General features: G+C 47.3%; 1 protein-coding gene across 3 annotated transcripts; it reads left to right on the top strand.

Annotated features, from left to right (window-relative positions):
- The first annotated feature begins 43,720 nt into the window (after positions 1–43,720).
- Positions 43,721–119,715, top strand: Rcan1 (regulator of calcineurin 1). Of its 3 annotated transcripts, none has more exons than XM_047564318.1 (4): positions 43,721–44,134; positions 114,232–114,405; positions 115,049–115,208; positions 117,985–119,715. In XM_047564318.1, exons 1-4 carry the CDS (start codon positions 43,892–43,894, stop codon positions 118,155–118,157), a joined length of 750 nt encoding a protein of 249 aa, XP_047420274.1. In that variant the 5' UTR covers positions 43,721–43,891; the 3' UTR covers positions 118,158–119,715. The 3 variants fall into 3 exon arrangements, with proteins under 3 accessions (XP_047420274.1, XP_047420275.1, XP_047420273.1); XM_047564319.1 differs by lacking the exon at positions 43,721–44,134 and adding an exon at positions 111,739–111,992; XM_047564317.1 differs by lacking the exon at positions 43,721–44,134 and adding an exon at positions 112,835–113,358.
- Positions 119,716–143,838: the final 24,123 nt, after the last annotated feature.

Here is a 143,838-nt window from a genome sequence, read left to right as displayed (position 1 = left end):
TTTTCTTGGTCTTCACAACACACACCTGTGCAGAGCATGGTTGCCCAGTGTACACCCACCTGGCCACGGTGACCAAGATGGGCTCTGCCTTCCAGTGTGGAGGTGTCTGTCCTTCCCAGTCTATTTAGAACCATGTTTTCACATTATTGTGCTGTGGTTGGTGCTATTTTTGTTTAAAATGACCCCAACTACAGCGCTGAAGTGCTGGGTAATGTTCCTAAGCACAAGGAAGCTTTGACGTGCCTATGGAAAAAACGTGCGTACTAGATAAGCTTTGTTCAAGCATGAGTTGTAGTGCTGTTGACCATGAGTTCACTATAATGAATCAACACTATATATTAAATAAAAGACTTAGAAAACAAGCTTATGTATTGAACAGGTGACAAAAATGTGAGGAGAAGCTCCCAGGAACCTAGAGGAATGAAGATCCCAGATTCACTAATTCAGTGTTCTCGACGACTTTATGGAGCATAGCCAAGAATCAATGGTACTGGGATGCCTGATGCAGAGTAAATGGCCTTTGGTCTTTGCCACTTACCATCATTGTCTAGAAAGGTCTTGCAGTCAGTGCTTTGGGGTTAATAGAGGACCAGTTCATTCTAAGAACCCCCTGGAAATCTATTGTTTACACACCAGCTAAAGAATGAGTCAATTCACCTTCATCCCAAGGTGGTTCAAGCCACCTTCATCTCTAGCCTGGACTGCCACATAAAACCTCCTATTCCTCCCCAGCCTCCACATTTGTCTCCAGAGTCTATTCTTAAGCTAACAACTTCGCCATCCTGTCTTTGCTCTCGCTTTACTTTTAAATTTTAATTTTATTATTTATTTATTTATTTATTTATTTTTTATTTTTTATTTTGTGCTGGGGATGGAGCCCAGGATCTTGCCTGTGTTTGTGAGCAAAAATAACCAACATGATTTTGACACCATTATGAAAACACAAATAACCAGGATGGAAGCAGACCTCAAAGGGATCACCAAGCATCCCTTTATTCCTCAGCAGAGGCAGAGTCGATCAGGCACTGCAGGAGCTAATTTTCTGGGTAGAAATATGGCTGCCAGGTACAGAAGGAGTCTGAGTATTTTTGTGTTTGTTTGTTTGTTTGTTTGTTTACCATGAGGGTGAATTAATCATTGGAGACCGAGGCAGAATGTGTGGGTCTGGGCAGTCAGGAAAAAAGTTGTAAAATGCTCGGCACTCATTGTCACTGGGAAAAGCTCACAACTGAGCATTCACTGCTAATCTTCTTCCTCTGGGACCCATTGTTACCCAGAGCTTCACTATTTGCTCTTCTGTTTCCAGGACTTATGGGCAATGGGAGAGGATAAAAGACCAGGGCCCAACCTTTCAGTGTCCACTTCCTCCCTTCAGGACCCATTGTGGTTGGGAAGGGACAAAGTTTGCTTTTCCCCCTGGGGTCCATCGCTGCTGGGAAAGGATTGACTGGAAGAGGATTAATGATTGCCTTCCTCCAGGTCGGACAGTTTTGGGGGGTTGCCATTTTCCATATCCTTCAATGCTGACAGCATGCTGTACCCCTGAGCCACAACCCCAGCCCTCTTGAGTCAGTCTTTAAATATCACTGCCCTGCTCAAATCCTTGCAGTGACTTCACTTTATACTTAGAATTGAATCTGAAAGTCTTCAGGGACCTGCGACCCTCCCTCATCTCCTATCTCCTCCTTGACGCTGTCTCCCGCACTCAGCCTACCCACCCTGTCTGATGCACTCTACTTCCTTCTGCACACAGCTTACCCTCTGACTTGGCTTCCGGTGCTGCTGAGGTCACCTCCACAGAGCCACCTCCCTGACCCTCCTGCTTATCTCCCCTCCCACCACCATCTCCTTCCTCTCGCCCTGACCCATTGTTCTGCCTGTTTATCATCTGTCTCCCCACTAGGTAGGAAGCTCCTGGAGGGCAGAGTCCCTTAAGCACCACTGTCCCATCTGTACCTGGAACAGTGCTGGACATGCAGGAGGCTCACAATCACCACCTGTAATATGAATGCATAGTATTTTGACTTGATTTTCTGTCCAACTCGCCCAGACATTGTAGGATTGCTTGCCCTGCCAATGTTTTTGCTGAAGGAGGAAATGTCCTATTCATTCATCAAGTCAACCAGCCATCAAGTATGTACTGATTGGCAAAATAGCCTTGTAGTTCATGCCCAGGAGGAGGTGAGCAAGTAGCTCAACTTGTGAACTGTCTAGAAAGTAGAGTTCAGTGTAGCCACCTCATTTTTCTTTCCAAGGGCTCATGTGCACATCTTCCTTTTGGTCTCCCCATCAAAGATTTGCCCTATAACCCCAGGATTTTCCTAAGGCAGAAACTACTCTGCTTTCCCACTGCCACCATATGCTGAAGCTCAAGGCCTACTGTGCTACTCTCCCCTACAGAGACCCCCATCGCCATCCTAAGGAACAACAACTAAACTCAAAGAGGAAATGACCCTGTTCCTTGACTCCAAGTTCCCCTGAGGGTATTCCCCACATGTGGCCCTTGGGAAAACCTTCTGTGGTCTTGCACACCGTTCTCCTGATAGCCCTACATTAGGACACAGTCCAGCATCCTGGGCCACCCTGCCTTCCCTCGGTGGGAGCTAGCTTTTTCTTTCACCCTCAGAACAAAAGACTTATTCTATAGTCATAGATGGCAGCTTCTTTCACCAAAGAAAGAAAGTACTAGGCAGGCTTAGCACTCAGCACGCACCCCTCTGAAGCCAGCCCTAACCTCACCCCTGACCATCCAATTTGTGGATGAATAGAGTTTTGAAAACTCCATTTTCCATTCATGTCCCTAAACTTCAGAGATGTCATTCACAGTGTTTGTTAGCATTACAGGATTGCTGTCCTAAGAAATTTCCAAACAAGGTGGGAGCAAACGGAACCCTTCCTTCTCCCCTATCTCATTGCCCTTGATGCCTGAGTGTCTTTGAATGAGTTTCCCTTGCCATCTCCAGTCCTCAGTTTCCCAAGTTGTCTCTATTGCTAGGAAGTGGTCCCTACATGGAAGACCCCACTTCCATGCTTGTTACTAAACAAGAGTCTGTGGGAACAAAATCCATAAGCTGTAGGCACAAAGGAAAGGCACTCACTCTGTCAGATTTCCAGTGCTCAAAGGCAGCAGTGCATCGGAACTGACAGGGACGTGTGTCAGAATGAAAGCTGCCTAGGCCTTACCTCCAGAAAGTATCTTGGCGTCCATTCCATAGGTTCTATAGTAATGTCACATGTTCTCCCAGATTTGGGAAGATATTGCTCTGAGGATCACACGTCATGTGTGATCTCTATCATGAGGATACCTTCAGAGAACTTAGGCCAATGAACAACCACTCCAAAGAGAACTTGTACTTTTAATCCTAACTCTGTTTGAGAAATAAAGCTCTGTACTCCTCAGAATGCTTCAGGCCTTCAACATCAAGTTAGAAACTCTGATAGTTTCCTGACATTACCCCCATGTGGGAGAAAATGTACTTAAGGCATCTTCTGACCATATGGATTTTTATAGTGAGGCCGTGACTAAAGCACTAGAAGATCTAATGCAATTTAAGTATGTCGTAGGAAATGGGAAGGTTGTAGATTTTTTTTGGAGGAGTGAGAAAATTGGTGAAGACATAAACTTTAAAAGAACCATATTTGGTGAAGATTTGGGTATTTAGGTCATATTTATTTCTCCTTGTAAATCTAAGTGGTTTTTAAGGGACTGATGTTCTGTAGGTCTCTGGTGCACTTATATTCATTACATCTGAAAAGAATCCTGTTGGGCGAGTCCAGAAACATTTGATATAGGTAAAGCTCAAAAGCTGTTTTCTAAGCCTGTCTTCAAACCAGGAAGTTGAATTTTCCCAGAATCACACGGGCTCATGTTTCAATAGAAACTCTGGGCTCACAAAATAACAGGAGTATTTTTCTACCCTTAGCTAAACTCTTCTTGCTTTTCGTCTTTTTTATTTTCACTTTCAATGCACGTACACTGCTGTGAACTCAGGTAGCAGGTCTCCATAGGATGAAGTTAAATGCTTCACCTGCTGGAGAACTTTGGGGCTTTGTTCAAATGCTCTTGCATCGGATTTGAAGGCATAATTGTTGGGCTGTTGTAAGCTGAGCAGTTTCTGAAGGCACAGAAATAACTAGGGATTATGTATCTGCTTCACATAGGTGGGTTAAACACAGACGGGAGTCAACAGAGAAAAGGGTCCAGGTTCTGTCCCTGGGGTACACTTCCCCTTTTTAAGGTAGTAGCAACGAAATGAGCTGGATCTCTAATTCTTGCAAGGTGTCACATCCAAGTCCCCAAAAGATTCATAGGTGGAATGCTTCTTCCCCAGGAAGCTTATGGGTGGTGCGGGGATGGGGAATATACTTATATATTCATGAATCTCAAACTAAAATTTTAGCATCTCCTTCCATTATGAATATAGAGAATAGTGACAAAATAATAATTGTACCTATAACTCAATAAAAAATGTCACACTCTTCACTTGGAAATTTCAGCAGTTATTAGGCTTACCTCTTGACTTTATTTAACCAGACGGCAAAGAAACAAATATGTATTACTGAATCACACATTTCTTCTTCTTTTTTTTTTTTTGCTGGGGGTGGTTATAAGGGATTGAACTCAGGGGCACTTGACCACTGAGCCACATCCCTAGCCCTATTTTGTATTTTATTTAGAGTCAGGGTCTCGCTGAGTTGCTTAGCACCTTGCTCTTGCTGAGGCTGGCTTTGAACTTGGGGATCCTCCTGCTTTGACCTCCTGAGCTGCTTGGATCACAGGCATGGGCCACCATGCCCAGCACACATTCCTTCTTAATATCTGATAACTATATTTCAATATAATTGGCTTTCTTTGAACTTCTATGTATTAAAAACATTACCAGACTAGCAAAGACCCATAGCTGAGAAAAAATTAATGCTCCTTGAACTCAAATTTTTTTCTTAGTAAATTTTAAATGTGTTTCTTGAGAGGGGTGCAGTTACACAGATATATTGATTTATTGAAACAATGCAATTAATGAAAACAACCCAAATGTCCAAAGACCAGGGAATGGATGAACAAGCTGTGGGATACCCATGAAACTGCTCTTGGAAGTCCGAGTCCTGCTCCCCCGACCCAGGAAATGATGAGGCAAGTGCAAGAAAGAAGTTTTATTTGAATGATAGAACAGAGGCAGGCTTTTCCCCAGGGAGAAGAGGATCCAGTGCTGGTGTCCATGGGAGGGATGAATCTTGTCCTCTTATAGAAAGGCAGGGAGGGAGCCTAGCTGGGGGTTAACAACTCATTACCAACTCCCTACTGGGAGGAACAATTTCCTGGAGGCAGGTGACCTTGGTCACAGGTGAGGAAGAGGGGACGTGTCTTGAAGGTGTTAGTATTTCCTTTGAATCAGTTTCCATCTTCCCCAGATCACCTGTCTACACTAGCTGCCTGTCCTTTGTTCTTACTTCACCCCTATAATGGAAGATTTCTCAGCAACAACAACAATGGGAATGATAAATCAGCTATGATACATTCAGTAACATGGATGAATTTGGAGTGCCGTATGAAAAACTGGAAGAAGCCAGACTGAAAAGGTTCCATACTGTACGAATCCATTGATATGGCACTGCTATAGTTTGAGTCTGGAATATCCCCCAAAGACCCAGGTATTAAAGTCTGGTCCCCAGCTTGGCACTATTGGAAGTAGGTGGCAGCAAGTTTAAGGGAAGGGGGAATAGTGGGAGAGATCTTCAGGTCATTGAGGATGTGCTCTCAGGGGGACTATGGGACCTCGGTCTCTCCCTCCTTCTCTATTCACTTACTGGCCAGAAGGTGCGTGGTTGTTCCACTGTGCACCGCTGCCATGATGTGCTGTGCTGCAGGCCCAGGGCAGCAGGGCTGATCAGTCATGAACTGGAACCTCCCAAACTGTGAACTACGATGTAATTTTTCTCATTTTAAGTTTATGTATCACAGGTTTTTGTTTGAGTAATAGAAAGTGAACCAACACAGACACTATTTCCAGGTCAGAATCAGCATTGCTTGGTTGAAGAGGGACTGGGGGACAAAGAGGCACAGGAGGTTGGGGGCAACTGATGGAATGTGGGGATTTCAATAGCTGTCAATTTTACCTAAAAATGCTACAAATATAACCCATATGCTAGTTGCTTGAATATTCCCATCTTCCGGCTCTCCCTAAAGATGTGAGCCGAGGGCAGAGGGCAGCCTGGCAGCCCTCCCTTTGCCTCTGCTTTCTCACCTGGTCCCCCCTGCAGACCACCTGTGTCTGCCCCACCCGAGCTCCATCTCTTCCTGCTTCTCTCTTCTGTCCTCCTCATCTCAGCCTCTTCTCCCTGGTTTTTCAAGCATAACCACCTTGCACTGGGCAGTTGGGCATAATTAGGACATAACTTATAGCCAGAGCCAGACCCAGACATGAGGCTGGGCTACAGGCATGAACCACACTGCCCAGGCCAGCGAGGACAGGGCTACACAGCACGGAAGGTATGGAGGCTAAGGAGGGGCAGCGGGTTCCATCGTGGGATCCATCAGCTCCATGGGGTGGGGGGATCCTTCAGGTTGAACATTAGACCTACAGATTCTTAAGGGCTTCTGGCCATTCCTGGCCCCAAGGGATTTTCACTGATTTGACCCTACTTGGGAGAGACCTCCTGTCCCCCTCTCCACCTCATCCGGACTCCACCCCTTGGCTTGCTCACACTCAATCCCCCAATCCCCATTTGTTTATCAGGCAAAGCAACTCAGCACCCCTCTCCGTGACATTCGCCACCCCATCTGCCTTTCTATTATTCCAGAACCAAAAGGCCCATCAGTGGGTTCTCTGGCTAATGGGTTCTCTTCTGTGATACGATGCTGCCATTTGCTCGTGAACTCCAAGACAGTAAGAGTATTAACTAACGCGGAGTGAGTGTTTACTACTCAGGCCTCTCTGTGGATCATTTTATTCTAGACTTTATGGAATAACTGAAGTTGCTATCCCCATTGGATAGATGAAAAGACTAAGGTTCAGAGGTACTAAAAAAATCCGGAAAGCGTCAGAACCAGGAGTCCAACGCAGGTGTCCTAGACAACAGGTGACCTACAGCGCCCCACGTCAGACCCATAGTGCCCTTGCCTCGACCGGGGCACCCAAGTACAGGTGTCAGCCAGTGTTTGCTGTCTCCTGTCTACCTGCCAGCATGACTGAATTGTTTAAACAACCCAATGAGCTCGACGGCTGCCAAGTGACTGGGCCGTCTCCCTTGCATTTGTACCTGGGTGGACTCAGCCATCGGGGATGAGATAGCGTGCCCGAGGCTGGAGAACCGGGAGAGTGTCCCTGTCCTTGTTTCTCCTTCACCCACGATAAACTTGTTCAGAAGTATGAAGTCATCACCCCTCTGGGCACGAGAGCCCAGACCTGAGGCCGTGGCAGGTGACCTCACTCGGTTCTGAGTACAAAGCGGAAATGTCCACCCTGGAGTCGGTACTGATCTGATAGTCCTTTGTCGCGTGTGGAGAGTGAGAAGTGCTCCCAGGCAGAGTTAGAGTTCCATTCCATCTGAGCGCCTAAAAAGGAAATGAAATCACCCTGTTGTATAAAACAGTCCCCCTTTTCTAATGGAGTTGTGACCAAACCCAAGGGTTGAACTGGGAACACAGGATTAGGTGACGGTAACTAGATGCCCAGAACATTCACTCCTGAGAGTGCTGGGTAGGTAGAGAGGGCCGCAGAGGAGAGGAAGAATGAGAGAGGGCCTCACTCTCCTTCCTTAGGTCCCCAATTAATGATCCATCAAAATTCGTACAAAATGAGGGAGGCTCTGGAATGGTCCCGCCCCCTTCAGCCCTCCTCTCTAAGGGCTGTTGTGATCCAGCCTCTGGATTTTCTCTTATCTCCCAAGAACACTCTCCTCCTTCTTTGACTCCCTCCCCTCCACATCCCAGTGGCCTACCATTCCTCCCCAAATCAAAACCCTTGTCCTTTTAGGAGGGTAAGTTCTATTAAGTGTTTGAAAGTACAGTGGCAAGCTCTGTGGAGTACCAACTACAAGGCAGGCATGTATGGACTCAGATAATTTCTACAGCAACCCTTGATGTGCATAGTAAAGAGAAGGTAGGGGACAAAAAGGGTGAGCAATTGACCCAAAGGTACTGACTGGGAAGCAGCAGGGCCCAGCAAGGTCCCCAGACAGCCTGACTCCAGAGTCTGTGACCTTCATCCTGTGAGTCGAACGCTTCCTGACCCTTGGGGAGCTTGTGCTTCTTGCAGGCACTGTGTTGTGTGTGCATATATTAAACAGATATGCATGGAAACCTGCTCGTCACTATGCTGGGACTGGGGACGCAGGCAGGACAAGGCCATATAGCTTATGTCCTCATGAGGCCACATTCCTGGGGGATTTAGACATTAGACAAGGAATTACAACACAGAAGAAGTAAATGATCTTCTGCATACACAGCCCAGCTGTGACGTGGAGGGGGGTATGTTGGGGAGAGGCTCCCTCAGGTCTAAGGTACACTGAAGGATGAAGAGAAGGTTAACTGAGCAAAAAGAGGTAGGGGACACGGTTCTGGGCAGAGGAAAGAGCCCAGAGAAAATCCAGATCAGGAAGTGCACCATGCAAAGTGGGGGTGACTGGGGAACAGCTGGGAAGGGAGGAAGCACCGGAGAGACCAGCAAGGACTGGACTCTAAAGGGACCCATGAGCCCAGCAGCAGATTTGCACTTTATCCAAACAGCAGTGAGGCACCCAAAGAGTTATCTGCTGGGGATCCATATGAACTGAGCTGCACCAGACCACACAGATGAGTTGGGAGGACACAGCCCTGGTCCCTCATCACCTGCACTCTGCAAATCTAATGCAACTGCTTCCTGAAAAGCAGAGGGCTCCATCGTGGAAATCTAGGGCCCTAATGGCTGTGCTGACCTGTAATCCCAGGGACCCGGAGGCTGAGGCAGGAGGATGACAAGTTCACAGCCAGCCTCAGCAACTTAGCAAGGTCTCAAGCAATTTAGCGAGAACTGGTCTCAAAGGAAAAAATTAAAAGGGTTGGGAATGTGGCTCAGTGGTTAAGTGCTCCTGCGTTCACTCACTAGTACCAAAATAATAATAACAACAACAACAACAGCAACAGGTGGACAGTGTCTGAACTGGGATCACTCAGCAGTCTGAGGCTTTGATTTCCCATCAGTAGTTCTCGACCAGTGGCAATTTTTCAATGTCAGGAGACATTCGTGTTATCACAGGTTGGGGCAGTGCTACCAGTATCTTGTGGTAGAAGCTAGGGCTGCTGCTCAACGTCCTGCAACACACAGGACAGCCCCTCACAAAACTGGTCCAGCCCCAAACACCAAGAATGTGCATGCTGAGAAACCCTGCACTGCACAGATTCTGAGCAAACTTCTTATGGGACAAAGGACAGCCCTCAGAAGTCACTAAACTCAATGAGTAAGAGTAAAGCAATGCTTTGAAAATAAAAATGTCAAACAGAAAAATAAGCAAAATAAAATAGCATGACACTGTGCTGGTCTCCAGGCCCCATTGCCAGCTTCCCCACTCACCAGAGCAAGTCAGCGATGAGGGTCACACCGTACTCCCACCAAGAGTCTGCACGAAAGGTCGCCTGCCTTAGAGTCTCCCGATAAGAGAGATGAAGCGGGCTGGGGATATATCTCAGTTGGTAGAGTGCTTGCCTCGCAAGCACAAGGCCCTGGGTTCAAATCCCCAGCACCACAAAAAAAAAAAAAAAAAAAAAAAAAGAGAGATGAAGCTTCAGCGCGGAATGTAATGCACTGATGACGTGTCGGGCCCACCATGGATGCCCCTTCCCTCTTCTCCTAGAAGGCTAGAACACGAATCAGGTATGTCTGAAAAGAAAAGGATCCCAAGCAACCTGGAGCCCGCCTCCAGGATCAAGGGGGAGTGGAGCAGTGGTCCACTGGGGTACGGGTGCCCATACCCCAGGGCAGAGGACATGAAAGTAAATCATGTACTTAGTCATCTTTGCGATGGGCCTCTCTCTATATATTTGTGTGTTTTATAGTGTTCATGCTATGTGAGTATGGTAACGTTCTCTACTAATATAGAAAACATGAATAATATACATATTTATATATGAAAACGTGTAGATAAAAATCGCCTAATATATTTACAATGTATTGGGATATCTGGAATAGATGCTAACTTTTTTCCTCTATCAGAGATGCTCAATCAAAAGCTGTTGATTCTGGGGTGTGGCTCACTGATAGAGCACATGGTTAGGGTGCAGGAGGCCCTGGGTTTTGATAGGGAAAAAAAGGCAGTTTATCCTGGAATGGGGTGACTTGGGGAGGACTGGATTGGGGGACGTTATCTTACTTATTTTATTCCAGTGCTTTAAAAAATGTTTAGACCAAAGGATTCTACCCTCCCGCAAATGGACTTGGAATGGTAAACTGATTTCCTCCTTTCCTGAGAGAACTGCTTTTGGCTGAGCGCCGTGCCGCACCCCTGAAACCCCAGTGACTCGGGAGACTGAGGCAGGAAGATAGCGAGTTCAAAGCCAGACTCAGCAACTTAGCGAGGCTGTAAGCAACTCGGTGAGACCCTGTCTCTAAACAAAGTACAAAATAGGGCTGGGGATGTGGCTCAGTGGCTAAGTGCCCCTGGGTTCAATTCCCGGTAACAAAAAAAAAAAAAAAAAAAAAAAAAAAAAAAAAAAAACCAACAAAAAACCCAAAATCGCTTTTGGCTTCTGCAGAAGGGACAGTAGAAGCAACCATGCAGGTGATTTTAACCTCAACAACCCCGGTGGTTCTAGCACATAGCACCTGCCTTTCGCCCCGCCCTCGGAGGCGAGGCTCCGCCCACTTTGCGGGCCGCGCCCCCCCTGAAGATGGCCAGCAGCCCGAGCTAAAGCCAAGGCCTCTGGCCAGGCTTGGCTCCAGGAACCTTTCTCTTGGTTCCCTTCCCACGTTCCCAGGAAGCCTGCAGGCTGGCTGGCATTCCACACAGAAAACGATGAAGAACTGCTTACAGTTACCTAAAGAACCACCAGAAGAACAAACACTATATTAATTAAGATGGTTAGTGGGGGAGGGAGCGAGGGTGGAATCGAGCCCCCTCTGTAAGTCCCCTCTAGGTGGGGTCCACTTTTGGATCTTGTTTGCTTACTAGCATTTCAAAAATAATATTTAAGTTTTTAGAAAGAGGTTAGCAATTCAGATTTTGGAACTTATGTAGCTTCTGAACTTATTTGTCAGCTCTGGGTTTTTCTAACGACCTGTCTTCTTGATGGATGTGTGGCATCTTATTAAAACTCCACCCTGGTTGCTTTGATGCTTCCTATATTTCATATTGGTTTTGCAGATTTCCTGTGAAGTTTACATAGCTGATGTGCACTCCTTTTCTTTAAAAAGGTTCAGTCCTCCCCTTAAACTTTCCCGAACCCAACAGTGGTCTGGTTTCAGTGACCCTTGTTTTGTTCTAGAGCGTACCTGTGAATGCCTTTATTCCTCTCCCTCCCACGTTTCTCAAGGAATCCATCACCTGATCCCTCACTGGTGTCCAGAGGCTCTGGCAGGTCCAAGTTCCTGTTTTCTGCGCTTGCCAGGGTCCCTTCAGGAGCCTTATGTGCTGATCTGGCTCCTTAGGAAGGCAGATCAGATATCCAGGTGTGTAAAGCCCCCTTTCAGGAGAGTTCACCTGTGAAGGGGTTTTTGGCAGGTGATTGGCCTCTAGAAATTTGAAGCCTTGATGTGCTACCTAAATCCCTAGATCATGGGGCCCAAACTCCCTGATTTGGGGATCAGCCTTTGGAATTCATGACGCACCTAACTATATCAGGCAGTTTCCACTGACATGTTTCTGCTGCGCCCAGATAACTACAATCAAAACCCTCCTTGAGTTTGCAAGGGCTGGCCTTGTGCCAGCTTTTTGAGGTGACGTGAGGCATACAGGAGTCCCAGTCCTGGCAGTGACCAAAGAGGAGACTTCATGCAAACGGAAATTCAATGCCCTGTGGAGGAGGGAGTTCCCTGTCCTATAGGATTTGAGGAACTTGCTATGCTAACCGAGGATACTGTAGCCTCGGGCTCTATCACCACCACCACCCCACCCAGGACAGCATGAATGTTTTATCACTGAAATAATTTCAGAGTCCAATAGTCTGATTGATGCTGAAATAACCAATCATGAACACTGGAAAAATGGTGTTAAGGCACCCTTAAGATGATTAAGTAACCTAATGGGCTTGTTTCCATGCACTAGTAAACACTTCATTTCATAGATACATTGAATAAAACCTGTAAGGTGAACTGGTATCTTCCAACTATCAACGTGAATTTCTCTTGAATGAGACCTGTGCCAATAAGTTAAATACCAAACTTCCAGTTTAACAGCGTTTAAAAAGATAGACAAAGCTACGAACAACTAGGATAATATCTTGGGGGGTGGGGTTTGACTTCAGCCAGCAAAATTGTATAAGGATTTTGCATTTGACCCATCAATCCATTCCTAGGGATCTATCTCAACGATAAATGGCAAGAACGCAAAGGGGACATAGGCACAAAGCTGTTCTCAGGATATTGCTTGTTTTAACAACAAAAGGCAGGAAACAGCCCAGAGGTCCCTCAGTAGGGAACTGGTTGAATAGGTTAGAAAGTGGCTGATTAACTCAGGGCTCCTCCACAGGATGGATGAGTGGGGAGTAGTTCCTCAGGCTTCTCTGGAAAGGTTTCTAGGAGGCAGTGTTAAGTGAAAGGGCAAGAACAGCACAGGGTCCAGGGGAGGGGGCATTGCAAAACCAAGAATCATAAATGAGACAAGAATAAAGCAAAGACAGTGCTATTCAGGTACAGAACGGATTTGCAGACCAGGATAACACAGGCTGAGTTAGAAACCAGGCAAGTGCTCCTCAGAGGATCAGCAGGACAGAGCTGCAGTCTAGAACCGTCTGAAACCAAAGGAGCCTTTGCTGGGCGGTGAGAAGCAGGATGGAGGTAAATTAAGACAGACTAGGGTGGTTGTGCATTTGGTAAGTCCATTGGAATGTTCAGGTCAAGAGGCAAACTGGTTAATCTAGTACTGCTTAAACACTGAAATGTATTATTGGATCCAGGAAATGGCCAATCAATTCTTTAAATGATGTGTCAGTGGCAACTTACCCTGCCAGAAAAGTCTCGAAGACTTAGCAAAGGATTCTCATGCCTTTTTCTTTCCTTTTTTTTTTTTTTTAACATTCTGCAGCCTTTGAATTTCTATGCTATCAGGAGGAATGATGGGGTGTCCTATAGCTCCAGTCACCAACGGTCCAGAACAAGCTGCAGGGAGGGTCCCTGAGCAGAATTCCAGAATTTCCTAATATGTTCTTCCTTTCCTATGCTATTCCTAAAACCCTGAGTTCTTCGTGGTGGTCTACTCTGTCCTCTGCAGGTTTTGACTCCTACGACCACCATGGGGGTTTGTATCATGGTAGCCCGAACCTTTCTATCAAGTATCTTTAGACCACCAGGAGCTATTAAGCAGGTGGGTTTGCGGGGGACATTTTCTGAGATCCCAAATGATAATGGGAAATCAGGACTTGAAGAGTGAAATAAATCAAAATGGGTACTATTCTTTTGTTATATCTTTTGCAATCTCAAGTTAAGCTGCACCCCCTAATTTTATCTGGAGAGAAAATCCAACGCTCTCACCAACATCTCAGTAAATCCAGAGGTAACATCCACTCCTACGGTCTTTGTGGTTCTTCTCACACAGCACACCCAGGAGGGAATGAAAACTGGCCTCTGCTCTCAGGTGGAGTGTTGTCCATCTTAGTTGCTCATGGTGACCACGTGTTCTCTCCCCAAGTCAGGGCTATATTGGAGAAATCAATCCTGGGTCAGTCAGCAGGTGGCGCTCTTTCAGTCAATGATTAGTCTATGGAAAATGGAGTTGGGAGTCCACCCACTGGATCTAGTCAACTCTGAAGCCTGACCCATGTGTAGACTTACAGTTAGGTGAGTCAATAAATAAGCCAATTAGAGCCTGTCCAAGTTGGGATTTCTGTTACGTAGGGCCCAAAGCATCTTGATACAGGATCTCCACTTTGTATTTCTCTGTCCCTGAGGTCTTGGATACACTGGGTCTTAGCATGGATGACCCTTCTTGGCTGACACATGCAGGAGGCATGGGACACACCAGTCACACATTTTACCCTAATCAAGCGAGTGTGCCCTGAAAGTTAGTCCAGTGCAGCCATATTAAAATTCTAGATACAAAAGGTATCTGAAAGGAAACTCCTCACTATTTTTCTGGGAAGTCTTCTACTGCCATCATGTTGCCTTGTCACCCATCCCTTCCCTGTGCCATCAGAACAGTGGTCACCTAGGATGTGGTGACTGGCAGTCAGGTGGCTGATGAGCTTGGGCTTACCTTAGGGAGATTTGCCTACTGTGCACAGGGACCAGGTTTGCCGGGAGTCCTGCTTCTGCTCTCCAGCCCCGCAGAGAGCCTTTTTACCTCTAATTATCTCAGTTGTGGACTTTTGTGACAGATCCTGGGGCATTCTGGGCTACCATCCAAGACACTGCTTGCCTGCTGTCCAGAAACTTGGGAAACTGATTAGTAGTCAGCAGGTTGCTTGCTGAACATGAACTCAGCACAGAGAGATGTTTAGCACGGATGGAGAGAGAGATCTGAAAACATGGCGTCTGCCTCGACAGTCCTGGTGCAGAAATTCTTCCATCTGCCACTTTCTCACCTTCTCCCGGTTTCTCTGGACTCTATGCTGGTCACATTACCTTTCTTCAGCTGTTTTACATGTAGCCAATTGAGTCAGAGACTTCTCTTATGTTCAGTGGGTCACCTGAGAATGCCTCATAAGTCCCAAGTTGGTGCTGCTCTGGAGAAGAAGTCAGAGATTTCCCCATAGAGACTTCTACTAACACATCTCCTCCATTATGTAATGCCCTTACTAGTGTAGGCTTCCCAGAATGCATTATCACCTGCAGCCTCTGGTTACCAGCAGTAATTAGCGTCCTCAATGGGAGTGAATGAGAAGGAAAACTATTTTCAAGAGAAGAATTGGCAAGGCAGAGGGATTGGTTGGATGTGAAGGTCAAGGAAGAAGGATGAATTGAAAGTGATGGAGAAGGTGAGTTGCTACACACCTGAAGCTTGGGGATCTCCATTCATAAACACCGTGCTGGGGTGGGAGACTAATTTTGTGCTGAGCTGAGGGAAACTTACAGGCATGGGAAAGGCATCAAGGACACCAGTTACTTACTAATAAGTGAGAACCCAAAAGTTCCTCCAGTGAACTCAGAGACAATAAGACAAATGTGCCTGTAGCAGGATCAGCTGCTGCCATCTCACATGGAACCAAGCAAGACAGGCAAGTGGAGGCAGATGAGCAATGAGAGAGCAGGTGCCTCAGCAGCTTTAGGTGAGCCCCTGGAGCAAGCTGTGTTGCTTCATCTTAAACTTCTTTGTTATGTGAGCTGAATGCATTCCATTTTTTTGCTTAAAAACGGAAGAGAATTTAAAATGGTGCAGGTACTGTTGAAAACAGTTTGGTAGGGTTCCTTAAAAATTAAATACTGAATTATCATATGACCCAGCAATTCTACTTTTTCTTTTTAGTATATATCCCAAAGAATTGAAATCGGGGACTCAAACAAATATTTGTTCACCAATGCCCACTGAGACATTATTCACTATAGTGAAAAGGTGAGAGCAACTCAAGAGTCTGTTAATATAACAGTTGGATGGATGGATAAAATGCAGTGTGTAATAGATAATAGAATGTTATTTAGCCTGCTAGAGGAACAAAGTTCTGATACCTGCCACAATATGGATGGACTGCGAAAACATGAAGTAAGTCAAACCCAGAAGGATGAATATTGCATGATTCCTCTTTATTCGAGGTGACTAGAATAGTGAAATTTATAGAGGCAGAAAGTAGGGGAGCAGTCACTGGGGATAGGAGGAGGGAAAGTGAAAGAGTTACATGTTTAATGGTCACAGTCTCTCTTGAGGATATTGAAAAAGATAATAATGATGATTATACAACATTGCAAATGTATTAGATACCATTGGATTGTAGGTGCACAAATATCTAAAATGATATTCTATTACATATATCTTACCACAATTTTGGGGGGGTTGGGTACTAGAGATTGAACTCGGGAGCATTTGACCACTAAACCACATCCCAGCACTGTTTTGTATTTTATTTAGAGACAGGGTCTCACTGAGGTCTCACTGAGTTGCTTAGCACCTCGCTCTTGCTGCAGCTGGCTTTGAACTCATGATCCTCCTGCCTCAGCCTCCCGAATCTCTGGGGTTATAGGTGTGTGCTATGGCACCCAGCTATTTTACCACAATTTTAAATAACAGAAATTTATTCTCCCACAGTTCCAGAGGCTAACAGTTCAAATAAGTGTTGGTTGGTCAGTTCAAATAAGAAAATAAAAGTCCAAACTGAAGGTGTTGGGAGAAGATAGAAAAGAGGTGTTGTGGAGGTCACCTTTACCAGTCCCTGGTACTCTGATAAACCAAATACCTTAAATCCCATTGGAATAAAGTAGAACACAAATATAAAGGGGCTGGGGTGTGGCTCAGTGGTAGAGCACTTGCCTAGCATATGTGCGACCCTGAGTTCCATCCCCAGCACCACACACACACACACACACACACACACACACACACTAAAGGAAGAACAAATATAAACCTATATATGTGTAAGATCCCTGATAGTGGAAGATGTGCTATTTGTTGTTCTTTCGAGTTGTGGACAAATGTGTGGCTGTAAGAACTGACGTGGCTCTGCCCCACCCAGCAGGCCCCCTGGAGACTCTGGAGGGAACATCAGTGAGCCTGTCCCTTCCTCTGCTCCCTCTTCCTCCAACAGGCACCCCAGCATGCAGCAGGACAGCTCCAACTTTGCCCTCTCCTCGGAGACCACCTCGAAGTTTCCACCAGCCTCACATTCCTTGGAGAACATCTCAGGACAGTATTAAAAGGTCTGCCAGTTAGATTATTATGATGACAGGAAGTTCTGAGTTCAGCGACTTCCAGGTTTTAGTGTGGGACTCCTGTAAATGCATATTTATGGGCACCATTCCCAGAAATTTAAATTCAGTAAATCTAGGAATCTGGGTTCAGGAATCTGAGTGTTGATCAGGTGTCTCAGTAAATAAGATGTACATGTTCATTGGATCCAATTCAATAAATCCTGCCTGGAGGGAAAACAATCTACTTTATGAAAAGTTCTTACTTCAGTGTTTCAGGACTGTGGCCAGACAGGTTGGTCAGATGGACACTATGATCACTGCAGTGCTGGAACTCCCATGGTGACCTCAGTGACCCTGGCAAGTGACCCTGGAGCAAGCCACAGTGTTGTGGAGGTCACCTTCTCCGATCACTGGCACACCATCTGCGCGTCCTCTTCCTTCTCATACTCAGGACCATCTGAGTCCTGTTGCAAATACAACCAGTGTTTGTAGAACCGGACTTGGAATCATCAGAGGATGACAGAACTCCTGGTCTTTGTTGGAGGAGCAAAGATGCCCACCTACCTCTGGTGGACCACCACAGCAACACTGGGTTGGTGCTGATGGGCTTTGAATCTTCCACTTCAGAGTCTATTCTCTGTGTCCTTGAACCTGAGTGCAGAGCATAGTGAATTTGAGTCTAAGGAGGGATGGGTGCTGTAGGCCTCTGGGAATTTTCAGTGTTGCTCTGAAAGGGACCAGATTCAAGCCACCAAGGTCACACCATCTCCCCCCAGCTCCCAGAGATTTGCAAAAACACAAAGAAACTTCACATCAGTATTTCTTCTGAAACCCAGAGCAAATGTCACCAGGCCTCGTACCAAAACTTGAGGCTTCTGCCTGGCCCAGGAGGCATGTCTGTACCCCAAGTTGCCACCTGAACCCTCTAGCCAATGTGCTCATTCACAAGCCCTGAGGTCATTCATTCCCTCAATGATCTCATTCCACCCTGTTCTGTCTTCCCTTTACTGATTCGTCCTACCTTTGGTCCCCTATGTCCTCAGGAACCATATCACTTTGTGAACAAAGTCCTCTTGACCATCCTTCCTCATCTTCACTAGGGTCAGATCTCTGTAACCAGGCACTTACCACCTCTAATGCCTTGAGTAACGGTTCATCTTCTCAAGTGCACATCACATAATAGGTTTGATAATTCTCTCTGTTTCAGGCAAATCCTCTTGTGTTACAGGAACTGACCTATTTTAAGTAGAAATGAATTTAATACAGGAGTCATGTACTTACATTCGGAAGACGCAGAGAAACAGACGACAGAAGAGGCATCTAGGAAAGATTCCTAAAATAACACCCCATGTCTTAGTCCATTTTCTGTTGCTATAACAGAATACCTGAGGCTGGAAAACTTATAAAGAACAGATATTTGAAGACTTGGGGATATGCCTCAGTTCGTAGAGTGCTTGACTGTCAAGCACAAGGCCCTGGGTTCAATCCCCAGCACAGGAAAAAAAAAATAGAGATTTGTTTTGACTCTTGGTTCTAGAGGCTAAGAAGTTCAAGAGCATGGAGTCAGCACCTGCTTGGCTTCTGGTAAGGGTCTTATGGCAGAAAAACAGATGAGCAAGCAGGTGCATGGGAAACAGACAAAACACAAGGTGTGAACTCACTTTATAACAACTCACTCGGAGCGTAACTAGTCCAGTCCTGAGAATGAGAAATGGTTCCCTCACTGCGGGAGAAAGGTACTGGTCCCTCTTAAGGGTCTAACCACCTCTTAAAGGCCCACCCCCCACCACCATCACAGTGGCAATCACATTTCAACACCAACTGCAGAGCAGCAAGCCGTGTTCAAACCATAGCACCCCTGAAGTAACCTACGGGGAAGCTGCTTGTCTAACTCAAACTGAAAGTTCTGGAATTGGGTAGTGGCACAGCCCTGGAATCTCGGAATTAACCTTGACCTCTGCAATGTAACACCTCAACTGTGACAGGGGGTCAGGGGCTGCCAAGGCAGTGCTTGCCCCTCCACACTGGCTACATCTGCCCAAGCACCAACAGGACACCACTGACTGCCACCTCCCTTCACATTAATTTGGTTCCAACGTCAGCTGTCTCCTGACCGCAGCCAGTCAGCAGCTTCAATCGTGAGGTGCCCTATTTGACAACTGGGAAATGTAGCTTTGGTGTCCAAACACAGAGGAAGGAGGCTGGAATGGACAGGTTGAGACCTGTCCTGCTTGCCATGCCCCTTCATGGAGATGCCGGGAGGGATGCAGCCAGACTCCTCCTCCAGCCTCGCCAGTCTCCCCACTCCTCTGTCCGCTCAGCCAGTGTTTGCTGCCACTATTGCACCAGGAGTTCAGCGATGTGGCACGGCCACTGTCCTCAGGGGTTTCTGGCCTGCTCATTGAACTGAATCGTGTTCCCCCTCACCCAAATTTGTATGGTGAAGTCCTAACCCTCACTGTGACTGGATTTAGGGATGTGGTTTTTAGGAGGTGATTTAAGTTAAATGAGATCTTAGGGTAGGATCCTAAAGTGATAGGGAAGAAGAGACACCAGGTACTCTGTGCTCTCTCTCTCCACACAGGCACAGAGGAAAGACCCTGTGAGATGAAGGCAGCCATCCTCAGGCCGGGTAGAAGGCACTCACCAGGTACCAAATCAAACTTGACTTTGGTCTCCCGCTTCCAGCCTCTGGAACTAAACAGAAATGCACTTCTGCTGTTTAAGCCTCCAGGTCCGCAGCACTTTATTATGACAGGCTCTGTCCACCAGGGGTCAGGCAAGAGCCCAGGCCGCTCTAAAGACTTAAGTGGCCAGGGGCAAGCACTGTGGGCTTTGAGAGTCCAGGAGGGGACAGCTTCATAAAGAAGCAGAGTACCTGTTGTCTCTGGGGACCAAAGAAGGCATCTGAGAATCTGAGAAAACAATACTTTCTAAGAGGGGAAAGAGACCCTGGCAAGCAATTCAGCAAGACTAGAAGGGTCCTTTTTCTAGGGCATTGAGAAGTTTGTAGAGGGAGAGGTGAGTGATGGGTAGCGTGATACACTGAATTATTGAAAGCACTCACAGTTCGCCACAGGAGCCCTCACACAGGGCTTTAATGAACAACAGGGATGCAGCCCCCCAGGAAAAAGAAATTAGAGGTCACCACAGAGCGGGTGGAAACGCCCAGGCCTTTCTCGTTGCACACGGTGCACCTGGTCTTCAGATTACACAGACCATCAAGGTGTGTGCATTATCTTGATTGCGAGGGAGCCCTGGCAAGGTTTAAGCAAGGCTCTTTACAGCCAGAGCAGGCTGTGTAACTTTTTAAAGCAGATGGGTACCCTGGATCTGCACAGGACTCAAGCTAGTCCCCGGAGTCTCCAGGAGAGTGGTCAGCTTTGGGTAGCACCTTATAAACCCTAACCTGCTCATCTCATTTTTGTCTTGTTGAAGAGTCAGCACCAGATGGGGTGGCCAACCATCCATCCCCATTTCCCCAGGTTTGGGAGGTATTTTCCAGAAGCTACAACTTTCCATGAAAGCCCAAGGAGAGCTGCAGAAATGGTTTTATCTTTCACGCTACTCTAGTGTCATCGGATCTACCAGGCACTGTGAGCTGCGGGCAGTGGTTCTCTGCAGGTGCCCTGCCTAATCTGAGTCCCCTCCCCACCCCCAGGCCACAGAGGTCTGACTGCGAGCATCTTTGATGCCCCCTGCAGGCTTCATCCCAGCTCTGCAGGGAGGCAGGCTGCAGTGGTCCTCATGGGGCGTCAGAGGATGTGCGCCCTGAGTCCTCACCCTTGTGTGTGTGTGTGTGTGTGTGTGTGTGTGTGTGTGTGTGTGTTTTCGACACATCTCCCCGGGGGCTCTCCTGCTCCTGGATGCATCCTGCATAGGCTGCTTTCCTGTCTCCTCCCTCCCTTCCCAGTGTTTCCAGAACTACTTCCCTGCACTCCAACCCTTAACCTCAGGGCTGTTGTTGGGAAGCCCAGGCAAAGACATGCTGCTGAGGACATGGGACTCTACCTGAAGTCAGTGAGGAAAATAAGTTGGGAAGTGATGTCATATGTTTGGATTTTATGACACAAATAATAAAGCCTACGTTCAGGGTAGGATGCTACGTGGACAGAATAATGGTCCCTCACCAATGTTCCTGTCCTAATTCCTAGAATCTGTCATCCATACACGACAAAGAGGAATTAAGGTCATACACAGAATTACAGGTGTCAATCATCTGACTGTAAAATGAAGAGATTTATCCCGGGCCATCCAGATAGGGCCGATGTACTCATAACCGCCCCTAAAAGATGAGAGAAGGAGGCAGAGGAGCTTTCTGAGTCAGAGAAAAAGACAAGATGACAAAAACAGATGTCGAGTGATGTGACTGTAGGCTTTGAAGCTGTAAGGGACACGGGTCAGAGAGCACGGGCAGATTCTCTCCTTGGCTGGAAAACCCAGAGAAACAGATTCTGCTTCTGGGAAGACCCCGCAGGTACCTTGATTTTAGTGAGACCCAGTTTATTCGCTCATTTTCTGTTGCCAATAACACAGTACCAGGGACAAAGTTTTAAAGAAAAGAGGTTTATTTGGGCTCACAGTTCTGAAGGCCCAAGGCTAAGGGGTCCTTGATGGCAGAGTCCCAGGTCATCACAGGGCATCACGTGGTGAGACAAGAAGCACCCATACATGTGCACGCATGCGCGTGGGGGCAGGTGTTTGTGTCTGTCTGTCTGTGTGTCTCTATCGTAAAACCTCCAGGGCTCAGCCATAAGGTCCCTGGTCTGCACACCACAGCTGGATTAGGTTCCCTTCCTCTTGCTACTTCCAGGTGGGGATTTAATCTCAACACTCGAGGCTCTGGGGAACCCTGAACCCATATCCAAACCACAGCCCCATTGGTACGGTTCCTTTTGAACTTCAAATTCTAGAACTGTAAAAACTCAATGTGATGTTTCAAACCATTAGGTTCGTAGCAATTTGTCACCGCAGCAGCAACGGGAAACTCAAACCGGAGCATAGGCAAGAAACAAGGTCATTAAAGATATTTTATTTGCAAACCTACTGTATCATACGATGTCACATGTGGTGGAGGAGACCAAAGCAGCAAAGTGGACAGGGGCGAGGGCAGGTGACCCGGTTCCAGCCCTGAGAACCCACAAGCACCACAGCGTCACATTTAGGGACCTGCTTCTCCCCTTTGACTTCTCTGTCACCTCTCTCCCCTGATCCCACAGTCCAACTCTAGGGCAGGCTGAGATGTCACTCAGGAGCCATGTCATACATCCATTTTAGTTGCTCCCATTCGCAACATAGAGCCATAGCTGGGTCACACCAATAAGCACCTTCAATAGACTCAGAGCTTCAGAACACGTCTTCAGGTCCAACAAGAGGTCTTCGGTGCATTCGCTTGGAGTCCATGCACTCTGGCGGACACAGCCCCCTTTGAATGAGGTACCTCCTTGATTTGCTTCAAGGTCAAGGTGTGCTGACAGTTGTTCAGACTGGGAGCACACAGAAGTGGTTCCACCTCAGTCAACTTGCTCAAACACAGCAGAGGGAAAAATGTGCTACTAGCAGTTGAGGAGCGGCCGGGGTACCCCTCCATCCCCTTCACATCTGTGGGCAGAACAACACACCTGCTGTTTTGTTTCATAACAACTGGCCCTTTATTGGGCAGAAGCAGCTCAGCAGAGATTCTCCTGAACTCCAAGGAGTCCAAACGCACAGCCACACCAAAGGGACAGGAACACCGACACTGAACCTCTGTGTGCTCCTGATGCGTGCGACATAATACGCCAGACCTAAGCGATGGTGGCATACGGCAGAAGGAGGCCTCGCCTGGTGAACTACTCACAAAAGCAATTAGAAAAAATGCTTTGCTGTCAGAACTCCCAGTACCTTATTTGGAAAGGTCACCTTATTTGGAAATAGGGTCTTTGGAGATGTCATCAGCTGAAATTGACGTCCTACCACATTGGAGGGAGGGGCGAGGGAAAGTGCAATGGCTGGTGTCCCTATAAGGAAAGGGAGATTTGGAGACAGAGACACAGAGGAGGAGAAGGCCATGTGAGCACAGAAACCAAGATTGGAACAAGGAATGTACAGGCCAGAGAACACCCGGAGCCACCAACGCTGGAAGGCACTAGGAAAGATCCTCCCTTAGGGCCTTCAGAGGAAGTCTGGGCCTCTAGACTCCAGCCTCCAGAACTGTGAGAGCTTATTTCCATTGTTGGGAGCCACCCAGTTGGTGGCAGTGCATTAAAGCAGCCTCAGGAAACTGACTCCCAGATAATCTGAGTGTTCATAAGACCTCCTTGAGTTTTCAAGATGGCGGACTAGAGGGTGGCTGCATTTCATGTTGCTCCAGGACTCAGGATTCAAAAGAGGAGATATTGAGAGACTTGGGACCAACTCAAGGCCGCCGGGTGAGTCTCTCCTGTTGGGAAAGCATCCCAGATGGGGTGGTAGTCCCAGAACACGGGGAACTTTGTGAAGTAGAGTTGCCTGGCGAGACACCCCTCCCTCCGCTGGAGCAGTGAACTCGGACACTGGGAGCATAGTAGAGGAGGCGGCTCACCACAGCACTTGGTTTCAGAGCAACCCGCTGGGGCTCCGGCAGCTGCCTAGAGGAGGAGCTGCGTGGCGAGCTGTTTGGACTCAGAGCGACCTCCTGAACAATGGGGGTTGGGGCTGCCCTGAGGAGGAGGAGGTGCGCAGTGAGTTGCTTGGACTAGAAGTGACCACACAGAACACCGGGTGGCTCCCTGGAGGAAGAGGCGTGGGGCAGGTCGCTGGGGCTCGGAGCATCTGTATGGGGCTCCAGGTGGCTGCTCAGAGGAGGGGCCGCATAGCCAGGCGATTAGGTGCAAAGCACGGTCCCGGGACCTAGGCGGTTTCTCGGTGAAAGAGCTACACAGAGACAAGCTGAAGGGCGGAGCGAAGGTTCCAGGACTGCGGGCAGCTTCTCTGAGGAGGGGCAGCCTAAGGAGACTCGTCTGCGAAAGGCAAGGCTCCCAGGCCCAGGAGGTAGGTCCGGGCCCCTGGGAACATTGCCTGGGAAGGCTGCCCTGCCCAGGCGGTAGTTGTGGATTGAGGGGAACCTCCAGGAGGGGAACTGACCAGCGAGACCTCCCCACCGGGTGAGTCTTCCCCGCCGGGTGAGGTTTTCCCACAAGGACGATAAAACCAGAGACACAGGCACAAACAGGCCTTGCCTCAGCCCGCAGCCTAGTTCCCCTTTGGATGACCATTGGTCAACAAGTTGAGGCACCTCTGCCCACTATCAGGGAATACACCCCACCTGAGGGTCACCAACCCTAGAGAGGCAGCTTCCTGTGGAGCACCGCATTATCAACTTCCTCCAAGACTTCAGGCTACTGAAGGCTAAAAGGGGATATACTAGAAATCTTCAGGGACATTATAAGTCAATAGAGGAAATCTGCAACATCTCAGCAGTCCACTGATACCTGAACAATATGAGAAAACAAGGGAAGAAAATGCCCCAAACAAATCTAGATGTTACATCAATAAAATCCAATGACAACATGGCAGAAGAAATGACAGAAAGGGAGTTCAGAACGTACATAATTAACATGATAAGGGAAGCAAACGATGAAATGGAAGAGCAATGCAGGCATTGAATGATCACACCAATTGACAGTTAAAAGAGCAAATACAGGAAGCAAAAGATCATTTCAATAAAGAGTTAGAGATATTGAAAAAAAACAAACAAACAGAAATCCTTGAAATGAATGAAACAATAAACCAAATTAAGAACTCCATAGAAAGCACAACCAATAGGATAGAACACCTGGAAGACAGAACCTCAGATATTGAAGACAAAATATTTAACCTTGAAAACAAAGTTGACCAAACAGAGAAGATGGTAAGAAATCATGAAACAGAATCTACAAGAACTATGGGATATCATGAAAAGGCCAAATTTAAGAATTATTGGGATTGAGGAAGGCTTAGAGAAACAAACCAAAGGAATGAACAATCTATTCAATGAAATAATTTCAGAAAATTTCCCAAATCAGAAGAATGAAATGGAAAATCAAGTTCAAGAGGCTTATAGGACTCCAAATACACAAAATTACAACAGACCCACACCAAGGCACATTATAATGAAAATACTGAACATACAAATAAAGACAGAATTTTAAAGGCTGTGAGAGAAAAGAACCAAATTACATTCAGGGGGAAACCAATACGGATATCAGCAGATTTTTCAATCCAGACCTTAAAAGCTAGAAGGGCCTGGAACAACATTTTTCAAGCCCTGAAAGAAAATGGATGCCAACCAAGAATCTTATACCCAGCAAAACTTACCTTCAGATTTGACAATGAAATAAAATCCTTCCATGATAAACAAAAGCTAAAAGAATTTACAAAAAGAAAGCCAGCATTACAGAACATTCTCAGCAAAATATTCCATGAGGTAGAGATGAAAAACAAAGAAGCAAATCAGCAAAGGGAGGAATTATCCTAAAGGAACTGTCAAATAAAGGAGGAACCAAGTTGTGTCAAAAATAAATAAATAAATAAATAAAATGAGTCAAATGACCGGGAATACAAATCATATCTCAATAGTAACCCTGAATATTAATGGCCTGAATTCATCAATCAAAAGACATAGACTGGCAGATTGGATTAAAAAGAAAGATCCAACAATATGTTGCCTACAAGAGACTCACCTCATAGAAAGAGATACCCATAGACTAAAGGTGAAAGGATGGGGAAAAACATACCAGGCACATGGACTCACTCAGCAAAAAAGCTGGGGTATCCATCCTCATTTCAGATAATGTCGACTTCAAGCCAAAGTTAGTCAGAAGGGATAAAGAAGGACATTTCATACTGCTTAAGGGAACCATAAATCAGCAAGATATAACAATCATAAATATCTATGCCCCAAACAGTGGCTCATCCATGTATGTCAAACAAATCCTTCTCAATTTTAGAAACCTAATAGACCATAACACAATAATACTAGGTGATTTTAACACGCCTCTCTCACCACTGGACAGATCTTCCAAACAAAAATTGAACAAAGAAACCATAGAACTCAATAACACAATCAATAATTTACACTTAACAGACATTTATAGAATATACCATCCAACTAAGAGTGAATACACTTTCTTCTCAGCAGCACATGGATCCTTCTCTAAAATAGACCATATATTATGCCACAATGCTAATATCAGTAAATACAAGAAGATAGAGACACTACCTTGTGTTCTATCAGATCATAATGGATTGAAATTAGAAATAAATGAAAGAGTAAAAAACAGAAATTACTCCAACACCTGGAGATTAAACAATATGCTATTATATGATGAATGGATAACAGAAGATATTAGGAAGGAAATTAAAAAATTCTTAGAGGTAAATGAGAACAAAGAAACATCATATCAAAATCTCTGGGACACTATGAAAGCAGTACTTAGAGGAAAATTTATTTCATGGAGCGCATTCAATAAAAGAAGTAAAACTCAACAAATAAACAATCTAACACTACAGCCCAAAGCCCTAGAAAAAGAAAAACAGACCAACACCAAAAGTAGTAGAAGACAGGAAATAGTTAAACTCAGAGCTGAAATCAAGGAAATTGAAACAAAAGAAACAATACAAAAAATTGACAAAATAAATAGTTGGTTCTTCGAAAAAATAAACAAAATTGATAAACCCTTGGCCACACTAACAAAGAGAAGACGAGAGGAAACCCAAATCACTAAAATTCGGAATGAACAAGGAAATATCACAACAGACACGACTGAAATACAAAACAAAATTAGAAGCTATTTTGAAAATCTATACTCCAACAAAATAGAAAATTTCAAAGACATCAACAAGTTTCTAGAGACATATGAATTGCCTAAACTAAACGAGGAGGACATACACAATTTAAATAGACCAATTTCAATTAATGAAATAGAAGAAATCATCAAAAGCCTACCAACAAAGAAAAGTCCAGGACCAGATGGGTTCTCAGCCGAGTTCTACAAAACCTTTAAAGAAGAGCTCATTCCAAAACTTTTCAAAGTATTCCATGAAATAGAAGAGGAGGGAACCCTTCCAAACTCATTCTATGAAGCCAATATCACCCTGATACCTAAACCAGACAGAGACACATCGAGGAAAGAAAATTTTAGACCAATATCCTTAATGAACATCAATGCAAAAATTCTCAACAAAATTTTAGCAAATCACATACAAAAACATAATAAAAAGATAGTGCACCAAGATCAAGTGGGTTTCATCCCAGGGATGCAAGGTTAGTTCAACATCAGGAAATCAATAAATGTAATTCATCATATCAACAGACTTAAAGTCAAGAATCACATGATTATTTCAATAGATGCAGAAAAAGCATTTGATAAAATACAGCACCCCTTCATGCTCAAAACAGTAGAAAAAATAGGGATAGTGGGAACATTCCTTAACATTGTAAAGGCCATCTACACTAAGCCCATGGCCAATATCATTCTAAATGGTGAAAAACTGAAAGCATTCCCCCTAAAAACTGGAACAAGGCAGGGATGCCCTCTTTCACCACTTCTATTCAATGCCATCCTTGAAACTCTAGCCAGAGCAATTAGACAGACCAAAGAAATTAAAGGGATATGAATAGGAAAAGAAGAACTCAAACTATCCCTATTTGCTGATGATATGATTATATACTTAGAGGAACCAGGAAATTCCACCAGAAAACTTTTAGAACTCATAAGTGAATTCAGTAAGTAGCAGGATATAAGATCAATGCTCATAAATCTAATGCATTTTTATACATAAGTGATGAATCTTCAGAAAGAGAAGTTAGGAAAACTACCCCATTCACAATAGCTTCGAAAAAAATAAAATACTTGGGAATCAGTCTAACAAAAGAGGTGAAAGACCTCTACAATGAGAGCTACAGAACACTATAGAAAGAAATTAAAGAAAATCTTAGAAGATGGAAAGATCTCCCATGTTCTTGGATAGGCAGAATTAATATTGTCAAAATGGCCATACTACCAAAAGTGCTATACAGATTCAATGCAATTCCAATTAAAATCCCAATGACGTACCTTACAGAAATAGAACAAGCAATCATTAAATTCATCTGGAAGAATAAGAAACCCAGAATAGCTAAAGCAATCCTTCCCAGGACAAATGAAGCTGGGGGTATCGCAATACCAGATCTTCAACTCTACTACAAAGCAATAGTAACAAAAACGGCATGGTATTGGTACCAAAATAGAAAGGTGGATCAATGGTACAGAATAGAGGACACGGACACAAACCCAAATAAATACAATTTTCTCATACTAGACAAAGGGGCCAAAAATATGCAATGGAGAAAAGATAGCCTCTTCAACAAATGGTATTGGGAGAATTGGAAATCCATATGCAACAGAATGAAACTAAACCCATATCTCTCACCGTGCACAAAACTCAACTCAAAATGGATTAAGGACCTCGGAATCAGACCAGAGACCCTGCATCTTATAGAAGAAAAAGTAGGTCCAGATCTTCAACATGTCGGCTTAGGACCAGACTTCCTCAACAGGACTCCCATAGCACAAGAAATAAAAGCAAGAATTAATAACTGGGATAGATTCAAACTAAAAAGCTTTCTCTCAGCAAAGGAAACTATCAGCAATGCGAAGAAAGAGCCTACACAGTGGGAGAAAATCTTTGCCACTCATACTTCAGATAGAGCACTAATTTCCAGAATATATAAAGAACTCAAAAACCTCAACACCAAGAATACAAATAACCCAATCGACAAATGGGCTAAGGAAATGAACAGACACTTCACAGAAGAAGATATACAAGCAATCAACAAACATATGGAAAAATGTTCAACATCTCTGGTAATAAGAGAAATGCAAATCAAAACCACCCTAAGATTCCATCTCACCCCAATTAGAATGGCGATTATCAAGAATACAAGCAACAAGAGGTGTTGGCGAGGATGTGGGGAAAAAGGTACACTCATACATTGCTGGTGGGGCTGCAAATTAGTGCAGCCACTCTGGAAAACAGTGTGGAGATTCCTTAGAAAACTTGGAATGGAACCACCATTTGACCCAGCTATCCCATTCCTTGGCCTATACCCAAAGCACTTAAAATCAGCATACTACAGAGATACAGCCACATTAATGTTTATAGCTGCTCAATTCACAATAGCCAGAGTATGGAACCAACCTAAATGTCCTTCAATTGATGAATGGATAAAGAAACTTTGGCATATATATACAATGGAATATTACTCAGCCATAAAGAATGATAAAATTATGGCATTTTTAGGCAAATGGATGAAATTAGAGAATATCATGCTAAGTGAGATAAGCCAATCTCAAAAAACCAAAGGAAGAATGATCTCGCTGATAAGTGGATGATGACACATAATGGGGTGTGGGAGGGGTTAGTTTTAGGGTTAGAGTTAGGGTTAGGGAGGGGGGCAAGAATGGAGGAAGGAAGGACTATATAGAGGGAAAAGAGGGGTGGGAGGGGTGGGGGGAAGGGAAAAAATAACAGAATGGATCGATCAACATTACCCTATGTAAATTTATGATTACACAAATGGTATGCCTTGACTCCATGTACAAACAGAGAAACATGTATCCCATTTGTTTACAATAAAAAAAAATTAAAAAAAAAGACCTCCTTGAGGAGCAGCAGAGGCTAAAACCCCACCCTGCACCCCATTTATCCATCCCTCCCCCTCCCCCAACCCCAGATCTGTAGTTACTGATCTTGTCACCGTCTTCACGGCTTTTTGCTTTCCAGAATGTCCTGTAGTGGAAACTGTACGGCAGGCAGCCTTGTTGGATTAGTTTCTTTTATTGGGTCCCTTCTGGTAGGATTTCCCCTGTTCAGGCAAAGTGACCTGGAAGCACCTTCTCCCTAACCAGCTAACTCTCTCCTCTCTCCTGAGGCTGATGAGCCTGTTGTCCCGCAGGCCTGAGGCCAAGTCAAGACACCGTTAGCGGCTGCTTTCACCACCACCTGCTTCTTGCCCTCCGTGCCTCCTGTCCCCTTGATGGTGATGTCCCTTTAAACATTCCTCTTAGCCAGGAACCCTGGGGTCCCCTCCCCTGGCTTCAGAGTCACCTTACAAAATTTCCCCCTTACATATCTTCCAGGACCCAAGGACACATGTCCCACCAAGGAAGGGGAGCTGGGAGGCCACTGATACTTACAGATGGCACAGGCAGGCTTCCCGAGGTGGGCAGCACCCTGGGCACCGCCGGACAGCCTGGCCCCGCACGGTGTCTCACCAGGGACCCACTGAATGAGCACGTCCTGCGTTTCTACCGGCCCTACAGAAAGTGTCAGGCACCAGACCCTGGGCAGCCAAGCCCTCCTTCTCCTTACCACTTACCTCTCTTCCCTCTTCTTCCCAGATTTTATAAAGGGATTAAAGAGACAATCTCACTGAGAACTGGGCAAAGCCATGAGCCGTGTCTGCGCAAGTCTGTCTTCTACCACGAGGTGGGAGTGTTTCCGCAGCTTGCTCTCCTTTGCAATTTGCTGGGAGAGGCCCCAAAGGGGAAAGGAGCTGTGTTCTAGAACTAGTGAAGAGGAGAAGCGTGCACACACGCAATCAGCTACTCTAAAATTAAAATCGTTGTTCTAGCACTTTTACTCTAGTGTATGGCTTTAAATCAGGTGTATCCATGGTGTCTTTGTACACGACCTTTTTAAAGTTAATAGACTTGTTGTGTTTCCGAGCAGATTTAGGTTTACGGAAAATTTGAACGGACACATTGATTTTTCCAAAGCCCACATTTCCACCCCTCCCGTCCACCGTTTCTCCTGTTCTTGACATTTTGTATTCGTGTGTTATATTTGTTATGATCAATGAACCAATATTGAGACACTATTATGAACTAAAGTCCTTAGTTTACCTTAGGGTTCACTCTGCGTTCTGCAGTCCATGAGCTTTGACAAATGTACGATGACATCGCTCACCACTGCACCATCATACAGAGGAGCTCTGCTGCCCTAAAAATTACCCTGTGCTCCATGAGTCACGCCTTCCACTCTCTCCCTATCCCCTTGATCATGGTCACTGATCTTGTTACTATCTTTAAATTTCCACCTTTTCCAGAATGTCATTATCGTTGAAAGTATACAGTATGTTGTCTTTTCAGATTGGCTTCTTTTACTTTGCAATAAGCATTTAAGATTGCTCCTTTACAATAATAAGTGTTGGCGAGGATGTGGGGAAAAGGCACACTCACACATTGCTGGTGGGAATGCAAATTGGTGCAACCACTCTGGAAAGCAGTATGGAGATTCCTCAGAAAACTTGAAATGGAACCACCATTTGACCCAGTTATTCCACTCCTTGGTTTATACCCAAAGGACTTAAAATCAGCATACTACAGTAACACAGCCACTGTTTATAGCAGCTCAATTCATAATAGCTAAACTATGAAACCAGCCTAACTGCCCTTCAACAGATGAATGAATAAAGAAACTGTGGTACATATACACAATGGAATATTACTCAGTCTTAAAGAAGAATGAAATGGCATTTGCAGGCAAATGGATGAAACTAGAGAATATCAGGCTAAGCAAAATAAGCCAATCCCAAAAGAACCAAATACCAAATGTTTTCTCTGATAAGTGAATGCTGATCCATAGAAGGGGGGTGGGTAGGGGAGAACGAAGGAACTTTGGATTTTGCAGAGGGAAGTGAAGGGAGGGGTGGGGCAGTGGGGGTGGGAAGGACAGTAGAATGAGACAGACATTATTATACTACATAGGTATGAAAAAAATTTTTTTAAATAAAAAGTAAATAAAAATTTTGAAAAAGATTCCTCCTTTAAAAAAACATTGCTTCTTGTTTTTTTATGGCTAGATCTCTCTCTCTCTCTTTTTTTAAAATCACTTAGCAGTATTGCATTGTTTATCCATTCACAGACTAGAGGATACCTTGGTTGCTTCCAACTTTTGATAATTTTGAGTAATCTTCTGGAAACATTTTCCAACTCCTCTGGGTAAATGCCAGGGAATGCATTGCTAGATCCAGTGTAAGATCATTTTTACTGGGTGGTTTTTAGCACAAGCGTTGGCTATGGACAGGAACACTGTGCAGTCTCCACACAGCCCTCTCTGCCACACTGGGGCTCTAACTGTTTTCTAAGGAAAATGGGAATTGTTTCTGAAATAGAAGTGAGGTGCCACCAGAGCCCGGTGCAGGGACCTTCCATTATAGCAGAAGATGCCTGCCACTCTGCTCCCATGACTGACAAGGGGTTGGGTCTGCCTTCTGCAGGCGACACAAACAGTAGACAGTAACCTCAACTCTGTTGGTCAAAGCTAATAAGAACTCAGGTGCCTGGTTTAGCAGAAGGAGAAACGTTTCCATTTATAAAACCACAGTGTTGCTTCCACACTACAGAGGGTGACCTAGGTCTCACAGGTGACTCAGAGCACCCAAAAAACCCCCTGGGAGAATCCGTGTGAGAGGCAGGAAGTCCTCTGCATAGCCTGTCTGAGAATTCAACTGAGTCCCCAGCCAACTTATTAAAGACCAGAAACCCAACAACTCTACAGCTGGTGAAGGCTATTGAGCTGAGAACTCAGAAGAGTCCCCAAGGTCAGAATTAGCAGAGGCTTAAGGTAGGAATGCAGACTGCTTAAAACTTCTGTATAGCAACAGCCTATATAGGTGTCCAGTTAGTGCACGTGTGTGTGCACACACATACACATAAATAGGCATACACACACGCTGGTGCATGTGCCTACACATTCATTCACACACACACACACACACACACACACACACACACACCAGACTTATGTTCACGCATTCACATGTGCTATAATATAAACACAGATATATTGCATGCATGCATACACACCAGTGTGTACCTGTATACACACACCACGTGTAAGAACACACAACTACACAAAAGTATAACCATGTGCACTCACGTATGCACACATACAGTACATACACAGAGCACATAAATACAGCAATACCAAAGGGCTTTTCCAATAAAAGGAGTGACCATGTGGAGGAAGCTAAGACTACTCTAATTCCCGCCGGCAGACAGAGCAAAGCCCTTTCACTTGGATCATTTCGGGATCCAAAGGCTGACCGCTGGTGCTCTCCCTGTAACACTGGAGCCGACCGTGACTGACGTCTCTCCACACCCGTGCCTCCTGGCATAAAGCTCCTGCCCACTGTGGGGGAAGACCTCACTTGACAGCCAAGGGGGCTGCGAGTCCTCCCTTCGGAGGAAAATCGAGAGGCGACCGCCCTACGAGAACAAGAGGCAGCGGAAGCCCATCGGGCCTCCAAACAGCTTAAATCAAATTAGAACTTGAGAGAGATCTAAGATAATAAGGAGTGAGAGATCTAGGAGAAGGAAAGGGAGAAAGAGGAAGCTCTTAAGGGTTAAATATAGGACGGCGGGGGAAGCCGAGCAGGGGCAGCCTGGCGAGGGGACAGTGGCGGGGAGTCACAGAGCCAGGAGGCTTTGGGGGATGGAGGTGTTCTGTCTCAGTGATGCTGAGGGTCTCACCACATCAGAACTTGCCAGACTGTACAGTTGAGATATATCTAACATAGTGCATGTCAGCTACACCTCAATGACGCGTTTTTACTACACTTGTGCCACAAAAAGTCATCTAAGCACTGGAAAATAAGTGTAAACCTCAGGACATTGGTTAGAATATAAAGCAGAGAGTGTGACTTTAAAGTCTCTAGTTGTCCCCTAAGGAAAGGAGAGGTGGGCATCTCGTGGGCAAACCCAACACTCAGAGAAGATTGCCTAGAATACACAGCAGGGCAACTGTTACCATGAAATAGTTTATTCGACGGGATAAACACAACTTTATTCCTGACTAAGCCAGATGGAGGTCTGCGGTGCCTGCCCACTCGTGCAACGGTTTTAGTGCAAAGAACAGTACTTGGGCTCCTGTCCCCAGCTTGCACTGGAGGAAACAGAAGCAGCTGTATAAAACATTCTCTTCTGCTCACTGGCGGGACGTTGTCCATCCGCCATTTCTTGCTCCATCCGGCATCATTCCTTCAGTGTCACTTACAGAGTCCTGGAGGCTGAGGAGGCAGTCGCGTGCTGCATGGTGACATTCCTGTTGATGACAGACTGCATGTGTGACGACGGTCCCAGGAGATTATAATGGAGCTGAAGAAATCCTCTAGCCTAGTGACGTCAAGCTGTCAGAACATCACAGCGCAACGCACGGTCCACGTGTGCATGGTCACCAGGGTGAACAGCCCCAGTGTTGGCAGCTGTAAAAAATACACGCGACGATGTACTAATGCTTTATGATAACGAGCACCTGGGCTCCTGATTATCACCCTGGCAGCAGCCTCGTCGTCTCACCTTTATCGCATCTTTTGATTGAATGAAGAATCCACATCATGCGACTGACCTGCAGCTTCTAGGTTAGTGTAAGGGCACCCTGACGTTCACACAATGACAAGATCGCATGATGACACGCTCTAGAACACGTCCCTGTCATTAAGTGGTACGTGACTGTATGATTATAGGGAAGTGCCTGCCCTCAGGTGATGCACAGACCCAAATAGCAGATGCTGCTGAGTGCCGGCATCATGCTGGGCGCAAGGAGAACCCACAGTCCCTGTTCCCAGGAGGGCCACCGTTTAGGGGGAAGAAAGACAATGAAGCGCCGTCACGAAGAGGGATCATCAGATCTGATGAGAGTAATAAAGAGGGCATCGCAGAGGGGACCACAGACTTTATTAGGGAGTTTGGTGATCCCAAGTGGACACCTGATCCTTGGAACATTCTGGTGAGTACCTCAGGTAGGGATGGAGAGGCTCTAAGTCCTGAACTCTGCTCCCCAGGAGCTTCTGGTGAGGGACTGGGGCTCGCCATCTTGTTATGTAAAGAGGCAGGGTCCCAGGGGAGAGCCGGAGCAAGGACAGGTGATTGTGAGCTAGGGGACAGGGAGGGAAGGGACAGCAGGCACAAGGATTCACCAGGTAAGTGGGTAGGAACTGGCGACCCTCAGCCTGGAGGGGGCGGATCCTGGGTTTCCTCTCTGGGTATTGAGTAGCCGGCAGGCACATTTTAGAGCAGAGCGGGTTTGGTGGAAAACATGATGGCCTTCCTCTGGCCTTTGAATTTGGAGCATTTAGGGGAACTAGCCTAGTTTCTGACTTGTAAAGCCCAGGAACTCCCCACCGCCAGAAGCTCTAGTCTGGGACAGAGTGAGACGGTTTGGGTGGCAACAGCTGTCTTTGGTAGTCTTATCCATTTCCTGTTTATTTGCCCTACTGGGTCAAGGTCTCCATGGTGGGAGGCAGTGACGTCACTCACTGGGATGAGTGGCAAACATGGGGCCTTCATTACCCAAGGTAAATGGAAGAAAGAAAGTAGTCATGTTCTGTTGCTGTGTCACGTGAGTTGATCCTGATGCTCACTCTTGCTGCACAAGCCAGACAGACAGGTGTCCAGGGTGCAGAAAGCCCTCAGACAGGATACCTAGAGCTCCAGGTGGCATGGGCCGACACAGCTCCACACACTGCTCTGCTTCTGGAATCTTCTGTTCTTGCAGATCCCAAATCCCCATGAAAAGGGTTTGTGGATTATACTATCCAGTTATTAACAAAGCTGATCCTCGTGCAAATGGGTAAGTGCTTACACAGATGCCTGCTAAGACGGGGAGTGAAGACGTTTCTAACCAATCAGGCAGACACAGACAAGAGTGAGGCAGAGCTGGCCCTCTTCACTCTGGGAATGAGTAACTACCAGCCAGGTTACGAGCACGGAGAATTGATGACAGTTCAGAACAAATTAGTGAACTTAACCTGCCCCTCAAGGACAAGGTGACCTTTAACACTGAGTGAGAAAGTAATCACTTTTTGCAAGGAAACTGTACTATGGTGAGAACATTTCAAAAACAGAAGTTTGGAAAGGTTTCTGTCATTAAGCGGTTTTATTGCCAAAAAACAATGTGTGACATCTATAGAAGTTCTCGTATCTTGCACTTCAAAACTTGGAAACACAATTTTCTTAGCTGTTAAAAAGCTTCCAAGGGGTTTTGTGAGTTTTAAAACCCACTTGTGAAACTTATAAGAATGAATAACTTCCAATTCATCTGCTAGAACAGCACATTGACATCAAGAAGCGTGGAGATTCAGCAACCGCTCAACAATGGTGATGATAACCCTCGGCATGCTTGGCGGAGGGTATTGAAAAATGGCGACCATGATTTAGGAAGCACAGCACATAATGCCACATACGGCAAGTAACAGTTTTCCAAAAGGGTGAAGTGTGTTTAACCCAGAACTCACTTACACGTCACCAAGAAGTAATTGAAAGAGACACAAGGCTTTTGAGAAAATGAGCTATTTGGGGTTTTTGATACATAAAGCATATTTTTCATTAGTTCATTTAATAAATATTTTTGAGGCCCTTTTGATGCCCAGAACATTGTAGGCTGGGCAAAGAGTGGTCAGGATAAAGATCCTACCTTCATGGAGCTTCCACTCTAGAGAGGAAGGGGAAAACATGCCAGAAGCATTTCCATTTGTGTTTATTTCCCTTTGTTTCTACCTTTAAAATTCCCAAGTCAATGTTTGTTTTATAATAGGCATTGCATTTATTATTAATAGAACAGGTAGACAGATAATTCATCATACACGTGGCTTCAATTATATATCATTTAATGTATGCAATTTAATAATGTTATCACATATAATATTCATATGCATTTCCATATTCACTCTGATGTGGAAACATATGCCACAATATTTACATTAGAGGCTATAAATTTTAAGTATATTGCAGTATGTTATATTGTTATATTGTACATGCTACCTGTTTATGTTACTAATGCATCCATATACTTAATTATGTGCACGTGGTCACCTGCCACATGCATATCTTTACACAGTAGGCACCATACATACATATTACACACATGTAATATACTCAGACCACATCTGTGTGTCTGGAGAGAACTGGTGTTCTTTCTCCCATCTTTAAACAAAAAAAACAAAGTCCCTCCTGAGTCCCACTTCTTCCATCTGCTGTCCTCGTCTGTCCCCTGTGTAGCACGACCTGGAAGAGCTGCTTAAATCCATTGTCTCTGATCGTTTTTCTCCCAGTTGGGCTTTCGCCCCCCACTATTTCTCCAGCATCTCCCTTGCTGAGGTCCATAATGACTTCCAAACCTGGAAATCCAACTCAGTTCCCGCCTTGCAGCCTTGGACACAGAGGAGCTGCTTCTTCTGGAAACCCTTTCTGGCCTTGGCTTCCAGGACACCTGATGGCCTAGAGATTTTCCTGTCCCTATGTCGGGTGACTGATGGCCGTGCCTCGCCCCAGGCCTGACTCTCCTCACTCCCAGGGGATCTCTCCGGCCTGAAGCTGAATCTCTGAATGCAAACTCCCACCTCTGCCCTGAACTTTAGACTCCAGACAACTGGCTCTGCGACAACTCCACTTTCATGCCTTACAGTGCCCTACAGTGGGCTCCAGACATCAGCTCCCCACCCACACAACCCACCCCTCGCAGCCCACCTGTCTAGGCGAGGCAAGCCTTCCCTGCATGGCTCGGGGCGAAGCCCTGGACTATACAGACCAAGTGGATGCAGAGCGAGTGGGTTTCCATTTCTCTCTCCTCATCTCCCCAGGCAGCAAAGACGATGACATTTCTTATCTCTCCAGCCAGGTCAGTCACTCCAATAATAATACCAGCTTCTTTTGTAACTCTTAATTAATGGGTGTACACATAAGCTAACTCATAGTGTGTCTGTGAGTGCACACACATGCACACAAACACACACAGGTGCAAGTACTGCAGATTCTTAGAACTGAGGCCCAGTGAGATCAAATGACCTTCCCACAGCAAACAGGCAGCAAAAGACAAAGTTCTCATTCCCACACTGCCGTGTTCCTTTAGTTCTACAGCAAAGAGAAAAGCAGGAAGGAACCAAAGAAACATGGTAAAAAGTAGAGAAGGACAATAAAGCAGAGGAATGTCTGCTCAAACCCTCACAGTCCTCCCTGTGCCCTACAAAACCTAGCTGATCTGATCTGTCACCTCCCTGACTTCAACACTGCTCATCCCCTGACCACTTGCCCCAGCCATGAGAGGAACCTGCCCATAGCCTTTGCACTCTTCCTTCAACAGGTCACACCACTGCTGCCTCAGGGCCTTTGCACTTGCTCCTCTGTCTGGAATGTTCCTTTCCAGAAGCAGGCATAGCACTCTCGCCTTATGTTGCCCTCTTCTCTGGTTGTATCAGCTGAAGTCCCCACCTTTCTCTCATTTCCAATCCCTCTTCCTTGCTTTATTGTTTTCTCCTTGGCACTTATAACCACACACATCACAACATCTATCTGCATATTATATTTACTTCTTTTATTGATTGCCTACTTCTCGGCACCCCCACTACCACCACTAGAAAGTACACTTCACAAAGGCAGGGATTTTTGCCTGTTTAGTGTATGTTGTAGGATGATCTAGAACAAGACCCTGCACATCCTGATGAGACTGGGAGGCCCTCAATCAAGTCAGGGTGAGGCCAGGCTTGAAGGACCCAGGCTGGCTTAGTGATGTCACTTGAGTCCTCGGGTGAGTTTACCAGCATTAGTTCATTATCATCACAACAGGCTTTGTTAGATGTAATTGGCAACTAGGATGCAGCTCCCTCATTATTGGGTAGAACTAAAGAAGGAACCCGTCACCACGGCTGAAACCATCCTGAGGACAGGGACCAGGAGAGGTACCGAGGGCACCCTTTCCTTAAAGACATCCCTCCTCTCGGAATAGTGACACTGATCTTGGGACAGGTTAGCCCAAAATACACAGTGGCTTCCAAGGACAGACAGTCAAAGGGCTGGGGATGGAGTGGGGCGAATCACTAATGGATCATCGGACTCACAACAGGAAGAACTCAAAGCAAGCCAAAGGCTCCTTGGTCCAGACCCAGGCCTGCCTTGCCAGCGACTCCCTAGGAGTGGCCAAAGGGGAAGGTCTATTTATCATGCTGTTGAAAGACAGTGGAAGAGAAGGGAGTCTCCAATGGAAGATGGGTACTAAGAGAATTTTAATCCTGCCATTTCGAGGCCCTTCTCTGTGGTAGGCGCTGGTCGGACACCATTGCTAGCCCCGTAACCGCTCCACTAGGGAGCCATTTGGGTCACCTTCCCATACCCGGAGTCACGGGAGCTCATGTGACTTCCCCACGGCTAAGTAAGGGAGAGCAGTGGGTGCAGGCTGGGTCTGCCTGGCTGCTGGAGCTGCCCCAGGAGTGGTGGCTTGTGGGAGTGACGGAGGCCATGGGAACGAGGAGCGCTCACGGGCAAGGAGAGCCTGGCTGCTGGCTTAGCCCACCCCTACCTGCTTATGAGCCCACCTCCTACTCCTGGTGCTCTCAAGCCCCGAAGTCAGCCTGGCGCCTGGACGGCACCGAGGTCAGCTCCCAGCACCGCCGGGCCTGGCTGCGCTCCAGCATCTGGTTCCTACGCCATGCCCTCCGTCTTTCATTTAAATTCTTTCCTGTTTCAACTGGCTTCAGAGGTTCTGACTCTCACAGCTCAGAGAATCCCAACTCACTTAAAAACCAGGAGTGTCAACACACTTAAAAGAGAATTTAGAGAAATCTAAGAGTCAGTGAATTTCCTTTCCAGACTTGGAAAGGCAAAGTAATCAAATTCTAGTATTTTTCCCAAAGATGAATTTATAATAGGTTGTTTGAATTAAAAAGCATCAGAAGACCATTGAATTAACAGGGGTGTTTTTGTTTGTTTTTGTTTTAGTTTTTTAAAGACAGGGTTTTAAGAATGAATTTGAGTCAGACGGAGTCACGCACCTGTAATCCCAGCAACTCTGTAATCCCAGTGGCTCAGGAGGCTGAGACAGGAGGATTGCAAGTTCAAAGCTAGCTTCAGTAATTTAGTGAGGCCCTAAGCAATGAAGAAGAAGAAGAAGAGGAGGAGGAGGAGGAGGAGGAGGCTGTGGATATGGCTTAGGGCTTAGCAGTTAAACAAACTTGGGTTCAATCTCTGGTACCAAAAAAAAAAAAAAAAAAAAAAAAGGAATGAAAAAAATAAAGGAGTTTTGAGTAGGGGAAAGAAATTCCTTTCTCTAAAATAACACAAATCAAAACAAGAACAACAGGCAAAATAGCATGATACTTTTATTCATTTTCTAGATAGTAACAAAATAGAAACTTGTGATTGAGTTAGTTAAAGGGTCTATTTGTTCGAACAGCCTTTGGAACAGTTCATTCCTGGTAAGAGTCGATGCTCAGTCAGTAATTTACCTTCGACCTTAAATAAAATTTTTAAATACCTGTAATTTCTCAGAATGTGCCGAAATGCCTTTGGTTCATTTAATAGGCATTCAGCAACTGCCTACTGCACACTGCTCCCTCCAATTTCCAGAACGAAATAGGAAGCAATTCAAAGTGGAGCGAAACTTTCCCACCTGGCGAATGAATAGGCTGGTCTGTCTCTCCCAGCCGCGTTTGCATAACTGGGCCACAATCCACGTAAGATGCAGGTGCTAAGAACAAAAATAACCAAACGCGCTTTCTGAGCGAGTCCCCTCCTTTTCTATTGGGTAATTGCGAAGGCTACATGAAGGAAGTATAAGGAGAGGAGATGAATGGCAGGTGGTAGGACGTGTTCATTAAAATTTGTGCGCCTCCCCCACTCAGGAAAAAAAAAAATGAGAGCCATTCTTTACCTCTTTTGGCTCCTTTCCTTTCTGGACATCTGAAGATCTGAACCAAATCGGCTCCTTTAAGCCAATGAGAAAGGAAGGCTGTCCAGGTAGGTGGTGAAGCAGGGAGAGACCAGGGCTGCAGCTGGTGCTGAGGAATGTGCCCAGTCTCTTAAAAGCTCCCCCTGGGTTTAGTTCATTTCACCTTTAGAAACCTCTGTGATTGTGTTCAAGGAACATGTTTTGCTTGGATTAAACTTGGAAGGCAAGCTACTATACAATTTTATTTTCTATATGGAAAAAGAAAGGAGATTTGATTCTTAAAGTGTCACTTCCATAGGGCGAGAATCCTGGGTACTCAGATATGGAAGGCATGATGCCAACTCCTTGTACGGAGAGCTTTCTATCACTTGCCCTGGTATTTTGAGAGCTCTCTATTTTCCAAGTGTCATGTCAGCACTGGCCTGTACCTCAGGGTGTACCCCGCAGGGCAGCCCATGCTGGGGGAAGCTCCATTCTCCCTGAGGATCATCAGCCTTGGTCCCCACTTTGAATTTCAAGCAACTCTTACCTTCTGCTCTCAGTCCCCCTACCTCTCTTTCCTCTGCCTCTTCTCGACTTTCTGCCATGTTTCTTTGGATTCTTCCGGCTTCTCTTTGCTGTAGAACCAAAGGGGAGAGGCAGCGTGGGAATGAGAACCTTTGCCTTTTGCTGCCTGTTTGCTGTGGGAAGGTCATTTGATCTCACTGGGCCTCAGTTCTAAGAATCTGCAGTATTAGCACCTGGGTGTGTTGGGGGAGGGGTGCATGCCAGGGCACGCCCGATCTGAGCTAGCTTATGTGTACACCCATTAATAAAGAACTACAAAAGAAGCTGGCCTTATTATTGAATAGTAATATATAGATATATTGATATAGATCTGGTTGGAGAGAGAAAAGAGGTAAGAAAGGTCACCTTCTTTGCTGCTTGGGGAGGGCCAGGAGAGAGAAATGGAAACCCACTTGGTCTGTATCCCAGCAATGACCCGCTGCATTCCAAAATCAGGTACACATGCTTAGTCTGTGCCACTCGCCTGAAGTTCTAGCCGCTGGCTTCGGTCTCAACTGCTTGCTCTCCTACATCCTGGGTTTCTGCTTTGCTTACTTTCCTTCCCTGAGCACCACTCTGTGTGCCCTACATGGCTTACAGTAAGCCAGCAAGGACAAAGCATACTGTCCTGAGGACAAAAACAACACGGACCCACCCAGCAACCGCTTGGCTGGGTCTTGTTTATCCAAAACTGGTGCCTCGTCCCCTTTGTTACCCTTTTAGAAGTTCTGGCTAGAGTTTACAGAGTTTTCAACTCTGCAACATCATCCACTCTGACACATTTCACTTAATCCTTGTGGCATTTATCACACTCCCTTAAAAAAAATCAGCTTTACTGAGAAATAATTCACATACCATAAAAATACAATTCAGTGATTTTTAGTATCTCCAAGGAGTTGTGTAAACATCACCGGGATCGACTTCATATTTTCAACATCCTAAAAGGAAACATCATTTACATTCATTCTCTTTCCCTCCCTCCACAGCCCCTGGTGACTGCTAATCTACATTTGTCTCTTAGTATTGACTTATCCTGGACTTTGCATATAAATGGAATAATGTGTGACCTTTTGTGACTGGTTTCTTTCCCTTAGCATGTTTTTGAGGCCCATTCATGCGGTGGCAAGCATGGGTACTTCACTGCTTTATATGGCTAAATAATACTTCATTGTAGGACTACAGTCCTGGTGTACCCTTCAAGGGCTGATGAACACTTGGGTTGTTAGGAATAATGATGCTATAAACTTCCACGTACACGTGTTTGTATGGACATAAGGTTTCACTGCTGAGTATATACCTAGAACAGGAAGTGCTGGGTCACATGGTAACTCCACATTTAACTTTCAGGGATCTGCCAAATTGTTTACCAAAGTGGCTGCATCAATTTACATTCCCACCAGCAATATATGCTGGTTCCAATTTCTCCATATCCTCACATCCCACTCTACTTACCAGTTCTCTCTGCAAGAGTCTTACTACTCCTCTTAGATTTAAGCCCCAAGATATCATACTAGCAGACACAGAACTTCAAACCCGGTGCTGCTGAGTAAGCCTCGGCAGTTAGTTGGGTGTACTTTTAATTAGTTTCGCTTCCTAACTAGTGGATACACCTACGTCAGGAGAAAATATACATCTAATTTTATATCCTTCAAAAGAACTTACTGCATAAACACAGCTGCCATTTATTGAGCATTTACTGGATTCTTCCTGCATATGGCCTCATTTTTTTGAGCAAGCAAACTGATTCAGATTTACTCGTCCAAGTAATTAACAGCAAAACTTAAATTCATACCCAAGTTTTCCTTGCATCACGTGGTCCTTCAACATGAAGGAATTCTCTTTTGAGCATCAAAAGCAAGGTTCAATGTTGAGCACAACACATAAAGGTTTTTAGAAATAGAATTCTAACTACATTAATTTTGGAGACTGATAAACTGACTAATAAAACGAAATATAAAAGTAAGGATGGTGTCATGGCCTAGTTCCTTATTTGCAACTACATCTGGAAATACAAGGTTAAGCATGTGTAACCACTTGCCAACCGTCGGCTGCAGCTAGAACCCTACCCTGGAATAGATCTCTCTGAAATTCCCCAAAAGTTGGCTCGTGTTTCCCCAAACGACACCGCAAGGCAGCCCCCGAGGCGCTGCCTGCTCAGTCATCAGCCTAAGGGACCAAGACTCTAAGGGCCCATGACTGCCTGGCGTCCTCGGCAAGCACCACTCGCCTTCAGAAAAAAAACGGCTACAGGCCTTTGCCCCTAACTAATATGGTCGCCTTTAGGCTTCAGGCTAGGGGCGGCAGAATGAGGATCACCTGACAAGAATCCCGTTCTCTTATTGGTCTTCTCTCCGGGAAGGGCGGGACACGGTAACCCAGCTGGGGCCGGCCTTAAAGGGACCGCAGCCGAACCAGCTCGAGCTCCGCCCTCGGGGCTGGGCGGGCGGGGCGCCGCGCAGGCTTTCTACCCCTCCCGCGCTGGACAGAGGCGGGCGGGGCGGGCGCTCGGAGGCCGCGTCTCCAGGAACCGCGGTGACAGCCGGCGGCCGACAGCCGCGCGACCCCGAGGGGGTTAACCGGAGCCGTCGGCCGCGGCGCGGAGGGGAGAGCGCTCGGCTCCGGCGCGCGAGCCCGGCGCAGCCGGCGGGGGCGCACAGGGGCGCGCGGGCGGGAGCGCGGGGATGGAGGACGGCGTGGCCGGGCCCCGGCTCGGGGCGGCAGCGGAGGCGGCCGAGGCGCGGGCGCGGCCCGGGGTGACGCTGCGGCCCTTCGCGCCCTTCTCCGGGGCGGCCGAGGCCGACGAGGGCGGCGGCGACTGGAGCTTCATCGACTGCGAGATGGAGGAGGTGGACCTGCAGGACCTGCCCAGCGCCACCATCGCCTGCCACCTGGACCCGCGCGTGTTCGTGGACGGCCTGTGCCGGGTGAGGGCTGGGCCGGGTGGCCGTCGGGGCGGAGGGCGGACACTTGTTGCCCGAGGAAGCCGCGCGGGTGGCAGCACCGAGGGCGGGCCGCGGGCCGGGCGGGCGGCGACCCCCGGACGAGCGGCCGCGGGCCCCTGTCCCCGGGGTGGCGCCCCGCGGACCCGGGTCCCCGAGCGCCTGCCGGCTGCGCGCAGCTCCCGGAGGGGTTTCAGCGGCTCCGCTCGCCAGGCTCGCGGCTGCTTCCTAGCGACGCCCCAGCGCCGGTGGTTATTGGGGCGGGGGACGAATTAGCACCCGAAGCGGCCGGGCAGCTCCTGCGCCCCCCTGGGGCGCTGGCCACAGCCCCGCATTTACTCGGTAGGGGTGGGGGTCGCCTCATTTACGCGAGGAGGAAACAGACGTTGAGCGGCGACGTGACTCACTGTTCATAAATACGACGACGTCTCCGCATTCTCAATCTGCACGATTGGAAGAAGAGCCAGTGTTTGGGTGAGGATCCGCGGTTGCTCATTATCCTGCGGTTCGTTGGCCAGTTTTGGTGGAATGGTGTTAGGGGGGAAACCATTTTCAAAACCTTTAGGATATTTAGCCAGAAATCTTGCTCCCTTGAAGGGAGTGACATGCCACCACCAGGGACACTCAAGTACATGGGGAGTTGATCCCCCTCCCCCAAATCCGCACATTTTAGACACTTTGAAGGGTGATAGAGCAAGTATGAGTAATCAATGATGGTAGTGGGGAGGAGGAATTTATTCAGATCTTCAGTTATTGTGCAGAATAGGATTTGGACAGTGTAGGCGTTGCAGAATGAAACCTGCTTTTGAGAGTTGCCCCGTTAAGACAGCAGCTGTCAAAAAAGCAATGCTTTCAGGCTTGGCTCTGGGTCCACATGTACTGTCAGTGAACTGTAGTTGAAGGCGGCTGCCAAAAGGAACACATTGTGGAACTGGAATGGTGTGCTTAAGTCTCATTTATTTATAATTTATATGCCCATTTACTTTCAGAAAGGATTTTACAATGGCCACATCAACTTCTGGACATACTTTCTAGAGCAACAATTGTCATTAACACGGGGTCTTCCTCATCTTACTCTCAAACCTGTTCTTCTCAGGCAGCAGTGGCTTATTTCGGGTTTTTACTCCCAGCCACTGGGGAACCATGGCAGGAGGATCACAAGTTCAAGGTCACCCTCAGCAACTTAGAGAGACCCTGTCTCAAAAAAATAAAAATTAAAAGGACTGGGGATGTAGTTCAGTGGTAAAGTGCCCTGGATTCAATCCCCAATACCAAATAAATAAATAGATTAATAAATAAAAAAAAATGCTTATTTTTCTCTGGGTAGGATAAGCATCTTTTCTTTCTGGGTGTCCAGTGCAGTGGCTGGGTGAATTTCTGGGTGTCAAGTGAATTGCTGCTTTACATAAAGATTGGCCCACTTTGCCAGCTATTCATTTTAACCTTTATTGGCACTCTGCTGAAGGCCAGGCACTGTTCTCCGATCTGAGGCTACACAGTGACTGCATTAGCATTTTTGCCTTGAGAATTGGCATTTTTGTTGGAGGAGGCAGACACTAAACAAACATCAAGTGTATCAGAAGGTGATGGTGCCGTAGGAAAAGTAAGGCTTGGAAGGGACAGAGGTGGTGGCTGTAAATCAGCTGGTTGGGGAAGGCCTCACCCACGGGCAGTGCTTTGAGTGGACACACTGGGCCAGCCTGTGTCCATTCATACTCTCTGCTGTTGGTTGGTGCCATGTTGCAGGCCCAGTTTTGGCCCGAGGACAGTGGTGGACATGCCAGGCTCCCTGCTTTCATGAGCATGGGTTCTAGTGGCTGAGGAGGAGACAGGCCATAAAAAAGCAAGTGAACGAGGTACTTGTAGATTCAGGTATTGTCCCTTGGTCTCCATGGGGGAGTGCTGGTTCTAGGAAACCCCTTGGTACTAAAATCCATGTATGCGCTTAAGTTGTGGCATTCACATATAACCTGGGCACATCTTCTCTTATATTTTAAATCATCTCTAGTTACTTTTTTAATAACTAATACACCATGATATGTAAATAGTTGTTATACTGTATTTTTTTCAGGAGTAATGATAAGGAAAAAAGTCTTTACCTATTCAGTGCCGATGAAGTTTTTTAAGAATTTTGATTCATGGTTGGTTGACTCTGCAGATGTAGTGCCCAAGGATATGGCAGACTGATGGTGCCAATAGACACAATAGCAAACATAAAATAGGAGAATGGGCCGGCGGGGGGTAGGTCCTAGCACTCAGGTCCTGGCAGCGTCACGTACTGTGGCAGTTCAAGAGGTCTTACTGAAGAACTGGTTTGCTGGGGTGATCCTGCGGGAATCTACAAGGGATGCCAGGAAGCAGTGTGGCTGGAACCTAGGGGAGGAGACAGGCAGGGGCCGTAGGCTTAAAAGGTGCCCCGTTGAGGTGCGAGGCCCAGTCAGGAAGGGAAGTACTGCAGGCTTCCATCCTTTGGGTGGAACTGAGTGAGCAGCCAGGAGATGGAAGCACCCAAGCAGTAGAGTCCATAGGTAGAGATAGCCTTCCAGGGCCCAGAGAAGGGCAGAGAGTGGCTCTGAGGCCAGTGTGGGCACAGGGACACATGGGAGTCTTAGCCTGGAGCCTCTTTAGATTGAGTGGCCCAAGAAGGCCTCTGTGCAGCTTGAACTGGGCTGATGGGAGGGTGCTCCTGGGAGATTTTTGGGTGCCGGCCTCCAGGCAGAGGGAGTGACAAATGCTGAAGTTCAGTGCCAGGGTGAACTGGGGTAAAGCATGAAGGAGCCACAGGTGTGCTGAAAAGGAGGTGGGGGGCGGCTGAGGTCAGAGGGCAGCCAGGGAGGGTTCCTCAGGGCTGTGGTGCCCTTCAGATGTCATCTTAACTGCAGGGTGAGGTGGGTGGGGAATGCCTCTCTGGGAAGAGAGGTGAGTGGGCAGGAGAGGAAGTGGGGAGGCGGGCTGGGAGGCTGCTCCATTGCTGGGGAACTTGGAGGGTGAGTGCTGGGGTGGTGTTGGAAATGGGAAATGGGTAGAACCTCCATTTGAACCCCCTTCTCCATTCGGAAGCCCCTGGGGAGCTTCCTGCTCCATCGCCCATTCACACAGTCCTGCATGATTTACAGCAGTGGGGGAAGACATAAAAACCGATTGGAGAAGGGGCCTCCGTCCCCCAGAGACACATGCCTTCAGGCAGTAAGGTCGTCCATCGGTAAGTGTTCCAGAGAGCGGATCATTTCTCATTGAGCTAACACCATCCCTCTGGGAAGAGTGGCTTCTGAGCTTCCACCCGAAGCCTTGGTATTTTAAAGGCCGTCCTTCCTTCAGGGTAGTGTGTCACCTTTTGGGGGTGTAAGGGACATGTGCATGTACTTCAGAGTAGTGGTGTTCATCTTGAGTAGACAGATGATGAGCTGCACACGCCTGTGGGCTGGCCTCCCCTCTCCACGGCCAGGTTGGCGGAGGCCACCGTGGAGAGAGCAGGCCTGCTGAGAAGACTGGCTCCAGCCTGCTGCTTGCAGGTTCCTGTGATTCTGCAATCAGTCTCCACAGCAGAACAGAAATTGGCCTGACCTGCTGATTCCTTTGAGCGTTTACAGAAGCTGCTCTGTAACTACTAAAATCTGGTCTGATAAGTGAGATCATCTGTGTTCGCCGGATCATCATCAATAATGTAAATTATGATGACTTAGTTTTTAATCTAACAATAATTGAAACTATATCATTAATTTAAAGTAATCATTAACTTAATACCATTATAAATTAATGAAAATTTTTATTAACATAAGATTATTTTCTTTGTGTGTAATATTTGCCAAGCATTACACTAACTACTTCTTTCGTGAAAATACTGTTCTGCTTTGGAAAGAAAAGCAGTGCTTTGAACCAGTAACTGCATGTGCATATACTCTGGATTGTGGGCAGTGGTTAGTTATTTGGTTCCCAATGGTAAGAGTTTACTCCACCTTCATGAAGGCAACCATGAATTTCAAAGTTCTCAAATAGTATTCTGTTAGCTTCCAAGCAGTAAATAGAGTTCCACATAGTAGTGGAAGTGCGTACCATTTTTTGGTTGTCTGAAACGTAAATATGTATTTGACTGATGACGTGTTACTTGAAGGCTAAGTGAGAAAATCACAAAAATCTTTTCTAGTGAATACACTTTTTTTTGAATGCTCACTTATGATCTGTGGTAGCTACTTTCCTTGATTCTTTTAATAACACGATGTTCTGATTGGTGAAGAAGCAATTTCAGTGATGTCCTTGAATTCTCCCATCACTGGAGCCCCTGCATAGGTTGGTTCTGTCCCAAATTGACCTTAGAATCCCGGGACCTTGGGACATTCCCATGCCCGACCCACTGCAGACCAGTTCCAGCTCCAGGCAGGAAGTGGGAGTCGGCTGGAAAGCTCCTTAGCTGATTTTGTCAGATGCAGTCCAGGACCAGGACCCCAGCTAGAGGGGTCTGGCCTGACCCTCGGCATGATTGAATCTTGAAGATAACTAAACACTTAACAACCGGGTTCCACCTCTGCCAGATGACCGCCTGTCTGTGTCTGGTTTCTTCGAGTCTGTCATGGGAGCCAGGCTCTTGGACTGGAGGACGCCCTCTCCTGGAGTGCTGTTTGACCTTGAAGTCTGACAGCAGGATTGGTGGTCAGCAGGAGGGTCAGCAGGAGGGTGAGTGACCCTAGGAGCATTTTACTCCAAGGGCGGGCTACTTTCCTTAAGCCTTTACATGCTGCACCCGAGGGCAGATCACAGACCTGGCCCTCCAGAGCTGGCCTTTGGGTAGTAGGACATCATTTAGTACCTCGGTGATTCAAGTGCTTTAGGGTGTAGGGCGGCGCAGCTGATGGGCTCAGCTTCCCCTGAGATTGCGTATCCATGGCTGCCTCTGCCCATTCCTGTCAGTCAGTGAGCGCAGCACATTGTAAATTATGACATCCTTGCAGGAGTGACAGTGGGAAGTCAGGCAGTTGTAGACATGTTCACTTTTCATCCTAGGAGGAGGGTGAGACGTGTGGATTCTCAGACTTAAATTATGGAGAAACTCTTCCCCTAAGTGATCCAATATCCAGTATGGTCTGGTTCAGTTCTTAGGGTGTGTTTTAAAAGTTCACGTTACATACGTGCACGGCGTGTTTTAGAACTTACCCACGATTTCCCTAAGCTTAGAATTCCTGGCTCTTAATGAGCCACATGCCTGCTGCACCCGCAGGTCTTTGCTTACTTCCTCCTCTCCACCTCTCCGCTGACAAGTGTCTGGTGCCCGTTCGGGCTCGGTCAGCCACCCCTGTGCACACCCTACCTGCTCAAAGCCTTTACTTCAGTGGCAGTGACTTTGAATGTTACAACCTAGGACTACAGACCTTTCAAGACTTGGGACGATTGCAATAGAGACAGAACAATGGGCTTTGTGATGGACAGAACAGAGAAAGCGAGGCTGTTGGTTCCCGTGCTTACAGTTCAGACTCTTTCCTTTGTCTCTTTGTTTCTTCCTTTTAAAAAATGCCATCAGATGACACAGTCACTGCTTTTCCTGGTTTGCGGGTGCAGGTCAGTGAGCACCGCCCTCTTGCCGTAGCAGGGATGAAGCCCCCTCTGTCCCTGGTGATGGTGGGGAGCCCCTCGGGGGACACGCACTGTGCACAGTCATGAGGGTGCGCGTCCGGGCTGTGGAGCGCGCCAGTCCCTTGAAATACAGTTTAGTGGCTTCCCCCTCCGAGATACCGAGCACCCTCAGGATTGATGGGCGACCTTGAGGGAGACAGTGGGGGACGTGGCCGTGTTCCCTGAGTAGGGAGGGGCTGTGCCTTGGCAATAGGTGCAGACGCGGCCGCGGTAAGAGAACCTCAGGAGCCTGCTCCCTGCCTTCACTCCAGCTTCCACGTTGGGAAAGGGTGGCTCGTGCGAAGGCCTCATCCTGGTTGAGGGCAGGGGTCTTCCGCAGACCTTTGCCACTTAGGCAGGGTGACTCGGGAATTGTTACCCTGACCTGTGCCTTAGTCTCTCTGCCTGTGAAATGGGATGGATGTAAGATGCTTGTCACAAAGACTGGGCCGCAGTGATGGCCCCCTGCTGCTGTGTAACTCACTCACCCAGCACTTAGTGGCTTGGACAGTAAGTGTGTGTCACCTCTTCGTGTTCGCAGTCAGGAATCCAGGGATGGCTAAGCTGAAGCCTCTGCCTCAGGCTCTCACCAGGCTGCGCTAAAGCCTCGGTTGCCGTGTCACCCTGAGGCAGCGGAGCTGAGGCAGGCAGCATGGGGTCCTTGGTGGCTCTTGTCCACTGGGCCTCTCGTGGCATGGCACAGGTTCCCCCAGAGCGAGTGAGCGATGGGTGGGACCCACTGTCTTTAAGTGCAGGTCATTTGAGTGCGAGCACCGCACGGGCGGTGAACACCAGGAGGTGGGTCACGGGCCAGCTCCGCCCACCTCCCCTGCAGTGAGATGCTGTCCCTTCACTTTTTGTTTTCTTTTAATAAACATTCCCAATTCTGTGGAGCAGTTAATGAACTGTCTGCTGAGAGCTTGGGGCTGTGACAGCATGCCTGAGACCCTGGGTTCCGTCCCCAGCATGGGGGGAGGTTTATTAACGTTTCTTCTAATCTGAATTTTCTCTCTGGGTTCAACTGCATGAAAGAATACACTTCTAGTCTCCCAGCTTAACATGCAGTACCTGGTAGGTGGATTATAGCTAGATTTGTAAGTTCCCGAGTCACCAAAAGCTGGTGCCCACCGCATTTCTGAGAGAGCTCAAGACGCTAAACCCTTGGTGTACATAAGCTGGAAGGTCTAGTACTTTTCCTCTCATTGCTAATTTTGGTGGGTGAAGTATGAAATTCCCACGAGCAATCGTAATTAGCACTGTAGAGAGAGGTATTTGAGGTTGGCCTGAATTTAGAATTAGAAGACAAAAATGTTATTTAATTCAGAGGCTAATTTTGGATGTTTCCCCCTCAACATAACAATAGCTTGTCTTCATTACTGTATGAGTCTTCCTGGGCTGCTGTACAAAAGGCCAACGAGGAGGGACTTAAATGACCGCCATTTATTTTCTCCTAGTTCAGACCTTGGAAGTCTGAGATCGGGTGCCTGCATGGCTGGTTCTGGTGAGGACCCTTCCTGGCTGGCAGGCGGGCGCCTTCTTCCTTCATCCTAGTCTTTCTTGGGGTGCGGAGACAGCCAACTCTGTTGCCTCCACTTGTGAGGCCGCTAATCCTATTGGGGCAGGGCCCTACCCTCGTGACCTTATTTAACTTTACTTTCTTAGAGACGACACCTCCAAATTCAGCCACTCTGGGCGTTGGGGCTTCACCATAAGAATTTGGGGTTGATATACAAATGTTGTCTATAATAATCATCCTTGAATTTTGTTAATTTTTGTGTTGTTTTTTAAAGATAATAAAAGTTTCCATTCATTAGTATGAAGTGTTTTGTTTGTACCATCAGTATGTAAGTGTAAGTGCGGCCAGGCATTGGCTGAGGGGCCCGTTCCAGGGCGCACGGCCGGGAGGTATGGGTCCTGTGACTCACACCCGCTTTGGCCAACTCTGAAGCTGTGCCACCCATTGTCTCTTAGTGTGACAGTAATGCATATGGGTCTTTCATATGCCGTTTGCATCTTATTTAAATCTTAGGGCAACTTTATGAAGAAAGTATTTTTATCCACAAGAATCAGGTTCACACAAGTTACAACTCCATATTCCTTTGGCCACGTCTTATATTTAGGGGTTTTTTGAGTGCTTATGGTGCACTGGATCCCGTGGCAGCCTTGACCGTATTGCATTCGAGCAGAAGCAAAGCCTGGACGCCAGAGCCGGGCAAACCTGGATCCTCCATTCGTTTTAATCGTTCACTCAACAAATATGCCTTAAGTTCCAGCCATGTTCTGAGCATTGGGCTTGCTGCAGACAGCTGTAACTCCAGGCAAACCAGGTGGCCCCCAGCCCCAGCCTCCTCTGTTGCCAAATGAGGACATGGTGGTCCCCACCCCACAGACTGGGAGGTCAGTATGGGGGGATTCACAGGCTAGCAGGAAGACACAACTTAATTTTTTTGGTCTCATGCATGTCATATAACTCTTAACTAAAGGTTTATAGATCACTATTGTCCTTGGGCATGTTCAGCCCCAGGCCTCGGGCACTTCATCTGTCAGTTGAGCCGGTCGAATTAGATAATCGAGGTCCTTTCTGGCTCTTCCAACTGAAGGGCTCAGCTGTCTCCTACCAGTGGAACACTGTCCTTTGGCCCCTGGGCCACACCCCCACTGCTTCACACAGGCGTTTCCAAGTAGGAATTTGCTCAGAAAGAGAGTTCTTCCAGTGTGATTCTGGTTCTCTTCCATCCAGTTCCTCCAGCCTCCCAACCATGCTTGTCTGGAACTTGCAATCCTCCTGCCTCAGCCTCCAGAGTACTGCCTGCTAGTTTGTGGCTAAAAAGAAAGTAAATTTTTGTCACTTAAGGAGCCTTCCAGGCCAGAACACTGAAATATTTTTAAAAAACTTTTACCAATCTGATAATTTCTATAGACTTTTCCTGGTAGCTTTACATCATCATCATCATCATCATCATCATCATCATCATTATTGGTACTGGGGATTGAATCCAAAGGGGCTTAACCATTGAGCCACATCCTCAGCCTTTTTTTTGTATCTTTCTTAAAGACAGAGTCTCCCCCATTTGTGTAGGGCCTCCCTAAGTTGCTGAGGCTGGCTTTGAACTCTTGATCCTCTTGCTCCAGCCTCCCAAGCTACTGGGAATACAGGTGTGGGCCTCTGCACTGGCCTTTATTTATTAATAGAATAGTAATATGTCACAGTTTGTCTATCTTATTTTCCACCTGTTGTCCTGGGGAATTTTTTTTCTTTTTTTTTTAAGATGGGGTTTTGCTATGTTGCCTAGGCTGTCCTTGAACTCCCAGGCTCAAGTGATCTTCCTGCCTTGTCCTCTTAAGTAGCTGAGACGAGTTTGTGCCATTGTACTTGGCCAGGGAAATTCTTGTGATGCCTGTTTCCACTCTTATGTTTGGGTGGTAAATTATAAAATTAGCAATTAAGCAATTAATTATAAATACTGTATTTTTTTAGCTCTTACTATTTGTGCCAAATATCTTTTATACATCATCTCATTTAACCTTTTGTACAACTTATTTTTTGGGGGGACTTGGGGTACTGGGGATTGAACATCAAGGCTCTTTGCCACTGAGCTACACCCCAGCCCTTTTAAAATATTTTATCAGAGAACCTCGCTGAGTTGCTTAGGGCTTCACCAAGTTATTGAGGCTGGCCTCGAGTTTGCAATTCTCCTGCCTCAGCCGCTCCAGTTGCTGGGATATTGCAGGTATGTGCCACCACACTCAGCAGTCCTTCCTGCAACTTCTAAGATTACTGCTATTGTTTGCTCATTTTATAGGTGAAGGCGACTACTTCTCCCTTTACAAAATAATAAGCACCATAGAGTCCCTTGGTTCCCAGCCTCCTGACTCTGGGGTTCTGAGTCCCATGGCAGGAGGGCCCTCTGAGCCTCACCTTCCATTTCTCCCTTGAGTGGCTCAGGCTCAGCGGGCGATGACATGGCCTCGGGAGTGCTCAGTGGAATGGGCAGAACTGGAGCTGGAAGTGGGTCTCCTCTCTCACAGCCCACTGGTTTTGACACAGCACACTTACTTCTGTGTCAGATAAGGTCTTCCCTTTCCCACCCAACACCAAAGAACCCGGAGCACACAAATAGCAAGAGGACTTCCAGAATCCAGGCTAGCCAGAACCTGGATGACTGGCGAGCCCGGGAAAGGCCTGTCCCCAGGCCATGACTAGGGGGCTGCCAAAGGGCAGCTGTCCCTGCTCATGGAGGGAGCAGAGCTTTGCACTGGGGCTGTTCAAAAGTCCCGTGGTTGCCAGCAGGGGGAAGCAACTTCCTGCGTGTTCTGCCCCAGTCCTGCTGTTGGCTTAGACTCTATTTCAGGCGTCAGACAGAAAGTCTTGTTTTCAGAAAGAAAGGGAGAAGTCATGTCTTATGGTACAAAGAAGATAAGTTGTCATTTGGACTTAAAAATGGAGAGATACCTCCCATTTTCCAGTGGAAAGCCATGCAATTGAGAAGCCACTCCTGGTGTGGCTTTTTCCCACTGCAAGTGGTGATGTCTCTGTGGTGGGAATCTGAAGTCAGGGCGCTGGTTCCTCTGAGGAGAAGACGTTCTAAGGGAACGATTCCCACTCCAAGTGCCACAGCACCTGTACTCTGATTTGGTGCTGCTTGTTTGAAACACCACTCAAGTGACAACCTGAGAAAATGTAGAGAAGGTTGTGGGCGCAGCTCAGGGGGAGAATACTTGCCTGGCAGGCGTGAGGCACTGGGTCCCCCCTGCACCTTACAAAGAAAGAAAGGAAAAGGAAAAAATGCAAGGAGAGAACCGACTCCTGCAAACACACAGTGTCAGGGATATTGGGATTTGTGAGCGGACTTCCGGTGTTAGGTTCTAGGTGAATTACTTGGAAAGGAAAAGCTCTTGCTGGGAGGTGGGTCATGAGACCTGTCTGGTGGAAATTGCCCTCTCACGGGGATGGTTCCAGAATGACCACCGCTCAGCCCATGTGGTGATGGTAGCCTGGGCTGGAATGGAGATCCTGGGGAATTTGGATAGATCCCCTAATGCATCCTAGCCAATATTTAAAAATCCTGTGATTGAAAATAAATGCTAATGTTTGGTGGTGAGGGTTTCCCTCTCCCCTCTCTCCTTCCCTCCCTTTTTTCTGATTTTTCTTAGAGTGTCCTTTAGGGCATGAACAGGTCTTTCCAGAAGTACATTATCATCGGTGACATCTGCACCTACTGCACCAGCCAGCCTCTAGCACCTGATGACAGGTGTCTGGCCTTCTCCATATCAGGTCCTAAGAGGGCCAGATCACCTTGCTGTCCTTCTTATCTCTGAGAGCTGTCCTGGTTTCCATCAGTCTGTGCTAGGGAAGTTGACTTTCCATCGCAGAAAGCATGCCGGCTTCCTGCAACACAGTACCCTGCTGTGCTCTTAATTAAACCAGCCAATCTTCAAAAACTCCATTCTCCCTGCAGTGGCATGTCACCCAACAGTCAGTCTGTCCCCAGCCAGGACTGCAAGATAATTGTGTCAGAGAGAGGTGTGTGGTGGGGGAGGGGGTTGAAGATTGGAAGGAGGGGCTTTGGCACAGTGCCATCTGGGCTTGTCATTTTGGGGGCCAGTTGGGAATAACCCAGGCCTTGTCTGCGGCGTCCCAGGCTGGCTTCAGCAAGCAGTTCGCTCCAGGTGTATTAGGTCTACCTATGCTGGCTGTACAGCTGTTGAAGGGCACCAGGGAGTGACTAGTGCCAACACACAAGTGCCATTTGCTGAGTGCCAGCTATGGATTATTATAATTGTTTACATTGCTCTGTGATTTGAAAAGTAATTATTTATGAAAGCAATGGTTGTCCATAAGAAATAAGAATACCAGCATTTACTGAAGTCCTCCACTATCTTCTTTCAACCTGTTCCTCAGAGGTCACCTCTGTAGAGTTTCACATGTAAACATATATGGTGTAGAGAGAGAAACACATTTTAATACATGCTATGTGTATGTGTGTACAATATTACAGGGTACTGTGTTGAATATTATTATTTTGCTACTTCCTTTTAAAAATACTGTGGATGTATTTCCAGTAGACTGTACTTTTCCTTTGACTCATGTTTCATTATAAGACATAACCCAGTTAAACTAGTTTTTTCTATGAATGAACATTTAGGTCATTTCAATTTCTTTTCCTATTATAAATGATGTTCCAAGCAGCATTCTTGCATATACATCTTAGTTTGCTGATGTGAACATATTATGAGATGCATTTCTCCAGTGGAATTTCTCAGTCAGAGGGTATGGTTATTTTACATTTGATAGATACTGTCAGTTTGCTCTCCAGAATGTTTATATTGATTTGTATCACCACCAGCACCACATAAGAATTTCTTCTTCCCCACATTGTTGCCTGAACTATAAATCAGTTCCAATCATTGCCAGGACCTTTGATAGATGCAGAATAGTATCTCCTTGTTTCACTTTGCCTTTCCTTATTAGGTACAGGGTTAACCATTTATTATGCTCATTGGTTATTTGTTGCTTTTTTCTTTCTCCATGAATTGATTGCTTATAATTTACTGTGTTTTGAGTGAATTTTTGTCTGGTACTTAAGAATCTTAAAAACTCATTTTTTTTGTTAAGGAAATTAGTACTTTATCACACATATTACAGATATTTTCTCCAGGTTACCAACTCGATTTTGTGGTGTTTTTAACCCACAGAATTTTTATTATTTTTACATGTGGTTTCAGTGCAGAAATGTTACTTCCTAACTTCTGAGTTTGTCATATACCTAGGCCAAGATATATAGGAGTATGTTTTCTTCTAATACTTTTACATTTTTACTTTTATTTTTGATGTTTGCCTTTAATTCATTGCTATTTTGGTATAAGAATTGAGTTCAGCCTTCTTGTTTTCTTGTTTATAGTTACCTGTTTGGGTCTATAGAGTTGATTGACACATTTACATATTATGTTCCTGTACTGTTCTACTTATTTAAGCCACCTTTCAGTACAGGTTTGAAGTTTTCTCTGTATAGGCCCTGTTGTTTTTAGTTTGTATTTATGTTTTAGATTCTTCTGTATAAATATTTTTATGTAAACTTTTAAGAAATGTATTAAAATGAGGGCTGGGGAGATAGCTCAGCTGGTAGAGTGCTTGCGTTGCAAGCACAAGGCCCTGAGTTCGATCCCCAGTACCGCCAAAAAAAAAAAAAAAAAAAGGAAAGAAATGTATTAAAATGAGACTTTTCCCCATTGTCCTTTGTTTTATTTTCATACAAAGGAAATTGTGTTTCTAAGTGTTAGCTTTACCAGCCACACCCCACATCCCCCTCTAGTCCCCCACTGAAGTTTCTTGCTATTTCTAATACAGGTTGTGCCTCTTATTCAGCATGCTCGGGACCAGAGGATTTTGGATTTTGGATATTTTTGGATTTTAGAATATTTGCACATATTTAATGAGATTTCTTGGGGATAGGACCCAATATTAAACAAGAGGTTAATTTATGCTTCATATACATGTATTGTATGTATACGTAGAGCCCAGGGGCAGTTTTATGTGTCTAATGCCCCTGTATTTTGACTGCGACCCATCATATCAGGTCAGGTGTGGAATTTTCTATCTGAGTTGTCATGTTAGCACTCAAAAATTTTTGTATTTTGCAGCATTTCAGATTTTGAATTTTGGATTTGGTACATTCAACCGGTCACTTAATCTTTTGCATTTTCCAGGTATATGATCAAATAATCATAACTTTGCTGTCCCTCTTCTTTATAATACTTACATGTGTATTGTTTTCTTGTACAAATGATACTTCACCGTTGAACTATGGAAGCAGCAGATTGACCTCCTTGTCTTATGGAAACACTGGCGTGTCATCTTTGGCTGTAACCTTGGTAGGGCATTTGGTAGATAACTCACCTTGTATCTTTGAAAGTATCTTCTCATTTTAGACCTGGTTATATACAACAAACAAACCTGGCTATCTTTGTTAGTTTTATAAGGTACAGCACTCATTTCTCTAAAGCGGCTATAAGAATGTTCTGTGGACCACACATCTCCATCTGTAGGCCAGAGGCTGCGTCTCTGACTCCAGATGGAAATTCCGTGTGGCCACCACTAGCTACATGTGGCCTCTGAGCATTTGAAGTGTGGCGTATATGACTATGAACTCTAAATTGCAATTTTATTATATTTTAATTAATTTTCATTTTAATTGCCACATGTTGCTGAACACTTAAAATGTAGCTAGTTCTACTTAGGAACTGAATTTTTAATTTGAAGTCTAGCTGATTTTAATGTAAATAGCCGCATATGGCTGGTAGCTGCGGAGTTGGGAGCAGGTTCCTCAGTAATGCCATGGGAGGGTAGGCTGTTGGTGATGGAAGGACCTAGTGGCCACTCAGTGTCCCCGGAGAGGGTTGAGGCCCTTATTTTGGTATCAGATGTCTTTCTTTTCCTGACCCCAACCCTGCCCCTCACTTTCCACTTCCCCTCTGTGCATAAAAGCCAGGGACGTGATGTGTGCAGACCAGTACACCTGCCCGGCTGGCCTGCGTGCGTGTTCAGTGACCGTGTTTGTCTGAGTCGCTTCACTCTGTAATGCAAAGGCTCAAAGTCCCTGGCTGTGTGTCGGGGTCCTGCATCTGCCTCTGGAGGGGAACCAAGAGCACCCCAGGCGTGGGCCTGGGCTCCGGCATCCTCAGGGAGGGTTCCTACTGGGCCCCCAGGATCCCAGTAAAGAACGGGCCTTCTGGGAGGAGCCTTCTGGTGAGGCTGCACCTGGACTTAGATCCTCAGGACGGAGGACGCCATGGCCTTGCCTGCGAGGTCCTTGCAGTTCCTCCCGCTGCAGCCAGCGTGCTCTCATTCCCAGGGAGTCCCCTGCCAGTCCTTGGAACCCTGTTCTCTTAGCTTCCCCTTCCCTCCGCCCTCGAGGAAGCAGGAGTGAGCGCCCCCTGGAGGAAGCCTTGGCCCTTTCTGGTGGGAGGAAGGCCTGTGCTCTTGTCTGAAGGTCAGCTCAACCCAGCTCAGCTGCTCCCTGGCAGAAGGGCTGACCCACCTCAGGTGGGGGTCACAACAAGAGCACCTCCCAGGGCTTGGTGAGGTCACATGGCCCACAGGTGGACCATGCTCAGAGAGGGCTTGGTTCACCAGCACCTCCACACATGTCGGCTCTGACACTTACTGAGGTTGCTGTTCCTGCCTGGAGGGCATGTGTCCCTGCCCTGAAGGCCTCTAGGCTGGGTCCTTTCTGTCCCTAGTGAGAGCCCTCGATGCAGGTATACTTGTGGGGGACACTGGGGACACCGAGAGAGCCAGAGCCCCCCTCATGGCCGGAGCATGGTGTGTCCCGACTCTACAGAGTGGTGGTTTGGTTTCTATGCCACCGCAGGTCCTGGGCTCCTAGGCAGACCCTCTAGCACTGAGGCCTCCATCGTAACCATCCAGACAGTGGTTAGTGGGTGCTGGGGAGCAGTGTTGCTCCTCCCAGCAGCCAGCAAAGGCCACGTGCCTGCCTGAGAAGTCAGCTCTCTGGTGGGACGAGGACCCTGCCTCCCGGGAGCCTGAGCATATGCCTCCTTTCCTCTCAGCCCAGGCTTCGTGGTGGCTTAGGTAACAGCAGCCACCTGCAGTGCCTGGGCTGCGTGCACTCTTAGCAGAGTTTGTGATTTGCTGAAAGGTCACGCACAGCTGGAGCCAAACACAAAGCGCCAGGCGTCTATTCTTTTGGCAGATGTTGTTCCATTTTGTTTCCGTGGTCAGGGAAAAGCCTTGAGGCATTTTCTTAGAACTCAAAAATTAGGTGATTCCTCCTCCCTCGCTGCTGACCCTCTTTTCTGCCTCCCAGTGCATCTCCAAACGGGAAGTGGCTGCAGTGCGTTACTGAGGACCTACTAGGGCCAGCTCTGTCAAGCAAGGGGTTTCTGGGCACATCCCCGTCTGTTCTGGATGGAGTAGCTGAGGACTCCAGAGGCCGAGTCCCTCGCTCCGCGTTGCCCAGCCTAGGAGCGGAGGGCAGGGCGTGAACCCTGGCTGTCTGGTCCAGTTCCTGCTTTAATCCGGACCCTGCTGCCTGCCCTCCTGGTCCTCACCGTGCTCCATGCCCAGGAGCCCTGTGCGGTGTTACTGCTCCTGTTTCACAGGGAGGCCCTCCGGCCTGGGGGTTTGTTCCCAGGCACTATCTGTGGAAAGACCTTGTAGTCTGACACTAACCCTGTTCCTCCCCAGCACCAGCCACCCTTCACTCATGGCCTGTGGCTCGTCCCTCGCTTCTCACATCAGATACAGCCTACTGACTTTCTGGGACCCCAGCTTCCCCAAAGGAGCCCCTCCACCCCCTCCCATAGAACAGTCGCACTTTTCAGCTGTGCCTCTGACCCAGGGTCGCGCTCTCTTCCCACCAGCTCGCTTGCCGGTTCCGGTTCCTCTTGTGGGCTGGTGGCTCATGTCCTCCGCCTGCTCGGCCGTTGGGCTGTTTATTTGACGAGGTTCACCTTCTGACTCAGGGGCCAGGAAAGACACTCTTCTGATATTGTTATCACTTGTGGACATCTTTGTCCCGTTTTGCAACCACTGCAAGTGCCCACTTGCCCAGGCTGAGGAGGGTAGGGATTCGGCCACCCCCACCCGGGCCTCCTGCCCAGGATGAAAGGTGAGTGGGAAGGAGCCGTTCCTTCCCTGTGTGTCGTGGAGTGTCTCGACTGCGGCCGCCCTGGGGCACACAGCGCTCCTCTAGCCTGGCACTCGTTCCTCCAGGGCAGAGGTGCTCTGGTCAGCCTTGCAGACTGTTCCATTTGCTTATTTACTAAGCCGGTTTCCTATTCTGCAACGGTGGGTTCCTTCCTGCCCGAAGCGCTGGGCTCAGTGGCAGAACCCTCTGCCCCACCCACAGGGATCTGCTCCCTCTGTGGCGGGCCATCTGCCCTCTGGGAGGCAGGCCTCTTGCTCCAGTCCAGGCTGCCCCTGCCGCTCCAGGCCCGACGGTGGTCAACAGGAAGGGGGCAGGTGCACAGTCCTTGCTCAGCAGGAAGCTGTGGCCTGGGGTGGCACCCGGCCGTGGCACGCCCCTGTCCTGTTCACCAAGCTCCGATTTCTGGATGATTGTGACAGGGTCCTGAGAGGCGGAGAGAACGTGGCACTGTCCTGGTGGTGCCAGGCCCTCTCAGTGTGTGGCGGTGGGGTGGGGGCTGGTTAGCATGGTGTCAAGACACCCGAAATGGCCAATATTTGAGCATTTTTGACCCCAAATGTGTGCCTCACTGCTGTGCCTCCATCTGCCCACGTTTCTCTCGAGGTCATCCCATGATGCTCTCTTCCTAACTAGCAAGTCTGAGGACATCATCCGAGGTCCTAGTTTGTGTAAACCAGGCGTCAAGTTCTGTTAACACCTAGGTGAGGGAAGACCGAGCTCCTTTCAGGAAATACCCTCCGTGCCAAGCAGCTGGCTTGAGAGCCTAGAGCCCCGTTCCCATCCCGGGTCTCCCCGCCTCATCCACTGAGGGCCAGCGGGTGCCACAGTGCCTTCCCACGTCCGCCTGGCGCTCCAGTCAAGTCCAGCCATTGAGGTTCTCCAGATTAGTCACTAGGAAACAGACACTGCATAGGACGATCTGGTCAGGACTGAGACAGTCTCGGGCAAGAAGAGGTTTTTTCTTGGAATCAGAAAACACAAGTAACAGATGGTTGGTTCCGTTGACTTTTGAAGACAATGTAAATCCATGTGGCAGTTCTCGCACAGCCCTGGAGTCCTGGTGTGGAGTAGTGGTAAGTACTGGGTAGCCCCAGGAAGGTGGCTCTGGTGACAAAGGCGGCCAGGGCTTGTGTTGCGTGTGACGCTGCAGATGGTCCCACCTCGGTATTGCTTGCCATCTCATCCTTGTGCAGGGAAGGTGGGGCTTGGTCCCCCTCAGGGTGAGCCTGGCCACCACCTGACCACGGGTTTATATTCAGAGCTGTGGCCCTGCTGATCCTGGGGTTTATCAGACCTTTTTTTAGCCCAGTCACTGAGAGGACAGGGCCACAGGAGTGTGGGTGTGTGGAGGGCCCCATCACCGGGACTGATTGGGAAGGGCCTGGCCTGGCAGGAGAGCCGCCCAAGGCTGAGCCACCACCCCCACCTTTAAGCCAGACCTGTCCCCAGAATGCAAGTTCAGATATTGGGCCTCCGGTGGTTCCTCGGGTTTTCTCGCCACGCGCCGTCTCTCTTCCGTCTGTTTAAACCCAGGCAGGGGAAGGTTTGGTAAGGAAGGTCTGAGATTCCAGCAGAGGCTGGAGGGCTTCCTGCTCCGCCTTCCTGAGGCTGATGACCTCTTAGGTGGTATGACGGAGGAGCCGAGTGCCGGGCGTCCCTAGGCGTGCTGTGCCCCTGCCGCTGCAGTTCAGGTGGGGAGAGAGGCTGAGTCTCCTCGGGTGGCCTGCAAGTCCCAGGGACCTGGGTGGAGTAGTGGGCGTGCGGGCGTGAGCACAACAGCAGCAGGTCAGCTGCATGGGTCCCCAGGCCTTCTTTCTCACAGGTGGATGGACGGGACTTAGGATTCAGCGGCTCTTAGGACAGACATGCTTGAGCTCAGCCGTGATTTCCCCCTACTTGGTTGTGACCTGCAGTGGGCTCATGGCAGCCGGGGGTCCTCCCCATCCTCTCTCTGAGTACACTCTGTCCCCGCCAGGCCCTGCGCGGGCACCTCCCTCCTCCTGGGTAGTTTCCACCCGGAGGGCCCTCCCCCTCCCACTTCAGACCCTGGCTGAACTGTCACCTTGGCAGGGAGACCTCCCCGGCCACCGGGTTTCCTTTGGACCCTCCTCCCTGCGCCTTCTGCCCCTGCCCTACTTCTTTTCCTCTGTGCCGCCTTTTATTCTTCACTGTTCTTCTCTCAGCCGGGGTGTGAACACACGCAGCCAGGGCTTCGTTCCGTTTTGCTCTCTGCCGCTTCCCAGCTCCTAGACCGGCCTGGTATACAGTAGGTGCTTAAGTATGTATTGAGCATCGCTGGACAGTGTTCAGGAATTGAGGAGTGGATCCGGGTCTGTGTCCATTCCCTGCTTTTCCTAAAGAAAACAGCTTTGTATGTGCTGGTGAGTTTCTCCTGACACCAGGTAGGGTCACCACAGGCCCATGAGGGTTTTTAGTCAACAAACGCTTATTCTGACCTCCCAGATCGTCTTGAACTATTGCAGCGGCCATGAAATCCAGTCATTCTGAAGACTCCAGTCTTCAATTGGCTACTGCCTTTTATGTTTCAGCCATGTGTTGGACATGGAGAACCCAAGCTTCTCGGGTAAGTGGACCTCTGTGTACGTGAGTTCTGCACCTGGTCCAGCACCACAGATGGAAGTTGTTCTGGGGAAGAGAACCGCACCTGTAGTGAACACGTCCAGGCCCTACCTGTCATCAGTTCTGCGCACGCGTGACCACTGTGCACCTGGCCCTGGCACTGGGTCCTGTCCTGCAAGTCCCCTGGAGGTGGCTTAAAGCACACAAGAGGACGTGCATTGATTCTGCGCAAATATGCTGCCATCTTATATCCGGGGCTGGAGCCTCTGGGGACTCGGGTATCCTGGGGAGACCTGGAGCCCCTCCTCGGAAATGCACCTTCTAGCCTCCTAACTCCTTCAGTCCTCTATACTCAGGACCATCGAGGACATGGCCCATCATCCCTTAGCACTTGTTCCAGGAGGAGGACGTGCTGGCTGTAGGCTCGGACCCACCTGTGGGAGCCCAGCAGGGGCCCGGTGCTCAGTGGCGGGATGGAGGAGGTAGCCGGCCGAAACGCGTGTGGAGAGTAGCTGGAGAGAACCGTGCGTGCAGAGCGCGCCCTGGGTGAGGGTGCTGGGCGGCTGTTCAGGTCCCTTCGTTCATTTCCTCGTTCATTCGACAAGGGTTCATGGACTCGCTCTGGCAGCAGCTGGGCCTTTGCCGGGTGGTGCGCACGTTTTCGTGGGAGGTGGATATTGTTTTAATCTACCTTAGTTAGGCATTGTGGTCACTGCTACACAGAAGCACCCGGACCTGTGGCGGCAGTAACGGGGGGCCCCTCGGAGGGCCCGGGAGGTCTCCAGGGAGGTGACTTAACTAAACAGGTCTGAAGGACACCAAGAGCTAGCTGAGGTCCAGGCAGAGGGAGCGCAAGGACACAAGGCCTCTGACGGAAAGGGCAGGTGTGCTGGGGCGTCACGGGACGCCGGGGTGAGCAGCGGGCAGTCGGGGTTCTCCAGGAAAACGCACGGGCGGGATAGATGGACACGTAGGTGCAGACAGGGACACGGGGAGGGTGTGGCTCATGCAGGCGAGGCCCGGCTGGAGGACCAGGGGAGCCCGAGGGCCTGAGCCTGGGGAGTCGGTGTCTGTCCCAGCCCACGGGCAGGAGAGGCAGGCGAGACGGTCCTGCCACAGCAGCGAGGCTAGAGGAAGGGGCAGCTCCCTCCGCTGTCTTTGGTCCTGTACGGACCCTCGGCAGACTGGAGGCTGCCCAGCCTCAGGGGAGGGCAGTCTGCTTTACCGAGTCCACTGATTAAAATGCTGGTCTTGTCCTGGGACACCCTCAGACACCCCAGAGACGGTGCCCCACGTGGTCCAGTCAATTTAATGCATAAAATTAACTATCACTTCTGTACTGGGCTGTCGTCCCTTGTTTTTTGATGATCTTATCCTTTTCCAGGAAAATTAGCATCATTACATAATGCTGCCCCTTAAAACTTTAATTATCAATCCTGTGAAGATAGCAATAAAAGGTGACAAAAACCTTCCCATTTTAGCACTTTGCCTTCCACGAAGCTCCTTCACGACCATACTCTCATGAACTGTAGTGAGACCCCCAGTTAATACCTCCAAGTAAATATGTCCCTCTTCGTCTCTTTATATGCTCCAAAGTACTGCTATCTTTATTGTGCTTTTTTCTTTAATAAGCTTTTAAATCAGAGTAGAATTCACGTAAGCAGATTTGCTGTCTGACCCGTTTGTAGTGCACAGTTCAGTAGTGTTTACGTGCTCTGCAGCCAGTCCCCGAAGGCTTTCCACCTTGCAGAATGGAAACTCTCTACCCACAAATAGCAGCTTCTCATTTTCCCTCCTCCTGTCCCTGATGATTATCAGAATTCAACCTCTGTCTCTGTGAGTGTGACTACTCCAGGTATCTTATATAAGTGGAATAATAAAGTGTTTGTCCTTGGTGGGCTTATTTCACTTAGCACAGTCTCCTCAAGGTTCATCTGTGTTATATCATATGCCAGAATTTTCTTCCTTTTAAGGGTATATAATATTCCACTGTGTGAATTTCCCACATTTTGTCAATCCATTTTTCTGTTGATGGACACTGGGGTGGTTGCCATCATGGCTGTTGTGAATGCTGCAGTGAACCTGGTCCCTACAGACACCTGTTCAGGACCTCACTTTCAGTTCTTCTGGTGTACACCTGAAAGGGAACTGCTGTATGGTAGTTCTGTTTGTGACTTTTTGAGTAACCGCCATACTGGTTTCCACAGTGGTTATACCATTTTACATTCCTGTTAATGGGGCAGGGATCTCATTTCTCCACATTCTTGCCAACACTTATTCTGTTTGCATATTCTCTCCTTCCCTTCCTGGCCCCCTTCCCTGCCGTCTCCTCCCCCTCCCTCCCTCCCTACTTCCTTCCTCCCTCTCTCTTCCTTCCTACCCTCCTCCCTCCTTCCCTCCCTCCCTTTCCCTCCTTTCTCTCCTTCCTCTTTCCCTCCCCATCCCCCCTTTCCCTCCCCTCTCCTCCCTCTTCCTTCCTCCCTCCCCCCTCGCCCTCCTCCCCTCCCTCTTCCTCCTCCCTCCTTCCCCTCCCTCTTCCTTCTCTCTCCCTCTTCCCTCCTCCTCCCTCCCTCCTCCCTCCTCCCCTTCCTCCTCCCCTCCCTCCTCCCCCTCCCTCTCACTCTTCTCCATCCCTCTTTCCTCCTCCTTCCTCCCTCCTCCCTCCTCCCCTCCCTCCTCCCTCTCCCCCTCCCCCTCCCTCCCCCCTCTTCCCCCTCCCTCCCCCCTCCTCCCTCCTCCCCCTCCTTTTTGGCCTTGCCTGCCTTCGGTGTCTGTGTTCACCTTCCCTGGCTGTGGGAGGCACTCTTTCACCGCTGCAGTCTACCTTGTGTCATTGTCGTTTGGCAGTCATCTTCATGTCCACGGGAGACACAGGCTGACAGGTTTTCTTTCCTGTAATACCCTTGCCAGGTTTGGGATCGAGGTTGTGCTAAAACAGAGCGAGTAGGAAGGGGTCCCCTTTCCATCTCCTCACCCACCCCAAGAGTCTATGCAGTATTGACGTTATTTCTTAAATGTCTAGAAGATTTCACTGATGAAAATAGCTGGTTCTGGAGTTTTCTTTCAAGAAGGTTTGAAATTACAGGTTCTGGAATTTTTTTATAAGTATAAAACCAATTGAATTTTTCCTCTTGTCATTTTTGTAAATTATATTCACAAAAATAAATTATAATATATTTACAAAAATAAATTATATTTTTCTAGTAATTTGATGATTTTATTTAATTTCAAGTATATTGGCATACTATTTTTAGAGGCTTTTAGGAGACCACAGGACCTAAGGCCATCCCCTGTTGAACCCTGATGTGGTACTTGGTTTTCCTGCTTCTTCACAGTCCTGTAGGGGTCCTACTGAATCTGTCATTGTTTTAGAAGAGCAGACTGCGCCTTGATTTTTCCCTTATCTGTTGGTTTTATCTATCCATGGTATTTGCTCTTTTTCTTTTTCTCCTTCTAATTTCTTTGGGTTTAATTGCTGTTCTGTTTTTCCCTTTTGTAGTTGATATGTAAAACATTGATTTTCTTCTTCTTTCCACTGTATTCACATGAGGCTCTGAATCTCCTACATGTGGCTTTTGCTGTATCTTACAAGTGTTGATTTGTCATGTCCTTGTGGTCTTTCACTTTAAGATATTTTTGATTTCTACTCTGATTTTTTTCTTTGATCTATGGATTATTTAGATGCATGTTGCCTACCTTACCAGCAAGTGGGGATTTCCTAGTTACCTTTTACATTACCAACTAGCATAATTCAACTATGGTCAAGAACCACTCTGTCTTAGTTCTCTAACTTTTTTTTCATACTTGCTTTATGCCTCAACAGTAAGTTGGCTTGTTACATGTGCAGTTGAAAATAATGTACAGTTTGTAGTTAGGTGCAGTTGCTTAGCAATAATATTTAGTAAATAGGGTTAAACTTGTTATCATTTTTCATATTACTGAAGTTCATTCTGTCAGATGCTAAAATTTCCTGATTTGAATTTGCTTATTTTCTGTTCTGCTAACTTTTGCTTTTGAGTATGTATTAAGTACATAAAAATTTAAAAGAGTTATATTTCCCTGGTGAATTGACCCACTTTTCATTTAAATGCTTCTCTGTTAGTCAGCTTTCTGTTACTATAACAAATGCCAGAGGTAATCAACTTATAAAGCAAAATGGTTTATTTTATTCTTGGTTTTAGAGGTTCCAGTTCTTGATCAGGTGGGCCCATTACTTTGAGCCCTGTGGTGGGCGTGCTGAATGGCAGTGGCAGGAACATGCAGAAGACCCAGAGCACCCATCTGACAGCAGAAAACAAGAGAGGAAGAGGAAGGGGCCAGGCCACAAGTCACCTCTTTCTAAAGGTTCCACCATCTCCCAGTAGTTTTGTCTGAGTAGTCATTTGCTGCTTGTTCCATGTGTTCTCTCACCCTTAATTTCCTCTCCAGCTTTCTTTTTTTTCTTTTCTTTTTTTTTTGGTGCTGGGGATTGAACCCAGGGCCTTGTGCATGTGAGGCAAGCACTCTACCAACTGAGCTACACCCCCAGCCTTCCAGCTTTCTTTTGAATTGAGTATTTAAAAAACTATTCCATTGTCCCCTCTACTAACTTGACTGTTAGACGTTTCTCTTCTTTTAGTGGTTATTATAGAGATTACAGTGTATATTCTTGACGTATGAAAGCCTAGTATAAATTAAAAAGTAGAAATAATATCTTAATGAGTGCTACTTCTGTAACTAATGCATTGCTCTGGGAATGCCTATAAATTTTCTTCTTTCTCATCTATAACTAGAGTCCCCAGTTACAGACAATCGCTAAAGTGAGTTCAAGGGTTGAAGTTGAAACTTAGATAATCTTTACAAATTACTCAACTTCTAAAAAGTTCTGTAACTAATTTTCCTAGGCAAAGAGAAAATTTGTTTTAAATAAAAATAATGTGTAATTTATTTTAAAAATAAGTGCCCAGTTTGTATGAATGTTACCACATTGGCCTTTCAGCCCACAGAGGGGGTATGCACTGGAAACCTTTCAAAACACGATCCTCAGGTAATTCCTGACTCTGGTTCCTGCCACACGTCAACACGAAGTTGTTGGCATCTGTGGTTAGTGTGTTTAATTGTGTTGTTTGGATTCAGGATGCGCCTGCCAATCCTCTGGTGGAAGTCAGACTGACGGGTCTCTGTGCCAAGGCTGCCGCCATTGCTGGGCAGGCGCGGACCTGCTTCCGTGCCGACTTGAAGAAACCTGACCTGGGAGCTCTTTTTTAATTTGTAAGCACATGACCCCAGATTACAAGGACCTGAAGGTCTGTCGGTGCTTAACGCCTCTGGACGGATATCCTGTGCGCCCTTTGCAATTTCCCCAGCTCTCCCTAATGACACCGTCTCACCTAGCAATTTGGTGGGAACCTTAATAGGCCTTCGTGTCGGAGGGTTAGCTTCCACGGTGGAATGCAGTTTTCCACTCAGTCAGCACCGGCAGAAGGGCGATTCCTAGGAAAAAGCCTTTTGCCCAAAGGCTGGGTTTGAGGCGTTATTCACGAGATCAAACTATAATTATGGAGTATTATTTTACAAGGCACATTTTTTTTAACCATGATAATGTCTGTTTTCTTGGATTAGGTAGAAACATTCAGAAAGGAATGTTCTGGTGCGAGAAGGGTTACATTTCATCATTTTGCTTTAAAGTTGTTTAGTCAGTTCATTCTGATATTTCTAGCATAACTGAATTTCCAGTTTCCCTTTGGATTCTTAACTTCTTCTAGGGACCAGGAAGGGATATTAATAGAAATGACTGGAAGTAAGGTGTGAGATTTTTCTTCCTCTAGAAAATGGGCAAAAGTTTAAAGTCAACAAATTGTTGCATGGTGATGGTCAGCAGGCTGGGGCCGTCCAGATGGCTCCTATGAGCTGTCTGTGGCCAGTCTTGTCCTCAGGGATCCAGGCAGCAGCCATGGTCTTCAGCAGGAGGGCCACCAGAAAGTTGTCCCAAGGTCACTGGGAGTAAATGGTGCTAACTTCATTATTAAGATCATTATGAGCCATGAGCCTTGCGTGTGCGTGTGTGTGTGCGTGCACTGGGAGTAAATGGTGCTAACTTCATTATTAAGATCATTATGAGCCATGAGCCTTGCGTGTGCGTGTGTGTGTGCGTGCGCGCGCGTGCGCAGTGGCTGCTCTGGTCATGAAGGCTCTGGTGAATTATGGTTAAATATTTCAACCTATAGAGATTTAAAGCAAAATAGGCTATTTGTATGACCTGTAGAGATTGGGTGTGTTCAGCAACTAAAGTCTTATTTTCTCGCAGTCCTGAGGCTGGAAGTCTGAACTGCCAGCCGGACTGGTTCCCTGGGGGCCTCTCTCCTTGGCCTGCAGGTGGCTGCCTTCTCCCTGTGTCCTCGCTGGCCCTCCCTCTGTGTATGCACGTGTCTGGTGTCCCTTTGTGTGCCCCAGTTTTGTCCTCCAATGGGGACACTGGTCAGCGTGAATTAGGATCCTGTCCCCTCCCTGTCTGCGTCTACATGGTCACTTCTACAGCCCTGGAAGGTTGGGGGGCCTCAGCACATGGATGTCATGGGACAAGGGGACGGGAACCCAGCTCAGCCAGAGCGTCGTTAGGGATCTGAGTTCTCCATTCTGGTGGAGTGTCTGCAGGAATTGATGAGCCAGCACTGTGATTCCTGAAACCTGGCTCTGGGCTGCACACGGCCCTCGGTGCCCTTCTCCAGGCCTCACGTGCAGCCCAGCAGGTTCTGGAGCTCTCCAGAAGGGTTCCACATCCACCTGCTCCTCAGCAAACCTCTCGCTGCCTGGGCCCCTGCAGTGGACTCCTGATTGTCGCCTCCCTCCCTCCATTCTAGAGCTGACTCCACAGCAGCCTGTGGTGTGTTGAAAGCATGAGTCAAAACAGGCTGCTCTCAGAACTCCCCAGCAGCACCCCGCCACCTTTAGGGGCCCATGAGGCCATCCGTGAGCTGCCCCGCCCCTCAGGCTCACCTCTGCTCCCAGCGTGGCGGGAGTCACCCCAGCCTTGTGCGGTTGTCCCAGCGAATCAAGTGTGGTCCTTCTTCCAAGGCCTGGAATTTCTGGAATATTCTCCTCGCTACACCCTTCACAGCTTCCCTCTCTCTGGGTCTGTGCCACTTTCTTGGAGAGGACTTCCCAAGCCCCTGTCTAAGCCAGCACTGTCCTCCCCCTTACTCTCCCTCCTCTTAGCCGTCTCTCTGGCACCGGTCACTTCTTTCCTTTGCTAGAATGTCAGCTTTGTAAGGGCAAGGGCCTTGTTAGCCACCGAGTACCCAGCACCTGGGACAGCACCTTCATGCACACGTGTCACACTGGTGATGGACCTCGTGGCTGGAGGGCATGGGGTGTCCAAGGCTACAGCGGGCTGTCTGCCTTTGTAAGGAGCACAGGTGCCTCAGATCGCAGCAGTTCTGGGGAAAACTGCCCCCTTCCCTACCTGGTACCCGAATACGCCTTACCTGGGAGATTGCGTTGAGGGGTCTGGGAGGGACGTGAAGGCTGGCCTGACAGACATCAGCCCTTCGGGTGTCTGGATATGGACTCGGAGCTGGGAGGTCAGTGGTGAGGCTGGCCCGTTCTTCAATCTAAGTGGAAGGGCCCTTGCTTTGCAAGAGTGAAATAACCCCCGGGAGGTCCCCTTCCCACTGCCTCTCATCTCTATTTGGGCCACTTCCTGATCCAACTTTAATCAATTAATTTTAGATCTTTTCCATTAATCCTGTGTTAAATGCAATGTATCCTGAGTGTCTTTAATACTTTGAGGGCCTGTATGCAATAGAGACTTTTTCCTTTTTGTGATTTTTTTTTTTTTTTAATGTAATGGCATTGACCTCTGAGAATGACTGCGTCTTTCTTTGGGGCTTGCTTGACTTCCCTGCCAGGGTTTGGCAACTTGAGAGGGGACAGTGGGGGCGTGGGTGTGAATGTCCTCCTCCCTCCTCATCTGCTCCTCCTCGCCCTAGTCCTCATCCTGATCATCTCCTCACTGCTCTTCAATTTGAAGAAACCTTTCCAGTGCAAAGAGAGAGGGAGTATGAATAATTCCTTCTCAGGTGGAAAAGATGATTCAGGGTAATACCAAGGTATCTTTCACATCTCTCAGAGCTCATTTTTGTTTTGTTTTGTTTTGGTTTTGAGTCAACCTTGGCTTTTGATCTTTCCTCTCCACCCCCCAACCCTGGAACTACCTAAGCATCTTGCCTTGCTTGGAATTTTGGAACAGGTATCCTTCTAAAGACACTTTAAAAGCACCAGACAGTTGCAAGGGAGGCTCCGACACTTTGGTGATTAGACTCCCAGCCTGAAAGCCATTTTCAGGGGCTCTTTCCCATGGAGACTAAGGCATCGCTGGGGCCACACTGGGTCCACCTGGAAGGGCCTGGGACTCCTAATGTGCTACTCAGTGCTTATATTTTACCCCCGTGGTCTCCCGCCTGGTGCTTGTCTAAAAGACATTTCAAAGTTTTGGCCAAAAATTCCCCCCTTCTTCCTTTTGCTTACGCCCTTTCACAAATATCCCTGTGACGCCTGCCTTTCTGTGCTCTTCGGGGTTTCCGGTGTGAGTGTGCACAGGTACACGCACGAGACAGCCAGCCCAGCCAGTCCAGGTGTCAAGACTTGCATGCCCTGGGATTTTCCTGCTTTGTGCAACCTCAAGCCAGTCATTTGATCCCCCAGGGCCCGATTCCCTCCCCAACAGAGTGGAGCAAAGACTACGCCCTCTTAAGATCAGGGGAGCCGTCGCCCAGGTGAGAAGCCGTCCTCGGGCACGCTGAGGTATCCCGCAGGGGACACCCACCCATCTCTGCCCACCTCAGTTCTCCCTTGCCTGCGTCCCAGGCCCTGTCTGCAGCTGCTTCAGGTTGCAGCATATCATTCTCATCGCCCGAAGGAGGGACCGGACAGGCTGCGAGCCTGTCGAGTGAGCCACAGTGGTGTCTCCGTGCCGCCCTGATCTGATGATTCTTCAGCAGTCCCAGGCAAGAGTGGCCTCATACTTTCCATCATGGCCTGCGCCAGCCGGTTTCCATATCAGCCGGGCTTTAGGAAGGTGGAAGGACACTTTGTCATTCTTTCCATTCTCGCTGACCCTGCTTGCTGTCAGTCCCAAACGCCAGCAGGTCTGGCTACAGGAAGTTGCAGCTGCTGACCAGGCTGAGCAGAGCGGCTGAGCTTCCAGCACACGTGCCTAGATAAGATGGCCCTGGATGTCCAAGTGGACTCACCTTTCCCTTGAGGGCAGAACTCAGGGGTCGCCTCCTTTCTCCTTGGGAGTCCTAGGTCAGGTCCTCTTATTGTGAGCTGTTGAGGTAATTGGGGTACAGACACTCTGAGTCTCACAGTGATGCCGTGTGATACCCACCCCTCTGGACCCTGACTCCTGATGTTGGCAGGAGACAGAGTGATAGCAAAGTGCCTATGAATTCTCGGCAGACCTAGGAGGCAGGCTGGGGTGGCTGCTTCTGTCGGCAGAGTGGAAGGGCAGTCTGAAGGAAGCAGCCCAGAATTCTGCTCAGGGTCATAATGGTAAATAATTCAGTGGCCCCTGTGGGAGTAGAGCTCATGGCCCTGGACCTGCAACACGTAGCCTCTCTTCTGAACTCGGGATGTGGCTGACACTATTGCAGTTTTTGAAAATTCACTGCAGGGAAATGGAGACAGAGGGTCTATTTTAAGACCCCTGACTAATTTGTCTTCTGTGTTCTGTAAAGTAAGAGTTATTATCAGCAAGCATAAGTAATGTCTGAGTAACTACACTATGTTAGGTTCCAGGGTGTGGCTCCTGACTTGGTCATGAGCATCTGTTAAATATATGCATAGAGTCACATTGTGACAGCTCAAGGAAGCTTTAGTAATCATTTAATCCAGTGTTCTCCAACCTGCCTGTTTATCTGAATCACCTCCAGAGCTTATTCAAAATTCAGATGCCCTGGTCTACCCCAGATCCAAGGTCAAGGTTGTAGACTCTGTATCTTGGATTTATTTTGCTTTGAGTGGGGTACTGGGGATTGAACCCAGGGGTGCTTTACCACTGAGTCACATCCCCAGCCTTTTTTATTTTATTTTTTATTTAGAGGCATGGTCCCACCAAGTTGCTTAGGGCCTTACTAATTTGCTGAAGCCAACCTTGAACTTGGTGATTCTTCTGCCTCAGCCTCCTAAGTTCTGGGATTGTAAGCATGCACCACCACACCTGGCTGGACTCAGTGTCACTTACCTGCATTTTTAACAAACTCCCCCATCTGGATCCTAAACAGCCATCCTATTATCTCTAAGGGACCCACGTTTGAGAATCATTAAATACAAACCCTTATTTTGTTGTTGTTGGCTTACTATTTTTGTATTGTTTTTATTCAGGTATGACCTTGCCTGGAGTCACCCAGCTTGTCAGAGTTGGGATTGGGATGGGAAACCCAGCTGTCATACATCTGTGTGAACATAGTTCAACAGGGTGACCAGGAGGGATCTATCTCCAAAGCACAGGTTCAAAGCCACCAGACCACTCCCGTGGCACTTTGTAACTTGCCTGGGGTTCCTGGGAAGTTGTTCCAGGTCCAAATAGATATCTCTTCATCTCAAAATAAGGACCAGTGGATTCAAGAAGTTTCTTTCCAAGCTGTCTCTAAAGCCTTCTTTTCCCCAGACAGGCCCATCTCCCTAAGGCTGAGTGGGAACACTGAGACCAGAGCAGACACCAGAACTTGACCCTGCATGGGACCTGTTCTGTCCACTCTGACCTGCCGGCTGGGAACAGCCACGTGCCTTGTGCCTGGGAATCCTCCTGGTAGACCAGCAGGCCCCGTGGAAAGCCGAGTGCCTGTCATTTGGTCTGTCTCAGATCTCTAGGGTGTCTGACTGATTGCTGCTCACAGCCGGAGACCCATTTTCCTCCTACCAGACAATCCTGACGATTTCTTCCATCCCTCCCCTTCCTGAAGGTTTGCACTTTAGTATGACAACTTAGTTCCCAGTGGGATAGATGGGCATTTATTCTCCGGATGGTTCCTGCCCTTCACGGTCCTTTAATATGGAACCCACCATGGGTTCCTCAGTTGCTTATTCTTATTTATTTGTGGTGTTTGGAGAAAGATCATAATGTACAGGAGGGTCGAGTGGAAGGTAGAATTTTTCATTTCCATAACACATCTCACCCTCTCACATTTTAGAATGGTAGCCTTGCGCGGGGTGTCCTCTGACCTTGGTGTCTTTGTTCCTGTTGGTGGAGGACATCCCTGCCCCTCTGCTGGCTGCAGGCATTGTAGGCTGTGTGTCCAAACCCTGCACTTGCTGTGCCTCTTTCGCCCTCTCCCATCCACTGAGCCAGACGTTCATGCCAGAAACCGGAGATACGGGGACACCTCTATCTCAGCCCCATTTATTCAACCAGAAGCTTTGCAGATTTCAAATCTGACCATGATTTCAGTCTGCGTTCAAAATCTCTGCCTTTGCAAATAAGGCCTTTCATTTGGCTCTGCCCACAACTGTCCTATTTCTTGACGCAGCTTGTCAAGCAGGGGTGCTGGACTCCTTGGGGTTCCCAGAGCACAGGGTGTGGAATGATGGAAATATGGGTTCCTCCTGGGCTGCCACACCGCCTTATGCGTGGAGTTGACCCCTCTGGCCTTCAGGTGACCTTTCTCAGTAGAGGTGAATTCTTCCAGCTGGCTACAGTTGCTTGCTATGTTACCAGTAAGTTTTAGATGAATGATTGAGCAAGCGTTAGCAAGTCATTCAAACACCAAGTGATGCAATTGCACTGAAGAACGAAGTGTAATCCCTCAGGTGTCTTTGGGGCTTCTGTCTGCTCATTTGCATTATAGTGTTCATTTGACACTGTAGATTTTCTGCTGAACAGTAACTAGATTCCCTGGAGACTCCACCCAAGTTAAACTTTAAAACATTCACATAAAATACACATAATTCTACCAACTGTTGTTTTATTCTCCACCTGCTATGATTTTTTTTTCTTCTTAATATAGTACTTCCTGTCTGGTTTTGGTTTTGTTTTTAACAAAATTCCCCATTCTTCCTTGCATCCTCTTAGAGTTTAAAAACACATGAGATGAAGACTGAAAGTGAAAGGAGAAGGCCATTGAGCCTGGAACCTTCGGTGGACACCCGCCCTGCTGTTCCCTTGTGGCCGAGTCGGATGGTATCCCATGGGCTCGTTTTTCCTGATCACAGGCTCCTCTCCTATGCAGAGCCCTAACCTTGGAGGGACCCAGCTGTCAGTGCTGGAAAGAATAGCTCAGGTGGAAGGCGTGGCCCCTGTGTAGGTGGCCCGGGTGAGAGTGTTGGAGCTCAGGACTGGGTCCTTGCACTTGCGGCAGGAAATGCCAACCCTGCCCTTGTACTGGGAACAGGGGGAGCAACTAGGAGGACGGTTGGAGATCAGACCTCACCATCAGCAGTACCTTCGTGGTCATTCAAGGTGAATGCGTCGTGGAGCTCCAGGCCCACAAGTTCCTTGGGCTCTCCTACATGTGGCCTTCCCTCCTCCAGCCACTGCGACTGGCACAGCCGTGTTGGAGAGTTCCACTGGAGCTGGCTTCTACATGAGCTCCTCCTTCCAAGTAAATGAGACTTCGCGGTCAGTGCAGCGTGAGGAGAGCGCCCTGGCCTGGGCTGCTCCATCTTGGAGTCCAGTTTCTCTGTGGTGGTTGACAATGTAAAGTTCTGTGCTCCACCCCTGCTCACCCCAGAGAGTTGTCCCGAGGAGTAAATGCAGTGCTGTGTGTGACACCTTGTTAGGTCTCACGGTGGTCCCTCAGCACACTAGTGTCCCATCTGCTCTCATGTGGGTCAGTTAGAGGATTGTGGCAGGTTAGCCATCTCTTGGTGAAGGAAGGCCTAGTCACCCCTCTTCTATGCTAGATGCCTTCAGAAACATGCTTCACCTTTCCCGGGCACCATCCTCAGGCCGTAGGGTGACCTCTTAGGTGGGCTCACGTTGTCAGCAAGGCCATCTCAGCTCCAGTGCTGGGCGTGTACCAGGGAGGGAGGACACCAGGGACTGCTGAGTGGCACAGCTGCAGACAGAGCAGGGAGAGCTGTTTGTCTTCCTGTGACACACCCTCAGGTCGGGCAGGGGCTTCTGGGGGACCCAGGCATGGCTGGTGGTGGAGTGTCAGGTGGCTGTTGTCAAGAGAGTCTCACTCTGACTATATACTCTGAGAAGTCCAGGGCCTTAAGTTTGGTAAAGATTGACCAAGAAAGCTTTGTTCAAAAATGCATTGGCTACAAATGACTGATTTTAGCAGATACCCTCAATGCTTGGAATTACTAGTTTCCATCTCCCTTCTCCTCCAGGTCTTCTTGATTCCACGTCCACCTGCCTTACTGTGGTGTTTAGATGCTAACATGTATGTTCTAGGCTGTAACCACTGGCCATGTTTTATTCATAAGTTGATTCTTAACCCTGAAATCAGTGAGTAGGGCTTGTGCTTATAGCTGTACCAATCTCAGAGCTGAACTAAGCAGCTGGCCAGGTTCCCCTTCCTTCTGAGTATGCCCAGCCTCTGACCCAGGAGGCACTTACAGATGGACTTAGGAGCAAGTGGACGCGACAGTTCTGCACTGAGACAGCTGTTTAAGTCACGCTGTGCTGTCCTTCATACTGGATCTGACTTTCTCGAATAGCACTGTAATTTCTCCCAGGGGTTCTGTTATCTTTTTTTCATGTGTCTCATTGTCTCTGACGTTTCGCCTCCTCTCAGTTATGGCCAGCATTCTGTTTTTCCCCTTGTCCACTCTAGACAAGCTCATCTCAGGATCTGAGGCTGTGCATCCTCCACCAGACACTTCCCTTCACTCTGTCCCTGAGTTGAATCTAACACATCTAAATCCGTCTCTCCTTTGGTTTATGCCTTCATATTGCTGGACTACATTCACGTGAATCCACACCTCCCAACGAGAGAATGAGGAGTGAGTTGTCTGAGTTCTTGAAAGTGTCTTAGAGCATACGTGTTTCGCCCTTGCTGCCTGGACCCTCCTCTGCACGGAGGACTCTGCAGTGCACCTTGGTGCCCAGACTGTTGGTGGAAAGCTCCTTGGCCTCTGCCTTCCACTCTGACTGGTGAGAGGCTGCTGGCACTGACCGGCACTCTCTTGTAAGGGCCTGGTTTTGTTCTCTCTCCTTGCACCTCTCTCTCCATCTCTGACCTTCCATAACACATTGCGGATGTGTGCATGTGTGGGCCTGGGTTCCTGCTCCTTGCCCATTCCATCGGCAGGACAGTGGCTTCAGCCCCGAGGACTCTTCTGTGGTATTCCTGAGGCTCCTCCTCTCCATGTTTTTCTTTCCTGGGACTCCTGTTAGTCAAGGGCCTCTAGAGGGGTACTCTCTGTCTCCAATCTTGTATTTTCTGTCTTTATGTGTTGTTGTGACACGGATGATTTTGACAGTTTTCTACTAATTAGCAAAGTGGTGTGTTTTGTAACAGCCATACCCAAGACGGCAAGCGGGGACGATTATAAGAAGTGGGGCCTGGAAGAGCAGGAAAGCAGACCCGCGGGACGAAAGGAGGCGTTCGTTCTCTCTGGGAAGGAGGGATGCTCCTCACTGACACGTGTAGATGCAGGAGGAGGGCGATGCGAACTTGTTATTGGCCTTGGTAGTCGTCCAGTGGAAGTCGAGGTCCTCCACCTAGACCCAAGACTCGGGGTTGCAGGAAGTATGAGATGTGCTGAGGCAAGTTTGACCCAGAGTCCTGAGGACCCATCTGCAGTTGCTAGGACAGATCTGTAGTGGGGCCAGGTGGCCTGGTTTCACAGTGATCACTAGACTGTCATCAGGAGGAAGATTGAAATCTGGCACGGTGAGCGTGGTACCAGGACGTCCCCTGGGGAGTTCTGTCGAGGCATTTTCCACTAGTGGGTAGCGCCATGAGGGACCAGCGCAGGAGTCTTCACCGTCCACGTCTGTGACTTCATGTTCTCTCTGGGTCCTCCTCGCTCCCCTCCCAGTCACCATTCCCACGCCAAAGTGAGAGAAGGAGGAAGTTGGAAACTTTTGGTCCCAAAATGTGTGGTTCTCTGCTAAAAATCTTTCCATTTACATGAAGCCAGTTTTCAAACAGCATCCTTGGATCACTGCGGTAAAACCGAAGCCTCACCCGAAGAGTAATTTTGTCCTGCATGCAGAATTTCCAGCTGAGGTTTGCCAGGGCCTAGGAGCAGAGTCCAGATAAGTCAAATTCACCCACTTCCATGGATTTAAAAATGTTGACGCTGAAAGAAACCCTAGAGACTGTCCAGCTCAGTGGTTATGAAATGCTTTCACTTTTGTTTTTTGTCATTGTTCTGACTGACCCATCTGTACCTTTTTAACAGTATTTTTTAGTTGTAGATGGACACAATACCTTTATTTTTATTTAATTTTATGTGGCGTTGAGGATCAAACCCAGTGCCTCTACAACTGAGCCCCAACCCCAGCCCTGAAATACCCTTTAAAAATGAATTATTTCTCTGAACCCCGACATTTAGGGTGGAGCTGCCCCACCAGGAACGGGGTCAGCCCAGAAGCCGCACGATGAGCTCCCTGTGCCCCCAGCTTTCTCCACTGGCTCTTGGCCTTTCCCCTCGTTTTGTAGTTGAGAGACAGAACCAGGAAGAGGACAAACAGAGCCAGAACTACCGCTGGCCTGTGTGTTCTGCGACCTTCTCCCTGCTGCCCAAGAAGCAGCAGGGCCTGGAGGCAGCAGAGGGCGGATGAACCCAGGCCTGCTGTTCCACCGGAGCTCAGGCAGGAGGATTGCGAGTTCAAAGCCAACCTCAGCAACTCTGAGCCCTAAGCAACTCAGAAAGACTCGGTCTCAAAAAAAAATGAAAAGAAGAGCTGGGGATGTGGTCAGTGGTTAAGCACCTCTGGGTTCAATCTCCGTATTGTTGTTAGTCCCTAAAGAGTACAACGTAACAACCATCTACTTAGCACTTGTATTAGGTGTAATAAGTAATCTACAGATGATTTAAAGAACATGGGAGGATGTGCATAGGTGATGTGTAAGAGCTCAGCCATTGTATGGAAGGGACCTGAGCACCTGTGGGATTTGGAATTCTCAGGGGCCCTGGAACCATCTCCCATGGATACCAAGCGGCAACCTAATCATTTCCCTAGTGATCAAAGAGAACTTTTCTTAAAATGGGATGATCATTCTCTGCCTTTTCTTGGTTACCAATTATGTTACTGATAATTAAATTAGGTCTTGGATAGGCATGCAAATAAAAGCAGTTTGTTGTAATTTACCAAATTAATGATTAATGCCTTAATGATTCATATTTCAGTCCTTAAAATTTTTTATTTGTATTCTTTGCATAGTTCTAATTTCATGCTATATGAAAAGTTGATTTCTTTAATTAAAATGCATTCTTGTTTTGATAATACTTATTTTTAAGAAATAGATGTTATGTTTGATTTTTATAAAATATATTTGATCAATTTTTAAGTGATGATTTTTCCCAGAATAATTTAGCAACTATGTCAGAATACCAAATAGTGTTTCGACATATTTAAACATGTTCCCTTCATTTATAAATCAATTTCCCTCTTAGAAGAGATCCTTTTTGCCCTTTATCAGCATGATTAATTTTCGTGAGTCTTTTGTTAAAGTTTGCAACTTGCTTGAGTCTGTGGTTGTGGAAAGGAGTGTTTAGATGTTTTTATTGGTGCACTGTGGTTACTGAGTCGTGGGGTTCATTTTGTCTTGCTCACAGAGGCCGGTGACCTCATTTGCTCCATTCAGTCCCAGCGCTTCCCCTGCCCCCTGCCTCTACTCTGCTCTCCCTTTTGTTCTCACGAGTAGAGAAAGGATTTTTTTTTTAAAGATACTTTATACAGTGTCACATAAGTCTCTATAAACAAAAGCACGCTGTGCTCCGAGTGGAAAGCGCTGGCAGCCCTTCACAGTTGTATTTGGAGCAAGTTCACAAGCACAATCTGGGAGTGGATGTGGTCACGGTTTGTAACAGTGTTGCTCTGCTCACCTTGGACTCCATGTATCATATTTTGGCTTCACATGTTAAAAAAGTCCAGAATCATCAAAAGACAGAGGTGTGTCATCAGAAAACTGTGTTAGATGAAGGCAGCGCACTGGACCTAGGAAGAGCCTTGAGCCAGCAGCGGGGGCACGGGCACCAGCTCTGCCCGAGGGGCGAGTGCTTGTCCAGGGCCAGCCCTAGCCGATGGCCAGGAGGGGTCCTTGGCAGGTGTCCTTGGGTATTAGCTCCACAGTTGCCAGGCCTCTTGGCCTCCAGGACGTAAGTGAACCAGTTACGTACAGAAGCAAATCACCCCAATCTTTTGGAGGATTTTTGTGCCAAAAAAAGCTTTCTTCTCTTTTTTCTTTTAATTATTCCCTTACACAATAGTTTGCTCTTATTTTTTCCAGATCATATTTTACCTGTAACTATTTCTTTTTGGAAAGGAAAGGGCCTTTTTCACTGTCTGGGATTTGGTGGATTGAGGGGTTTTCTTTAAAATTTCTATTGACCCAAATTCTCCACTTATGGAAACTCAGCTCCTACAGGGGCCTAGGGCCTTGGGCTGCCGCGGCCATGGGCGTAGGCCCTTCTCCCCCAGCCTGCCGTGGGCTGCGGCCCAGGCTCCCAGGAGAAGCAGTTGGGGGTACTCACCCCACCTACACCCCTTCTTCCTCCAGCCCCATGGCCTCGACCACACCCCAGGGGACCTTGCCCAGAGCCTGGTGGGCTTTGCACTCAAAGACTGGCTCCAGGAAGGAATCGATTGGTGGCGTTGGGCAAGGTCTTCAGCCTCTCTTGAGATCATTTCTCTGGGTACAGTGGGAAGAGCCCCTACCTCAGCCACGAGGAGAAGCTGAAGAAGACAGTGTGAGCACGTGGCGCACAGATCGTCCTGAACCCTCAGCTTCCCCGTCATTGTCCCTCCTTTTCTCTCAGGTGCCTCTCCACTCACCTCTCAGTTCTCCATCCAGAAGCCCTACCGCTGTGGCTTCCACCGCGCAGACGTGAGCGACTGAGGGCGAGGGCGTCCTCAGGGTGGGACCCCTGAGGAGAGGAGAGACCCCTGCCTTCCCCTTCCGCTGGGGAACGCTCCACGGCCTCGGTCAGAAGTGGGTTTCCTGTCTGGTACATGGTAGGGTGTAAAGAATCGCCACAAATAGGCATTGGTTGTTTAGCACCATATTAAATTAGTTAGAGTGACTTGAAGGAGACTACCTGTTTCGGGGCCCGTCTTGCCAGATGACAGTGCTTCACAGCATTGCTCCCAACTTCAAAAATGAGTCTCATTCCAGAAAGTCCACCATCCAGTGCTAGGAAGGCATTTCCCCACCGGACAATGCCGTGGTGGTTCTCCAGCCAGCCCACAGACCTGTGCCACCCGCAATGTGACTAAATCATACTGTTGGAGGCTATTTGAACACCGACACAGGAAGGATCTACCAGAAAGGAGGTTCACGGAAGGCAAGGCATGGAGGAAAATGGAAGGGAAAGGCTCTGGCCCTCTAGGGTTCTGGGAAGGCTGCAGGACGCGCCCTGTGCTGTGGTCCCTCCTCAGGCTTCTGTGGGCACAGTGGCTCTGGGAACAAGGCTCCTTCCTGCCAAGAGAGCCCTTTTATTTATAAGTGCCTGACGTGCACTTCCTCCATCCCCTCTTCTAAGGAGCTCAGTGCTCGTGCGCTGCAGACCTTAGGTGACTAAGGGGTCACCTTGGCCCCCCAGCTTTGCTGCCATCTCTCACCGGCAAACACTTTTACACTCAAAATTATCCCTTCACTTCATTGCGAAGATGGAAAAGAATCTCAACAAGGAGTGCAGACACGTTCGAGGTCAGGTGCGTCTGTTGTACCGCGAGTCCCCGGACGGCTGTGTGGGGCTGCAGGAGGAGCACATCAAGGCAGACTGCCTCCAGTTCCAGTGCGATGGCCCGTGGCCCCAGGTGTCAGCAGTCACTGGCTGAGCCCAGTGGCAGGTGTTCTGAAGTGTACCCGTGAACTTGCTTCTGGTGGGACTTGGTGCACCTTCAGAGCTGCAGCTTAGGGCCTCTGGGGGAGGCTCCCCATCCAGCAGGAGCCACTTGGAGCATCACCACCCAGATCTGCCAACACCCTCCTGAGTCCAAGGACAGGAACTCGGTCCTGACTACGAGGTGCCTGGAGAAGTGCCCGTTTCACTGGTTATCTCCTCCCCGCAGCAGAATGAACTCAACAGAGGTTCCCTGAGAGCCTGTGTTCTCAGCCTCCTGAGGGTGGAGTTTATTTTCAGTGGAAGTTATCTGTTCCTTTCTTATTTAAAATGTTTGCTTTGTGTCTACACAAGAGTTTCAAATTGCAGAAACAGAACCACAGTGAGATTTGGGAGTTAAAGCATCTATCAGATTTTTAGCTTAAAGCCATCAAGTCAAAGAATGCTGGAGTGAGGCTGATTAGCATGGTCTGGCCTCTCCTCCCCACCTCTCCTTCCTCCGGTGGGGTTGGAGCATCACTGGGCCCTTGTGCTGTTCACCGGATCTTGCTCCACTTCTCAGAAGGTAGCAGTGTGGGCGCAGGTGCACTGAGGAGGGAGAGAGGAGGGGAAGCAAGGAAGAGAAGTAAGGAGATCAGAGCCCGAGGTGAGGAAGACTGTGGAAGCCATAGCTCCAGAAGCCCTCCTGCACTGGGCTGTCCTGCCAGCCTGTGCCATTTGGTTACCTGGCCTCTGCCTGCCCCAGGAAAGGGCCACCTCTTCTGTCTCCAGCAGCCCATTCCATCTCTTTATGGCTCTAAAATAGTGCCCCCTTCCCATTGGCTGGAAACATCTGTTTCCCCTGCAGTGTTATCTAGTGCATTCCAGACGCGCGGGGTCTGAGAGGTGGAAAGCGTTCCTGAGTGTCGTGACCAGCGCTCGCTCTCCAGGAGACAGGGTGTGCAGGCAGAGGCCCGACACCGTCCTGTGCCCTTCACGTGGGAGGGCTGGCACTGCCCTTGTGGGCTCAGTCAGGTGTGCACAGGTGGTCACTGGTGAGGAGCCGCCATGAAGCAAATCAACAGGTAGATCATCTCTCTGTGGTAGTGTTTGTTTGTTTTAAGTTGCAGATTTTGCAGAGAGCACAGAGAGAGGTCACTGGATTCGTCTAATACTGCCTTTCTAAAATGAGAAAAAGCCGTCATTCAGGAAGAGGTGTGAGGGCTACCGAGCGCAACCCAGTCTTCTAACCTGGAACGAAATTCTCTGTGTTGTGATCGGCACACACACCCCGGTGGAGACCACTGAAGAGCATCGCCCCGCTGCGGCTGTGCTCCTGTGTAAGGGGGCTCTCTCCCAGCGGCTGACCCTGTCCTTCCTGACCAGTGTGTCAGTGGATCTGCAGCCCCACTGGGTGAAGGTCTGACCAGAGGCGTTGCTGCTGCTGAGCACGAGCTGGAGCAGGGGTCTCTGTGGACCACAGGCCCCAAGAGCCTGCAAGCCTGTGACGCCCTCCATCCGAGCCTCTCAGACCGTCCATGAGGAAGACCAGTTTTCTCTGTCGGTTTCCAGTCTCTTGCGACTGACAAACATAATGTAATATGATAATGAATTACTAGAAGAATGAAGTGAGACAAAGCGACATGCGCTGTACAGGCCTTTCATCCGCCCCAGTAGGCGGCGGTTCTGAGACTGCCCTCCAGGTTCTAAGGCCTACTCTCCCTCCTGTTCTCCCCGCCGCACACTGGCTCTGTCCACAGACTGCACTTTGGGTTGCATGTTCCTAAATGACAAGGAGAGGTCAAACCCGGCATTTAAAAATATGAATCTGTGTATTTATAACTGAGATTGTCCTAACTTTTTAGGAAAAAGAAAATGAATGACCATCCTATTTGATTTGTTTTCTTTGAATTTACTTTGAATCTTCTCTGGTGAACAGGCCGTTTTCATAGGGAAGTGACTCCTGACTGTTTATACCCTTCTTTGGCATACTGGCCAGGTCCTGTCCCAGCCTCCTCCATGTTCTCCGTCCCTCTGTTTCAAGTCCAGGTCTGTGGGGTGCCCTGAGAGTTGTCCCGGGTCACAGATCTGCCTCACTCCTCCAGCACTCTTGAAATCCTCCACCCCTGATCTGGCTCCTGCTCACCTGGGGGCTTCATCTCTTTCTTCAACCCAGTGTGCTTCAGGCATGCTAAGCTCCATGCAGTTCTGGAAGGTTCTGGAAGCCTTTTCATGCTTCCCTGTCCATGACACTGGTAAACCAGCCCTCGGTGCTTAGTGAACAGGAGCTGTTTGCTCTTGGGGAAAACAATCTCCCCATTTGGCTTCATTTCCCCAGATACTTTTCTGTGCTCAATAGCACAAACTTAAACATTTTTTTTTTTTGCACTTAGCTTTTTTAAAGTAAGAATTAATTTCCCCAAATGGAATTAAGTCCAAGACTATGGGCCCTGTGTAAATATTGTTGCCAAGTGGTTTTCCAGAAAGGTCGAGCCACTTTTCAGTGTCAACATCAATAAATCCTGAATCATTAACTCAGAAGCATTCCGTCTGTCCTGTCCTCACCGTGAGCTTCACACTACAGCGCATGTGTGCTCTTCTCTTTCTAGTAGCTGATGTGGATGAAGTGGCTTTCTCCTTTGAATGCTAGTTCTCCAAAGGCAAAGCCTTCACTGTCCAGCGCTACCCAGCTTCTGTCCTGAAGACAGTGGACACATAACTCATAATGCCTGAGACGATGCCGATGACATGGCTTGATGTTGAAGCAAGGACAAGTTGTGACATGGGGTCCTCCTTCCTGTGTGTCAGACAAAGGCGGAAATGAAGAGGCCGGCTTGCTAAATAAGCTGCCCCTAGGGTGTGTTGGTTGGCAGCAGGGTGACGTGGTGTGCCCTCAGTAGGGTCTTGGATCACATGGGGTAAGAACGTTCCATTACTAGGGCGCATTGCTAGGACAGCACTGGGCACAGCTGGCATGTAATAACTTATGGAATCCTCGTAACAGCTGTGTGAGCTGGGTACCAGGTATTCCCATTTTGTGAATGAGAAGACTGAGCACAAAGAGATTAAATGACCTGCCCAAGGTGGTGAGTACAGAATGAAACGTGAAATCCATCCTACATGGCCACGTTCCCCCCATGTACTTAGAACCATCTCTAGACTACTTGAAATAACAAATACAATGTGAATGCTGTGGAAATAGTTGCTATACTCTACTGTTCAGGAAATAATGATAAGAAAAAAGTTTGTACGTGTTTAGTACAGATTGTTTTTCCAAATATTTTCAGTCATGCCTGCTTGAATCACAGAGGCAGAACCCATGGACACAGAGGGGTGACTTAATTTGATCTCCAGGGCATAAGGACATATCCAAACTGATGTTCCTGCAGAGAGAGTGAGTGTTCCATGAAGTCTTTATTGATTTTTAGCCAAAGTGTGGCTTAAGAGTTTGTTCCCGAGAGGAATGAATGGATGCTTGTGTCATATGCCCTTAGAATGGAGTTCCCAGAGGATGCAGTGGATTTTCTTGAAGTGCTTGCTCTGCACAATCTCACAGAGTAGGAGGCAGATCAGGGAGTGCCCACTCCAGCTGGTTCAGTCACATGGTGGTTAAGGGGCACTGGAGTGGTAAATGGCCTGGAATTTTCTGGGTAGTCCCTGAATTGGAAGGGTTAGACTCTCGATTTTAAGGATCCAAATTCCCAATCACAGACACCTGTGGGAAAAGGCATCCAGCCCGCGGGAGCCAGCCCTGTGTACTTCCGGTGTTCTGGACAGTGGGGCAATTGTGACCCCTTAACCTGGGGCCAGTCCCGAGAGGACGCTGGGGTTAAAATTCAGGCTTTTTTGGAATCATCACTGTGTGGATTCACATTTAGTTTCTCTTTTTTTCATGAGCAGTTGACCAAGAATTAACTTTTGTGCAAAATAACCTGCAAAACTGTGAATGCTTTCCCAAAAGTGCTAGTGCTCACAGTTCTGCTCTCAGCTGCTCAAATCAGCTGTGTAAAATTGCCACAATTTCTTAACTTTCGGAGGAAGATGTGACTATTTCAAGTGTTTATGGAGAGAGCGTTAGAGTGCAATTTAACATAAGTGGGAGATACAGGCAGATCACTGTTGCTGGCCTCAAAAACAGTCTGACCATGGCTTACAAATTCACTTTTGGGATCATTTCTCTTTGTTCTAAAAATAAAAGTTTTCAAGTAACCACTTGCCAGACAAAAGTGCTGGAGAAAATCGCATAGATTGGGCACTTTATGCCCTATTTACGGTGATGGTGATTCAGCACAAGTTCATTGGTGAGCAGAGTTGGCAGCTTTCCTGGGCTCCGCTCTTTCTTGTTCCATGATTTGAGCGGGATATCGCTTCGCTCCCTCAGGACGCTCACTGTGCTTCCTGAACAGATGTGTTGGCCTCATGTTTGGATAACATCATGTTGATATTTCCGTTATTCAACATATTATTTTCTTTTTGGTGTCACTTCAACCAAATTTTCTTCAGTACATTTGAAGTTATTATATTAAGTATTAAAAGTACTAAAGAATTGCAAAATAGTTTCCATTATAAAGCCCTAGTTTCATCAGGCAGAGTGTTTCGGCAACTCTCCTTTTGTAAAGATGTTTTCCAGGAAGCGGGTGCCCCACAAAGTCCGCGGCCCGACATGAGCATCAGTATGGGTGCCCGTGGTTTGTTCTGTTCTTCTTCCTTGTTTTTATTCAGATTCTCTATTACTCTTTGTTCTAAATGTAGAAGACAGAGAACTGATAAAGGAATACCCTGCTTCTGAATTCTTACGGAAGTCAAGTTAGACATCCGCTGTGTTTGGGATGTGACTTGTCCCTGCCAGGACTCATACTGAGATTGGATTCCCAGTGTCCTGGTATTGGGATGAGATGGGAGCTATTAAGAGGTGATTGGGTTGTGAGCAATTAATGCCTTTTTCTCCAGGACTAGGAGAAATTAATTTTCTCTAGGACTAGGACTAGTTAATTCTTGAAGTAACTGGATGAGTTACTAGAAAGAGAAAGAGCAGGTCACAAAGCAAGGCCACCCTTCCTCCTTTGTCCCTTCCACCTGCATCATCTGCCCTTCCACTTTCCGCCAAGGATTATAGCAGAGTGAGGCCCTCGCTGGTGCTATGCCCTTGGCCTCCAGAAACCTGAATTGAATAAACTTGTTTACTTTGTAAATTACCCAGTCTGGGATATTTTGCTGTAGCCACTGGAAATGGCGAAAGAGAGTCTCCTGTGTGGAGCAGGTCAAGGCTTTAAAATTAACCTTTCACAGAAACTTCCATCCCCTCCAGCGTGGGCACTGTCCTGGGCAGCTGTGTCTGTACCAGTGCGTGCCTGGGACCAGCAGCATCTTCAGACCAACCCAGGCTGTTACGGTAGGGACTTGTGCACCTCCTGAAGGGCTAGTACTGACCCAGGCAGATTGTGTGTTTCCTGGGCTACTCAGAAATGCCTAGACGCTGACTTCTTGGGGAAAAAAGTTTTCTTACTGGTCTGAACCCTTTCTCACTTCAGAGCCTGAGACCTGCATCAACTCACTGTTCTCTTTAGGTAATGTTTTCGGGACAAAATATTTGAGTACAGCCGTCCTGGGTAACAGTCTGAGAAGGTGAGCGTGACCTTGGCATTGCGGGGGATGGGCTCCACAGCTCTGTGGGAGAAATCAGCCCTCCTCCAACCTCATTTTTGCCAAGGTCAGGACAGGAATTCCTGCCTCATCTTCTTGCAAGGATTTAGGGAACTCAGTGAGTACGCGTGGAAAGACCTTGTAAACTGCAAAGTGTAGGTTGCACTTAACTTGGAAATCTTATCAGGCAGAGCCTGCGTAATAAACTGGAAAAAGTGAGCTATGTTCAGAAGAATGTCAGGACCTTCTCTTGGACCCAGTTCCAGATATCTCGACTTCCTTAATCCACTAGGAACAAAGGGATATTTCAGAGCATGGCATTTAAAGCATTAGGCTTCTTAGACATTTACTAGTAGGGAGGGCATTGTGTGCCTTATAAAGGAGGTCTTTCTCTTCTTCTTGGCCCCTGAAAGTTAAAAAACTGCTTTGGTAGCTACCTAGAGACAGGACTCATGGAGACAGGATTCACCTGGGCTCCTCACTGGGCTGCACTTGTCTGAACTCACTCCTGAGCATGCAAGCCTTTGCCCAGAGCAAACTGGTTTGCTGGGGACTCTTCTGACAGGAAGAATCCTGAGCTGTGAATCAAACAGATCATATGAAACTTCCTGACACTATTTCATTTCTCAAGCAAATTTTCTTCTTTTTTTCCCCCTAATCCTGGCCTTGTTCTGAATTTTCCAATTATGCCTGGAATAAGCAGACCACATTTATCCATCTTTGCATTCTCACAATTTCCAGTGGCCTTAATGGGAATTTCATGCAGCTGCAATGACAGCAATTTATGATTTATATTATTGCTATGATTGCTTTAAAGCCTATTTTTAGTATTCAGGTGAAACATTTTGATAATGCTCCATTAGCCTTTGCTTTCCCACACTTGGTTCAGTTATATAAGCTCAATTACATTGTACATGATTATATTTTTTTCTGAGTGTTGGAGCTGAAGGAGCCCTCAGCACTGATTCTGCCACAGACATGACCAAGATGCAGGAAGTGCAGTGTTCTGCCCAGGCACTACACAGCTGACATTGCCAAAGCCAGGGGTGACCAGTGTCCTTTTGAAGATGTATGGTTCTTGGGGAACCAGAGTAAAACTTCTCTGTTATTCAGAATCTTTAGGAAATGCATGTAGTTGTTTTGGATAGCCAGGTTTTCTTTAGAGTTGAAGGGCGTTTAACCTTTAGGTCACTAGAAATGTAATGCTTGACCACTTGGGGATCTGTGTCTAAAATGTCAGTCCAACCCTGCCTCGTAAAGTAGAGATGAAAATGTTGTTCTGGTCATTTCTTTTCTTGACAATTCTTAGCACTCCTCGACAGCTTGAACTTGTCCACAGTGTGTCGTGGGGTTGATGGATCATTCCTCACTATTTTAAGAATTCGTGTTGGCCTGGGTACAGTTTCATTGTAGCTTCGCTTCAAATTCTGATTCCAAGTCAAGCATCCAAGAGAATTAAGCACCACCTGGAGACTTATTTCTTCTGGTGGTTTGGGTGTTCAGTACGAGCATCTGCGTGGAGGGCTTGCCCTGGTTCCTGAGAGGTGGTCAGCTGTCAGCTAGGTAGCTAATTGTCTCCATCATCTTCTGTGAAAAATGAATGCTGACTCTCTTGTCTTTCAAGTATGTTCAATGTGAAAGTTGCTCTCATGTTCACTATTTTTAAAAATTATCTCAAGATTCAGAAAGCCACCACCTGATACTTGGTAACATGCATCCCAGGGCGTCACTCAGTTGAGCTCCCCAGGCTTGGCAGAAAGTCCATGGTGACCGTCAAAGCTGGCTGCTGGGACTGTGAAGCTTGGGTTGGGCTCTCACTGGCCATCCCCTTGACTCATCCCCCAATCTGAGCAGTCACCTGATCGGCACCCAGGCTGCCACCTCCACACCTCTGCAGGTGGTGGTAGGAGTTATGGGCTGGTGCTTCTGGAGCAGAGGACTGGAGTGAGCCACACAGGTGTGAGGCTTCCGAGTCGCACACCTGGTCCAGTGGGCGTTCACCTCAGCCGGTGGCTCTGGCCGGGCCTCGCAGCCTAGAGCGCCACAAATGCACGTTTTCATCAGGAAGATGTGGGCGCCTCACCCTCAGCGCCCTCAGACCTTTCGGGAACCTGATGGACTCGACACAGGAGACTAAGAAACTCTTACACCATAAGCAAACAGTTCCGTGACCCTCGGTCTTCACCTGGAAGGCACACAAGGTGTTTCCGACCTAGGATTTCCTAGCCTTTTGGAAGTTATTCTAAGTATTTCCCCTGCTGACTGCAGTACAATGATTATAAAAGTAATCTAAATATTTTCACCCCTGACTATATTACATGATTGTATGAAGCAACTATTCCCTAGAGAATGCTGTTTGCATACTTTTAGACCTCTCTCGAAAAAGAATTGTTCCAAATCAAATGACATATTTCACAGGTTGAATGTGATTTGAATTATACATTTTATTATGAAAGTCATGTTATATCATCTCTATTTAGAATTAGTATGGGTAGTGCTGACCTTATTTTAAATTCCTTACCAAGTCTTTGTTCCTTTTTTGCCATTCGATTTTTTTTTTTTTTCTTTTTTTTTTTTACGGTGCTAGGGATTGAACCCAGGGCCTTGTGCTCGATTTTTAAAATGACTTCATTCTGGAGATTTCTATATGCACACAGGCAGGGAGGATGTGCTTCTGAACCCCATGCGCTGAGCTCATGACCCAGTCTCCACAATCTTCCGTGCTGATCTGTGTCTTCTGTCTCATGATGCTGGGGTTCTCCATCCTTAACCAGGTGGATTTGAAGACACCTGTTTCCTTTGATAGAAGATCCTGCTGTCTGGAAATAGGAGTTGCACCCTTAGCATCATTTAGAATGTTCCTTTTCAGGTCACGGACAATGAGCGCTTGTTTGTCTTTAGTTTGGACAAGGCTGCTATTCCCGCGGTGTCTTGTCATGGCTACTGCTGTCATCAGGAGGACAGGATGTCGGCTGTCTCTCCTTGGGGATGTTCAGGGTTAGGTGTGGTCTGTCTGGTCCGGCTTGTACAGTTCCCCTCACCTTTCCCTTGCTTGACTTTAGCGGCCATCACCGATCCTCGCCCGGTTACCAGTGCAGCAGTGTTTGGGCACCTGAAGCCTCACTTCCAGCACCCAGTACATTAATTGTTTGAAAAAAAGATTCGCACAAAGTGTTCATTAGTAGGTATGTAAAACGAGTAATAGAATAATGATTTTTAGGTGAACATGATTGCCTAATTCAAAATGTTTTTGACATTTTTATATAAGAACACATACTTTTCAGGGTGGTAAGTAGACAAATAAAAATAGAAGTCTCAGAGAAAGAAGAATGTGGGAAGTAATCGGTAAGAAGGTAGCTTGTTCACTCTCTTCCCATAAGCTCCAGCTGAAAATTTGTGCACAGTTTCTAAGGAGATTTTTTAAAAGAAATCACAAGTAATTTAAGACATTTATCTTCCTTAAAGCACAAACAAATGGAGAACTTCATGTTCCTTTGGGTAATAATGTTAAAAAACCAGTGACTGACTCCTGAAATATCCCTGCAGCTAAGCAGAGTGCTGAGCCGCCTCAGGGAGCAGGCGCGGAGCCTCCCCTTGGCATCTGAGTCATGCTCTCAATTCCAGCCCTCTTTGGTATGAAAAGATTCCTGCTTTCCACTCGTTTGTTATAAGTCGATGAGACTCTGGGGTTGTGTGGAGTAGGTGTTGACCATGAGCCCAGCACCGTGTCACAGGCTGGTCGACTGGAATGTCTGAGGTCCTTCAGAACCCAGGAGGGTTGATTCATCTCGGGAATTTATGACTAGTGTTTATTTGGGCTTAGAGTTAAGAGTTAAAAATTGTACCTCGTTTCTGGGTTTTATATATTATTCCCCTTTTTATGTGGAATAACCTTCATCAGAATCATTTCAGGAAATGAGAAAAGTAGGATATGGTTATGAGTCAGCCATGGAAAGCTACAGCATGGAATGAATTAGTCAGAAGAAAGTGTTTCGGTGGCCAGCCTGAGCTGCATGCCATCAGGAAGTGGCGTGACTTTCCATGATTTTATGTACTATAAATCATGTGGCATCATGCTCCAGACACATAGAGCAGTCTTCTTCCTTTTTACCTCTTAGTTCTAGTTTTTGAGATAAAATTGACAAGTGTCAGTGAGGCAGAAGCCACCAAAGCCCTTTCCGTGGTGGTTCTCCACTGCAGTTAGGGTGCCCACCCGACTCAGCTCCACTGAGGACAGGGTTGTTCATCTGAAAAGCCATCGAGGCTGCTGGGTGAAGTTTGAGAGGCAGCTGGCTATGGCAGAGTTGCTGCTATAAAGGTGGCATTGTTCCTTGCACGTCTAACAATTTTTCTCAGTCCCCTGTCCTTCCTGCTTATAAAGCTGTACCGTATATGATGTGGAAGATTCTCTTCTCCCTGTGTTGTGCTGTTTTAGGAAGGTGGTCTAAAGTTCAGACTAAGGCAGTTGTGTTCCAGTCTTCTTGCAAAAAATCTTCTCTCAAAGAAAAACAATCTCAGAAAAAAAAAATTTGTGGAAATGGGGTGGATTAAAATTGGAGTCATGTGAAATCCATAAAACTCATCTCTAGAGGAAAATGCTGGAAATACAGTCAACCACTAAAATTGTTCATGGAGGGAAATAAGTTTATTGCCTTACTGGTAATGTAAGTCAGTTCAAATATAATCAAGTCAGCCTCTTCACTTTTATGATGGATAGGTACATACGACCTTCAATAATTACAGCCTGGTGTGTGTGTAATTTCTCTTCTCTAGCCAGAACATCTAATGGAATAATTCAATCAAGAACGGAGTTTCTATGTGACTGATTCCACTCGTATTAAACATGGATGAAATTCCAGTTGATTCTGATGCTCTTGGCAACCCGGTAAACATTGGAAGAAATTCTGTAAACCGGGGAGCTGTTTGTGGCATCTGGCAGGCTTCCTACGGAGACTTATTGGCCCAGAAGTCAATGCAGGGCGTTTCTATGTTCTCATCACGTGGTGTCACTTCACAACCAGATGGTGATAATCGGCACATTCCTCCTGCCCCTCCACTCCCAAACAGTGCTTCTCAGGCCTCACCGTGCACAGGAGTCACCTGGGGATCTTGAAAATGCAGATTCTACTTCAGTAGACCCCAGGTAGGGCCAAGATTCTGCCCGTGCTGATGGCTCAGGGACCAGTCCAGGACCTCAAGTGTGTCTGTAGAGTCAGCAAGAAGCCAAATCCTAAAGGGCATCATGGCCTAATGCTAACACAGAGCTCTCTGTTTCCAAGACCTCTTTAGGTGATTTTATTGCCACTCTCCCCAGCAGGGCTACCCACCCGCACTCTGAGATGGACAGGAATTGAACAGGCACATCCTGTGAGTCCTCACTGTGAGAAGGCCACTATGGCCTGCCTTCCTTGTCTCCTGAACCTCACTTCCTCTCCTGGGCACAGGGCTGTGTGTCCCAAACTCTCCCATAGGCTGGTGAAGATGCACTCACCCCTTCCTCCCCCTGTGGACTGTACTCTTTCTCCAAGTGAGGAAGGGTGTAGAGCCATCTGTCACCCAAGTCTTCTCAGGGAACCCGCGAGCCCTGCTCCTAAGTCTTCATTCCCTGATGTTTGATGACGCCCACTCGTCTTCATTCTCCAGCGTGCAGAACAAGGACTCGGCAAGTTCAGAGGCACAAGAAGGATTCAGCTTTGGGGGCGAGGGGGAACATGCTGGAAGCTTTGTGAGCAGAGGTTCGGAGGCTTCGGAGTTCTTCAGCACTGACTTGAGAAAGGATGGCCCCCAGGGAAGGGTCCAGCATGGCATCTCCCAGCAGCTGGTTTCAGAGTCACCAGTTGTCAGACGTGGGTTTTGGACGAGCTGAAGAAATTGTTAAGCAGAGGCACAGAGCTGCTCTCTGCTTCCTCTTGTGCCCCTCCATTGCCCCAGTGGAAATAGGTTAAATCTTCAATTGCTTATTTTATTACCATGGAATTTTCACATAAATTAGCAAATCAGCATCATTATTTTAAAACCCTAGGAAACATGATTCAGGGTTTGTCATTATTTTTTCCAAGGAAGAAGCCGTTGTAGATAATTTCTGCAAGGATACAGTTCTGTGAGTTTCCCAGCTGAAGCCAGCCGGCAGCCTGCACCCACAGCATTTGAAAGGAAACAGTGTTCGGGTCGAAGGAGTAAAAATAGTTACCACTGGCATACTTTCTGTTCTTGGTGTTTTCTCTCCGTGTAGTTTGAAAAAAAAGAGCCCTGTTCAGATGATGGCCAAAAATGTGGCACTTGGAAAGGCAAGTTTGATCTTGGTCCCAGTTGCTTGTCTTACTTTGTCAACATCAGTGCCTTTTGTGGCTTTGGGTGTGTGAATGAGCTCTTGTGGCTTGGTGCGGGGCGATGGCAGGATGTGAGTCTCCTGAGATGGGCGATGAGGCTCGGTGTACCCCACAGCCACGAGAGGCTGGCTGTGGTGCCGCGTGGGAGGGCTGGGGCCACCACCGCATTTCTGTCTGATGGTTTCCTTCCAGAGATTTTTCCTTGACAACCTTACTCTTCAGATGGGAAGAGTGTTTCTCTGGAGCCCTGTGGACGAGTCAGTGTGGTTCAGCACGGGCCCTTTTGGGTTGGAGAGTGCTTCAGTGAATGGGGGTGCCGTGACACACACCACAGACCATGACACACACTACAGACTGGGTCGTAACCAGCAGAAACCCGTTTCCTTCCATGCCTGGTGCCTGGAAATTCAAGATCAGGGTACAGGCAGGCTGGTTTCTTCTGAGCCTTCTCTGTCCTGGTAGATGACACCATATTGCATCTTCACGTGGTCTTTCCTCCATCTGGAGTCCCTCTGTGTGTCCAAATCTTATAATGCCACCAGGCAGACTGATTCGGGTCCACTCTGATGGCCTCATTTTACTTTATGCCCTCTTTAGAGGTACAGTGCCATCGCTTTTGGAGGTACTGGGGTTTAGAACTTCAACATAGACATTTTGGAGGTGATGCCATTCAGCCCACAACAGGGTCCGTAGCGACCACCTTGAAATTGCAAAACCCTTCCCAGACTCGGCTGATGGTCCTTCCTTTTCCTTGTTGAGTCTGGCTGTCTTCATCTCAGTGGGCAGAGGGCAGTTGTGGAGGTCAGAACTGGAGTGACAACATGCTTCTCTAAACCATACTCTAGGCCATTGGAAGGGGTTCTGCTTGGGAAGATTTCTTGAAAAATACATCCGGGATGGTATGTGACGAATACAGGGGACCTTGCCACTCAGAAGTCTGGGCTGTGCTCCTGCATCCTCATGGCTTCCCTGGACCTGCCACCACCAGCAGGAACATCAGGGGCAGGGGACCTGGAGGGCCTCAGCAAAACAACTGGGTCTGTGGTCCAGCTGGGTGGCTCCTTGAGGAGCCAGGCGCAGTCACCTCTGAGCCGCAGCCGCTGGCAGTCCGCACCTGGCCCTTGGTAGTTCCGTGAGTAGTGGAGAGTGGCTGAGCGAGAGAATGCCTGCCAGCCTGGCACACACTTCCCGCCCCTGCACTCAGATGTTCTTCAGGATGTCGGCCCTCAGGGAACCTCCTCTTAGTTGCCATGATTGTCTTCCACCTTTGCATCCCCCTAGGGACACCTGCTGTGGGTGCCTCAAGTGGAGTCAAGCCCTGCTTGCTTTTTATACATTGGATACGAGGCAGGTGTCACGCAGTCCGGCTTGAACCTGGCCTGGAGGAGCACTGGCACCATGGTGACTGTGGGACAACATCGGTCTCCTAAGTTCCCCTCCTTCATTTGTCATTTGGGGTCTTGGGTACACACCACTAATACAGATTTTGAACAACCACAGTGGAATCATCTGGTAGATGCATTTTCAAACTCCAGAGCACACTAGATTATCATCTAAAAGCTAAAAAGTGAACATTACTATAAAAGCAATAAAAATAATATTTATATAGTCACAGGTTAAGTTCTAGATGGTACCATTGTAGTAGACCCATGTTTTTGAACACCAGCTGCCAAAACTGGCTACTTGCTGATGCTCCTTTCACCCGGTGCCTTTGAGGCCACCGGGGTCATGAGTCAGAACAGGCCAGCACCCAGGCCAAGCAGGCTGGGGCACGGCACCTAGTCAGGGCCAAAGACTGCCTTGCTTTCATCGTACAGGATGGAGATAATAAAGGGTGTGAGTGACAGGCAGCCAGTGAAGAACCTCAGACGTAGTCTTTGGTCATAGCCCAGCACCTGGCAATCAAACTCTGATGGATTCCAAGCCCATGTTCCGGCTGGTGTTTGACCACAACAAGCCAGTTCAGCAACTACAGTTCAGCAAACTCATCAAACCTGACAAAATAAGAAACAAGCACATACCTTAACACAGGGAGGAAGGCATGCCTTGCTTCCCAATGGCAGGCATAGTCCTTTGCTGGAATCTGCAGTGTGAACTTTGAAGAATAGCATTTTACTTACATGGTGCTGAGAGGACTTAACATTCTTCTGCCAGTAAATTGGTAGATTTACTGGTAGGTGTAGACACAATAACACTTTCTGATAACATACTGTCGTTAAGCGTGTGGGCACAGGAATCCACGGACTGTTGAAAATCCCGATCTGCCGCTGAGTAGGCGGTGGGTGTCTCAGCAGGTTCAGGCTGCTGTAACAGAATACACAGGCGGTGGTAGCTTCAAGAGCAGGCATTCATTTCTTACAGTTGTGGAGGCTGGAAGTAGGAGACAGGGTGTGGCATGGTCGGCTCCTGGTGAGGGCTCTGGTCCTGGATTGCAGATGGCCACTGTCGCTGTGTGCTTAGATGGCACACAGGCCCAGAGAAAGCAGCTCTCTGGTCTGTTACAAAGACACCGATCCCAGCATGAGACCACCACCTCACAGCCTCATCGCACACCAATCCCCCCCGCAAGGCCCCACCTCTATCTACTACCCTCCCGTTGACTTCAATGTGTGAGTTTTAGGGGGCCAAAACTCAGGCCATACCAGTGGACAGGGCTTCATTTAGCTCAGCTGCCTGGCCCGCCTTGGCTTTTCCCCACCAGGGCTGTTTTCCCTAATGACGCACCTCCTAGGTTATGTTTGCAGGGCCGGAAGCAGGTGAGGGAGCGAAGAGGCAAGGGCTCAGGTGGTGTGGGAAGAGCCTACGGAGACGCCTGTTCTCTGGGATGCGGGAGGGGCACCGTGCCTGGCTTGGCCACTGTGTGACTTGTGATGGGAGCCCCAGCCCTTCTCCAGCTGCTGGCAGCTCCATCTGGTAGAGGTCAGGGCTGCAGCCTCATGGCTTCCACGTTCTAAAGAAGCAAAAGAAAACCTAGGACACCCACAAAATCACTGTCCGTGTGGACTTCCACACATGTAGACCCCCAGTGGGGTTCAGGCTATATTCGTGCATATGGACGGTCACTTTTAATAAGTCATGTCTTCGTGACTAATGATGTTCTCCGCTTTGCTTTCATGTTTTCCAGATAGGAGATAGTATTGGATCAGGCTACTTAGACCTTTCCTGTTTCCGTTTTGGGAAAAACATGCTATCTTTCCACATCTGAAATGGAATCGGACATTTCTTGTAAAATACACATCTCAGGGAAAAACCCATTGCTATTCTAAACCTGCTTCCTCCTATTCTTGACTTCCTGGTATGGTGGATGTTGTTTGTAGCTTTCAGCTTCAACTTTCTACCTTGGAGAGTCATGATTACTGGCTTAGTATTTTGGGAGAATACAGTAGTTATCTTCAAACTACAAAGACAGTTTGCTTTCCATGATTTTTCTTGTTCATATTTGTGTGATGTTCTTCTACTAAAATAAATGGAAGTTACATACCTGTTGACAACACTTCTAGCAACATTATTAGGAGTTTTCAAAAAATGTAATTATACCAGTAAATGATTTTCAGTTAAAGCCTATTTAGTCTAAAACAAAGGGAATATTTTCTACATTAAAAAAAAAACTAACAATAAGGATGAAACTGCCAAGCAGTACTATAAAGTCAGCATTTTAATATCATTTCCTCCTGGAGCCAGATTTTAGCAAGTTCTTGGCTTGCTGGCAAGAAGTGTTGGGGGTGGGAGTTGTTACTAGGCAGGATATTTTTAATGAGAAAAGGAAACTTTTGCCTGATGTGATTTCTGGCCATTTCCTAAGACACTGAAATGTTTGTTTTTATCCTTTTTATTTCCATAAATCTCTTTCTGTTAGAGTCTTTCGGATGGTCAGAGAGCATTTTGTATCTCTGAGGAACTTCTTTGGCCCAGGGCTGATGGGAGTCTGTCAGCATGTCTCTGCATCTGTGCTCAGCCCAACTTTGGAGACGCAGACGTGCCAGTGTCTCCTTGGACCTGCTGAAACGGCTGTGTCAGAGGTGCTCGCCCTGAAAGAGGTCACTCTTCCCTGTGTCGGTGTTCGGGAGCCCTTCTTAGGATGTGAAGAAAACGGCTTAATTTCAGATCCCTGATTTATATACTCCCCAAGGGCCCACCCCCAGGGACACTGGAAAACCCCTGGGAGACTTTGGGGGAGAGTGGCTGGAGAGTTGGGGGAAGAAGCAAAAGGGGGCAACGGAGGAAATTCTGGAGAGGACAGGGAGAGCAGTCTGGAAGGCAGGGGACAGGCCCCCTAGAGGAAGACCATTTCATCCAAAATGTCGCCGGTGGAGAAACACTGAGCGCAGTCACCACTGACGGCTCTCGAGGACGCAGGCTCTCGGGTGGTCGCCTGCTCCTCCCCCGCAGACTCGGGGAGCGTGCCTGTCTGACCTCCCGCGCCCCACCCGGCAGCAGGTTCCATCAGAAGCCACAGGGAGCCTGGTCCTTCCTCGTTTCTGAAATGACCTCTTTCGTCATGGCTCTAGTCAGTTTTTCATGGGGACCAGGCTCAGGGCCCCAGCAGAATCTTGTTAGCAGGTATCAAGCTGATGTCTGAGTGTCCTTGCCAGGTTTGGGGAATGTGCCACTAGCTCAGTCGCCCACCATGCAGTGCTACGTTCTCCCCCAAGGGCAAGAAACAAGCTCGAGGTGACATTGAAACTGGGGGCACCCGGGGGTTGAGCCTGCTTGGTGACTTTGCCTCTCCTCTGGCTTTTGGCTTAGTTTCCCCCAAGAAGCATACAGGGCGTCCCAGTGCAGGCACAGGGCCCAGGAGAGATGGCCAGCAGCTCCCCACTGACAGGGTGGGGGGACGTTACTAATAGGGATGGAGCAGATTCTGCCAGCCCAGGTGGTCCCCTAGCCCCAGTGACAGATCCGATGTCCACACAGCCTCCACCCGTGGTGGCATGCCTGCCTCTTCTCAGTGTGCGTCACTCTTACTGCCGCTCACCAAGACTTAAAGGAGAGTCCGCATACAGACATCTCCAGCCCCAGAGGGGTGCTTTCTCAGAGCAAAGCTGTTTCACTTACTTCTTCTCCTGGGGATCAGTAGGCTCCTTGATAAGGATAAGGCTCAGAAAATTTGATATGAAACAAATGCTAAATAACTTAAATCCCAAATCAGACTTTCCTCTCAGACATTTAGAAAGGATTGGCACACATGCTATTCAGGAGGCTGAGGCAGGAGGATTGCAAGTTGGAGGCCAGCCTTGGCAATTTAGTGAAACCCTGTCTCAGAATAAAAAATTAAAAGGGCTGAGGATGTAGCTCAGTGGTAAAATGCCTTTGGGCTCAATCCAGAAAAAAAGATATTGAGGTTTTGTTTATTTGTTTTCTGGTTTTAAAAAACTGTGGTAAAATATGCATAACAAAATTGAGTATCTTAACCATTTTTAAATGAGTTCAATGGTGTGAACCAATTATCCACCCCCAACTTCCTCTTTTGTGGTCAATATTTTGGAGTTTACACATAGCTTGATCATTAATTCCCTCAGTCATTCAGTCAACAGATGTCCCTAAGTCATCTCCTGGGTGCCCAGAACTTGGCTAGATGGGAAAATAGGAGGTCATTTTGCAGCCCCTGGGGAATCCTGATGGGGACCTGCATGTTACAAAGATAAACCATGGACCCATTGCACTTGCCCAGGAAGGAGAGGGGGCTCCAGCAGAGGACCTGCCCACATGGGGGCCCCAGAGCAAGTTGTCTGGGGAGTGATATTTAAATCACTGTTAAAGTGGGACTGAGAAGCTGTGGGGGACGCTGCAGGCAGAGGAAGCAACCTGGATAAAGGTCCCAAGGCTTGAGGACAGGCCCATCTCTGAAATGTTGTTCCAGTTACTATCACTACACACCTGCCACCCAGCACGTGGCGGCTTCAAGTAGCAATTATCTGTTTTGCTTGTCATCTGCAGTTTCTGCAGGGGTTGGGTCTGCTGTCCTTCCGGCAGTGTCCGGTTTGCTGGGCTGGGGTCTAGAACTTCTGCTGCAGACGTCACACTCACATAGCTGGCAGGCCACGCTGGCAGTCAGCTGCGGGCCCAACTGGGGCTTTGGACTGGAGGCCTTGGTTCCACATGGGCCTCTTCATGGGCTACTTTGGCTTCCTGACCACTTGGTGACTGTCCTAGGAGGAAGCATCCTGAGAGAACAGTGGCTTTTTATGACTTTGCCTTGAAAGTGACACAGTGTCTTTTCCAGCACATATTGTTGGTTGAGGCACTCACAGAGGCCCTCTGTGTTCAAGGACGGGAGACCTGCGTTCTCCCTCTTGGTGGGAATGGCAAGGTTCTACAAGACCATGTGGGATGGGACACAGTGTGGGAGCCGTCTTTGGAAAACTCGGTCTGCCGGACTGTCGTCATCACAGCTACCTCTAGCCTCCCAGCCCTCCACGTGCCCTTTTGTAGACCTTATCCTCTAAGCCCAGATTTGGGTATATGTTCTAACAGAAGACTTTATATAAGACATTAATTTATTTATTTTGATGTTCTTACCAAACTATTAGAAATGAACCGCGTATAACTGCATAGATTGTTTTATTTTAGAATAGGCAAAGGTAGGATTTCCAAGAAATTCAGAACATAACAGATATTAGCAGTGAGCCAATGCCATCAAATACTTAGGCAATTGATCAAAGGAATTCATTGAAAATCAATAAAGTGGATATGTCTTTAATAAAAGCAACTATTTATTTGATTCTACGTGAAACATGAACTTGCCTAATAACTATTTTTCAGGCAGTAATGACAAAAAACAAGCATAGGTTCTTTCCATACCTGTTGCTAGTCCCCCCTATTATCAAGCCCTTAATCCACAGGACTTTCTGTCACTGGACCAGTGGGTCCCGAGATGGGTTCATGACCTACTGGACTAGCCTTTTCAGATCACACCCTCCATCCCCAATATCCCGAGCTCCGAGCCTCTGCATCACACAGGAGATCATTTTGTTATGTTGTCACTGAGTTGCAGTCCTGTCTCCCAAGCTGCACTGGGAAAAACCCTTAGGGACAAAAATCGTGTCTTTCGGAGCTTACACTAGAGTGCGGATACTGCCTGAGCCCTGGCAGTGGCTTAGGGTTTCTTGATTGATTGTCTGTGAGCTTTCTGAAGGAGGGCCCACCTTCCCTCCTGGTATCTCCAGTGAAGAGTCAGGTACTTGGCCACATGTTTATGAAGGACTTCAACTGTTCTGGGGTCTGTGGCTTCATCTGCCACTGGTTTAGTAGAGAAACCAATTAAAATACATTGAATGCTAAGAACTAGAGGTTCCTTGTGTTACAAGACTGTGTAATAGGGGTAATTTGACCCAGCCTTGGGTTCAAGTTGGCACAGATCCTTAATAAAGGGTGGTTGAATGAATGAACAGACTCATGATTTTCCCTTAAACTCGGAAGTCTGTTCCAGGTAGGTGCTTGTCCAGTTAGGCAGCTTCCAGCCCCAGAAGAGCCCACCTGTCTAGGGAATCTGCCCCTGTAACTGGCTTGCGGTCTGGAATTTTCCCCTTAGCAATGCATTCCTTTGGGGTTGAGACTTTGATCTCCACAATGTGCTGATTAAATACAAATTCCCTTGGAGCGCCTTATACATTAAACAGCTGTCATCATTAACACCGAAATGGGAAAAAGTTTATTAGTGAACATTCCAGTCATGTTAGAGGGGAGGCTTCAAGAAAGGGGCCTTGCAGGGAGAGAGGAATAGACCAGGATGTGCTTACGAGCAGTAAGAAGAACGGAAACGAATGCAGATGAGAAGAGAGTACGTGTGAGGTCACGGCAGCAGCAGAAGGGACAGCATAGTTTCACTAAAGGCGTGCTGGCCGGAGGTCGTTTGCATGGCCCAGATGGAGGATTTTCCAAAGAATGCGGGACATTCTCTGCTGGCCACTCGCTGGAGTCTGCAGAATGCGCTTTGTGAGTTCTGTTCATGCATCTGCAGAGGTTGGTCAGCCACCTGTGGTGCATCGCAGGACAGCCCAGTGACCGTCCTGGCTCTTGTCCAGCCCTGACTCATGTGAACGGCTCAGCCAGCACAATCGATTAGTTGGTATTTCAGGAGATAGAGAGGGTTGGTGAGAGAGGCTAACAGAGAAAGCAAAATGGATGCTTTCTGTTTAAAGGTGTTTAGGTAAGAAATGGGAATTTTTCAACAATCGGCAGTTTGAAACACCAGGTTTAGGGATTATGCATAATAAACAGTACAAATAAATTAAAAGCCATGACTGCAACTCAAAAGGGAGGGGGAAGTAGATTTTTCCTTTCTGATTAACCTTTAACCTTACATTGTGTATCTGTTAACCACAGTTATCTTGGCCATTGAAATAACGCATCTAGTTGGGGGTGGGGAGGAAGCCTTTTGTTACAAAACTAATCAGTGTTCTCTGTGAACATTCTATTAAACCTATTAAATCTTATTTTTTAAATGCTTTTTTCTTTGCTTCTTCCTCTGTTTTTTTTTTTCTTTTTTTCTTTATTTCTGCAATTCATCTTTACTACATACTCTTTCTTTTCACCAAAACAGTCGCAGCACAAAACATAGTTTGTAACCTGCTTTTTTTGTTTGTTTGTTTTAGTTTTAGGAACTGAGCTCCACCCCCAGCCCTTTTTATTTTATTTTTTTATTTTGAGACAAAGTCTTGCTAAGTTGCTTAGAATCTTGCTAAATTGCTGAGACTGGCCTAAAACTTGCAATCCTCCTACTTCAGTCTCCCCAAAATCACTGGGATTACAGGCATCCGCCACCACACCTGGTGCCTTACCAGCAAGTCTTGGACCTCTTTTTTGCCATTAAGAGTCTTTACTTCCTTCCTGTGGGTAGCTCCATAGTCTATTGAATGGGTTTAGCATAATTATTGTCTGGTCACTGATAAGATATTGCAGTTGCATAAAAAGCCATGCAGGAATATGTTTGCATCTAAATCTTCGCCGGTGGCCATGAGAATTTCCTTAGAATGAAGAATTTCCTTACAATGAATTCCTAGGAGTGACATTGTTGGTTCCCCACAGAATTCTAGTTGATGTGGTTGGCACTGAAAGTTTAAACTATGAAGTTGACTACTTACTTCATCCACATTCCTTTTGAAGTTCTTCCCAGGGATAGATGAGCTAATGGTTATATTTGTCAGAGATTTCAGATGCTTGACATTGGCTACAAATTTTTGGAGTCTTCTGATTTCTTCATCTTGGTTCTGGTTGGTCAGTTGGTGCGGTGGACATTGCAATATGTCCCAAAACAGAGATATGTCTCTGTGTCCCCTTGGCCATTGCCTGCTTTGGGGACTACTTCAGCCTGAAGCAAGCCACCTCACCCAATTTCCACCCCTTCAACCAGGGTAGCCCCTGTCCCACTGTTGACCAGTGTGGGTGTGTCTCTTGCTCCATTGAGGCTCATCCTTCCCTCAGAACTCCCCAGAGAGTCAGCGAGGCCTCCATGGGTGCCATTTTATTACTCTACTTTCCCTCTACCAGGCCTGCTTTCTCCCCTCCCTCTCCCCAATAAATCCCCTGCACAAGAACCTCTGTCTCAGAGTCTAGAAGCCAGTGACAGTTGGTTAGTTGGTTGGTCGGCTAGCTGGTTGTGTTGTTATTTTGGCTGGCTGGTTGGTTGGCTCCTTGTTAGTTGGTTGGCTGGCTGGTTGGTTGGTTGGTTGGTTGGTTGACTGGTTGGCTGGTTGGTTGATTGGGTTGACTAGCTGATCATGGTATAGGCCAAAGTAGTTTTCCCTTACTAAGGGCAATAGAGCCACTATGACCTTTCTCAGAATGAAAGAGCCCAACATGGCCTAGACTAATGGAAGGGCTTCTGAAAAAGATGAAGTTAGGCATAATCTTCCCAAGTTATTTTCAACAAAAGATGATTGCTCAAACTGTCTCCTAGATTTTTTACAAGAGCAGTTTAAAATGGGGTCTTCTCAACCTGGTCTTTTAAAAACTATCTCAGCATCACTCTGAAAATATGTTTGGATCATCTTTCTATGTCTTCTAATGCCTATCATATTAAAAATCTTTCTGCCTCCATTAATTGTAAGCTATTTCTGTAGAGATCTAGAAAAGTACCAGGGTTCCATTTATTAGCTACACTGTCTCCTTCCCTCTTATGGCCCAATCATTTTTTCTGACAATTCCTTTAATAAATCAACTTTGGTTTCTGTACATTTGAGGAGTCAAGGTCATCCCTACAACCATGTCTCAAAACATTTACAGGATAATTTTAGGAGAGGGATACAATGTTCCCAAAATGCCCAGGCAGTCACCCAGGGGAATCCATTGTGCCTGTGAACGGACCACACAGAGAGATTGCTGTGTGGAGAGCGAGAGACAAGCCTTCTAAGTGGATGATTCGGTGCCGATCGTTTGACAGAGAGCAGAGTCAGCCCCAGTCAGGATGGCTCAGCTGCTCTGCCTGTGCCTACAGCCCCTGCCCCTGACCACGGTGCCTGGCTCTAGGGGGTGACTGATCTGTTTTTGATGATTTACTAAATTAAGCCATATATAGAAAATTTAAATGTCTTTGGAGTCAGTCATCAGCGGAGGGGCAGGTGTGCGACCACAGGAGTGGTGGGGACCCTGGTATGAGACAGCCCTGGTTTCCACTAAAGGCTTAGCCAGAACCCCTGGGGTTCAGGGCCACAGTGCCACATCCTCCTTCCCTCCACCCCCCAAAATGTAGGAACTCAGTTTCTATGTGAAAGCTCCCAGTTTTTCAATATTGAAAGTTATTTCTTTTTAAATGTTGGGAGGCTACCAGTTCCCAAGGAGCAAACTGACCAGGCCCTCTTGGCCTGAGAGAAGGAGGACCAGCTCTCTTGTCTCAGGCCCTCTGGTGCGAAGACATGAGACGTGAGCCCAAGTCTTAGGCTCTTGATACGAACTCACAGATTTTCCTGACGAGTGAAGTTGGCACAGCCATTCATTCTCTTTTGTGGCGGTGTATGTGGTGGGGTCTTGTTCATTGTATGTTTGTGGTGTATCTTCCCTTACATCCATTTTCAGCATTGCATTGCCTCCCGAAGATGGCAGGGTACATGCCTCTTCATGTGACTTACTATCAGACTTTTAAATAGTCAGCAAAGAATGCAGTATAAGAAAGCACATGCGATGGCCCCGTCGGGATTTCTCAACCACAGACATGGAAACTGGGTGTGTGGATGGAACGGAAATAGTAGGTAAGAGCACACATACACTCAAAACTATTTCTGAGCTGACTCCTCCTTAGTTTTAAGACTGGGTGTGGAGATGAACTCTGCTTAGCAAAGTTGTTGAGAATTGTGTTTATATCTGGTGTTGAAGATTTCCAGATTTCAATCTTGCTGGTTCTTTTGCTCTTCCTTCACGAACTTCTTGCCTTTTGATCTTCTATTTAGGTTCAGCCAGCCCCTCACCAGGTATCGGTGTGGTGTTCATATGTTCCCAGCACTTTCCCAGGCTGCTTGGGAGAAGCTTCCAGAACAAGTCCTGGCCAGAGCATAATAGTCTCAGTCCTTCCCAGATAAGTAGGAAATCCTTCTGGGAAGGAGCAAGGTTTGTTAGTTGAATCAACACTAGAAAGCAGAGCTCATCCTTTTAAGGTGAGGGGATGAATCCTAGGGAATGGAGCCTAAGGTGGGGAGAGCCGCTCAGCACTAGAATAGACAGAGCCAGGCCTCAGGGGGCCATGCTAGGCATGCTGGCCCTTCACTGGCCCATTCCAGGGCACCATTCTTGCCCAGGGTCTTTCACTGTAGTATTGTGCCCCTGACTGAGAATGGCATCAAAGCCAAAGTTAAAATCAGTAATCAAAGCAAGGTGGGTCTGGAAAGGAACAGACTGAGAAAGCAAAGAAGGAATGATTAATTAGGGTGGCTTTGGGCCTCATAATCTCTAAATAAATGTTACCTCCCTTAATCCTCATCTGCTGGTCTCCAAGTCATTAAGTACAGTTTTGATTTGCCTATGGCTATTTCTTCATCTTAAACATCGCACAGTGTTTTTCCAAGAAGTTACAGAGGGGTGGTTAATCTTTATGTACTAAGGAAAGGTTGAGGTAATAAGGAAATGAGAGTTAATGGGATTCAGAGCACACATGGAACTTAACAAACAAGATGGAATCTGCTGTGATCCGTGACCTCTGTCTCCAGGAATAAATCCGTGCGCACTCTTCTCCCTACTTAGATTGCTGGTTTCCTTTTCCTTCTTTCTCTCTCTTTCCATGATGACGATTTTTCTTTACATGCACCATGACTGACCGTGATTGCCGTTTTGCTGAAATATACTCAACAAGAGGACCTGGAGCACATTCGCATCTGTCGCTTTTGGCAAGGGCATAAATAAGCCATTCGCATAAGTTCTGTATTATCCAAAAAAATACAAATTATTTGCACACTCTTGTACTAATTTGTGCAAAGTATCAAGTGTTACTCCAGATTTCTCTCTTCAAAGTGTCGCAGGGTACCAGCAGGCTGAAGTTTATTATCGCTTCTCCAGCTTTCCTACAGAAGATGAAACCTGTCACACTTAGAAGCGATTTTCTTATTTCAGACGTGCAGTCCTTAGTTGTCATTTGTTCTCTGTGGATGGAGCACCTCCCTGATTTCTTTAGGACATTGTAGCTCCAGCCCTCAGAGCCCCTCCCAAAGGAAAGGTCATCTGCTCTACTTTGCATTTTCTTTGAAAGGTTATCACTCGGCTTTCCATTTTCTTTTAAATGGTGGCCCTTCCTTATGGCCAAGCACATTTTCCCAGTAGTAAAATATCACTAAGAGCAAGAATCCCTGAGTCCACATCTGGCCTCCCCTGAGCCATTCATACCCTGATTACCTCTGAAAGTGGCTAAAAATAGAAATTCCTTTATAGATTTCAGAAAGAAGAATGCTTTCCCTACTCTCTTAACACTTGCTGGTTATGAAAAACCTAAAGAAAACGGGGAAATTAATCTCACGACTGCTTAGACAAATGGTGTCCAAATGTTCCTGAGCATGAACTTCATTGGTAAAATATTTTTGAGTACCTCTGCCAGCCAAGCATTTTATTTGTAAATTCTATACAAACTCTGCTTTATATGGGACACCTTATAAAACATGCCATAAAAATAGGCACTTAAAGAAAGCAAGGTGAGCCTACATTAAGTTGAACATGTTCTTCCCTCATGCAAAGGGTTGTGTCCCGCTTCAGTGGGCCCAGAGCAGAGCCATGGCACCCATGGGGCATGGAGGTGGAGGGACAGAGGCCTACAAACATTAAGTAACAGTAAGACTTCCAAAACCAGAACAAAACAAGCCTGCCATTGCCCCAGGAGCTAAACCTTGGGGAAAGTGGATTTTTATTAGCCTAGTATCTTTTAGTCCTGAAAAGACCTTTGCAAATTGCTTCCTTCTTCAGTGTGCCTTGGTTGACTTCCCAGGCAAGCCTCAGTTTCCCTCCCTGGTCAGTTGGTTTTGTCACAAGCTTCACATGTGGCGCATTGCAGGGCAGCTGTCAACTCCTTGGGGTTTATAATGGGTGTTCTGAGGTCATCCTGGCTGTGTGTAGGAATGCTGTAATGGGAATGATGGAATTCAGTATAAACCTCAATTTTCCCTCACCAAAATAGAAACTTCTTAATGCAAATACGCTCTAACTGCTTGGAGCCAGAGGAGGCAAACGCAGGTTAAAGGGATTTATTTATGACTTTTATGGTGTGGATGGAAGAAATGCAAACATCTGAAGCTTTGACTTAACTAAAGCATTTCATTTCTTTGTTAGCTTCTAGTTTCAGTTTTACTGTTTTGAGTGCAATTTTTAGTGTGCTTTTCAAGAGTTCTAAGGAGACTTTGCTGTGGGCACTACTGTCTCCAAATCAATCACATTTGACTAGCAAACAAGAATCAAGAATGTACTTGTCTCCCAAACCACAGGCAATGGACAAGTATGAAAGTCCTTTTTTTTTTTACTTTGAAGATTTGGTTCATTATGCATCATAGTCATGCATGATTGTGGGGTTCATTTTGACCTATTCATAAGTGCGTAGGCATGCTTTACTGTATGTCAGTCCCCACAACCACCATCTTCCTGCCCCTCTCCTCTCACCGATCCCCTTGCTCTACTCTGTTGTTCTTCCTTGTATTAATTTGTTTTTCAATTGGGGCCTTATAGTTGTACGCACAGGTGGGATTCATACACGTACATGGCGCAGTTGGGTCAGTTTCACCCCATAGTCCTCCCTGTCACCTCCCTCCTCCCTCCCCCTCTACACCTTCTCCTGCTCCACTCTTCTCCCTCTGTCCTCATGTGACTTCTCTTTTAATTCCTTATTTCTGACTTTCACAAGTGAAAGAAGACATCTGACCTTTGACTTTGAGACCAACTGACTTCACTTAGCATAATGACAGTGGACATGATTTCATTCTTCATGGCTGAGTGAAACTCCATTGTTCAGATGTACCTCATTTTCTTTATCCATTTGTCTCCCAAGGGACACCTGGACTAGTCCCATAACTTGGCTTTTGTGAATTGTACTGCTCTAAACATTGGTATGCGTGTGTTGCCTTGGTATGCCAATTTTAATTCCTTGGATAAATATCAAGAAGTGGGACAGCTGGGTCATATGGTAGTTCCATTCCTGTTCTTTTGAGAAATCTCCATACTGTTTTCCAGAGTAGCTGTGCTAATTAGCAGAACCACCACCAACGCATGGATGTACCTGTCCCCCCACGTATTCGCCAGCACTTATTGTTATTTGTATTCTTCATGATTGCCATTCTAACTGGAGGGAGATCTCTGTGTAGTTTCGATTTGCATTTCCCTGATTGCTAAGGATGTTGAACATGTTTTCATATATGTGTTGGTCATTTGCATTTTTTTCTTTTGAGAAATGTCTGTTTGGTTTATTTGCCCAGTTGATTTTCTTTTGTGTGTGTTTAAGTGGCTTTTGTTTCTGGGTTGGTTGGTTGGTTTGGTGCTAAGTTTTTTGAGTTCTTTATGTATGTTGGATATTAATCTCCTGTTGGAAGAGTAGCTGGCAAAGATCTTTTCCCATTCTGTAGGCTTTTCCTTTGCTATGCAGAAGCTTTTTAATTGAATGCCATCCCACTTACTGATTCTTGTTTATTTCTTAGCTTTATGGATCTTATTAAGGAAAGCTGGTGACTACTCAATATGTTGGGGTGTTGACTCTGTTTTCTTTTAGCAGTTGCAGTGTTTCTGGTCTAATTCCTAGGTCTTTGATCCACTTTCAGTTGATTTTGTGCAGGGTGAGAGATAGGAATCTAGTTTCATTCTTCTACATATGGGTATCTAGTTTTCCCAGCACCATTTGTTAAAAAGGCTCTTTTCTCCAGCTTATGCTTTTGGCTTCTTTGTCAAGGATCAGATGAGAACCCAATGGCTGTGTCTATGTGGGTTTGCTCTGTCTTCTGTGCCATTGCTCAGCATGTCTGCTTAAATGCCAGTACCATGCTGTTTATGTTACTATAGCTCTGTAGTGTAGTTTGAGGTCAGGTATTGTGATACTACTGCATCCCTCTTATTAAATCTGCCCATGCTTTCTTTCCTTGCAGCCAAGGAAACCTCAGATAGCAGATCCCAGGGGTCTTTCTCCTGGTCTAGGGCTCTGACATGTTTTGTGACCCAGTGATTTGATTTGATTTGATTTTTGCCAGAAGCTTCCATTCCAACCTCCCTACAAAATGGCAGCTATCATCTTAACCTGATCCTATTCCTCATCTAAAAATGGAAGTGCTCAGGTTTGATTCCGTGGGGCTGATCAGTTCAAAGGCAGTTACAGAATTATGTTTGCTAGACTTTGGGGGCAGCATGTGGAAGACCTGTCATTTCTATGAGCAAAGACAGCTGAACAGTCTTCACACACCTCACTATTCTTTTTTCTCCTCATTCATATGATGAATTCAAACTAGTAAATTCCAGTGAGCCAGTACTGTTGTCTCAGATGGACAGAAATGTTCCAGATTTGCCCACAAAATGAATTGGAGCTTTGTGTCATGGATTTTAAACAAAGAAGAGGACAATGAAGCGTGTGTTCTCCCACTCCTCTGGTCACCTTTTAGTGCTCTTTACCAAGGTGGACTCCAGGAGAGAGAAAGAAGAAGGCCGAGTGGGAACACAGGGAGGGGACTTCTCTGAGGCTCTGCAGGAGTTGCCCCGGCACTGTGCCCTGCCTCCCCCATCCCTCTCCCCAGTCCACCACCACCCACCACCCACCACCCACACCACAGCCCCGACTCGTGGCAGCTGCCTCCAACATGCCAGCTCTGCCGGGAAGCACAGCTCCCCCAGAGCGGTCACCATGGGCCAGCACCATCCAGCCTGAGCACGGCCCCCCGCGTTTGACGCACACCTACTGTTCACAGTGTTCCAGGCTTTTTAGAATAAATGTATTTAGGTCTTTTCAGGTTGGGAGCTATGGGTAATTTGGCAAAGCAAACACCATAACTGGCTTCTTACGTAACCCCACGGTTGGCAGCGAGATTCTGTGCATTGAAATGAAGCACCGCTCACTCATCCAAAGATGACTTTTCCTTTTTTTTTGGAGAGATAAATGTGCCGCTTTGTTTTTTCCGGTTGCATTTTTTTTTTTTTTTTTTTTTGGCTGACTTTAATGATGCTTTGAAGTTAATTTTTAAATATGAATGGGAAGGTTTTATTTAAGTTTTGGAAGTTGGAACCCTGACCCTGTGTGCCCCTAACAGAGAATGCTTAAATAACTTGAGTGCTTTCAGATGATAACAAAACTGGGGAGAGGGCAAGGGACCCAGGACCCAGACAGCACAGGGATCCAAAGTGGTAAAATGCTTAGAAGTTAGAGTTGCATGCTTTTGAAAGAAGTAGAATCTGTCTTACATCCCAGGGTGCTCTGGGCATCTCAGGAACAGGAGACCCACTGAACTAGCTTTTCAACTACAGTGTATATTCTTTCCATTTTTCTTCCTTTCCTATTTAAAAAAAAAAAAAAAATTAGTCTTATGTCTCTAAGCAGGACCTCTCTATTTTATTTTATTTTTTTCTCAATTCCAGAGGCTAGATTCTCTAAAATATTTTGGGTTTTGTTTTTTCGTGGTGCTGGTAATGGAACCCAGGGCCTGGGGCAAGCTCTCTACCACTGAACCACACCCGCAGCCCTCTGAAATGGTTTTGCATCTTTGCTTGAATTCAGTAGCCATTAGAAGACCAGCCAAGTGTTGCATGCCCTTCATTCTCAGACTACAGTAATAAAGTTTTCAGATGAAAATTCTAAGATTGCTTTAGCATCTCTTCCCACCACACTCCCGTGGAACACAAGTGGAAATTGGGACATTCATCCAATAAAGTTCAATTGGAAAAAACAAAAACCAAAGGGAAACACTACATTTCAAAATGAATCCCACTTTTTTCTTTAAAAGCAGAGTTCATTGACCAAGCCAGATTTCAAAATGTTTTCTCCAAGGCCCCAACTGAAACACTGATTGAGGTTGTCAGGAAATTACAGGGATCAAGCAACTCATCAAGACTTGGTTTTCGAGGTCTCCCAAAGCCTCGAAGTGGCCCTGGAGGCTAATTGCTGTTTACTGCAGTGGACCTTCGTCCTTGTTCTTCTGTAACATTTTCCATCTTAAGAAGGGCCGTCCCATTCAGCCGAGGAGCATGCTGTCTGAGTGGCTGAATGGAATTACTACCAGTGGAAACTATGCTGCAAGAGGGTGGACATGGCAGCCGGGAAGCAAACCTCAGCTGGTTTTCCATCCTCCCCAAGCACAGTTAATTAGCATAGGGAAAATGACTAAGGTGTTGACGTCACCTCTTTCCAGTAGAAACTTACACTTTGTCCCTGTCTGCCTGCGAGCATGCAGGACTTGACTCAGGAATTTGCTGTCCAAACAGGATGCTCTGGTCGCTGGGCTTTTTTTCCCAGGGGGCTGGCCCTCCCCCTCGGTGCTTTATAAGTGCCGGCTCAAGAAAGGACCGACAGTCTCTTGGAAAGAAGCAGACTGGGACTTGACTGCGCCGGTCTCTAGCCTCTCCCTGTAAGAAAGCAGGATGCATTTTAGAAACTTTAACTACAGTTTTAGCTCCCTGATTGCCTGTGTGGCAAACAGTGATATCTTCAGCGAAAGTGAAACCAGGGTAAGGCTTCTAATGTAATGTGATTTTTTTGAGAGTTTTCAAAACATTGTGCTAATTAGGACTATTAACTGAAATACGTGTGGGTATGTGGCTCTCTTGTGGGTTTGAGGGTTTTGAAATAAGTCCAAAGTATTTTGAATCTTGAAAATCAAAAGCTGTTGCTTTAGGAATTAACTATGAGGGAGTTTTTAGAGATCTCAAAATTTGAAAGCATCGAGGTTCCTGGACCAGCTTCCTAGTGAGGCAGTTTGGAAATTGCATGGCTTTCCTTCCGAAGGTATGGGTGAACTTTTCCAGGGAGGCTTCTTCTGACAGTGAATAGAACCACCCTTTTACAGCTAGAATAATTTGATTCAGAATAATTTGATTTTGTCCTAGGGAAAAAATATCGTCAACTTATTGTGTGTTTGCAGTAATTATAAGGGTCTGCCTCCAGTTTCCAGATCACACTAGCTAGGGAAAATGCAGCCATAGCAAATCATCAAACTGGATAAATAATTTAAATGTGGGATTAATTGAAGTAATTAATAAAATTAGTCATTTTAATCACCATACTTTTCTTCTTCATTTGGTTAAAATGGAAGACATTGATAGCTACCCACCTATTTATCTGATTTTTTAATAAGATACACGAATGAATATTGTATATTTTCTGTTTGAGGGATGGTGTTTGTGTTGTATGCTTTATACCCAAAGCCATATTGGAACACATGAAGGTTTATGTTCTTTTTCAAATCAAATTTAACTCCATAATTGTATACCATGATTGTGATCTGGGACTATAGTTTGCTTTAAAAAAAAAAAAAAAAAAAAACTAGATCGTACAGCATATTCTAATGCTGTTGAACAGCTATAGTAACCAGATACCAGTTAGTAGAACAAATAAGATTGCTTAACAAGAGAATGATGTAGGAGGATTGGGGATTCAGCAGGGAGCGCGGATTCTCTGTTCTGATCCCGGGCCCTGACTTGTATTCTAAAATTATTCATCAAAGTCATCTCTCCCGAATTCTGAATCACAACTTCAGAAGTACACAGTTGGTCACAATGCCTACTGATGAGGTCATGCCAAATTCCAAATCACCTGACCGCCGGCAGCTCGCGCATCCGGGGAGAGGCGGGCCCGGCGCCGCCTTCCGTGGTGCCTCTGCAGAAGCCCTGGCAGCGGAGTCACGGAAACGTGCAGGGGCCGGAGAAGAGCCCGGGCGCGAGCGAGAACCAGGCTGGGAGCTGCGGCTCCTCCCGCGACACACTGGCCGAGCGGCCGCACGGGACGCCGGGTGCCCGGGCTCCTCTCCTCCAGCCGCGGACGTTCCGAGGAGGGTCCGCGCGCCGGGTCCTGCGCCGCCTGCAGAGGGGCCTCGGGGTGAGCTGTGCCCTGGCCGCTGCGCTCCGCACGGGTTCCGCAGCCTGCCCCAGGGGTTTAGTCCGGAGAGACTCGGACGGCATCCGAAGGCCTGTGCGTCTTCCTCGAGGCCCGACCGTCCACCCCAGCAGCGGTGGGGGCGCGCCCAGAGCTGCTCCCAGGAGCCCGACTGGCCATCCCGGAGCTGGGCTTTGACTGATCCCGACTTCACTAGCTCGCAGGACACTAGGCTGGCGTGCCTGAACTCAAGCCAGCGCAGAAATGGGTCCATTGCAGCACATTAATTTTAAACCAGTATCATTTTAGAGTTAAAAAGTAACCGACTAGGATTAAAAATATGGGAATTTTTAAGCTACTTCCTTTAAGAAATGCAAGACTTTTTTGTTCAATTAAATGTTTCCCAAATTAACCGTACTCAAAAGCACATCACCCTTAGTGGTAGGATTGGTGTGGGCCAGGATGAGGACGTTTATAGGAATATCAGGCCTGGGAATAAGGAATTGACAAACTGAACGTCCTTGGAAAATGCTCATTCTGCTTTAAATTGAATTTTTTCTCTTATCATAAGAAGTATTTAAATATTGGTGATTGTTCTACTGGTTGAGTTTAGTAAGTCATCTTACTTTCTTGTAAAATCACCTGTCATAGGCCTAAAAAGAGCTGTGTCTGGGCTAGGAATGTCGCTCAGAAGTAGAGCGTGTGCCTAGGGTATGCACCAGAAATAAATAAACGGCAGCATCTCCTTAAGTAGGAAGTTAGGAATTTTTGAAGTGGTTGGTAACTCACTCCTTTACTAAGCAATGTAATGATGTCCTTTAGTCAAAGGTCACGTGCAAGTAAATTTCAACTCCTTTTATTTTTATTATTTTTCAGGCCAAATTTGAATCTCTCTTTAGGACATATGACAAGGATATCACCTTTCAGTATTTCAAGAGCTTCAAACGTGTCCGAATAAACTTCAGCAACCCCTTATCTGCAGCCGATGCCAGACTGCAGCTGCATAAGACTGAGTTTCTTGGGAAGGAAATGAAGTTATATTTTGCTCAGGTGAGTCAGAAGTCAGGTTCATTGCTATGCATGCTTCTCCCTCTTCCCCCTTCCCATCTTTTTTTTTTTTTTTTTTTTTTTGGTAGTAGTAGTATTATGAATTGAACCCACACACCTTTTTATTTGGAGATATTTGGAGACAGGGTCTTGCTAAGTTGCTGAGACTGGCCTCAAACATGCTATCCTTCTGCCTCAGCCCCCTGAGTCACTGGTATTATAGGTGTGGGCCACCATACCCTGCTTCTCCCATCCTTTTTAAGAACCAGCTTATACATTGATAATGTTATGCCTGGAAAACCCCAAGAATTCATCTCAAGAAAGGCAAAATTTATGCTCTGAATTCTCTGTCTCTCGCCTATTTTAAGAAGACATCAAGGTGAATTGAGAACAACCTCAGAAATAGCACCTGACCTTCTGGAGTTGAGTAGTGAAGGAGAACGCACGCCTCCCTGTTCTTTCAGGGAGCATGCAGGTGTGCTGTTGGGACCAGCGCCATTTCCCAGCTCTTCCTGGGATCACACCTATTTCACCTGGCACCTGGCCTATCCTTCACAGCTGCCTTCCAGAAGCTATGGCAGGTACTGCTGACCTGCCGCAGTTCTTCCCTTGCAGTGCAGTGACCAGTGTTGACTTCTCTCCTCAGACTTTACACATAGGAAGCTCACACCTGGCTCCACCCAATCCAGACAAGCAGTTCCTGATCTCACCTCCTGCCTCTCCACCGGTTGGTTGGAAACAAGTGGAAGACGCTACTCCAGTCATAAATTATGATCTTTTATATGCTATCTCCAAGCTTGGGCCAGGTAAGCAGCGCCCCAGCAGGCTGGAGCTGGGGGGCGTAGGGAGTCTGCTGAAGACCTGCTCCTCACCTGTCAGGGAGGGTCCCCATGGTCCCTTCTGCTCCACAGGAGCCAGCGCAAGCTTGCCCTGTGGATGTCTCCATCTGCGTTCTTCCACATCAGTGCCACTTGGGTTGCCAGTGTGTACTCCTTGGGAAGGTATACCATGACTGCTCAGTAGTCCCGAGCACCGGGCCCTCCAGGGCACCCTGTGAATCCATCCCCTCACCCTTGGGGCACAGCCTGCATGGCTCAAGCCCAGGTCCTGTTACTCCAGGTGCCGATGAGCAATGGAGTCTGGAAAAGGGAAAACAGACAATCCTTGTAGAAATTTCAGTTTTAGTCAAGGTAATCTCTCCCATTGATCTGATTCTCACCTGACCTTTTTAGTGGGTAGGAAAAAGAACCATGGATCATAGCGAAGAAAGAACTCAGGTTTCTTGTCCATAAAATGGGTCTTACCCAGGGGAGTCGAGACCACCATCCAGTAAAAGGCACTTCACAGCACATAGCCCAGAGTCAGTGCTCAAACCGTGGTCTTTGAAAACAGGAAGTGTGGTGGGTTCCTGCCCTGTGTGCTAGGACTTGACTGATTATGCAGATAGGAGAAGGGGGTCTTGCAGTGAAGAGGTGTGAGCCCCACTCCTGCCTCGTCCTTGGAGCAAACTGGATACATGCTGATTGTCAGCTCCTCGTTTCTCCTTGACCAGCAATCTGATGTTCTTTTGGGTCAAGGGTTTTATTTTCATGGACCATCAGCAATTTCATATTGAAAAGATTACATTTCTGAAAACATTGCCCAAATGGAAATTTCCCCTGTGGTATAAAGCAAGAATCGCATTACCTACTGCTAATTGTGGCATGAAGGTCAAGGTCAAAAATGGCCAGTTGGAAGAAGTGTGTGGCCCTGCATAGCAGCTCCTGGTGAGACGCATTAGCAAAGCTGAGGGTTGCATCTGTTGGTGTCTTTGGATGGGAGCAAGTGAGATCTGCCCCTGAGGAGAGGTGCCCTTCTGCTCTGGAGGACAGAAGTGCCATGAATGGACATTCTCAACCTCCAGAACCTACCATGCCTTTCCAGAAGGCCATGGAGAAGGCTTTTTAGACAGAATAAAACCGGTTTGCCCTTGGTTTACTTAGCAGTGAGCTTGAACAGTGTTTCATATATTGACTGTAATTTTCAGGACTGCAGAGATTTTGTAATTCTAGTCCTGAGTCCCAAGCGTTCCGCATTCCGGCTGATCAGTAGATAGGTAAGGATTTGTAAGAGGCCAACACTTCCAGCATTTCCAGTGACCTATCTGACCTCTCAGGCCTAATACTCTGAGGAAGCTGAGGCGTCTTCCCTTCTCCAGATGTAATCACGCAGCATCTAGGTCTCGCCTGTGAGGTGGAGACGAGGCAGCGTCCGCCTGGGTGAGGGACAGTGCCTTGCACGTGGAGAGGAGCATGCAGAGAGGCAGGAGGTTGGGAGCCCTGCCCGCTGCTCCCTCCAGCTGGAAATGAGCCTCTGTGAGGAGCACACCGTGGTGGATGAGGTGCCCCCTCACTTACATGGAGCTTCGAACCTGCACGAAGCCTTAGAAGAAAACTCCCCCAGCCACCCTAAGGGGGGAGAGCTGAATCCAGTCCTCTGGGCCATTTTGAATCCTTAGCATTTCCACAACTCCAGCGTTCCACCAGTAGTGATCAGCCTTCTTTTTTTTTTTTTTTTTTTTTTTTTTTTTTTGGCAGTGCTAGAGATCGACTGTAGGGTCGCCTGCATGCTGGCTAGCACTGAGCTCATCCCCATTTTTAAACATGATTCATGGTGAAATTTCTCAGGCATGTGTATCATGAGCCAGGTAATGTGTACATTCACTCATGCCTTGAGCTCCGTGAGGGTGATGCCTCATTGTCCCCATTTTAAAGAGGAAGAGACTGAGGTACACAGCAGAGTGAAATAACATGCCCTTGAGCCCTGGGTACTAAGCGGTCAGGCTCACAGCCCCAGTGGTGGCCACCCTATCGCACTGCCTCCCATCAGCACCCAGTCAGACTCCCGATAGCAGGCTGGTGCCTGAAGGGATGCCCAGTTCTTCCATTCATAGCCAGCTTCCTCAGTTACAGGAGGCTCATCCCACCCTTGCTGGACCAGATGGTCTGACCTTGACCGAGCCTGGTCATACTCAGGCTGGCACAGAAGAGCAGAGCATGCTTGGCTCCAGGTGGTCAGTAGTTTTATAAGAAAAAGGATACCATGGTCATAAAGGTCCAAGGACCCTTGACCCCATGCAGCCACATCTGCATCTGCACCCTGGGCCTCCCCGTGTGTCCCCGTCCCGGTACTCACAACCGTCCTCAGTGGGAGGCTCAGGACGTCTGTTTCCAAACATGTTTATACATTCAACATCCTTTTCTTGAACTGATATTCCTTGCACCATACTTGGGGACTCACTGGCAGATGGGGAGCCCCTGGGTGGTTAGTGTAGGGTGCCTGGTGACATGAGAAGCATCAACCAAAAGCACACCTTCTGCTCATTCCTTTCACCTGCCTAGACGCAGTCTGTGCTTTCAGTCAGACACACTGGAAATGAGTCTTTTTCTTAACGTAGTTCCAAAGAAATACAAATGCAAAATGTGTGTCTCCGTCTCAGCCCAATTGGGCGTAGGTAGGAGGCGGCTGGACAGACCTACATGTCACTCCATCTGTACCTGTCATGACCCTCTCCACTTACCCTGCAATTATTTCCTCCCCCAGGAGAGAAGTACGAACTGCACGCAGCGACCGACACCACCCCCAGTGTGGTGGTCCACGTGTGTGAGAGCGATCAGGAGAATGAGGAAGAGGAGGAGATGGATAGGATGAAGAGACCCAAGCCCAAGATCATCCAGACGAGAAGGCCGGAGTACACACCGATCCACCTGAGCTGAACTGGCACCGGCTGAAGAGGCGTTCTCGGTCATACTCACAGGAGGATCTTTTACTGTGGAAGGGGCCAGTCACAACTTTGGAGGTGGCAGCCGTGAGCACTGTGGCAGAAATTCCAGTTCACGTTGCTCAGAAGAGAATCAAGGCTTCGTCTCCTTGTTCTGATGCTGCGCCTCAGTCCACGTCCCTGGCACCCAGGAATGTCTTGGGCCAATCACTGAGTTTGTTGTGATCGCACAAGGACATTTGGGGACGTCTTGAGAAAACCAATAATGATAGTGTCTTGTACTTGTTCTTTTCTGGTAGGTTCTGTTTTCGCCTAGGGCAGATTGATCAGTGGGTCCAGGGAGTGCTTTCCGCTTCTAGCCAGTGTACAGGGCACAGCCCCAACTGGTAGGAAGGGGCCTCACACGAAGCCACCCCGCGTCTAGTGCAGAAGGGCTGTGGAAGCAACCTCAGCGCCATGTGGACTGTAGCGTCTCACTCCTTCCCTCATGTCTGAGCGTTTGTGCATGTATATCACTAATTTCAAGACTAACCTTTGTTCGTGTAAGAAGTTACACCATTGTTGTTTTCCATCTTTTGGGAAGCTAGGAAAGCATTGGAAAACTGTCACCTTCCAGATTTTCAGCTCTTTGCAACAACATCCACATGTGGAATTGCACCTGGAATCCAGTCTCATCCTGTCCGGTGCAACACGTAACTTGTGCTTCTGCAAAAGACGTTGATCTGAATTCCTCTGTAGAGTAGCTTATACAATTCAGAGAATAGCAGTTTCACTGCCAGTTTTTAGCAGGTGAGAAATTTTAGTTTAGGTGTTTGGGTTGGATATCAGTCTCCGTTGTTTCTTTTATGTAGTGGTTTCTATACATGAATCATAACCAAAAGTCGTTTTGGTTGAGATAGTTGGTTTTTCACCCCACTGAAACATCCAGATCAACTTGTAAATAGAGCTGATAGCATATATCCATACCCGTTGTACTCTTGGGTGAAGAAACCTGGCAGTGGAAGGATAGTGTAAGACGTATAACCTACCCGTGAATCGTATGTTGTAGAAAAGCTGTCCACGTGTTTGACGGGATGAACTCAAAGCATGTAAGTGTGTAGTAGATGTGTGTTGATATGAGAGGGATGCAGTGCCTTTCCCCATAATTCCTGGTGGAACTGTTACACTAGGTGAACATTTGTAATTTTTTTCTAGTTGTAATGTGTATGTCTGGTTAAATAGGTATTATATTTTGGCCTTACAATACCATAACAGTCTGTCATTCTGAAATACCTAATGCCAAGTAACAGTGCATGCTTTGGAAATTTGGAAGATGGTTTTCTTTGGGAAGCAAATACGTTTGTATTAACTTCTTGATTGTTTATAACAAGAAATGGATCGAATGTTCTCAAAATCCTGTTTACAGTACTTGGTAGGAGGGAACCAGTAAGGGAGAGACCATTGCATAGCTGTTCAAGTGTTTCTAGTTAAGTGCTTTTAAACTGGAGAGGCTAACCTCAAAATATTTTTTTTAACTGCATTCTATAATAAATCGGCACAATATGCTCTTTACGGAAAGTTACTTGTTTGTCGTTTGATTTCTAGGATTCATCGGTGAGCCCTTTGAATTCTGCAGTCTCAGGAGGACACATTCCTTTGTCAGTTTGAACTTAAAAGCTTCTAATTCTGTGCTGAGGTTCAGACTGTCTACCGTACTGCGGCCCATCACTCAGAAAAGGGCAAATTGGATTAAATAGAAATCAAAATTCTGAGTATTTTCTTGATACAGAAAATACTGTTTATCAGCACCTCCTTCAAACAATGACCTTTTTTTTTTTCGATGCTGGGGAGGGAAGCCAGGGCCTCAGGCATGCTAGGCACACACTCCTCCTGTACTAGGTTCCAGCCCTCAGTAATGTTTTCGATGTTAGTTTGAGGAGTTTGCTGTTAGCTGGCTTATGCAGGCCAATTATGTCCGGAAGATGACTCTGGCAGCCTCTTCCCCAGAACTCTTACTCCAGATGGCAACAAGCTTCCTGGCCAGTCCTCGAAGGCCTCAGTAACCCAGACTTGATGGGATCTCAAAAAACAGCATTGATCTTGATCAAGATTAACATTCGGTATTTTACCATGAAGACTCACAGGCCACTTTGCTTTCCTCCTGTGAGATGCACCATCCTGTCATTTCCCAGGAGCATTTGCATATTTTAAAGCCATTATATTCAACTTGCTGGGAAATGGCACACATGCTTCCCAACATGCTGGGAAGTCCACATATCAGTCCAGTTGGTCTGATCTGATTATTGGGCAGATTCACTTACTGATCACCTAGGGGCAGGAGGGGAGTTATTTCCAAATAGAAATACTGGAAACAGTGTGAGGCTGTCATTTATCATCATTTTGAATAACTAGGAGCTTCTTAGCAGAGAGAGGCTGAGCTGTTTGCTGACCCAGGATCTGAGTTCGTGAACAACCCCAGAGGGAAGCTGGAATGTGTCGTCAGTTACCTTGGATTCTTAGCGGGTCCCCTTGCATAACGGGGGGCAAACATCAGTGACCCCACTGCCAGTGAAACTGACAGCCTATGAACATCCTCGGCACGGACACAATCTCTTTGGAGGGGTTCTAGGGCAGGTGCGGGTGGCAACCTCAGCTGGAGTTTTGCACCCAAGAGTGATTCAGTTACTGGCTCCCGGGCTGCTGCATCTGAAAGACCTCCCGTAAGCGCACACCCGACACCCGCACATTTCCTTGCCTGAGCAGGCTCAATAAAATGCAGAATGACAGGCACCAAACAGGTGGAATCATGCACAGCATACTCTGCTGTCAATCGAGCATATTTCTTAAGTAGATTTTAATAGATTATATTATGAATCTGGTGGTAACTTAGGTCCATCCAAGGAAAGAAAGCCCCTGAAAATGTGCATGCTAATGCAAGAGCAGCTCATGGCAGTCCATGTAGCTATTGATACTGGGGCTGTAACATTGATATTTCAGTCGGCAAGCATGTAGCACTTTACGTTTCCAGAATGTCATGTGAACTGGTGCCCACAGGAGATTTGGGCTACCAGAGAGCTTTAATTTTAGGAGAAATGTGCAGAACTCACTGGGAAGTAAATAGATGTCATTGCCTATTAAGTTGCGGAGGAGGATTGGACGCACCGGGTGGGCACGTTATGAGCAACACTGAAGGGACAGCTGGCGTCTGTCCTGCCTCAACGTCTGCAGAACCTGCAGAACGTCTGCCTCAAGATAATAAGTGCATGCCCAGCGACAGTCATCCAACAGTCAGCAATTCAGAGGAAAACCCACCGTAAAGTATCTTAAACTGACTCAGGAAGGTGGCTGACCACGGGTGACATTCCCTGTGGTTCTCTGGACTTCTGACTCTGACGTAGGACGTGGAGGGATTTTCTCCTAAGTGCCTTGCCAGTCCTGGCAGCCTTTCCACCACCCTCATGGTCTCGCATACCTCCTTCTCTTCAGTAGCCTCCCCTGCTGTTCGCAAAAGGTCCTCTTACTCATGGCTGCGTTTAGGAGAGACAAGGACAGTATTTGCGAGCGATTGAGATGTGAGGCCCACAGTCAGCGTTTCTTTTCCTTTCAAGATTCTGATTGGGACCTTGATGACTATTCTACACAAAGAGCCAGTGCCCTAGCAGGTGACCGGGCCACTGCTCACAGCTACCCCTTCCCTGGTCACCAGGGTCCCCTCCTGGCCCACATGCATACTCGGACATGCACAGTTCTCAGCGGATCTGACTCAGCAGGCTTTCTCTATCCTCTGCCTAGAAATGCCCCCACTGCCCCAGCCTGCCCGTGACTCTACCATGAGGGCAGGCTCAGGTCTGTCCTGTTCACCTGTCGGAATCAAGAGCGGTTTGTCACTGGGCCTGGCCCACCGCACTCAATAAATATGACCCAGCGCTTGTCCTGCAGATCTCTGCGTGACCTCTCTTCCCCCGACCCCCGCTGCCCGCCACTCCCGCGGGGCCTCCCCTCGCCGTCCTTCCCTGCGGTGGTGTGTACCATCCCGTCAACCTTTCAGGACCACCTGCGAAACAGAGCATGCCCACCGTGCCGCCAGCGCCCGGGTGTGCTCGCGGGGGGCTTCAGGAACAAGAAAGGACAGGAGAAGCGGCAGCATGGGCCCTTCTCCCTCAGGCACCTCGTACTGCTGCCCCGCCCTCACCAGCCCCACCGGGTCCCTCGCGGAGGCGAGTGCGCCCACCGGCAGCGCCAAGCTGGCCTTTTCCCACCCTGGCCAGTAAGACCTCATCCGTGCCTCTGCCACCCACCTGGGCCAGGTCCCAGCGCCCCTGCAGACACGCAGGGCCACTCCACCCAGCGCCAGGGGCCTCCGGCCTGGAGAGAGCCGTGGTCAAGGAAGGTGCTACGCCTGAAAACGAGCTTCCGCCCGTGGCCGCCCCCAGCCCAGGGCAGCAGCGCCCCCTCCTGCCTGTGCCGAGCAGAGTCTCCTGAGGCCCGAGGCCTGAGGCGGGAAGGTGCAGGGTGTGGATAGGTGTCCCGCTGAGGCTGTAGTTCTATGGAAGGTGGCAGAGGACTCTGGCCTGGAAGGAGATTTTTGAATAAAGGCCTGAAAAAGAAGGCGAGAGAAGGCCTGGAGGACTTGGGCATCTAGGAAGAGAGCACTCCAGGCGGAGGGAAGCAAAGGACGCCACCAGGCAGGGAGGGCTGCGCCTGCCACGTCCTCACTAGGAGGCCAGGAGGCAGGAGGGCAGGGAAGGCGAGGCCCAGAGGTAACTGACCAGGCGCATGGGGTGTGTAGGAGAAGGCCGCGGCCCACTGGTGACCTGAAGAGCTTTCAGGCCTTCCCCAGCTCAGCAGGACTGCTGCTGGACGTGTGCCCCTGCTTTGGAGGGGACAGGAGTGGTGGGAAAGATGTGCGGTTAGGTTCTGGAGTGGGAGACGCGATGCTAAATGGCCCCCAAGATTCCCGCCCTCCATGCTTGGGGCAAATGGCCCCTACCTCTGAGTGTGTGCAGGACTGCACCTCTGAATGCAGTGCAGGTGACAGCACTCAGGGTGTGTTCTTTATAGGGCAAAAGGGATTTTGCAGATGTACTTAAGGTCTGGAACCAATAGACTTTGAGTTCATCAGAAGGAAAATTGTATTGGGTGGGCCTGGCCTAATCAGGCACACCATTAAAGAGGACCAGAAGCAGCAACAGGTGTCCTGTGCTCACTGAGAAGAAGCAGTCACAGCAGTAGTGGGGTTGCCATGTGGCAAGGGCCTGGGGCCCACCTCTAGGAACTAAGAACAGCCCAGCCAGCAGGAACAGAGCACCTCAGTCCTACAACCACAAGGAAGTGGATTACAACAACTACATGAGTTTGAAAAAGGACCTTAAACCTCAGATTAGACTGCAGGTCTGGAAACTGCCTTGATTGCAGCTTGACCATCCAGCCCATACTTGGACTTCCGAACATCAGACACTGAAATGGCAAATCTGTGTTATTTTAAGCCTCTGTTTGGCTATTAGTTACGCAGCAATAGAAAGCTAATACAGAGGCATTGTCTCAAGAGGGAAGTGTGGCCTCTCAGGCCAGCTCACAGGACACAAGGCCAGCCCAAGGCCTACACCTCCAGAGCAGAGTGTGTGTCCTGGTGAGCTCTGAGCTCCCTCTAATGGACCTGAGCTCTCAAGTGGTCCCTATGCTTTATGTTCAGGTCACATTGCTTCAAACACTGACTTCTTGTCTCCTTTTTAATGAATGCATTTATGAATATATGTTAGTTTTTAATAACAGGTTTTTTCCTAAGCAACTTTACATAAAGATACAGCTATGAATTTATTTTTGAAAAGGGCAGGACACTCCTGGTACAAAGCATTGTTGTAAGTATGTAAAAGTGAGTTTTTATGATTTTAAAAATCAAGCTTCCCCTAGTTATTTGAGCCAGTAAAGAGGGGAAGCTCAGATAATATCGCACATAGACTATTGCAATATTTCAGTATTTCATTCAATGCTCATTCCACAAGTATCAGCTGAGCACTGAGACGTGCCAGCACTATTCACAGAGCTGAAATTAAGGTGATGTGAAGGGTCAGCACAGAGGTCACTAGTCTAAAACCAAGGTGTCAGCAGGGCCGTGTTCCTTTGGAAGGTCAAGGGCAGACCTGCTTCCCTGCCCTTTGCAGCATCTAGAGGACACCACTGTCCTGGGCTCGTGGCCTTGTATTCCCCACCCCCACTTCTGTCGTCTATTTTAATCTCCCTCTGTTCACCCTGTTGGGAATGGAGGAACTCCTGCCCAGGGTTTCTGGGAAGCTGAACAGATAACAAGCAACTCTGGTGAGATCAGCAGCAGTTTATTAGTCACATATACTCACACACTGGGGGACAAAGTGGGAGAACACCCCACACCATGTTGGGCCACGTGGGGAATTGTCCCCCAGACAGACTGGACCAGCAGGGGCTTTGGGAATCTAGTTACCCGAGTCTATTTTTGCTGCTATAACAAAATACCTGAGACTGGGTACTTTATCAAGAAGTGAATTTTGTTTTCTCAGAGAACTAGGAAGCAAAAGATCAAAGAACCAACAGATTTGGTGTCTGGTGAGTGCTGCTCTCTGTCTTCAATCCTTCCTTTTGCTGTGTCCTTCAGAGGGGAGGAGCCCTGTGTCCAGGAGTGCTGAACACTGGGTGGCCTGTTGTACGGACCTTAGTCCCTTCAGGCAGGGAACTCTTATGGCCTGATCACCTCTTAAAGGCTCCACCTCTTTTTTTCTTTTTCTTTTCTGTTTTTTTTTTTTTTGTGGGGTGGGGGCAGATCAGGGATTGAACTCAGGGACACTCAGCCACTGAGCCACATCCCAGTCCTATTTTGTATTTACAGACATGGTCTCACTGAGTTGCTTAGTGCCTCACTTTTGCTGAGGCTGGTTTTGAACTTGCGATCCTCCTGCCTCAGCCTCCTAAGCCACTGGGATTACAGGCGTGCGCCACCGCGCCCACCACGGCGCCCCACTTAAAGGCTCCACCTCTTAATCCCTCACATTAGTTTCAACACCTGAATTTTGGATACATTCAAGCCAAAGTGGACCCCTCCTCTTAAAACTATCACAAAAATTGTGACATACGAGTTGTGGGGGACACATATGTTCAAATCACAGCACAGTCTTCGTGGTTTCGAGGAGGTGGGATGACCGTTGGCTCCAGAGACGATCTGATTGACAAGTTTGACAAATTCCATGATGTGGGAGGGGACTGAGCAGGAACTGATCCTGTCTGTTGGTTCAGGGGTGTTGTTCCGCTGAAGGACCTTATTCACAGGAGCACGTGGGGAGGGGTCTTGCTGTAGGGCCATCAGAGGCCCTTGCAATTTTACCCTCTGCCGGGGCTGCACACAATACTGAGCCTCATGTCTTAAAGCACACTCACATCTTCTACCAGTGCTGATCTTCCCACCTCTCTCGTATAAGGACACTTACTGAGCATTGAGCCCACCCAGATAACCCAAGATAATGTCCCCAGTCCTAGATCCTTAGCTTAAAGCCCCTTTCACTATGTAAAGTCGCACATTTCACAGGTTCCCGTGATTAGGATATGATTATCTTTGGGGGGCCATTATTCAGCTCACCACACAGGTTAATGGGACAGTATGTGACTTTCGATGGCAGTCAGGGGGAGTGACCGTAGAGTTCAGCTAGGAGAAAAGACTGGGAAGAAGCCTCCTGGCGAGAAGAACCAGCTATGCATATTCCCAAGGAGGGGAGAAGCTGGGCGGCCTGCAGAGCAGGAAGGAAGCAGTACCAGCAGTGCTCACCGTGAGAGCAGCCGGCGAGGTCCACACAGGTGCGCAGGCTTGGGACTGCATGGGACGGTCCTGAAGGAGTGTGGCCCATCCGTGTTTTGTGACCATTCTCGCTGCCATATGGAGCCATGGGCAGAGGAGGGCGAGACTGGAGCCCAGGAAGACAGTCTGGAGAAACTGGCTGAAGCCCAGGAAGGGGCGAGGGGGACAGGTGATTTGGAGGGGTGAGGAGTCTGCGTCAGGACATGATTGTCTTGGATTATCTGGGTGGGCTCCGTTGGATCATAGGGTCCTTACATGTTGGGCTGGTTGTGTGTGTGTTGGGGTTGGGGGAAGGGTGTCACCGGTTTTAAAAAAGAAAGGGTGGGTATCAAAAATGACTACTTGGTGTTGGATTTAAACACAGGATGAATGATAATGTCATTGACCCAAATGCAGAAGACGGAAGGAGGAGCAGGTTTGGGAGGTATATTCGTTACCAGTGCTGAATAACACATTATCCCAGAATTCAGTGGTGTAAAACAACCCACGTGTCTTCTCGAATGGTGTCTGCGAAGTTTACTTGAAGGTCTCTTGTGTGACTGCAATCAAGGTGCAGGCCTTGGGTCTCACACAAGACTGAACTGACAGCTGTGACCAGGGCCACGGTCATCACAGGGTCCAAGTGAGGCAGGACCCCTCCGGTAGGTGGAGGGCACCCTCGGTTCCTTGTCAGGCGGCTGTCTGCAGCAGGACCGAGCACACCAGCAAGGTGCACGTTGCAAGCGACATCTGCCACTTGTTCTGCCAACGGCTCTTCACTCACAGCAGCTCCCAGGTGCAGGCCACACTCAAGGGGAGGGAGTTGTGCATGTGTGTCGTATACCAAGAGCATGGACATCAGAAGTCCAGGGTCACTGGGGACACTGCAGGAGCTGCTGGTCATAGAGAAGTCTGACTTGGACCATGCAAAGCTGAGATGCCTCTTGACATAATGGACAGATGGACATATTTGTCTGAGGTTCCAAAAGAGATCTGAGCCGGAGAAATAAATCCAGGAGTCCCTGGCACAGAGAACTTAACCCCACATAACTGGAATGTCCCATGCTCCAAGCACAGGGCTCCTGGGGCCAGCCTGAACTCTGGGCCAGGCCCTAAGCTCCCGGTTCCCACTCGGGCTTGGTCTCTCCAACTGAGCTGGAAGCCGGGCTCCTGATCCACAAAGCCGAAGCGCTCCGGGTGGGAGTAAAAGCTCCGCCGAGCAGATGCCTCCCCTCCAGGCTGGAGGTGAGTCGCGCCCCTTCCATGAGGACCGGGATGTCCTCACCCCTCAGTGAGAGCTGAGGGACTTCTAATGACTTCATTAGTTTCTTTTATAGCTGGAGAGCCCGTAACTTGTGGAAAATGTCACCAGCAGCTGCATGTTGGGAAAATGCTGTATGAGTTGCATAAACTCAGATAAACCTAAGAGACTTCCTTTTCCCTGAGGGTTCTTCCTGCATGTTCTCACACAGGGGCCAGTGTCTGGTGAGTGGGCATCTACAGACGCACTCTAACACCAAGGGACAGCTAGCCAGTACCATGCCAGGCACGCGGCTAAAACTGTCCTGTAGCTTCACGTTGAATCCGCACAACAGCGCTATCGTATGGTGTTCTTCCCCCAACTTTACATTTGGGGGATAAAAAATGAGGCATGGGTTTAAAGTAACTTGCTCAAGGTCACAGAGCCAGGCAGGGGTAGAGAGACCGTCTGGGGCCACGTTCATCTGACCCCAGGGCTGTTACTTCCGCCACGCCCTGCCGCCTCTCTGGCACAGACGGTTAGGCTGTCACTGTGCAAAACCCACCAGCATCCATGCTCTGGTGAGCCCTGCCACCATGAGTCCGGCTGGCTCTGGGCCTCCACTTAACCAGCAGAAGGCTGTAGAAGGCCTGGCAGCCTCTGTTTCTGTAGTTCTGATCCAGCTGTAAGTAGTTCGACAAGGTTACACTGGGGATCACATTTCCCACACAAATTGGGGACGCATTTGAACCTTGGTACTCCATATCTCCTGATCTCAGTGACTAGCACCCCTGTCCACCAGTGACCCCAGCTAGAGTCACGAAGGTGTCTTGTCTTCTCGTCCCCCACTTCAGTTACTTGCCAGGTCTGATCAGTCTCTCTTCCGTCTTTAGGACGGCCCACTATGCTCCACCCCCAGCGCTACTGTGAGTTCAGCTCCTCTTCGCTTCCCACCTTCCTACAAACCTCTCCCATCGTCCTCCAGCGCAGGCCCTCTGAAGTGTCAAGTCTTTATGTCTGATCATCTTCCAAGATGCTCCCAAGGCTGGTCTCCCAACATGCACCCATGCACCAGGGGAGTTCTTGCTGGCCTCCCGGGACCATGGGCACAGGGCCATCTTCTCTGGGAATGCCCTTTCTCCCCCGCTTCTGTCCACCTGCAATGCCTTCCGCTGACTTTCCAGCTTCTAGTGGTCCTTTGGGTCCTTCAGGATCCTTCCAAAACCTCTTGTCCTCCGGGAAATTTCGCTTCACCCCTGCTGGTCCCTTCTCCACGTCCCTCTCCAGGATCCAGTGAAGCCATTGCATCCTCACAAATCTTGCACCGAACCCACTCCAACAGCTAGCTTCCCTGCCCATCTCTCCAACCCCTTCACCGAGGTGTCCAGCTCGTCTGTCTCTGATTTCTCATCACCTAGAAGATGCAGGGAATGAGACAGCACTCAGCGAATAATTGTGGGACGAATCCTTCCACTCAACTCAATTCTTTTTTTCTTTAACTCTTTATAAACACAGATCTCCCCAAACACCACTGGGCGGGACTGGGTCTGTGTGGGTGGTGGGACCTAAGGCAAAGCAGGTGACACACATAAATATTTTATAGGGGTTGTTTTCTCAATGGTGACAATGTATCCAAATATGGAAACCCAAGTCTGGCTCTGCCAGGTGCTGCCGGGACTGGCTGGTTCTCATCCTCTGGCTGTGTTCACATTGCCTTCTGCCCAGTCTGCAGGGTCTGTGGGGTTGAACAAGAAATCTCAGTGGTGAGAAAACATCTGAAAGAGAAGATAAGTCTAGAAGCTATTAGATACGGAAAATGACAAACCCCCAAAATAGTGAGACCTAGGAAAGGGGAGTGAGAAAGCCAGCCATACACGGAGGGTAGTGCTCCTTTCCCCGTACACTCCCTTCCAGTGACAAAACCCTGGGGAGGAGGTGTCCGTCAAACCTGGAAAGGCAGTCTCTGGAACAAGGCCAGAGCATTGATCCCCCCCTAAACAAATCCTTTTCCAGATTCCAACCACGGGCCCCAGACCTCCATTAGGTCCAGTAAGATAAGTCCCAGAGAGTGACCACTGACCCCAGACTCCCTCCCATTTCACCCTATAAAACAGACCCCGAGTTCCTGAGTGCCCAAGTTGACACACTCATTTATTAAGTCACCTCTCAGTACAACCTACACAAGCCCAGACCCCTCTTTTTTTCAGTGGCTCATTTTCCACCAAGAAAGTGGGTCCATCAGAGCCATGAAACACCATTCCTGCATAAACAGCTGAGATGATCCGTGAAGTTTGCGTCTGGCCTGGTCCTTTTGTGCTAAAAGAAACCTAGCAATTTTCAGAAAGATTGTTCTCTTGAGACCTGTAGGTCCCAGTTTGAAGAGCTGGGGCAGAGGGAACATTCATGAGTTACTGACCTGCTACACAGAACCACTGCATCCACATAATTCTGAACACACAAAGGCAATTCATTCCTGAGGAATTTCCTGTAGGGACCCAAGAACAAAATAATCCCCTAACAGGGTATTTGACATACAAGTGCTTCTACAAACTACCTGGAAAAAGTATATATGCTGAAATCACTTCTAAACAACATATTATAGAGTGCACTGCTGTTAAAAACCCTTTGAGAACTCTCTGTCTTGCTGTATTTTTCAAGCTGTTCCATGCACCTCAAAAGTTCCACAACTTGGGGTTGAAAACTGGTGTCTTAGAGATGAGGACAACTGGAGAAGCAGCCCCGGGACTAGTCCTTCTCAGGGATTTAGTCTGCTCTGATCCTTTGAACTGCAATAACCAGTAGGCACACTTTATTTCAAGTGAAGACTGCAGACGGACTGATCTGCATGGACCTCTCAGGACCCATTGACAAAGCAAGCACAGGTAGACAGCCTCTCAGCTCCAAGGGACTGTGGTGAGGATTAGAGGATATTTGTTTGCAACCTCAGTGTCTCCTGGATGTGCCTGGGTCCATGAGGCCGGGATAAGATGGTTCAAGCCCCCCACTTTGGGACTTTGGGGATACCCTGAGCCCGGTGCCATGACCACTGATTCCTGCCATACACTTTCCCCACTGGCCTCTGCCTTTCTGGGCCCCCACCCACCAGTCACAGTGTTGCTCATCATCCATTTCCACAAGAAATTAAAAGAAAACAAAGAGAATCTTTGGTCTTGTTTTTTGTTTTGTTCCTAATGGCTTTACTGAGATCAAATTCACATACACACAGTTTGCCCATTGAATGTGTATATGTCTGTGATCATACCAAAAGCTAGTGGTATAGTCACAGACATACACATCCATCCTCACACAGTTGATTTTAGAAGGTTTTCATCACCTCAAAAACAAACTCTGAACATTAACACCCAGAGTAGCCATCATCCCCTACCTGCAGCCCCTCCCCAACTCCACCAGTCCAGCCCTTAGCCACCACCGCTCTGCTTTCCGTCTCTATAGACTTCCCTATTCAGGACCTTCAGAAGAATGGGATCATACAACATGTGGTCTTTGGTGACTGACTTCTTTCCACGTAGGATAACATTTTTGAGCTCATCCACATCATAGTTAATGCTTCTCACTTTTTATGACAGAATAATATTCCACTGAATGCTAATGCCACCTTTGGTCTGCGCATTCACCTGTGGACAGACATGAAGGTTGTTTCCACAAAACATTAATCACACTATTTTAAATAATGAGCGTTTGTGTAAGTGTCTGCGTAAACATGTTTTCACTTCTCTTGGGGTGTACACCTCGGAGTGGAAGTGCTGGGTAATGTGGACACTTCCTGTTTGGTCATTTGAAGAGCTGCCGGAATGTTGTCCACAGCAGCTGCACCACTTGCCTTCCACCCACAGTGTTTGGGGGTTCCCACTTCTCCCCATCTCGTCAGCACTTGCTGTGGTCCAGCTTTTTCCTGGCTCTCTCAGTGAGTAGGGGCGTTTCCTTGTGGTTTGGATTCGCATTCCCCGGGTGACTTGTGGTGTCAAGCATCTTCCCTTGCCTGGACTGGGCATTTGGCACAGCACAGGAAGGGCCTTATCTTGCAGAACGCTCTACCATCTCCTCTCCACTTCTCTCCTACCTTCCTAAATCCCCGGACACACACTCAGGGCCAAACTCTTCTACCGGCACTCCGCGGAGTAGTTCCCCTTCCTCTGAAGGCCCCAGGAGCTCGGGACCTGCTCCAAGCGGGCTTCCTGGCCAGGGCAGAACTCTTCATACCTGCTTAGGTGAAAATTCCTCCCTCTTCTCAGGTCTGCGCAATGAGCACAGGAGAGGGTTCACCGGTGGGAGTCATCAGCACCAGGATGTGCTTGCGTGAGTGTATTTACTGCGTTGGGCGCTACCAAACTCACAAGGTAAGGCTCTCTTCTAAAAGTCCAGAGGGAAGGAAAGCATTTGGTAGCAGACATGGAAATTCTAGACCCCCAAACCCCAAATAGCCTACTTTTACTAAGAATCTACTTCCTGTAAAGTAAAACAGGTGGTTTTCTAAAGAGGAGCTTTTGGAAGATGGGACTTGTCTGCATCTGATGGTAACCATGGTGAGATGCGTATGGGTAGGCCAGACATTCTAGAGCCGTGCTTGTTCAGGGAAGCCATTGTGGCTTAATAAGGGCTGCTGTGACCTCCGTTCATGTGTCACTTCCGCCCCTGGCTGAATTCCAGGCTCAGGCCAGCACCCCGAGCATCTCACTGCATTTCACGAGTGTCGGTGCAGAACAATGGACAGCGGGTCCTCAGTGCTGTCTCGTTGACTGATGGAGGGACCCACGGGTCAGGTCAGCAGGCAGAGTCAGGTGAGTAGGCGGGGCTGGGGAAGGGTGGTCCCAGTCCCAGAACAAGGGGAGGCGCAAGAGAGAATCACTACGAATGGTAACAGCACAGCCAGGTAAGTCCCCACCCAGAAAGGACAACGTGGGGGCTGGATGGAAGGGAATTTTTCCCTGAATTTTGGTGGGTATTCCTGGTAGGTGCCCAGAGACGAGAAATGAAGCTTGCAAAGGCTCACGACCTTCAGACCCGTTTCTTCGTCTCTTGAATTCATTCATCCGCTCATCTGCTGATTCTCTGAATAGTTACTGAGTGTGGTCCAGGTGCACAGCTCGGCACGAAGCGCGTGGGCCAGGGGTCAGCCAGTCTGTATCGTCCAGCCAGGACTAAATATAAGAGAGCCGAGGGGAAAGACTGGGCCATTCTTCTGAGAGTGCTGAGTAGCATGGAGAGTCTCCACAGGAAGGCAGGCCCCTGCCCACATCAGCCACGAGAGAAAAGGTGTTGCAAACAGTCGGCAAAAGCATGTGGAGAGGTTTTCATCTCCTCTGTCCCCGATTTCCAGGGCGTCCGTAGGAATATTGATTCCGACTCTTACTAAGATATGCTTCTTCCAGGTCCACAACCGCGGGCTGGTGATAACCCAGGTTCAACACCCAGTTGGAGATCTGGTGCTGCCCCAGGGCTTACAGATGTTCTGGGTTATCACGGAGCACACTGTTTCGGAAGTCCAGAACCTAGCTGAGGTGTCCCCTGACCAGAGATTGGCAGAGGCCATCTTCGACTTGCAGAAGTCATAGACAATCGCCTGTGGAGCGGGGCCTCTTAGGGGTGAGGTCGTAGTTCAGCAATGGGTCTCAGTCTGGGATTGTTCCTGGGTGCCGGCTGGGGCCTATGGACTTAGAGCTTCTGTCTACCAACTCTTGTGGCCTGAGGCTCCTTAATCCTCCCATGGGCTCACCAGCCACCACCTCTTGGACCCAGAGACTATACGCCTTCTCTTCCACCTCCCTTCTGGCCCTTGGGATCCTGGACTCTATCTGTAGGCCCTGAAACCCATAGGAATGACCTCATCCTCTACCTCAGACAATGGAGTGTTCACCCCCAGGAAAACAGTGAGGGTTAAGACTGGGGATGGAAGTGTCTTCCTATCCCATGTCCACGCTCGAAACCCCTCTCCATTCCAGTGGAGCTTGGGCAGCCTTCCTCAAGTTCTCCTTGGGAGTTGCCCTTATCCTTTGCTGGGAGCAGGTGGCCTCTGTGTTGAGAATGTGGAGGTCCTTTGTCTCTCAGTTTTCCTTGGGCAATAACTATGACATGTGACCTTGACTCTCCTGGTCCCTCTACTATAATGAGTATAGAATTAGAGTCCCTCATCCCCCTTCCGGGAGCTGAGGGATGGCTCTCGGGCCCACTCTCTCTTGCTTGTTGACAGTTCATCTTGCACACTCCATACCTGGCATACAGGCCTGATCCCACCTTTGCTGAAGCAGGAGATAGTACCGGCAGCCGTGACAAGTCCTGTAGCTCTGGGCCAAGAGCGGATGAGTCTTGACTGATGTCCCCCAAAGTATTACCTCCCTCATCTACTACAAATCAGTAGTTGGCAACCTACACATGGAGAGAAAGGAGTTTGCCAGGTGTCCATCCATGGGGACTAGTTGAATGAATCATGGCATTGCCACAAAATGAAATGCTATGCAGCCATGAAAAGAAGATAGGATATTAATGGATATGGAATTATATCCATGATATGTTGTTAGTAGGAAAAAACAGATATGGACAGAGCATGTGCAGTGACTTTTGTGTGAATAACAAAAATAAATAAGAATATATGCTTGTATGTGCAAACTCACATTTGCTTATTTACTTGAAAGAAAGATGACAAAACAAGACAGAAATGAATTTTTTTAAAAAACCTAAACTCTGAGGTGGGTAGGAATGGGATCGGACAGCACTGAAAACAGGAGTCCTCTGACTGGACTTTCAAAAATACCTTTGAAGCCAAGCGTGGGAGCCACACTCCTGTAATGTCAGCTATTTGGGAGGCTGAGGCAGGAGGATTACTTGAACCTAGGAGTTAGAGGCCAGTCTGGACAATACAATAAGCCTTCATCTAAACAGAACCTTTTGACTTTTGAACCATGTAAACGTTTTCCACTTGTGAAATAAATGAAATTTTAAAAGATGAAAAAAAATCATCCCCAAATTGTACATCCAAATAAATTAACCTAACTATATGTCAAATTGATAACACAATTACATGGCAAAAAGGAGCTGCTGAACACGGTACTCAGGCTGTTCACCAGAGTAGGGTACCATCGGGACCGAGGCGTTACGGGAAACGCTGCACCTACTGAGCTGATTGTTAGTAAAGTCATCGTTATCATTTTGAGACTTCTCTGTGAATACTGTTGGATAAAACAAAAAAAGTATATACAGTTGTCCCTCAGTATCCATGGAGGATGGGTTCCAGGACCTCTCAAGGATACCAAAATCTGTGAATGCTCAAGTCTTTGACAAAGTGACACAGTATCTACATGTAACTCGCTCCCATTCTCCTGAATACTGTAAGTCATTCCTAGATTACTTGTAACACCTTGTAAAAATTCTTTGTAAATAGATGTTCTATGTATTGTTTAGAGAACAATGACAAGAAAAAAGTCTATACATGGACAGATGCTAACTCTTTTTTCCTAATATTTTCCAATTTGTGGTTGGTTGAATCCATGGGTGTGGAACTCATAGATACAGAGCACCAATTGTATGAATTTGAAGCTTCTAGGAACCATAATTTACTCTGAAAGGAGAAATAGATACAACCTTTAAATAATATACACTGAAAATTAAAATTTGGAGCCAGGTGTGGTGGCACATGTTAGTAGTTCAGGAGGCTGAGGCAGGAGGATTGCAAGTTCTAAGCCGGCCTCAACAACTTAGCGAGGCCATAAGCAACTCAGTGAGAGCCTGTCTCAAAATTAAAAAAGAAAAGGGTGGGGGGTGGTTGGGATGTAGTTTGGTGGTTCAATCCCTGGTACCCCCCTCAAAATTGGTAATGTTACGTCGAATTAGAAAGAGTGTGAATCCATAAATATATGTATACGGGTGTGTTCATGCCTTGTGCCCCAAACTTATGTTTAAGCATGAGTCCTGGAGGAAAAGATTCCCAAGAACAGGAACCAGGGCTTTGAGTGATGCTGACTCCAAGCCAGAAGCAGGGGACGCAGAAGAAGAGGCCAAGACACCCCATAATACCAGGAACCAGGGAAGTGCTCGGAGACTAGTGGGATTATGTCAAAGGCACTCCGATGGCCAAATGGAGACCCTCGAGGATCAGAAAGAGCAATGATGGCAAGTGGCACAGTGTTATAAAGAATGCACGCGTCCACCGCGGGGGAGAGACAAAGGGGACGCTTCCCTAGGAAGTGCAGAGGGATGACACTTCACAGCCACCCCAAGCAGAGATGGATCCAGGCCAGAGCCATCCGTGGACGCCAGAACCACCGGGTCAGAGGCTGTTGGAAAACAGGAGGACAAAGTGTAATTCAGCAAGTTGTTGACTCGTTTCAAGGGAGTGAAGGTACCTTCCCCGTGAGAGAGGAGGCGATCTCCACCTCCACTGAGTGATCAGAGAACGGCACCTGCAGGGACCACCTGTCAGGTGTGTCCCCACCCCCATGTGTTAAAATGGGACATTCGCAGCATCACCACTGAACCCGAGTCCACTCCGGCCTCCAGACCCTCAGTCAGTTACAGGAAACACAGGGAGAGAAGAACAAGCCAGCCCCGAGGCCAGCCTGCAGGGTGTTCAACGAGGCCCTGAGCCGACTGCAGGAGGCGATTGCGGATTCATGACCGCTGAAGACTTGGGTGAGGCCCCGGATGGAACAACTCACCCACAGCTGCAGTGGAGTCTCTGTTCTCTGAGTTGGGCCCAGGGCTCCCCAGAGTGACAGAATAGCTCATCCTGTTGCACAGCTCCGTTGGTCTCAAGGACCGAGATCTCCAGTCCGCTTCACAATTCTCACCAGACAATTTAGTGACCTCTTGAAAGGTAGGAAGGTCTCACCAGACACCGTCAGCTCTGGGAAGCAGCCTGGGTTGCACAGGAATGGACAACTCAGACAAGCACCATCTGGAAGAGTCTCCTCTCTGCCCCAGACTGAGGGAGCCAGCATGCTGCAGCCCATCTCTAGAGATTGGGGTCTCCCTCCGGACAGGTACCAGTGACTTTCCAGTGCTTAGATGTGGCCCTGGGGTTCTCGGGCATACATCCGCATCAGGGATCTGAGGTGCTAAGACTTGCTGCTTTGGGAGAAATCATTAAAATATGCCGTTCCAGAAAACTTGTTCAAAAATATAGGAAAGGAAAAAAGGATCCACCAATCAATTTGTCTCTCCGATGTATTCGATTGAAGATTTTGTCCTTGGATGTTTATATACAGTAAAAAGAAACATCATATTAGTTGAAATATTATTTGATTAACAAGAAATTGTTCTGATACAGGCAGTAAAAGGGAATGGAAAGTACCATTTCCAAATCAATCATACACTTAAAATTGGCCAAGTATGAGTCCTACATATTGGAACAAACTCCTCTCATGTCTTCTACTTTGCTACACATCTGTTCCAATTAATGTTCTGCATGTGCATGCCAAGGGGTGACATGAAACAGAAGTTGATTCATATGCTCACCTGAGACACTGGAAATCAAGAGCAGGTTGATGTTACTGTACAGCCCACAGATACGCGTGAGTGGTGGAACCGGGCTAAACCATATGTCACAGAATGAGCAGCAAAGTTTGGGCAGAATGGTCGCCAACAATCTCCAAAGAACCAATAACTGCTTGATGGGTAGTATTTGTGATACCAGAACCCCCCATTTCCCTCCACAGAGCTTGGCGCTAGGATGCTTCCTTACTTCCTAACGGAGTTGCTAATGAAAAAATTACACAATCAAGTGAGTCTGGCCAAACTCTACCAAAAAATCCAAAGCGGGGGGGAAGGTTTTATTATTAAACTAAACTGCGAAATGTTATCAAAGGCAATTCGCTAAATAGAATGCAAAACAGAAAAATGTGTCACCCTCTCATATAGTCATGCAGATACGACTCATTACCCACATGGGAACTGCCTTTATCAAAGGAAAAAGAAAGCTTTCGCCTAACTTTGCCAGAAGCAGGAAACTACAATTCAGCTCCAGGTTCCTGGTTTAAACTCCCACAGAGACCAGAGGACTGAGCCACCCACGCTGATGTTCACAGATTGAAAATCCCGGAAGCCCCCAGGAAAGACATCCTAGGAAGCCAAAGTGGCAAGGGGCTCACTTAGATTTTAAACCAAGTGACGCGTATCCTCAACAGAGAGAGGATTCCAAGGAAAAGACCCTGTTCAATTTCATTGTCTGACTTAAAGCTGCCTCCAGACACATCCAGTCCTGATGGGGTCTTCACACATTGTGAACTGTGATCTAACTACGTGTCAATCCACTGTGACCTACTCTTACAAGAGGCCGCTGAGCTCAGCCGATCACAGCCGCTGAGCCTCAGTCAACCACAGGCAGACAACTACTCAAACCAGGTTCAAACAAGGCCAAAGCCAAGCTTGAACCAACAGAGCTGTCCTTCTGTCCAACTTCCTTTTCTCTGACCATAAATGCTCTCCAGCTGTGCGGCTGGCTCGGAACTACTGAACTATTGTGCTCCTGGAATCTACCCTGTTTGGAATCATTCCTTGCTCAATTCAGTTTTACTTTCTTAACAACTCTTAGTAAAGGGAGAAAGGGCTGTCTCTGTTCCCTTGGCACTGGGAAAAATCTTATTTCTTATTTGTATTTACTGCATCAAGCCAAAACTCTTGAAACTTGAGGACTCTGTAAAGTAATAAGGAATACTGAGGCATTATAGATGCTAACCCGATAAAGAGCCAGGGCCTGGGACAGGTTTCTGCAGCTCCCAGAAGCGAGGCAACATAGCAGTTGGGAAAACGTCCGCAAGACCTAGAGCTAAGTCTTTAATAACCAAAATGTGGGGAAGGGAAGCGCAGGTTGGACTTGTCATAGTTACGGGGTGAGGTCACACAGGCACGGAAAACTTTGGGATGGGGCAGTCCGTAAGAGAATGAATGAGCTTCTAGGTAGGCTGTGGTTAAGAATCCAGACTCTAATAAGGAAACGGGCCCCGTGGCTCTGGTGGTCTGCTGTGATGGGATTTAAGTCCATTGATGAATCCGAAACAGTCTCTGGCTGGTTTCTCCCACAGCTGTTAGCTGATTAAACTTGCTTATCTTTTTTCTCCTTCATCTTCTTGGCCTTATAATTAAGTTTAGGACATTGCATAATTTTTTTTATCATCCTTTACATTGCCCAGGAAATTAAGGAGCAGTAGAGGACCCAGTGGAGGGTGGAATTGAGGAGAATATTGCTCAAATTCAGTGCTGCCCAGGCCTGTGGCCGGGTACGTGGGTCTCTTTTCACTGTCGCTGAGTGCTCCAGCCCCTGAGTCACCGGCCAGTCCCGGAGCTACTGCTTCATGGGTTCTCGCAAGCTCAATGGAGGAAAAAATATCCTTTTCTCTCTCCATCTTAGGTTCCTCAGCTGGGGCGAGGTAAATTAGACTGGACAAAAAGATTCGCAAGAGAAAAACAAGGGTATCGACAGGTTGCATACCTGTGGTCACATGGGGGCACTCGGAGATGAGGAACCCGCCAATATAACATAAGCCTAAATGCCATTTTAGACCAAAACAAATGAAACAGCTCGGGTGCTTCTGGGCAGGAAAGCCAGGTTATGGGAGGGTGAGCAGGGAAAGCAGTGAATGGGAGTTTGCTGAACATTGGTGGGTTTTGTTAGGCAGAGTTAAGTCTGTGCTGTTCCATTGATGAGTTGCTAAGAGTCCTCTTCTTCCTGCGAGAAAGAGACGTCTCCATAATGCTTTAGGAGAGGACGACTCATTCCCCGTGTTCTGAGCTTTTCCGGCACCTCCTTGTTCTCAGTAGCCTTTGGGTCAAAATAATCCACAAAACAAAGAGGCATGTTGGGAGCTGGATGTATCCTTCGCAGGCAGCCCCCGACCCAGGGACCCGCCTTTCCTTCCTGCCCTCCAGCCCCATCTTTCCCTCCTATGGGGAATGGAAAGGGGGACGAATATCAAGCCCGCAGGCGAGTTCCTACATCTCTCCTTCCATCTGAGATTAGAGAACAGCTGGGTCTCTGATAGAGGCACGGGGACCTGCAAATAGTTCCAGAAGGCGTCATCAGGTCGTGGGAAATGGAATAAAAATCCACATACTTGGGACCCTGCCCGGACTAATTAAATCATAACTTCTGGGCAGATTTTAATGGTCCCTGGATTCTGAAATGCAGCCAAGGTTGAGAAACACCTTTGGGAGGCAGATGCAGAGCGATCTTTCATGTGTAAGTAAGAAGTCAGGGCTAGACTCCGAGCAAAGAGAAGCCTCTGCGACTTTGTAGGGGAAAGGGGTAGTAAGATTTGGGATTTTGAAATCTCCTCTGATGGCCATGTGGAGGATGGATACAAGGAGAGGAACAAGCAGGGAGACAGGTTAGGAGACTGTTATGCAGCTTTCTTTCACTATAACAAATGCCTGAGAAAATCATATTTTTAAATTTTTAAGTTTGTTCTTTTTAGTTCTACACGACAGTAGATTGTATTTTGACATATCATACATGCATGGACTTCCCATTCTTGTGGTAGCACATGAGGTGGAGTTATACTGGTTGTGTATTCATATATGAACCTAGGAAAGTTATGTCTGATTCATTCTGCTGTCTTTCCTATTCCCAACCTCCCTCTTCTCTCCACACCCTGCCTGTCCAATCTGGTGAACCTCTACTCCCCCCACCCCAGCCTTTTGGGAGTCAGCATCTGCATATCAGAGAGAATATTTGGCCTTTGGTTTTTTGGGATTGGCTTATTTCACTTAGCATGATGGCTCCAGTTCTATCCATTTCCTGGCACATTCCATAATTTCATTCTTCTTTATGACTGAGTAATATTCCATTGTGTATATATACCACATTTTCTTTATCCATTCATCTTTGAAGGGCATCTAGGTTGGTTCCATAGTTTAGTTATTGGGCATTCAGCTGCAATGAACACTGATGTGGCTGTGTCACTGTAGTATGCTGATTTTAAGTCCTTTGGGTATAAACCAAGGAGTGGGATAGCTGGGTCAAATGGTGGTTCCATTCCAAGTTTCCAGAGGAATCTCTATACTGCTTTCCAAAGTGGCTGCACCGATTTTCAGTCCCACCAGCAATGTATGAATGTACTTTTTCCCCACATCCTTGTCAACGCTTATAATTGCTTGTATTCTTGATAATTCCCATTCTGACTGGAGTGAGATAAAATTTCAGTGTAGTTTTAATTTGCATTTCTCTAACTGCTAGTGATGTTGAAAATTGTTTCATATATTTGTTGATCAATTCTATTTCTTCTTCTATGAAGTGTCTATTTGGTTCCTTTGCCTATTTATTGATTGGGTTATTTTGGGATTTTTTGCTGTTAAGTTTTTTGATTTCTTTATATATCCTGGAGACTAGTGCTCTATCTGACGTGGGTGTGGTAAAGATTTTCTCCCATTCTGTAGGCTCTCTCTTCATGTCCATGATTGTTTCCCTTGCTGGGAAGAAGCGTTTTAGTTTGACAGAATCCCATTTATTACTTCTTGCTCTTTAGGAGTCTTGTTGAAGAATTTGATTCCTAATCTGACATGATGGAGATTTGGGTTAGGATCTAGTAGGGGCAGGATCTCTCTTCTAATGCCTAGGTCCTTGATTCACTTAGAGTTGAGTTTTGTGGAGAGATAGGAGTCTAATTTCATTTTATTACATATGGATTTCCAGTTTTCCCAGCACCATTTGTTGAAGAGGCTGTCTTTTCTCCAATGTATGTTTATGGCACCCTTGTCTAGTACGAGATACCTGTATTTACGTGGGTTTGTCTCTGTGTCTTCTATTCTGTAGCATTGATCCACATGTCTGTTTTAGTGCCAATTCCATGTTTTTGTTTCTGTGGTATAATTTAAGGTCTGGTAATGTGGTGCTGGCTGCATCACTTTTCTTACAGAGGATTGCTTTTGCTATTCTGGGTCTCTTATTTTTCCAAATGAATTTTGTGACCATTTTTTCTATTTCTATGAAGAAGAACATCATGAGAACCTTAATAGGAATTGCATTGAATCTGTATAACACTTTTGGCAATGTGGCCATTTTGACAATATTAATTCTGCCTATCCAAGAACATGGGAGATCTTTCCATCTTCTTGGGTCTTCTTCAATTTCTTTCTTTAGTGTTCTGTAGTTTTCATTGTAGAGCACTTTCACCTCTTTTGTTAGATTGATTCCCAAATATTTTATTTTCTTTGAGGCTATTGTGAATGCGATTGATTGCTAATTTCTTTTTCAGTTGATTCATCACCGATGTATAGAAACACAATTGACATGGGTGTTAATTTTATATCCTACTACTTTGCTGAATTAATTTATGAATTGTAGAAGTTTTCTGATGGAGTTTTCAGATAGGGATAGTTTGAGTTTTTCTTTTCCTATTCTTCTGTTAATTTCTTTCTTTTGTCTAATTGCTCTGGCTAGAGTTTTCAGGACTATGTTGACTAGAGGTGGTGAAAGAGACATCCCTCTCTTATAACAGTTTTAGAGGGAATACTTTCAGTTTTTCTCCATTTAGAATGATGTTGGCCTTGGGCTTAGCATAGGTAGCTTTTATGATTTTGAGGCATGTTTCTACTATCCCTAGTTTTTCTATTGTTTTAAACATGAAGAGGTGCTATATTTTGTCAAATGTTTTTTCTGCTTCTATTGAGATAATCATGTGATTCTTGTCTTTCAGTCTATTGAAGTGATGAATTCTGTTTATTAATTTCTGTATGTTGAACCAACCTTGCATTGCTGGGATGAACCCCACTTGATCATGGTACACTATCTTTTTAATATGTTTTTATATGTGACTTGCCAGTATTTAGTAAGAATTTTTGCATCTATGTTCATCAGGGAATTGATCTGAAGTTTTCTTTCCTTGATGTGTCTTTGTCAGGTTTTGGTATCAGGGTGATACTAGCTTCATAGAATGAGTTTGGAAGGGTTCCCTCCTTTTCTACTTCTTGGAATAATTTGAGGAGGATTGTTGTTAGTTCTTCTTTGAAGGTTTTATGGAAATTGGTTGAGAATTCATCTGGTCCTGGGCTTTTTTTTCTTGTTAGGCTTTTGATTGCATCTTCAATTTTATTTGCTTGAAATTGATTTCTTTAAATTTTCTATGTCTTCCTGATTCAATTTGGGTAGGTCATGTGTCTCTAGAAATTTTTCAATGTCCTCAATGTTTTTCATTTATGACTACATAGTTTCAAAATAGGTTCTGATTATTGACTGTATTTCAGTAGTGTCTGTTGTGATATTTCCTTTTTCATCAAGAATTTTAGTAGAGTTTTATCTCTCTTTGTTAGTTTGGCTACGGGTTTATCGATTTTATTGATTTTTTTTTCAAAGAACCAACTTTTTGTCAATTTTTTGGATTGTTTCTTTTGCTTCAATTTCATTGATTTCAGCTCTGATTTTAATTATTTCCTGTCTTCTACTGCTTTGGGTGTTGATTTGTTATTCTTTTTCTATGACTTTGAGATATAATGTTAGGTCTTTTATTTGTTGACTTTCTATTCCTTTAATGAATGAGCTCAATGCAATGAAATTTCCTCTTATCTTTCCATTATGATCTGATAGGATACAAGGTATTATCTCTATTGTTTTATATTTGCTAATTTATATTTGAGTTGCTTTGTGGCATAAGATACAATCTATTTTAGAGAAGGATCCATGTGCTGCTGAGAAGAAAGTGTATTCAGTCAGTGATAGATGAAATATTCTACATATTGTCTGTTAAGTCTAACTTACTAATTGTATTTTTTAGTTCTATAGCTTTGTTATTTAGTTTTTGAAGGATCTATACAGTGGTGATAGAGGTTTGCTAAAGTCACCCAGTATTATTGTGTTGTTGTCTTGAAATTGAGAAGAGTTTTTTTGATGTACATAGATGCTCCATTGTTTGGGGCGTAAATATTTATGCTTGTTATGTCTCACTGATGTATAATTTCCTTAAGCAGTATGAAATGTTCTTCTTTGTCCCTTCTGATTAACTTTGGCTTGAAGTCTATCTGATACAAGGACAGAAACCACTGCTGTTTATGAGATCTGTGTGAATGATATGTTTTTTCCCATCATTTCTCTTTTAGTCTTTGTCTATGAGGTGAGTCTCTTGGAGACAGCGCATTGTTGGGTCTTGTTTTTTAATCCAATCTGGCAATCTGTGTCTTTTGATTAATGAGTTTAGGCCTTTAATATTCAGCATTATTATTGAGATATGATTTTTATTCCCTCTCATTTGATTTATTTCTGGTTTTTAATTTGAATGAATTTTTCTATGGATTCACTGATCTTTTACCGCAGCTCATCCCTTTGCTGGGCTTTACTCTTTTTTTTTTTTTTTTTTTTTTTTCATTCTTCTTCATGAAATATCTTATTGAGTATGTTTTGTAGTGTAGGTTTTTTAGTTGTGAATTCTTTTAACTTTTATTTATCATGGAAAGTTTTTATTTCATCATCAATTCTAAAGTTTAATTTTGCTAGGTATTGTATTCTAGGCTGGCATCCATTTTCTTTCAGAGCTTGATATATATTATTCCAAGACCTGCTAGCTTTGAGGTCTGGGTTGAGAGATCAGCAGAGATCTGGATTGGTTTCCCTCTAAATGTTACTTATCATTTTTCTATGGCAGTCTTTAAAAATTCTATACTTATTCTGTGTGTTAGACATTTTCACAATAATGTGCCTTCATGTGGGTCTGTTGTAATCTT

The sequence above is a fragment of the Sciurus carolinensis genome, chromosome 9 (genome assembly GCF_902686445.1).
Source record: "Sciurus carolinensis chromosome 9, mSciCar1.2, whole genome shotgun sequence".
In the NCBI taxonomy this organism is placed as follows: Eukaryota; Metazoa; Chordata; class Mammalia; order Rodentia; family Sciuridae; genus Sciurus; species Sciurus carolinensis.
The sequence above is the reverse complement of the archived record's forward strand: the minus strand, read 5'-3'. Positions and strand labels throughout refer to the sequence as shown.

What these genes read in the sequence shown, in the direction of transcription:
- Rcan1 (XM_047564317.1), top strand. Translation starts at nt 113,050, where the DNA reads ATGAGGTCATGCCAAATTCCAAATCACCTGACCGCCGGCAGCTCGCGC. An exon ending in TGAAGTTATATTTTGCTCAG is followed by an intron (nt 114,406 to 115,048) that starts GTGAGTCAGAAG and finishes TTCTCTCCTCAG; the next exon opens with ACTTTACACATAGGAAGCTC. An exon ending in TATCTCCAAGCTTGGGCCAG is followed by an intron (nt 115,209 to 117,984) that starts GTAAGCAGCGCC and finishes TTCCTCCCCCAG; the next exon opens with GAGAGAAGTACGAACTGCAC.